We start from the raw sequence: 144,179 nt of genomic DNA, 5'->3' as shown, positions 1-144,179 counted from the left end.
CTCGTAATCCTTTTAGCGGTAAAGGGACACGAGCTAGTGAGCTATTGGGACTCATACACACCGATGTATGTGGACCAATGACTATCACCGCTCGTGGTAATTATGACTACTTCATAACCTTCACCGATGATTTAAGTAGATATGGGTATATCTATTTGATGAAACATAAGAGTGAAGCGTTTGAGAAATTCAAGGAATTTCAAAACGAAGTAGAGAACCAATTGAACAAAAGGATTAAGGCACTACGATCCGATCGTGGTGGAGAATACCTTAGCCTTGAATTTGATTCACACTTGAAAGGTTGTGGTATTATATCACAACTTACTCTACCTGGAACACCACAACTCAATGGTGTTGCCGAAAGGAGGAATCGAACCCTACTAGATATGGTTCGATCCATGATGAGTCAAACCGAGTTACCGAACTCGTTTTGGGGATTTGCGATACAAACCGCAATTTGATCTTTGAACAATAGTCCCACAAAGTCCACTGAAAAGACTCCATGTGAGATGTGGACGGGTAAGATCCCAAATATATCCTATATGAAGATTTGGGGATGTGATGCTTACGTCAAGACTAAACCCGACAATAAGCTTGCCCCAAGATCCGAAAAATGCATCTTTGTAGGTTATCCTTTGACCTCTCGAGGTTACTACTTCTACAAACCTCAAGAAAACAAGGTGTTTGTGTCATGTGAGGCTGTCTTCTTAGAAAGTCAATTTATTTCTAAGAGACAGAGTGGGAGAAATTTTGAACTTGACGAAGTTCAAGAACCACAAACCGAGGTAGAGACGCAAGAAGATGTTCCTTCGTCGTCTAACGCGGTTGTACCTCCTCCACTAAGAAGGACGGGCCGAGTTATTCGCCATCCCGATCGATATGTGGGACTTATCGAAGAAGATGGAACGCTCGATGTGTTGCTTATGGAAAGTGACGAGCCCGCCACCTACAAGGCCGCAATCTCTAGTCCTAATTCCACCTTATGGCTTGAAGCCATGAAGTCCGAAATGGATTCTATGCTTGAAAACCAAGTTTGGGACTTGGTAGATTTGCCTAAAGGGGCAAGACCCCTCCAATTCAAATGGATATTCAAGGTCAAAAATGGCATAGAAGGACATGACGATGTCTACAAAGCTAGGCTAGTGGCAAAAGGATTTACCCAAGTCCAAGGTCTCCATTATGATGAGACCTTCGCCCCCGTAGCCATGCTAAGATCCATACGGATTTTGTTAGCGATTGCCGCATTTCATGATTATGAAATTTGGCAAATGGATGTCAAAACCGCTTTTCTAAATGGGCATTTAGAAGAGGAGGTGTACATGATACAACCCGAAGGTTTTGTTGATTCTAAAAATCCTAACAAAGTGTGCAAGCTTAAGAGATCCATTTATGGTCTTAAGCAAGCATCTAGAAGTTGGAATCATCGATTCAATCATGTTATAAAAGAAAATGGTTTCACTCGAAATGTTGAGGAACCATGTTTATACATGAAATTCAGTGGGAGCAATGTTGTGTTCCTAATCTTGTATGTCGATGACATACTACTCATTGGAAATGATATTCCAATGTTGTCTTCTGTTAAGAAGTGGTTAGGTAATCACTTCCAAATGAAGGATTTAGGAGAGGCACAACGCATATTAGGTATCCGGATCTATAGAGATAGACCCAAGAGGATATTGGCATTAAGTCAAGAGTCTTATGTTGATAAGATTCTTCGACGATTCAGCATGGACAAATCCAAAAGGGGTTTGGTACCTATGGTAACCGGAACGATATTGAGCAGGACTCAATGTCCCTCCGAACCCCATGATGTTGAACGCATGAAGTTGATCCCTTACGCTTCCGCTGTTGGATCAATCATGTATGCCATGATATGCACACGTCTCGATGTCTCGTATGCCTTGAGCATGACGAGTAGATATCAAGGAAATCCAGGTGAGAGTCACTGGATTGCTGTCAAGAACATCCTTAAGTACTTGAGAAGAACTAAGGACTCTATCCTTGTGTTTGGAGGAGACACTGAGTTGCGTGTTACAGGATACACGGACTCAAGTTTTCAAACAGATAGAGATGACATGAAATCACAAGTCGGTTTTGTTTTCATGCTCAATGGTGGTGCCGTAAGTGGAGAAGCTTCAAGGAAGTCAGAATCACCGCGGATTCAACAACGGAGGTCGAGTACATAGCGAAGATCGGAGGCTGCCAAGGAAGCTATGTGGATCAAGCAATTCACGGAAGGTCTAAAAGTAGTACCTACCGCCGATGATCCCATCACTCTCTATTGTGATAATAGTGGGACGATCTTCCAAGCTAAGGAGCCGAAGTCTAGTAATAGATCTAGACATGTACTTAGAAAATATCATGTAATAAGAGATTTCATTGAAAGAAAGGAAATTGCGATTTGTAAGGTTGGGACGGATGACAACATAGCCGATCCGCTCACCAAGCCTTTATCGCAGGCTAAGCATGATGGGCATGTTACGTCCATGGGACTTAAACGTGTACCAAATTTCTGTTAGATTTTGAAATGAAATAAAAGTGTTGTTTTTGTTCATGTTCATAATCACATTTGACTTTTATCTTTAATTTATACTTTGTTACATCCATACGGGTTGTAGAGACAATTGAACCCCGTTAAAGTGAACACGGATTAACATAGTATTTGCCCATAGTCACTTGTATGGGGTGACGTCTCGAAGTGACTAGAGTGTGAGGCGATTGATGGCAAGTTCAAGTGCCATAGAGTCATGTGAGATGACTAGTCGATCACATAGGCGATCATTAAGAACATTTTGTCGGGCCTAATGACCGCTTATAGAGTTCTGGCAAATTTTTATAGCCTGGTCGTGGCGAGAGCTACTATAGTATTCAAATGAGTCGATTCTTTTGACTAAAGACTATTCACCTAAGATGGCACGATTTCAGATTAACTTTGATTTGTGTTACTACGACCTTCGTAAATGGGGTCAAATGGGCATATTTTGGGTCATGATGGCTGTGGCTAGTCGAAGGGAATGAGTGCGATAGGAATTGTCCACCCCTAGTCAGGGTTATAACAATATCTCAGGGCCACTCGAGGAGTAATGAACTGGAAATGCGTGGCCACGCTCGGAAGGTATCCAGGGTGGATAAATCCGGTCAATCAGTTATTCTCCAGATCGAGGAAACCACTCTCGATATGATCACTTGCAAGTACGACCTGAAAGACACCTTGCATTGAGTGGGAGATAGTAATAGGACAAGAGAATTGGTGACGCACACTTGTCGAGGACAAGTGGGAGATTGTTGGGAAATGTGTCCTCAACAATAGTGCGATCACATGATTTAAATATCATTATTAAATCTCATTTTGAAGAATACAATTGGGAAGTAATTGTGTTACTGTCAACTGGTCAACATATATCGGTAATGATTGGTGACTAGAGTTTGACATTACTTGTCGTGTGACGGTGGTGATCGATTGACCCCTAGGTCATACCTATAGGGCGATACTCTTAATTGATCATTTAATTAATCGTATAATGTTACGAGTTAATTAAATTACTTGAAAAAAATTGACGGACGATTTTGGAAGTAAAATTTACGTATCAAATTGAAATATGATTAAATGAGATACGGTCTGAGTAATCGAATTGTATCATTACTCGGATGAAATTATTGTTTAAAGAAACGATTGGATTTGAATGAATCATTATAAATGCGATTTATAAGTTGGTAAAATTTTGGTACTAGTAATTATGATAATACTAAGTCGATTTTTGTATGTGACGTATTTTGACAATACGTTGATTTTTAATATGTTAAAAAAATACATAACAAATTTATGTGACATGTAACATGTGACATATTGACAATTGACAAAATAATATGGAATCCATATTATACAAATGTGCCGAAAATTTGGAGGAGGATTAGGATTAATATTGTGTTTACAATTAGTGGTAAACATAATGATTATATTAGGAGAGTAGGCATGCAACCCTATTTACCTTGTGAAGGCAAACTAATGCATGCATTGGGTCTTTCTCTTCCCCTCTCCTCTCCTCTTACACGGTTGAAAAAAGAAAAAGGGAAAAGTGTTTTTGTCTTTTATTTTTTAACATACACTACATGCAAGAGTGCATTATTCATTCATGATATTACACTTCTAAAAGTATTAAGTTTTAGAAAGATAAAATCCTCTAAAATCTCTCTCTCTCAACCGGTTTTTGAGAACCCAAAACAAGCATTTTGGTTCAATTTTTCTATAAGATTAATATTATACTAGATCAAATAATATTAATTAGATTAAGAGAAAGCCTTGGGTATAAAGCTTAGGGAGAGATCTTATACTTAGATCTTGTTCATCCATAAGGAAAGCTCAAGAACAAAAGAAAAGGAGATTTCTTTTGTGCCCTATTAAACCGAAATACCCATTGTAAGAACATGATTTCTTCTCTTTGTTATTTTGTTTGCATGCATAAAATCCGTAATTAATTTTATGACAAATTATTTAGACATATAAGAGTATGTTAACATGTATATGAATCTACATTTCCTTCAGATATATGTTGACCAGTTGACAGTAACAATATTACTTCCCAATTGTATTCTTTAAAATGAGATTTAATAATGATATTTAAATCATGTAATCGCACTATTGTTGAGGACACATTTCCCAACAATCTCCCACTTGTCCTCGAGAAGTGTGCGTCTACAATTCTCTTGTCCTATTACTATCTCCCACTCAATGCAAGGTGTCTTTCAGGTCGTACTTGCAAGTGATCATATCAAGAGTGGTTTCCTCGATCCGAGAATAACGATTGACCGGATTTATCCACTCTGGATACCTTCCGAGCGTGGCCACGCATTTCCAGTTCATTACTCCTCGAGTGGCCCTGAGATATTATTTTAACCCTGACAAGGGGATGGACAATTCCTATCGCACTCATTCCCTTCGACTAGCCACAGCCATCATAACCTAAAATATGCCCATTTGACCCCATTTACGAAGGTCGTAGTAACACAAATCAAAGTTAATCTGAACCGAGCCATCTTAGGTGAATAGTCTTTAGTCAAAAGAATCGACTCATTTGAATACTATAGCACCTCTCGCCACGACCAGGCTATATAAATTGCCCGAACTCTATAAGCGGTCATAAGGCCCGACAAAATGTTCCTAACAATCCGCCTATGTGATCGACTAGTCATCTCACATGACTCTATGGCACTTGAACTTGCCATCAATCGCATCACACTCTAGTTACTTCGAGACGTCACCTCATACAAGTAACTATGGGCAAATACAATGTTAATCCGTGTTCACTTTAACGGGGTTCAATTGTCTCCACAACCCGTTTGGATGTAACAAAGTATAATAAAAGAGTTTTAAAATAAAACTCGAACGACAAATGTGATTATCACATATGAACAGTCAATGCTTGATTACTATTTCATATTCTATAATCTAATTTGATCTTGTACGTAGTTGTTCATTTCAATTCAATTGAAATGACATGACTCATCATGTTTAGCCTTTGAGAAGGCTTTGGTTAGTAGGTTTTATCAACTTCTTGTACCTTAGTCAACCTTACTACATACTCGTTTTCCTTTGTAATGTATACATTTGCATTACAAAACTTTCTGAGTACGTGTCGAGATCCAATCAAGACATAGGCCCTCTAGCCTAAGAATAGCTCCCACTGTCTTCACAAAGGTGCGGACTCATCCCTCTTGCACATCTCATGATCGCAAGTGTACTCAATTTCCGTTATAAATATCTGTCATTGTTCTTTATTGCCTAGAACGATTCTAGAAAATCTACTTCTTAATTATCATAGCCACAATGGTATCTTAACCATCCTAATGTGTTTTGATTATGGTTTTGTCGGAAACCATGCGCAACCTCAATTGTCAATTGTCACTTGTGTAACACCCTTACACAAAATTGCATCATAAACACTCTGCTTTACTTTCTTAATGCTTCTGCAAGCACTTAAGGGTAATCTTTATATACTAGGTAAAGATTACTTAAATTCGATTTTGAAAACAGTTCATCATACTCAAAGCATATGAAGTGTTATACATCATTTTTTTAATTGATTCAAGGCGGAAGCAAATGAAATCAATCAAATATGTTCAATTTAATTGAACTAGTCATGAATCTTATCAACATAAGACTTCTTATTGACGCTAATATCACGTGGATTTATCTTCATAAATCTGGATATTAAAGATGTATTGTAATACTCCAAAAGACTTAAATCATTCCTAATGATCAATATGTCATCCACATATCGGACTAATTAAAATTTCCGTAACTCCCACTAAACTCCATGTATAAACACAACTTCTCGACTTATCGAGAAATGTTTTATCACATGATCAAAATGTTGATTCTAACTCATTGATGTCCTACTTAAGACCCTCTCTTAAGTTTCACATTATCTTAGGATTGCAAGAATCTACTAAACTCAAGACATGTATTGAATACATTCCTTCTATCGAAGAAGTGGGTTTTAGATTCACTTGCTATGTATTTCATAACCTCATAATGAAACACAATCCCTAAGAAGATCCAAATAGACTTAAGCATTTCAATTAGTGCAAAACCCTTTGCAACCAATCTTGCTTTGAAATATCTCTTTATTAGTGCAAAACTCTTTGTCACTAATCAAGCCTTTTGTTTCGGATTTTCATGGCTCTAAGCCTTGTATTGAGTTGTGACTTTAAACACTCTTATGTAAGTCATATGTTCATTACTTTCTAGAAGTAATCAACTTGAATCAAACAATTTCTTTTGTAAGTTATAAGCTCTTTACTTTCTTAAAAGTAGCATGAATTCATCATTTTTAACAAGTGACGAATTTAACCTCCTAGGTTTTAAAGAAACAATGTCTTACACAAAACGTCTCATGTAGCCAAGAAAGACCAGTTTCTTGCGACATAACATTCTCTGTGGCATTCTTTGGCTCTTGAATAATTTCTCCCACTCTGTCTTCTAAAAATAAACTTGTATTTTAGAAAGACAAAACTTCCTTCACGAGCCGCAAACCCGTCGTACTCGTGATAATTTAAGAGGGAAAAATGAGCATTTGTTTCTTGTGAAAACTTACAAACATGGTACCCTTACCATTTCATATCACATATGATTCGATTTAGTGGAAAAATAATCTAGACAAAATGATAAAATCCCAAAAGGATCAAGTAACTCAAAGTAACTTGATCGAAGTCCAAACCTTATCAAATAGCGTTTGAATTCTTATCCAATCATACATTATCCCATAATGCGTGTTAAGAGAGATTAATTTGTGATACTATATCACAATTCATTTGGCTTATATCAAAGTCTTCACTTTGATAATCCCATCACGACTAAATCGTGATTACTTGAACTCTTTGAAATTCTTCACAGATTTCTCTATTTACCTTATTAAGTGAACATATTAGTGTCAACTTAAATCGTTGGTAAAAGATAATGATCAACCTATTTTGGATCGTTGATTTACAACCTCGATCTCCTTTTCAACCAAAAGGCACGAGACATCTTGCTTTGAATACAAGATACGCATAAACCATTAACAATCTAATGGCTTCAAGAGTACTCGATAACTCTTTGCGTTCATCATTCCAGAATTTAAGGTTTAATCTTGGGTTACCAATTTGAGTCTTACATCATCTACATGATATATCATTCTAGTTTGGTTTAGAATATATTCACCTTGATAATGGGCCAGCCATACATCAAATCGTGGTGTATAGGGTCACAAAAGTGAAACCTCTTTTGTATCTTAACAAGTTTATATTCTTATTTAGAGTTAATGCACTTAATAGTCATAATTAAGTACAACTTTAAATCCAAAAATTAGATTGAGTACACAATTACTCTATCTCTCGACTTCATTGTTGCTAGTCGTCATATTCTAATCATCCTATGTATCAAACATAATGATGAAAACCACCACCGGTTTCTAATATTGACGAAGTAATACTAGCAAAACTTATGTTTAACCAAATAAACACTTAACGAAGAAGGTCCCATTAGATGTCACACAATTAACTTGTTGATTCTTTAATAATTTGGGGTAGTTTCCTTTCTCGTGTCTAACATTTAAGACAATGGAAACTTTATCGGTCGGGATTGATAGGTTTAGTATCGTCATTCTCAACAACTTTACCTTTAACATTACCTTGTATCAATTCCATTATAATCTTTACTTCTTGAACCTCGTCCTTATCTTAACGGTTTAAGAGAATGCTCCCACTTAATTCAATGAGTCTTTGCTTTGAGAAGCAAAGTTGAATTCATGAAGATCACTCTTCATTTGTTCGTTTTAGTCTTAAAACTTTCATTGAAGTGGTTGCGTTATTTTGGTCAATTACGAATTCTGACAAAACTAATTACCAAAACAATTTATCGCTTTAATGTACTTAATTCATTTAAGTACATGAAACATAGTCCATTGTAAGTAGAAGTGTTAGTCAAGAATCAAAAACCTGTTTGATAATGAATAACTTTAATCTATACTCTTTACAAGAGATCCTTAGCAATGGTTAATACGAGGTCTTTAGAAGAAAATTCAAATTTTGTCTTTAGTTACGATGTTTTAATGGAGTTTTGAATCAAAAACGAAATGATATCGTATATGAATAGTGGTAAAGAAATAGAACAATATAAAAACGGAATAGTGGAAAACTTAACATTTATCGTTTTATTAATACTTGAAAAACAAGTATAGCATTTACATAGTGACCTCTACCCAACTATGATAAATGATTCCAAGACCCAAATTCATATCGACTTAGGCACGGTATGGCCGATGAAACCCTTATCAATATAACTCGGTGGATTAACGCTTTAATCAATTCTACTTTTAGAACTCTTGGTCGATAAAATTACTCTAATATTTATCTATAGCCCGGAACACATGCAACTACGGTCGCGAATACTTCCGTTGAGCTCAATCCAAATTTCGAATAAATGTGTCCATGATCCAAATCCACATCAACTTGGGCACGGTATGGCCGATGAAACCCTCATCAACATGAATTCGGTGGATTGACATTTATCACCCACTTCCCCTACGTAACAAGGTTTGTACCCCGGTAAGGCCGAGTGCACTCCCTCACGAAATAGGTTTTCATGGTTTCTACTATTTGGTAAGGCTATGTCTCAATTAATTGTTTTAGCGAGAGGTCATGTCAATTTATTATCTATCACGTTTTAAGTGAACTAAAGCGGTGAACTCGATAATTCTAATTGACACGGTCGATAAACTCGATGAAATGACAATGCATGTTTAGTTATGGCGATTTAGCGATGCATGTGACATAAAATAAAATGCAAGCATAAAATAAATAAATCCTAGTATGGCCTTTCCTAAAATAGAAAAACTCTTTAACTATTACAAATTCGGAAACCAACTCCATTGGTCCCTTGAACTTCGGTTGTGGCACGCATCTCGAGGTAACACCGTCTTTATGTATCGCCATTCTTGAAGAAATCCGTCTTTGGGAACTCCAATGAATAAAATTACATAATAAATTACATAATTTCCTATTATACATTTGTAACTAAATAAAATAAATCTATTAAATTACAAAACGGTGATACGAGATCACAATAAAAATTACAACCGAATCGATATTCCCATACATTTCGGAAATACCAATTAAAATCTAAGGCCATACTAAGTAAAATTACATAATTCAAAATTACATAAATTAAAATTATGACAATCATAAAGAAAATGCAGCATTATAATATGTATGAACATGCTCAATTTTATGCTAAATCGCCTTTAAATAGCCAATATCGTATATTACTCGGTTTTTACGGTTTGCGTGATTTCAACATTTTATAATCACAAAAATACATAAACTCATATTTATGCATAAGTTAATTACCCTAACCTCTTAGGACTCAAAATATAGTCTTCACTAATAATTTGACCATAATTAACTTTTATATACAAAATTGTTCATAAATGGACCAAAATTACAAAAATAAGCTATTAAACTTCAAATAAATCACAAAATTTCAAATAAATTCAAAATTTGAAATTTAAATTCATGAACATTCTGGAAAAATTCCATGACACTCATAATGTTCAAAATCTTAGGTTAAAAATTTCGAAAATTTACCGGAAAAACAATGTTGCGGTTTATCGATTTTTAATAAAATAATCATAAAAACATGGAAAAATTATTTTCACTAACTTTTCAATTTTAGATCTGAAAAAGATAATAAAATGCAACATTAGACGTTTTTCCTAAGTCATAGATTATGTTTTATTAATTTTCACTAATAATGTCACTATTTATGCTATTTTTCTTGAAAAACTCATAAATCATGCTAAAAGACTTCTTTATAGCCAATTATTTTACACACATCTTGTAAAATTGCATGTGACAACATATTAATTTTCTATGACCAGATTCAAAATTTAACTCATATTAACCTATTTTTCTCTTAAATCCGTATTTAATAATGAAAAATTCATTTTTCGAGCATAACAAGTCCAAAAATTATGAAAATTTACAGGTTATCTCAAAATAATATATGTAACAACATATCCAAAAACCAACTTAAAATTCGAAGTATAGCTAATTTTCGACCAAAAATGACATTTTTACTCATAAAATCATATTTAAATGCCATTATTGTAAAATATGAACAATAAAAATCCGTAAAATTAACCAAAATATCCTAAAACATTTTAGGACCAGAAATATTAACATGCATGGATTAATTTCGTGATATATCATAATAACACAAAATTTACAAGTTTTATATGTTACTCTTTATAACTCGGAAAAACTTTTAACCGATTTGCATGCAAACAACCGTGGCTCTTGATACCGATTGAAGGAAATGTAGATTCATATACATATTAACATACTCATATATGTCTAATTAATTTGTCATAAAATTAAAACGGATTTTATGCATGCAAACAAAATATAAATAGAAGAGAAATCACATCCTTACATTGATGTTTCGGTTTTATTGGGCACAAAAGAAATCTCCTTTTCTTTTGTTCTTGAGCTTTCCTTTATGGATGAACAAGATCTAAGTATAAGATCTCTCCCTAAGCTTTATACCCAAGGCTTAACTCTTAATCTAATTAATATTATTTGAGCTAGTATAATATTAATCTAGTGAAAAATTGAACCAAAAATTGTTTGGTTTATGCTCCTAAAACCGGGTAGGAGAAGGTATTTTTGGAGTATATTATCTCTCTAATTTATCATTAAAATGTAGAGAGGAAATTATCTTTCTAACACTAGAAATTTTTAATGTGAATGAATGAATAATCTTAGAGAGGAAAAACTCTCTAAAAGCCTCTAGGAAAACCGGTTGGGAGGAGCCTTTTTGGGGAGCCAATGCATGCCCATATTTGTCTTCACAAGGTGAGTAGGGTTGCATGGCTACTTTAGCTTTTTAATCATTATGTTTTCTATTTAAAATATAAACACAATTTTACCCTAATACTCCTCTAATATTTCGGCACTTTTGATAATATGAGATCCATATTATTTTTGTCAAATGTCAATATGTCACATGTCATGTGTGACATAAATTTGTCATGTATTTTTAACATATTAAAAATCAACGTATTAATAAAAATACGTCACATACAAAAATCGACTTAGTAATGTCATAATTACTTGTGCCAAAATATTTTACCAATTTATAAATCACAACAGATTGTATTTATAATAAATCATTCAATTCCGATTGTTTCTTTAAACAATAATTTCATCCGAGTAATGATACAATTCAATTACTCAGACCGTATCTCATTTAATCACATTTCAATTTGATACGTAAATTTTACTTCCAAAATCGTCCGTCAATTTTTCAAATAATTTAATTAACTCGCAACATTATACGATTAATTAAATAGTCAATTAAGAGTATTGCCCTTTAGGTATGACCTAGGGGGTCAACTGATCACCACCGTCACACGACAGTAATGTCAAACTCTAGTCACCAATCATTACCGATATATGTTGACCATTGATGAAGAACAATATTACTTCCCAATTGTATTCTTTAAAATGAGATTTAATAATGATATTTAAATCATGTAATCGCACTATTGTTGAGGACACATTTCCCAACAGCTTGACCACATAAGAAGCATTCAATTGGGACATCCATACCCCACTTCCTTAATCTATCCAGAGTAAGTAAACGTTTCTGCTGCACCAGCCACATAGTGAAATTCCACTTTGGGACATTATATCGATTCCAAACAATTTTAAACCAGGGGACCTTGGATCCAGTATTCTGAAAAAGTCAGTTGTATCCCGAAGAGATTGTATACTCCTTGATATCCCCATTCCATAATCCATTAGTATAACCATTCTGGAACATAGTCTTAATTTGACAGACCTTCCTCCAAGCCCAAGAGCTGTAAGTAGTAGGTTCATATTGAAACAAAGGAGTACCTTTGAGATATATATTGATACCGGTCGTCGCAGTATCAAAAATAAACCTAAATACAACTAACAGAAGTCAGCGGCAAGTAGGGTCGATCTCCACAGGGAGGCAAAATTGAGATTTATCTGTCTAATTTTAGTCTATGAGTAACGGGTCACAATGTGGGGGTTTGAAATGATTTACTAAAACTATTAAGAGACTAAGGAAAGAGAGATAAAAATAGAAGAAATTAACAAAGAGAAGGAAACTAGGATTTCGGTCATCAATAAACGCGTTAATTGCGTGTAAGGTCACGATCGATCGATGTGTCGGTCTAAGGGGCAATGAATATCTCCTTTCGGTCTCAATTCGCCCTAAAATGCTATTAGCTTAACTTTCGCCCTCACTAAAGCATCCTATTGTTCACTGCAGGTCTCACCTATTCCAACCTTTCGTTCCAGGTCAAGGTTTACCAATATTAAAAGGCTAATTGTGTCGACTCAACTAGCAGGATACAGTTAAAGCAGCGATTAACAACATAGACTACAACTACAACGACAGATCTATAAACCTAATTAGCAATTAACATTAGTCTAATGAATCACCTAATCCTAACAAGAGTATTTAGCTAGACATGGGTAAAGGGAGAACGAGAATAAAGGAATTAAGAACAATAAACATTAACATAAAATAAAGAGGGAAAAGAAGGGAAAAAAGTTACAGTAGAAATAGATCCGGAATTAATAGAAATGAAGAGCAAGGTAGTCGTCCGTCCCTCTCCCGACTCCGTGGAATGAATCATAGCTTATTAGGTTTAAACTACTCTTATTTATACTAAGTAGTATTATTATTAACTAAAAATAAGATAAGCATAAGATAAAACCTAATTATACTCGACACTATCCTCTCTCGCTGTAGCTAGTACTCGATCGAGCATAAATCTACTCGATCGAGTAGATTCCAGCGCACATTTCCTGCTTTGCGCACTGAACTTCAAACGGCTGCCATTTCTTCGTTACTTGGGCAAACAGGGCGATTCCGGTGGTGTTGGAAAGCTAAGAGGACAAGCTTTCATCTCCAATTGGAATCACCTGAATATCTGTTGCATAACTCGAGATATGACTCTTTAAAGTAGGCACTAGCAATTTGAAGTTCTTCCTTTATTCGCCTAACTATCTTTCTTCTTTGCGCATCTCAAAATAGCTACATTCCCGCTCCAAATTCACTCTTCCTCCAAATGCATGCTAAACGGACGGTAAAAGGCTTGTTTTCACTACTTTTGGATTCATTCCTGCAAATAAGACAAAGTAACCCAAAGTAGCATATTCGGGGCATTTCGTAGCATAAAACCACGATAAAAGCATAGAAATACGTGCATAAAAAGGCCTAAAAGGACTATATAAAATGCACGTATCAAATCTCCCCAAACCAAACCTTTACTCGTCCTCGAGGAAACTAAAATGCAACTAATGGAATGGAAATGATAACTCAGAGCTAGCTTAACTTGCCTACTTGAACCAGTTTAATGCAAGCTAAAATCAACAGTTACAACTACAATGGTCAATACGCAAACGAATTATAAGATGTCCATAAATAAAGCTGACCTATCGACCTTGCAAGACAAACAAAATCGGACTCTCACGTGGTCACTCTTCTCTCATGAAGCAAAGGGTGAAAGTATATGTATAATAGAGAAAGAGAAAACAAGTCACTCACCTAGATCTGACCTACATAACATGCATGCAACAAAGATGATAGACGATTCAAGTACTAATGCACACACTCCAACCAATAATGTCCGTCACAGCTGAGGGCTTACAAATGATATGGGAAAGTGAGGTTCAGGTGAGAAAAGGCAAAACAAGTTATGGAAATGTGGAGGTAAAAGCGTCAAGCTAGTTCCTAAACAGAACCATATAAGACCGTCCGAATCTCAACTGACTAAAAAATAAACACAAGTGCCCTTCATTGGCAAAAAACTCACTACCCAATACACAATCTCCTCAAAAAGATATGAATAAAACGGAGGAGTGAGACCGTCACAAGATAAAAATGAATACGTACGGTCTCAAAATACAACCAGACAACAAATTTTTGATTTTTTCATTCTTTCCTGGTTTCCTGCATACGTGATTTTGATTTTGTTTCAATTTTTTTTTTTTTTTTTTTTTTTTCTTCACGTAAATCTCTCTTTTTTTTTTTTCTCTTTTCCAGTTCTTTTTTTTTCTTTTTTCTTTTCTCCCTCCTTATATACACCAACTCCAATCAAAATACACACTACAATCTGGACGGAAAAATATACCACAAAAGACAAACTAAACTAGCTTAACTAGGCAGCAAAAATGAGTTTTGGATGTAGCTAATGGGTCAAAAAGGCAAGATTTGGCTTAAGTGGAGCTATATGGGTGAAAAATATAAGAAAAGGGGAAAATTTATAAGCACCTCCCTGCATGTGACACCGACCACAAACCCGAATGTATGCATTTGACAAGAAATCGAATGTCATAAAAGTGCAAAAATAATAAACATGCTATGCAAGGAGTACTACTCTCAATTCCTACATGAACCGGTCATGAATGTCACCATTATAAGGCTCTAAAACTCGAAATTGTAGAGTAGGTTGCCAATTTATCAGTCAAGTCTAAACAATCACTAAATTTGAACAAAAACTCGTAGATATGCGAAAGACTCACTAATAACCGTCAATAAAGTGCAAGGCTCAAGTAAAAAGACAAGTTAAAGTGCAATTTCATCACGGAAATTTACCGTTCCGACTCAACCTATATGCAAAAATAAACGTGAATATTTTTTGAATTTTTGAAATTTTTCAATTTTTAGGGAATTTTTGAATTTTTATGGAAATAAACAACAATGCGGACATAAATTAAATGTGATAATGTAAATGCAATAAAAACAAGATGCGGACACAGATATGGATGCATAACCTCCCCAAACCAAACCGTACAATGCCCTCATTGTACCAAAACATGGAAAGGAAATGCAAACTAAAAGAGAAAGAGAGTAAATACGGAAAGCTCACAAGATTGCGCGAATAAGGGACCTCCCCAAACCAGCCAAAGAACATGGGAGGTCACTAATAGCTCCGAAACATCGTCACAAGAAGCTAATCCAAGCAATGGGCGTCCAAAACAAAATTTCGATCGAGAGGAATAGTGGTCGATCGAGTAAAAAAAAAAAAAATTTTTTTTTTTTTTTTTTTTTTTTTTTTTTTCGCGTACTCGATCGAGTAAAATCAGCAGAAAAAGCTCTCGATCGAGTACAAAAAGTACTCGATCGAGTAATCTCCAAAGTGTATTCCCGCAAAACGCAGTAAAATTGCCCGCAAAACTAACAAAGCAAGCATACTGATATAGTCTATGGTACGAAGACCAATTATTACACACAACTGAAATAAAATGCAATGTTTGAAAAACAACTAAAAATAAATCTCGGGGTTGCCTCCCGGGTAGCGCTAGTTTCAGATGTGTCTCACTGACCTTCTTTTTCAGCCAACTACTCTAATTGAACCCAATCAAAGCAACTCAAAGCTCGCACCAACTCTCAAAATAGCTAGCATGTGCTACACAAAACTGTAAGTAGCACCATAATATAGTAATAGCATAGGAAATTGAAATGCAAGATCGTTTAAGCCTAACGAATTTCCTATGACAAAGACCCAAAATCATTCACAAGATAATTCGCCCTCCCACTAAGGGCGGAATATAAACTCAAAATAACCGCAGGTGGAAAATAAAGCAACTCAGGAGCATTGGACTCAAAAACAACGCGAATAGAATTTGGATGCTCAGACGGGTGAAAACTATGAGGTGGAGGAATCTGGACTGCTAAAGGAGAAGGTGGGTATTCATCCCAAATGCAAGGGACGGTAAAGTCAATTGGGTCAATTGGGTCCTCTATAATAGGTTCATCTACTATATCATGGTAAGTATCCCATTTGACCTCAAGACTGTTTAAATCTACCTCCTCGCTCTCCTTATCGCTAGACTCGTCAAGATGGAGATTCTCAAAGAGAGCCTTCAAATCACCCTCACTATCAGTGCAGGAATCATAAAGGGGTTCTAAACTATCCTCATAAAAAGGATTGTCAACCACGCTAGTGGTCTCCTCCATGTCTCCGTCAACATTTCCTAGATTGGTTTCTAAGGTCTCACCCACCCCTCATTTGAGTCAACATGAAGAGAAAAGTTGGGTTTAAGAGATTCAAAGAAGAAACCAATCAAAGAATTATAATACCTCATTTACGGGGATTCCTTCCAAATCCCACTTACCAATAGATTCTAGGTATGCTCGCGTAGGGTCATTCATACCCCGGAAGATAGTCCAAGACAATTGAGTTCGAAAAATGCATCTCGTCTGGGCTCGAGCCACTCCAAAAACCTGGCGAAATAAGTACCAAAAATTTCGTTCTCTTCCTGCGGAAAGAGAAGAACAAAAGACATAATAACGGTCTCAAGGAACCGAAGCTCCTTGAGACAAGAAATAAACTAAATAAAAACAAATAAAACTACGCTTGCCTCCCCTAGAATTCGGCGCCAAAATTTGATACCGGTCGTCGCAAAGATCAAAAATAAACCTAAATACAACTAACAGAAGTCAGCGGCAAGTAGGGTCGATCTCCACAGGGAGGCAAAATTGAGATTTATCTGTCTAATTTTAGTCTATGAGTAACGGGTCACAATGTGGGGGTTTGAAATGATTTACTAAAACTATTAAGAGACTAAGGAAAGAGAGATAAAAATAGAAGAAATTAACAGAAAGAGAAGGGAAACTAGGATTTGGTCATCAATAAACGCGCTTAATTGCGAGTAAGGTCACGAGATCGATCGATGTGTCGGTCTAAGGGGCAATGAATATCTCCTTTCGGTCTCAATTCGCCCTAAAATGCTATTAGCTTAACTTTCGCCCTCACTAAAGCATCCTATTGTTCACTGCAGGTCTCACCTATTCCAACCTTTCTGTGGACAAGGCCCTCGGGAACTGCGTCCGCGGGATCCACACTAGGCATAATCGACTCGAGGTTCTTTCGAATCGAATTAAGACATATTAGAGTCGCCACCAAGTTTTTTGGGAACTTGGAACCGTTCAAGTCAACTTTACACCTTTCATCGAAAAGCATAAAGCCAATCGACTACGAGTGATTAAAGATAAAGACTTGTACCCTATATCACTCCATTAGAATGACTCTCGTAATCCAATGGTATTTAGACGGATCCACAAACCATAGATCTTGAGTAAGGGGTGAGGGTACGTGTTAGGAAGCTCATAAGGACACCTAACCCCGCCCGTCGATAACGGCCTCTACTAAGTCAAGTGTCGGATTTCAAACAAGGTCATAGCTACTACGATATATGATATGAAAACATCGTTTTCAAAACCCTAACATGTGAAGTTTCTATGTCGATTTAGATGCAACTAAACTAACTTTGTCAAAGTTGTAATTTAGCATGTGGGTTGATTGATCTAAGCAACATACAAACGAAAGCAAACAAGGCTTAGGGGGAATGGGGAGCCGTGGGATCTACCGACACAAACCAGGCATTTCATGCCGACACAACGATAAATTAAAGATACAACTCGATCTAAATACAATTGCTACATACGATACCATACACGACGCATGGCCAATTCGGCCTAGGAAAACGTGCACAAAGGGGTGGCCCATGGCTCACATGACTCACGGCCTTGGGTCACTCCTCGTAATGTGTGCTTTCACTTAATCTTATCGAATTAGACATTGGGCCGCACACCAAAGCATGCGTTAGCATAAATCGGGCCATGTTGCTTTAAACAACATGCGATTTACTACGCTCTCACTTGCATTGGGGCACAACCGTCTAACTAAACAAGACTAAGGTTTTTAGAAATCGTTTGACTCGATAAAGGAGAACTAATTACAAAAAAGTTACAAAACGCGACTCGATAAACACAAATCGATTACAAGATACAAACAATGAGACTAAGATAAAAAAACGAGAAAAGGGGTACAAAAGACACGGCCAAACACGACCTCATACACGGCTATCCTAGTTCCTAGGTTAGATTCATTAGGTTAGATGGATTTGCAAAGCGATGCGGAAAATACATTAGAAATCGATGACAAAAGAGGTCAGAAGGCTTCGCCTAAAACCGGGTGTTCTACACGGCCTAAGGGGTCAAATTAGGTCAAGTTCGCTAATTAAATTAACTCGTCGAGTGTTAATAAGAAGGTGCTAGTCACGCACTCTTATACTAGCGAGAAATTAGGTGAAAGAGAGAGATGCGTTCATTAAGTTACAGAATTGTCGATTGATTTTAAAAGCTATGTCGAAGCACCCTAACATGTCTAATTAGGTTATTTAAATGATCGAATGTCGTCTAAATAAGTCTTATGTTAACAATCAGAGGTCAAACTAACATGTGAATGGTCCTAGGGTGTGTCGAATTGGCCGAAACAAACAAAGGGTCAAAAACGAGGAGCGAAGTTAGAAGTTCGTTTTATTTATGTCCTACCTTGAACACGAGGATATGTAAATGAGACGGGGGTGTACGACCGACTGATGTAGCGGTTTCTTTTCCCATCTCAAGTCAACGCGGGTGTTCATGGTGGTACTTTAACTCATACTCGGACTAAACTAGTTTCATAGTTAATTTAAACGATAAATAAAAAACGATAAACAACAAAAACAAACTATAAGAAAAACAAACATAAAAAAACGAAATAAAAGGGAGAAAGAAGAGGATTTGATGCACCCTCAACCTACATGTATCGTTGACACCGTCTTGGGTCATAATCGATGGTAGATTTTATCTCGAGGGGCCGTCGTCGACGAAGAAACAAAGCAAACACGCGTTTTTATCGAATCTGGACAGCAACTTTCAAACAGCGATTTCTCTCTCGTTTCACGATGAAAATTCGATTTAAAAGATGTTTTGAAAACTAGAAAGAGAGGAGAACAGAGATCTTAAAACAATCCCTGCTCGTTTTGAGTTATTGGGCACGAAAAACGAGCACAAACAGAACTGGACAGACAGAAAAGTCACAAAAAGAGTGTATAACACTGCTTTTTTTTGGGAATTCGTGTACTCTCAAGGGCAATTTGGCTCGTAAATCTTTGTCTAATGTGTAGATGGATGTTGTATGGTTAATTAGGAACAAGAAACTCGAGTTTTGATGGAGGTTTGATGGAGGAACGAATTGTATTTCGAAGAGGACACACAAACAGTTTCAGTTTGGATGTCGGTTTTGTGGAGGGTTTTTGAGAGGCAATTAGGGTTTGTTTCTGAGGTTTAAAGCTTGTGAGTGAAGGTTGGATGTATGGAGAACTTAGAGGAATGAATGTATGGTGAAGGGTGGGTATTTATAAGGAGTTAAAGTAGGGTAAAAGGGAGGAGAGGCAGACGGGCTCGGCTGAGCATAGCTGCTGTCCAGCAGCTTTTGGCGGGATTTCTAGGGTTCGTTTGGGGGTTTTTCTTGGTGATTAAGGTAAGGTAATATGGGTAGGATATCAGGGTATGGGTTAGGGTTAATGGGCACGGGTTTTGGTGGTATTTGGAGCGGGTTTTGGGCTCGGGATTGAGCTGCAAAACAGGGGGGCTGCTCGTGTATATGCGGGCTGTTTGGGGGGTGTTTGGGGTGGAATTTGGGCCGTGGTTATGGGGGTTCGAACTGGGTTGGATGGGTAGAGGCTTAGTTTGGTTAGTGTACTCGATATTCGTGCCAACTCGTAAAGAAAACGGGCCCAAAAACCGAGCTAAAATCGAGCTCAAAAACATGCTTTTAAAACGAGTTTTCTTCGCTTTTAAAATCGATTTTTCAAATCAATTAATAAATGATTTTTCAAATCAAATATACTCATAAAATGATTTTTCAAATCAATTATTTATTTTATTTTCAATAAAATAAACTTGGGAAAATAAATTCAAAATAAAATAAAATAAATTGAATTCACCTCAAAAAAAACCATAATTTAAATATCATTTTAAAATAACAAAATGAACTCACTAAAAAAACATTAATTTAAATATCATTTAAAATAATAAAATGAATTCACTTAAAAAAAAAATATTAATTTAAATATCATTTAAATTAATAAAATACTTCATCGACGACGCCCATTCTACATCGTAAAACGAGCTCCAAATAATGACAATGACAACTAAAGAATACATGTGTCCTATCATCATCGAGTGTTTGTCGGGTTCTCTATAAATTCCAATATCGACGGATACGGGTATCTACAGAGCCCCCACTTTGACTGAGGCTTGGACAAGGCGAAAGTCAAAGTATACCCCAGTCCCTTTCGACCCGAGGATTCTTCGGTCGTTTATTGTCCATTAGACTTGCGTATATAAGCTCTTGACCCATAAGAAGAGATCATACCTGAAACTTCGTTGGGGATTGACTCTTGCTTCTGTTGTGTCAAATTATCGTCATTGGTCGTCGACCCATAAATTGCATATATGGTGGATTGAGCCTTATCCTTAGGCGCCTACGTATCCGTTTCTGACGGAATCAAACCCGCGTTAAAGTTCGGAATCGCGACACATGCCCAAAGTTTATCATCTGCTGGCATTTGTCCGAAATTCATCATCTGCTGACACTTGCCCAAAATTTATCATCTGCTGGCACTTGTCCGAATGGGACGGGACTTTCCAAGGAGGTTGCCGCCGCTTTCATCATTTGCTTTCAGCTACGGAATTCTTCCATTTCGTACTCTTGTATTGAATTGAATTCTTGGTGGATGTCATCCTTTACATATTGATAATGGTCTCTCGAAGCCAACCGCTCGAGTTCTGCTTGATGGCTCTAAAGTCGAAGACTTTAGAGCCCCCAGTTGAAGCATATCCTGCTATATTTGAAACACAAAAACGTACTAGCAATAATCATCACATAAGCACATTTGGATCATCGATCTTGAAATTGGATCATTTGAAAGATTGGGTCATCGACCCGAAAATTGAATTTGAAAATTTTGAATAATTGGGTCATCGACCCGAATTTTGAATTTTGACATCATTTAGTATGTTGGGCCATCGACCCGAGGTTTGAAGCTGAAGTATTGGAATGTTGGGTCGTCGACCTAAAACTAAATTTGAATGACTGGGTCGTCGACCCAAAATTTGAATAAGTTGAAAATTTTGAATAATTGGGCCATCGCCCCAAATTTTGAATTTGACATCACTTATGATGTTGGGCCATCGACCCGAAATTTGAATTGGAAACGAATCATTTGGGTGTTGGGTCGTCGACCCAAAATTTGATTTTGAACTCTGAGGTTTGAACCTGACTTGGATCATCTATCCATAATGCGCAAAAAGTTTTTGAAATTTTGAAATTTTGAAATATTTGGCATTTTGAAATCGAACCTTGATGGGTGACCATGAAATACGACTCAGACACTCTGTATGACTCGTAAACCACGTGGGCGTAGCCCGCTACCGTAAAACAAAAAGGAAAATAAAACCGTAAGTGTGCACGAGTTTAAATTCAATTATTGACTTGTTGGGGGTAGAAATGTAAATTGGCCATTCTGGTGCCAAAAGATGGCAAATGGGAATCACAAGGTCGTCGAACTTGGGACAGAGATATCGTATGGCATGGGCGTGCTCCCGAGGGCACATGGGAATCAAGATCACTTGGCATTGACAAGGAGGATTAAACTCACAGAACAACAACGTTGGCTTCGCCCAGACACTAAACACAGACTGACTTTATGAGAACACTTAGACATCACACATCACTCTTGTTGGGAACATTCTGTCACTCTTCTCCTCGCCTCCTTTCTTTTCAGCGAGTTTCATCATTTCTTGCCACCGCCTTCTTTCTTTTCAGCGGGCCTTTACTATTTTTCTTCCACGCCTTCTTTCTTTTCAGCGGGTTTTTCATATTTTCTGTTCCCAACAAAAACCCACATCTATCTGACTGAGCATCTTTGCCTACACCGTTAGATAAAGCTCATTCCGAGACTTGACACTACTCATCTGAACCTATATCCTTATCCTAGCCTACATCGAGTGCTAAGACCGACTCAAACAAAGGTGGCTTCATTTGGACTTGGTTAAGACCCGTAAGAAACCGACAAGATGACAACTTGGTTGATGAGTGGATTGAATCCCTTATTCTGAAGGACTGCCTACGTATTCGCGTGGAGCGAAATCAAATCCGACGTAGTTCGATCATGGTGCATAAACATGGCATTTTGAATGTGTGTACACACTCGAAGGTTTCACCTAAGGTATCATGTCGTATCCCATTCTAGCCTGTAAGGTACCGTTAAATCCCGTGTCTGGGGTTAGGTGTAAAAGGCTTGGATCTTTTTGGATGTGGAGCTTGGTAAAAATATGTTCGCAAGGTAAACTATCATTCTGAAGGTTCGTTTTGTGGTGCTAAGGCCAAGGGCTATGGCTTATAACGTGGTTGGAAATGGTGTCTCAGGTTTGATGAACCTGAGTGCAAATGGGTCGGGAATCGATGTGGGTTCAAACATCCATGTCTGGATCCTGAAGGCTTGGGTGTACTAACACAAACTGATTGATTCTCAGAATCTCTAACTATTCCCTCGTAAATGCCTCGGGACGGACTTAGGAGTATGGATAACTGCTGATGGTACTACCTGACCATTTTGGCTTCGCCTTTGAACATCGATCAACATTTTGACATTTCTTTTTCTTTTTTCTTTTCTTTTCTTCTTCTTTTCTTTTTTTCTTTCCCTTTTTCTTCTTCTTTTTCATCTCATCTCTTTTTCATTTTTCATTTTTTTCCTTTTGCCTTTTTTTTTTGTCCTTTTTCCCCTCATCTTTTCATTCTTTTTCATTTTTTTTCTTCTCTTCTTGAAAATGGTGTTCTATTCATTCCCTTAGTCACAAATGGATACACCTTAAAAACTGGGCTTCGCCAACTAATCTGGGTTAGAACTAAGAATTCCTTCTTAGAACGGGTTGATATCTTCTCTCTTCGAGAGGGGATGATTCTGTGGGAAAAAGGCTTGCCTTCCGTCATCGATATGGAAAACAAGGAGCTAGTCCGGGTTCGTCCTAGAATCATCTAAAGGCTTGTGTTAAGCATTGGTTTTGATGAAGGTTTTCTACCGCCAGACATGGAATAGGTAAAAGGAATCAAACACAGGATCCTAGTGTACCTTACATTTTGAAACGAGACATATTCCCACCCCAGGGATTCCTTTGAGTGTGTTGTGCGTTTTATCATGTTTCGGAATGATTGAGGATTGGAAACAAGACATTTTTGGAAACGAAACTGCAACTTTTATTGGAATGACAAATGCTTAACAGACTCGAAGAAACGACTCCTAGGACACACCCTAGGTCATCGCGGAACAAACGACTCAACTTCAGGAAAAGAAAGTTCTAGACTCGACTTGACTAAAATAAGAAAACAGATCCCGACTCATAATTTTTCAAATCTGGTCTTGAGCTTTCCCTTGTTCAGCTGTCAGCTTAGATGCTCGGCTCTAGTCCTTGATCCCTTTGATGGTCTGCCTTCATCCTGAGGTAGTCCTCTGAGGATCTATGCCAGTGATGAAGGTTGGTGAATCAAATTGTCTTTTATTAACTTCGTTAATGAGAGGAGTACATTCTAGAGCGAGACTCCCGATTTGAATTTCATTCTTCGGGTTTGGCAAGAATTCACAGCAATCCACAAATATTTTCCCGATAAACACCCCTTTCAAGTGACATGGGCGGATAAGATGGGAATAATCGACGTTGTCTTCGACAGAAACAAAGTTAGTGTGATCGCCAAATGGATTGGTGATGTTGTTGGGCTTTATGGCCGGGATTGGGAGCGTTCCGTTCTCAATCATATCTTGAATTTCGTGCTTTAGTCTAAAGCACCTTTCAGTATCGTGTCCCTTCCCTTGATGAAAGGCACAGTAGGCATTTGGTTTATACCATTTACCTTGTTGATCAGCGGGAGGGTCCGGAGTTGGACCAATAGGCTTCAGCTTTCCTTGGGCTATGAGCCTTTGGAGAGCGTATGTATAAGTGCATCCGATATCGGTGAATGCCCTAGGTGTTTGGCGCTGCGACTTCTTCGATTGCCCTTCTAAGAGATTGATGGCTTCATCAATATGGGTCGTTGCTGGGGCCTTGCCCTTAGACGATGAGGCCCCTTGGTACCCTTTCGGCTTTTCAGCCTCTGCCCTTATGACATCATCTTCTACCTTTATCCCGATTCTTATCAATTCATTGAAAGAGCCAAAATTCTGGTATTTCGAGCATTGCGGTAAATAGGTCGTAGATTCTTTACGAACTTATCTACCATTTCAACTTCATCAAGCTTCTTGGCTAATTTCACGCTTTCAGCGCGCCATCTTGCAAGGAATTCAAGAAAAGCCTTCTTTGTCTTTCTGTGTCATCACTTCCAATGTTCTTATGTTGGTTTGAATCTCGACATTGTCAAGATAGTGCTTACGAACTCCACCGTAATATCTTCGAAAGTGGGGAAGTTCTTAAGGTCAAGATTATAGAACCACGCCTTCGGTGTTCATCCGAGATTGGGCAAAAATTTCGAGAGAGCATGTCAAGGGTACTCCCTTCAGAGCTAAGTACCCTTTATAGGCCTTAACATGGTGGACTGGATCTTCGGTGCCCTTGAACTTTGGGATGTCGGTGAGTACCATGTTCGTGGGCAACTTATCCCGAATCGGGGCATAGGCCCTAGCATTCTCATAGTGAATGTTCTTCCCCTTGGAGAGTTTCAAACGGTCTTCGATGAACTTGAACCGTTTCTCCGTCGATCGGGCCGAGATGGGGTAAATGGAGGGGAATCTTCACCCAGCTTAGATTCAATTGCATCCATGCGGGTCATCATGAGGTTCACGGCCTCAGTAAGCTTGTTAACAGCATCTTCCATTGCTTGACGTCGGGTTTTTGGCGGCCTTTCTACAAGAAAACCCCGTACTGAGTCAATATTTAAAGCAAGAGCCCCTGCACACTTAAGGACACGACCCCTACTTGACTCAAACAAAGACTCGACTTGAGACTGACTAACCAAAGGTTCGACTCACGGTTGGATTTAGACCTTTGTTCATTTTAGACTCGACAAAACGACATGACTCAAGCTGTCATAGCTCGATTCTAAACTGGACTCGGTGTGACTAAACCCGTGATTGGACCAACATAGTCCTTAGGTTCGAGTGAAACGTCCTAAAGGGCCTAGCTTGGACGTTTCTATGGACTATCCTAGACCAAATGGTCGACCAACATGACTCAAAGCCCAAGAGGTGAGCTTGGGTGACCCAACAGGGTCGTGTTCTAGACTCTTGGAACGAAAAAACGCCTGGCCTAACACGGCCATGACCCGGACACGACTCGACGCATTTCATGCTTGGTTAAGGTTCGAGAAATATTTTGGATTGAATTTGAAAAAAACGAAGGATCGATTTGAAAAATGAGATTTGAAATGGGCAGCATGCCGGCTATAAAAGCTTGTTTTGGCCGAAATTTCTAGTCCTATTTGGGCAGCATTCCGCGTTTTTAAAACCATGCTAATTTTGAAAGTAAGTTGTTCAAAAGTTCGGTTTCGAAAAGGACATGGAAAATTTCGAAAAGACTCGGGAAAACAATTTGCACATTGTCATTCTCATGTTATAAGGATGTATGCTCCTAGACATCTCTAAGTCTCGGCAAGTCTTCTACAAGAAGGTCTATGCCCTCCATCCTTTTGCGGTCTTATAGAGCAAGGTGTCTTAAGGTAGAGTACCTAGAAGATCGTCCCCACCATCAAGAACCACGCGAGGTGAAGTGGAAGCGAGCAATGTGCAACTTCCTAGCATAGTGGGACGTCGCCCCCCACGCATCACGAAGAAACGCTGGGACGGCCCGGGCAAGTCCTTAAGGGTTTATGCATAAATCGTAGCACTATGAGTAATGTTTTACTTTCCAACACTTTCTTTTCAAGTTTCACCTCGGAGGAAAAGACCCTAGAAACAAAGTGTAACTAGTCCTCTTTTCCCAAAGAGTCGCCAAATGTGGACAAGGCCCTCGGGAACTGCGTCCGCGGGATCCACACTAGGCATAATCGACTCGAGGTTCTTTCGAATCGAATTAAGACATATTAGAGTCGCCACCAAGTTTTTTGGGAACTTGGAACCGTTCAAGTCAACTTTACACCTTTCATCGAAAAGCATAAAGCCAATCGACTACGAGTGATTAAAGATAAAGACTTGTACCCTATATCACTCGATTAGAATGACTCTCGTAATCCAATGGTATTTAGACGGATCCACAAACCATAGATCTTGAGTAAGGGGTGAGGGTACGTGTTAGGAAGCCCATAAGGACACCTAACCCCGCCCGTCGATAACGGCCTCTACTAAGTCAAGTGTCGGATTTCAAACAAGGTTATAGCTACTACGATATATGATATGCAAACATCGTTTTCAAAACCCTAACATGTGAAGTTTCTATGTCGATTTAGATGCAACTAAACTAACTTTGTCAAAGTTGTAATTTAGCATGTGGGTTGATTGATCTAAGCAACATACAAACGAAAGCAAACAAGGCTTAGGGGGGAATGGGGGAGCCGTGGGATCTACCTATTACAAACCAGGCATTTCATGCCGACACAACGATAAATTAAAGATACAACTCGATCTAAATACAATTGCTACATACGATACCATACACGACGCATGGCCAATTCGGCCTAGGAAAACGTGCACAAAGGGGTGGCCCACGGCTCACATGACTCACGGCCTTGGGTCACTCCTCGTAATGTGTGCTTTCACTTAATCTTATCGAATTAGACATTGGGCCGCACACCAAAGCATGCATTAGCATAAATCGGGCCATGTTGCTTTAAACAACATGCGATTTACTACGCTCTCACTTGCATTGGGGCACAACCGTCTAACTAAACAAGACTAAGGTTTTTAGAAATCGTTTGACTCGATAAAGGAGAACTAATTACAAACAAGTTACAAAACGCGACTCGATAAACACAAATCGATTACAAGATACAAACAATGAGACTAAGATAAAAAAACGAGAAAAGGGGTACAAAAGACACGGCCAAACACGACCTCATACACGGCTATCCTAGTTCCTAGGTTAGATTCATTAGGTTAGATGGATTTGCAAAGCGATGCGGAAAATACATTAGAAATCGATGACAAAAGAGGTCGAAGGCGCGCCTAAAACCGGGTGTTCTACACGGCCTAAGGGGTCAAATTAGGTCAAGTTCGCTAATTAAATTAACTCATCGAGTGTTAATAAGAAGGTGCTAGTCACGCACTCTTATACTAGCGAGAAATTAGGTGAAAGAGAGAGATGCGTTCATTAAGTTACAGAATTGTCGATTGATTTTAAAAGCTATGTCGAAGCACCCTAACATGTCTAATTAGGTTATTTAAATGATCGAATGTCGTCTAAATAAGTCGTATGTTAACAATCAGTTGTCAAACTAACATGTGAATGGTCCTAGGGTGTGTTGAATTGGCCGAAACAAACAAAGGGTCAAAAACGAGGAGCGAAGTTAGAAGTTCGTTTTATTTATGTCCTACCTTGAACACGAGGATATGTAAATGAGACGGGGGTGTACGACCGACTGATGTAGCGGTTTCTTTTCCCATCTCAAGTCAACGCGGGTGTTCATGGTGGTACTTTAACTCATACTCGGACTAAACTAGTTTCATAGTTAATTTAAACGATAAATAAAAAATGATAAACAACAAAAACAAACTATAAGAAAAACAAACTATAAGAAAAACAAACATAAAAAAACGAAATAAAAGGGAGAAAGAAGAGGATTTGATGCACCCTCAACCTACATGTATCGTTGACACCGTCTTGGGTCGTAATCGATGGTAGATTTTATCTCGAGGGGCCGTCGTCGACGAAGAAACAAAGCAAACACGCGTTTTTATCGAATCTGGACAGCAACTTTCAAACAGCGATTTCTCTCTCGTTTCACGATGAAAATTCGATTTAAAAGATGTTTTGAAAACTAGAAAGAGAGGAGAACAGAGATCTTAAAACAATCCCTGCTCGTTTTGAGTTATTGGGCACGAAAAACGAGCACAAACAGAACTGGACAGACAGGAAAAGCCGCGAAAACAGAGTGTATAACACTCTGTTTTTCGAGGGAATTCGTGTACTCTCAAGGACAATTTGGCTCGTAAATCTTTGTCTAATGTGTAGATGGATGTTGTATGGTTAATTAGGAACAAGAAACTCGAGTTTTGATGGAGGTTTGATGGAGGAACGAATTGTATTTCGAAGAGGACACACAAACAGTTTCAGTTTGGATGTCGGTTTTGTGGAGGGTTTTTGAGAGGCAATTAGGGTTTGTTTCTGAGGTTTAAAGCTTGTGAGTGAAGGTTGGATGTATGGAGAACTTAGAGGAATGAATGTATGGTGAAGGGTGGGTATTTATAAGGAGTTAAAGTAGGGTAAAAGGGAGGAGAGGCAGACGGGCTCGGCTGAGCATAGCTGCTGTCCAGCAGCTTTTGGGGGGTTTTCTAGGGTTCGTTTGGGGGTTTTTCTTGGTGATTAAGGTAAGGTAATATGGGTAGGATATCAGGGTATGGGTTAGGGTTAATGGGCACGGGTTTTGGTGGTATTTGGAGCGGGTTTTGGGCTCGGGATTGAGCTGCAAAACAGCGGGGCTGCTCGTGTATATACGGGCTGTTTGGGGGGTGTTTGGGGTGGAATTTGGGCCGTGGTTATGGGGGTTCGAACTGGGTTGGATGGGTAGAGGCTTAGGTTGGTTAGTGTACTCGATATTCGTGCCATCTCGTAAAGAAAACGGGCCCAAAAACCGAGCTAAAATCGAGCTCAAAAACATGCTTTTAAAACGAGTTTTCTTCGCTTTTAAAATCGATTTTTCAAATCAATTAATAAATGATTTTTCAAATCAAATATACTCATAAAATGATTTTTCAAATCAATTATTTATTTTATTTTCAATAAAATAAACTTGGGAAAATAAATTCAAAATAAAATAAAATAAATTGAATTCACCTCAAAAAAAACCATAATTTAAATATCATTTTAAAATAACAAAATGAACTCACTAAAAAAACATTAATTTAAATATCATTTAAAATAATAAAATGAATTCACTTAAAAAAAACATTAATTTAAATATCATTTAAATTAATAAAATACTTCATCGACGACGCCCATTCTACATCGTAAAACGAGCTCCAAATAATGACAATGACAACTAAAGAATACATGTGTCCTATCATCATCGGGTGTTTGTCGGGTTCTCTATAAATTCCAATATCGACGGATACGGGTATCTACACTTTCGGTCCAGGTCAAGGTTTACCAATATTAAAAGGCTAATTGTGTCGACTCAACTAGCAGGATACAGTTAAAGCAGCGATTAACAACATAGACTACAACTACAACGACAGATCTATAAACCTAATTAGCAATTAACATTAGTCTAATGAATCACCTAATCCTAACAAGAGTATTTAGCTAGACATGGGTAAAGGGAGAACGAGAATAAAGGAATTAAGAACAATAAACATTAACATAAAATAAAGAGGGAAAAGAAGGGAAAAAAGTTACAGTAGAAATAGATCCGGAATTAATAGAAATGAAGAGCAAGGTAGTCGTCCGTCCCCTCTCCTGACTCCAGGGAATGAATCATAGCTTATTAGGTTTAAACTACTCTTATTTATACTAAGTAGTATTATTATTAACTAAAAATAAGATAAGCAGAACATAAAACCTAATTATACTCGACACTATCCTCTCTCGCTGTAGCTAGTACTCGATCGAGCATAAATCTACTCGATCGAGTAGATTCCAGCGCACATTTCCTGCTTTGCGCACTGAACTTCAAACGGCTGCCATTTCTTCGTTACTTGGGCAAACAGGGCGATTCCGGTGGTGTTGGAAAGCTAAGAGGACAAGATTTCATCTCCAATTGGAATCACCTGAATATCTGTTGCAGAACTCGAGATATGACTCTTTAAAGTAGGCACTAGCAATTTGAAGTTCTTCCTTTATTCGCCTAGCTATCTTTCTTCTTTGCGCATCTCAAAATAGCTACATTCCCGCTCCAAATTCACTCTTCCTCCAAATGCATGCTAAACGGACGGTAAAAGGCTTGTTTTCACTACTTTTGGATTCATTCCTGCAAATAAGACAAAGTAACCCAAAGTAGCATATTCGGGGCATTTCGTAGCATAAAACCACGATAAAAGCATAGAAATACGTGCATAAAAAGGCCTAAAAGGACTATATAAAATGCACGTATCATATATGATCCACCCATTTGATCCAAAGGTGATCTTGCTTGCTGGTAACCCACCAGACCAGTTTGCCTATTGTTGCGTAGTTCCATATTTTGCTATCAGTGAGCCCCAACCCACCATGTTCATTTTCCATATATAAAACATTCCAGGCCACCAAAGGAGACCGGGAATAATTGTCTGAGCCTTCCCACAGAAAGGTCATGCAGAGAGCTTGAATTCTATCCATAATGCTAACTGGTAACACAAAGATCTGAGACCAATGATTATGTATAGTAGACAGCACAGACTTCACTAATATCAGTCTGCCAGAATAGGAAATCTTCCTGCTATTCCACCCTCTGATTCTAGCAATCATCCTGTTAACTAAAACATTACAGTTTATTTTAGTAAACCTCTTATGAGAGATCTTAACCCTAAGGTATTTAAATGGGAGCTGCCCTTTCTTGAAACCAATGCCCTGGAGCACTCTCTGGACCCATGCTGACTCATGCCATTACAATAGAAATCTGACTTGTCAGAGTTAATGGTTAGTCCAGATGTAGAGGAGAATCTCTTAAAAGTTTCCATGATAATTAATATTGATTTAACATCCCCCTTGCAGAACAAGAGTAATTCATCAGCAAACATTAACTGAAAGAGTTTAAGTTGCTTACAAAGAGGGTAAAATTGGACCCAGGCAGATCAGTGTAATACTATGGTTTTCTATGTCTTTCGGTACTCTATCGAGTGAGGATTACTCTGTCGAGTAAGTATGTTTTTATACGAAACAGTAGTCTGTCTGATGGGTATTCGATCGAGTATGTGTGGCACTCGATCGAGTAAGGGGCACTCGATCGAGTAAGTTACTTACTCGATCGAGTAAGTTGGTCTTACGGGTTATTTTAGCCGGGTTTTGTTAATAACGCGTGATTAGTATTTAAGGGTTCCGTCACCCTTATTAATCAGTTTTAAGTTTTCTAAAAACCTTTTAAAGAGAAGAAGAAGTTATGTAGCTTTCATTCATCGCGTTATTAACAAATTCCAAGGGCTAGGATCGTCGGTTTGTCTTGTTCTTTACACCGTTGAGTTCGTCGCGTTAAGGGTAAGATTCTTGTATAATTTATGTTGTGTTTCGTTGCGTTTCTTTAAAACCCTAATTGGGTATTGTTGGGGGGTTTTGGGTGATTTGTATGGTTGTGGTGGTAATTGTATATTTATATGTATACATGTTATAGGAGGAGGATTCGTAGAGGAGACTTTATGATTAGCTGCTAGATCGTCTGTGGTGATTTCTATCTCAGGTAGGTTCGCCTACTCAGTACTGTTGGTCGTCTAGAGTGTCTTTTGATGTGGTTTGGTTATTGTAGTGTCGGTGTGGTTGATCGATTGTGATAACTGGTTTATGTTGCGTTGTTTCATTTATCGTTGTTGTGGTGCAGCTGATTGTGATTGTTTTTCTATGGTTCTCGAGGTGCGTCCTCGGCTGAGTGGAGTCACTTGCGGGAGTGGCTTCATGCCCGTTGTTCGCCCTCCGTAGAACCCGCCACGGGAGGGGATGTGCACATTAATAGAAATGAGTTTATCGCTCGGTATGATGAGCGGGGATTTGGTGGGTACGGCTGCGATCCCCCACTGGCAGGGCTGGTCCAGTGGACAGTCGGTGACGGTGATTGGTTTGAGGAGATGTGATGTGTGTATGTTCTGTTGTGCCTGTGTTGTGTCTGTGGTTATTGGTGTGTTTCTTCAGTTACTGACCTTGTGTGGTTATGTCTTGTTGTTTGTTTCTGTTGTGTTTGCCATGATCCCTTATGGTGAGCAGTCAGTATTAGCAGGTTGTGATCTTGATGTTAGCTGGGTGCTTGGCGGGATGAGTCTTTCACAACAGAAGTAGTCCACATAGATGACAGTAGTTTGAGTTGTACCTTTATATACATGTACCTTTAGTTTTGTTAATCACTATAATGTAACTTACTTGTTCTTTTATCGACATTTGATTATTACTGTCCTCGGGCAACCGGGATGGTGACGCCCTTATATGCTAGGGAAGGTCTTGTTAAGGCTCCTGAGTATATGGGGGGTGTCACAATCAGTAACAGCATTCAACAATCTGCTCAGGTACTCCATACAAAGGGTAAAAAGTAAAGGGGGGATAGGATCCCCTTGCCTCAACCCCCGTTTACCAAGAAAGAAGCCATGCAAGTAACCATTAATAGCAATAGAAAAAGAAGTAGTGCTGACATAGGCCATGACCAATCTAATAAAGTGAGGTGGAAAGTTTAGGAACTTTAGCAGCTGCTCAATGAATACCCATTCAATGGAATCATATGCTTTTATGAGATCTACTTTCATAAGACACCTTGGGGAGACACTCTTCCTTGTGTATAATCTCACAAGGTCCTGGCTAATCAGAATATTACCAAGGATACTCCCGCCTTTGATGAAAGCACACTGAGCAGGATTAATAAGGCTAGGAAGGAGGCCACTCAGTTTGGCACAAAGCAACTTTAAGATCAATTTGTACAATGTATTACAACAAGCTATAGGTCTAAATTCTCTTACACTCATAGGGTTATCCACCTTAGGTTTCAAAACCAAGGTAGTATAGTTAATTTGTTTGAGTAGTGCTATATTCTTAAATAAAGTCTGAATTGCTTCACATACGTCCCCCTTGATGATATCCCAACTAGCCTTGAAGAAGCCACTAGTGTACCCATCAGGACCTGGGCTTTTGTCCTCAGGAATAGAAAATAAGATACCTCTAATCTCCTCTTCACTAGGTATCCTACATAGAGCATCCCAATCATTATCATGCACAAGTGGCCCTTTTCTAATGATATGCTCAAGAACTGAAGTGGTGTTGCCATTGGTTCCCAAGAGATCCTCATAGTAATCAACAAAGGCTCCTTGGTTAATGTAACATAATGCAACATCATTAGGGACTAAGTACCGAGAAACAAGTAGATCATGTTTTGAGTGCCAAAAATCAAAAATCATTCATATGTACTATGTGTTTTTGCAGGAATTCTCACGGAGATAACGTCCTGCCAGGGAAGAATTTGCAAGGTAATCTAACTCAAAACAAATAGCCTGACTAGTATGACAGAAAGAATAAAGGAATAAATGCAAAAGTAATAAGACACATAGATTTATACGTGGAACAACTCTGGGAATAAGGGAAAAAACCACGGGCACCAAGCCAGGAGGGATTATTATTATGTTTTTAGATACCCTGACAGGGAATATGTATGTCAGGCGAAAGATAAAGTACGGCTGCTTAACCACAATGCTAAATATTGTCTTGAATACAAGTGTGAGAGTAAAGTATGAGTGGGTAAGTAAGTAACAAGTGATCCTCTTCTCTTCTTCTTCTTTTTCTATTTATAGTAGCCTTGCCACGGTTCCTTTAGGGTTTCCTGATTAATAGGACTCGTGCCCTATTTACCCGGGGATGGTTGGTTGACTATAATCTTCCAGTCGTTATTCTTGCTTAGTCAAATGTTCCATGCTCTTTGTGTGGAATGTTGAATAGGTCTTCCTTGAATGTAGGAACTGTTTTCCTAAGTCCTAGTTGTGCTTTAATTGTTGTCTGCCTTGTCCTGATAATGCTGACTTTGTGGCTGATGAGATATCCCTTCAGGCTAGGCCTAGTAGATGCCTGTCCTTTCTTTCCCTCCTGGTTAGTGCCTGCTCAGGCGTTCTAATGCTTTGTGTGGGATGAATTTCATTCAGGCTTGGCTTTGGGTATTGCCTGACTCATATCTGATGAAGCAGGGTAATTCTGGGCCCAACAATTGCCCCTTATCTTATTATTCCCAATGGATCTGGCCAGGGATAAGGAGATCAAAATTCGGGCCAGGCAAAAAAATGTATAAGATTATTTTACCGGAAAGAGTTTGAGTTCTTTTCAACTTCTATAACGGCAAGTCTTCATAAATGAGGTAGGTTCATCAAACCCTAGGAGAGTCATGATTAGGTTTGTCCACTTGTGCTATCCGTTGTGTTTTTGCGGCTATAAATACCTTTGCACCGTTTGTTTTGCTTCCATATTTCCATTCTCTAAAAAGAAAACTTCCTTCTCTACTATAATTCCTTTGGTGAAATTACCTTTCTGAAAAAATCAATCTTAAATTCCAATCATAAAAGAAATGGCTGGAGGAAGAAGAAAGACAGCTGCGTCCAAGGCTGCTGCTGAGGTTGAAGAGGCTCTTGTGGTTATTGACATTCCTGAAATCATTCCCGAAGATGAAGTTGTGGAGGTTCTTGCTCCTCCGGAAATTCTGTCCATGACGCACAGGGGAGTCACTTTTGGCTATGTGAAATCTTTGTCTGCTTCCTTTCCCGAGGCTAATCAATTGAAGCCTTCGTTTTAGCACTATTTGAAAGGTAGGGGTCTTCTCCCTACTGAGGCTGAAGTTTGGATTCCTAAAAGCGGTCCAGTCAGGGCTAATTGGTGTAGTCCTGGCTGGTTTTGTATTTTTGAGTGAGCGTTCAAAGGAGGTTGTCAGCTTCCACTTTCTCCGTTCATGACTGAAGTTCTCAGGGCCGTCAGGGTTCCCCCTTTCCGGCTCAAGCAAATGGTTTGGAAAATTGTTCATTCTGTTGAACATCTATGTGCCAAGCATAACTAGGTGATTACTTTTGAAGATTTTAAGAACGTTTACCATTTGAAGAGCAATTCTACTGGGCGTTTCAATCTTCGAGTCAGGTCAAAGATGGCTCATCTGATCACCAATTTTGATTCAGGTGATGACAAAGGTTGGGCACAGACCTATATCTTTATCAGGGCATATTCCATTGCCCTGACTTGGATTATCTCAGCTATCCTGCCATTGAGGGAGGTAATTTATTTTCCCTGCATTCAATTTTGGTTAAAAATAGCTTATACATTAATTTTTGAAAATATGATTACTTGAATCGTCTTTATAGTGGCTGATTGGGCTAATAATCCTGATGCTGAGGGATCGGCTGACCGGATTGATGCTTTCATGGCCCTGCCTGATGAGGAGAGGGCGTGGCCTGCCTGTCTTGGGCAAGCACCTATGCCTCGTTTTAAGAAGGCTAAGTTGAGCACCTATAAAGCCGTTAAGGGTGCCAAAGCTTCAGGGGCTTCTTCGTCACGTAGTAAGTTTGTTGCCTTTTCTTTGTGAATTGTTTTGTCTGAACACACGTTAGTATTACTGATATAGGGTCTCGTCGTGTAGCTACCAGTGCTTATACCAGGATTTCTAGCTTTGGGTTATCTTTGGTGAAGGTAGGCATTCCCCAGATCACAAGGGAAAAATCACGAAGTAGTGAGGCTATAGGGAGTGATAGCACATTGCAGGTTTGGGCACCTACCCAACAAACTCAATTGGTGTCTCCCCTAAAGGTTGTGGTTGATGAGCCTAGTCATGCTGATAAGAGGAAGAGGCCGGATGAGACTTCAAAGGGGTTTTATGAGGTTAGGGGGGTTAGGGCTAGGCTTGACGAGGGTCAATTTGCCAAGGAACAGATCCAGGCTCATTCTTTCTTGGTTGATGATCCCTTCAATAAATACCAGGCTGAGGAGTCGTCTGCTCGGGCATTGGCTGCTATGTATCGTTCCAAGGATTATGATGCTAACCTGGTTACTATGCTGTAGGAGGTAATGATTCTTTTCTGCTTAGTTTTGTTTTGGTTGTGTGTTTTTTGTTTTGTTTTGCCTGATTGGTGGTCTTTTTATAGAATGTGAGTCATATGTTAAGGGGTGCCTGTCAGCTGGAATCTTCAAATGGTGTCAAGGATACTTTGGACTGGGAGGTGCAATGCCTGAAGAAGGATGCTGCGTCCCTGAAAACAGGTTTGGAGGTGCTCAAAGTGGAGAATAAATCCTTGAAGAAGGATAATGAGGCAGGGAAAACGCGGTTGGTTGTGGAGACCTCAAAGCTGGGTTCTGCTCAGAATGCTGTGAAGTCTATCCATGCCAAGCTCGACACCGTTCAGGAAGAGTTGAAGGCTGAAAAGCAGACTATGTAAGATCAGCTGAAGGTGAATGAGGAGATAGCTGCTGAGAGGGACTTGGTGCAAGGTAGATATAAGGATGCTGCCATGTATTTATTTGGCAAGGGTCGTGTAGATGCCATGAAGGAGCCCGTTGAAGTTAGGCCATATTGGAACCCTGATAAGGAGATGGCTGACCTTAATGCCACTTGTCCTGACCTCTGCAAGTTGCATGCTGATGATGAGGTTGACTCTCCCCCATCCAAGGAAAAAAGTGGTGAGCCTGATGATGAAGAGGACGATGAAGAGGAGGAGGAGGAGCCAACTGATCAGGGTATTAGTTCTTCTACTGCTTCCAAGGCAGGCTAATAGCTTAGTTTTTCAATTTAAGTGTTTTTTTGGCCCATTCAGAGGGGGGATGTCCCCTGAACAAACAATTTTTAGATAATGTTGGTATTTTTGTCCTACCCAGGAGGGATGTTCCCTGGGCAACTTTGGATCTGTTTGATGCAATTTGAAGCCGTTTTTCTTGTTCCTTTGAATGTCCTGGTTTGACTAATTGGTACATGTGATAATGTAGTTCAAAGTATTTTGTTAGAAAAATGCCTGTCAAGAGGGCTATGGCCCTCAATTCTTTTTAGGATATTGTGGCTTTTTGCCTGTCAGGAGGGCTTTTATGGGTGAGAGGGGTGGTTGCCAGTCAGGAGGGCTTATGTCCCTCGGCCTGTCACGAGGGATTTAAAGACAAGTGGTCTGGTCTTTTTCACCATCATACTTGTCTTTTTATTTTTTGTACTGAGCTCAGTTTTTTGTATGTGTTTTTTGGGTGAGGCAGGCAAGTGCAAGTTTTGTGAAGCATATCTGGGATGCTGTTCAGGTTGGGTGGAGTGGCCCTTAATCTTGAATATTTGTTTAAGCCTGTGTGTAATGGTTCATATAAATTATGGAAAAAAGGCGTAAAACAAGTTTCAGGATTCAACATATTAAGGATATAAAAGGCAGACATGGTTGAATATGTACTTAAATAAGAAAATAACAGGCAGATATTCAAGCAAGATGGCAGTTAGCAGAAAGACATAGCATAGCAAGGTCGTATGATTTTGATCAGGGGTTTTTCATATAAGACTTTTAGTCAGGTAAAAGACGAAGTTAATGGTCTTACCTGATCAATAGGTTTATACATGGAATAGTTTTAGGTGGGAAATGTTCCAAGATATGGGGATCATTTCTCCGTCCAGGGTTTGTAAGCTGTAGGCTCCCTGTCCTACTATTGAATCAATCAGGTAAGGTCCTTCCCATGCAGGAGCTAGTTTGCCAGCATTTTTGTCCTTGGTATTAGGGAAGACTTTTCGCAGGACTAGGTCTCCTTCCTTAAATACCCTGATGTTTACATTTTTGTTGTAGCTTCTGGCTACTGTTTGCTGGTAGGAAGCTATCCTGATCTTGGCTGCGTCTCTCAATTCTTCAGCCAGGGTCAGGCTATCTTGCAGTAGTGGCCTGTTTTCTTCTATAGTGTTTAGGCTACTTCTGGTGGTTCGTACATGGATTTCTGCTGGGATCACTGCTTCACATCCATAGACCAGGGAGTAGGGGGTCTGGCCTGTGGATGTCTTGGGTGTGGTCCTGTCAGCCCAGAGGACTAAAGGAAGTTCTGCGTTTTTTTCTCTTTAGTTTTTTCTTCAGGCAGCTAATCACTACTTTGTTGTTGAACTCTGCCTGGCCATTGGCTTTTGGATAGCCTGGTGTAGAGGTTACCAGACTGATATTCCATTCTGCACAGAAGGCCTTTGTCCTTTTTCCCACGAACTGAGTTCCATTGTCACAGATTATTTTTGAAGGGATTCCATATCTGCATATGATTTTTCGTTTGATGAATGAGATGAGATCCTTGTTGGAGTATGTGTCCTCAATAATAGTGCGATCACATGATTTAAAATCATAATTAAATCTCATAATAAGAATACGTAAGGGATGATTCATTTATATAGTCAACTGGTCAACATTAATCAGTAATGATTGGCTAACTAGAGTTTAACATTACTATCGTTTGACGGTGGTGATCAGTTGATCCCTTAAGATCACACCTATAGAATAATTCCCTTAATAGATTAATTAATTAATTGTATAATGATACAAGTTAATTAATTCCTTAAAATTGAACAATTTACATTTATGAGTGAGAATAAGTATCTTATTGTAATTTGATTAAATAAGATTCATTTTAGTAATTAAAAGATTTCATTACTAAAATTGATTATTGTTTATGAAACAAATAAGATATGAATGAATGGTTAAATATAATTACAAAATATTGTGAATTATATTAACATGTCCCATTTTATACCATGTAATTGTGAATTACTAGACAATTTGTTATATGTAATTTAATTAATGTATATAATGATATTTATTTGATAAATATGCATTAAATTAATTAATAACATGTTCCATGCTACATGTGACATATTGTGTTACAAATGACAAATTCAAAAAATAAAATGGAAGTCCATTTTATATGAGGACCGAAATATAGAGGGTTTTATATAGGATAGTGGATGTTTTATTTAATTGATAAATAAAACATCATAATAACCTATGTAATAGCTGATACCGTCGTTTTCTATCAAAATTAAATTTATAATTCCAAACTAAAACTATAGCTAGTGATAGTAAGGGTCGAACCACAGAGAGACAAGGTTGATTTTGTTTGCTATTTTTCAGTCTAAAAAAAAAGTAACAATTAATTGGGGGGTTTTGAGATTGGTTGACTAAATTGACTAAATGCTAAAATGAAATTTCTCAACAAGATAAAAAAGGGATCGGGAAATTCGGTTCTCCATGGCAATGGTCAGGACAATAAGGTAACAGAAATCCTATAATACGGTCTCAGGGGGTAAAAGCAAGCCTTTCGATCTATGCTCAAATTAACCTTGCGGTCTTCTAATTCCCCGAAATTTCTCAAAGCTTTCACTCAAGAGAAATTCCAATCTAATGATAGTTCTAATTACTAATCTTTCAATCTAGCAAAAAGACATATCAACAGATGACAAAACCGAAACGGAAGAATTCATGCTAACAAACAATCCTAATTTTATGCCATGGTTCACCTCATTCCCAATCGAAACAATTAGCTACGCATGACTAAAACTAAAACAATTGCTAAATTGATAACAAAGAACAAGATTGACATGATTGAATTTAAATAAAAGACAAAGGACAAGAGATGAATTTCTGGAATTAAATTGATAAAACAAGAATTGAAATAAGAAGAATTAAAAGAAGAAAGGAATTTCATAAAAACTTACTAATTGAATTCAAGAACAAAGTATCGAAATCGAGGTTTTCCGTCAGCAAAGCTAGATCTAAGAACTGAGTTCTTCAATAATGAAAAGCATAACCTAAAAGTTGCTGCGTTCTACTGATAAAAAGATGCCAAAAGTTAATTACAAGTTGGGCTTTTAAAAGTCTAACACGAAGAAATAACTCTCAGCTCGATGACTGGTCGATCGACTCGATCAAAGATGGTCGATCGATCGTAAATGCGAATAATGACTTACGCTTGATTTCAACGGTCGATCGACTGGTGGGAGAGGTCGATCGACTGGTAATGCTGTGCAGTGGCTCTTTTGTTCCTTCAAATCAGCTCTTCACTCCTTTGCACGCATCCCAAGGTGGGTGAATCTGAATCTCCTTCTTATGGGCTTCCTTGAAGTTGCCTCCGGAGGACGAATTAGGCTTGATTTAGCTTACTTCCACTCATTCCTACAATAAATCATAGAAAATGCAAAGTAAACCGTTTCGGGAGAAATAGTAGCCTTAAGCTAACAATTATGCATGGAAATACGTGCCAAAACCGCAGATAAAGTGTATAGAATATGCACGTATCAAATCTCCCCAAACCAAACCTTGCTTGTCCCCAATCAAGCACTATGACCCGTATAAAAACTAAATGGAAAGGAGTATATCTCAGAGCTAACTACAAGTCAATGCCAAACCGTTTAATGCACATAGTCAACTACTGCAAAGCTTAAATCAAGTGAACAAATTTATGCATATCATGGAATTAAATCGGGCGTTCGACCTTGCAAGACTCATACATTCGGACTCTCCCGGGTCACTCTTCCCTCAGCAAAGCAAATGGTAAGATTATATGTAAAAGAGAGGAAAGAAGATACAGTCTCTCACCTAAACTGCGACCGACAAAACATGTATGCTTGACGAGCATGAATAATGATTCTAGCTACCGTACATACGCATAACCACCGTCAAAGACTATTACATGCCGAACTATTGCAAGATTTGGATATGTGAGGTTAAGTGGAAAAAGAAGGGCAAAACAATTATGGAAAAAGTGAAGGTAAGAGCCAAGCTAGTACCTATACAACCATCAAAAACCGTATCCCTTCCTCCAACTCAAGATATAAACCATGCCTTTAAAAGACTAGGCATCACAAAATCCCAAAACAAACGCCTCCAATTCATGAAATAAGCATATGAGGCGCGTTCTTATTTAACCAAAACCTTATTATTTTCAAAACTCCTCTTTTTTTTTCTTTCTGTCTGCTTCTTTTTCTTTTCTTCCATTTTCATTTTTTTTCATCTTCTGAACTGGTGGTCGATCGACCAGTGATGGCAGTCGATCGACCACCCTTACACAACCAGAGCTCTCTACCCAGGCAAGTCCTTTTTTTTTCCAATTTTTCTGAATTTTTTTTCTTTGTTTCCAGCTGAAACATTAACATCCCCTTCACTTCTCATCAATACTCACTCCATCAGTGCAAAACGAACCAAAACCGCTTCTAATCCGACAAAAATTCCTCTACTACTTTCTAGCTTGGCACAATGGTAGGCTAAGTATGGGATGTAGTTGAGGGCAACTGGCAGTTATAGCTTATAGTGGAGTTAATGGGGTAAAACGAGAAAGGGGGAGGATGCAATAGTTCTCAAAACATGCAATACCGACCACAAACCAATGCGTATAGGCAATAAGCAATCAAAACTCATACACGTGCAAAACATGAAATGAAGGGAGTACTACTCTCAATCCTAAATTAACCTAGTCATGAATGTCACCAATTATAGGCTCTATGTCTCGTAAAGTATAAGTAGTTTGCCAAAAGTAATGAGTCAAGTCTAATTACCCGAAATGAATTCCATAACAAAATTTGAGAAATCTCTTATAATTCTCACTAAGCAGCTGTGAAAAGGGTATGGAATGGCATATTTGACTAATAGTGCAAAATCATCATTAATAACTCCAATCCGACTCAACTATATGCAAAAGTAAACGTGATATTTTTGGTTTTTTTTTTGAATGAATGAAAAAAACAAATGCAAACAGAAATGCACTAAACATGTGACTGAAATGCAATAAAAAACAAATGCAGATGCAAAACAAAAGGCATATGCAAATACCCTCCCCAAACTAAAATGCACAATGCTCTCATTGTGCTCAGCAGCAAATCACCAGCAGAAAAATGGGAGAATAAAAGCATAATAAAAGAAAAGGAAGCTAATAAAGAGGGGAAGGAACTCACAAAATACGACCTCCCCAAACCAGCCAAAAACGGGGAGGTCACCAGCATCTAATTTCCACCATCGTACTCCTCTCCACTAGACTCTCCGGACCCCGAGTCGCTCTCCTCCTCCTCCGCCTCAGCAGCAGCGGCAGTGGCTCTCCTGGAAGTGGAGGCACCAGCAGTAGTAGTGGGAGGGGGTCTCCTGGAAGGCTGAGGGTAGCCGCCCACAGGGGGAACAAAGTAGGAAGGGTGAGTCCAAGCACCCTGTGGGAGCATCCCTCCCGGGGCTAACTCCTCGTAAACTGGGTAGAGGGCTAGAGCCGTGTCTAGCCTGTGCTGGTCAAAGCTCCTGCACAAGTCACCCAACACACGTGACATTGCCCTCTGGTCCATGACCGGAGGGACAACCAAAGGAGTAGGTGGTCGAAAAGTGTCCGGGTAGCCAGTGGGAGCAGGAGTGGAGGAAGAGGGTGCCTGTGAAGAGGAGGCACGAGCTCTCCTTGAAGTGCTAGCAGTAGTAGTGGCCGCCACCAGAGGAAGCCTGTAACTAGGCAAGGGCGGCCGAGCTACCCTCTGAACAGTGGTAAGGGGCAGGACAGGAGGGTAGCCAGTGACAAGGATGCGGTCACAGATGAAAGAATCTATCTTCCACCGCATCTGTCTATCGACCCAATAAACAGCCCTCGCGTAAGGAAGGTCCATGAAACGTAGGTCAGGGTCGATGGGGTCCTCCTGTCGAGGGAAAAGTAAAACAAGACGGTTGGCGAGACGCGTCACCAACCCACCACAAGCAATGGTGGTCAAAGTGCCCTCACTTACAGTCTGAAAGTGAGCGGCAGTCAAGTAGGCAATGTTATAAATACGGGCTATCCGACTTTCAACGTTCAGATAGCCCGCCAAGATAGAAAGCTCAATATTATTCACATTATTAGACTCTTTACGGCCAAAAATGGTATTACCCATTAGCCGTAGAAAATAACGAAGAGGGGGCAAATGGACGGAAGTGCCCGTCCTTTTAGGCCCGTGAAAGTCACTGATGCAAGACCACATGACTCGATGAACATCAGAGGTATCCGAGGTTCTGCCCTCGAAATAAAGACCCAGAAAACCGGCAAAATCAGCTAATGTTAGAGAGTAGTTGACATTGAAAAGCCGAAAGGAAATGCAAGGGTTAGTCTTATTTTCCTTAAAAGCAGCGGAATTAAAAGCATAAGACGAAAAGAATTCAAGGGTCAGAACATAGTATGTGAACTCAGCCATGTCCACAAGACCCATCATACCCGTCCCATTTAGCAGGGACACAACCGACTTATAACAGCCTAATTTCTCCAAAGTATCTTTATGGAGAAACCGGGTAGCTGTGACTTTCATTCTCGTAACAAAAAAGGAAAACTTAGCACGTTGAGTAGAATTAGCAAAGATAACCTGCGGATAGTCAGGTAGACTATCCGTGGTAGCCTCTATCATCAGTGGCGGTCCTCGTGGCCGCTTGGTAGGGCCTTGGCTCGACTGTCCCTCGTGCATGGGCTCCTTCCCTTTTGTCATTTTTATTACCTGCAAACAACTCATTAGAACAAAGAATCCCCTAACAATGTTAATTTACGGAAACCCGAATCAAAATCAGATGTGAATCGCAAATTAGGGTTTCGAGATTTTGGGGAAAACTGTTTTAATCGCCTCCTCGCTGCTAGCTAGTGTCGAAAATCAAGGGGGAAAGGGTAGAATAAGCGATTAAAGCATAGAAAAGACAAGAAATCAATCTCAAAAATCAATTTCCCCAAATCGATTTTTCCATCTCAAACGCACATTACTCGAAAATCTCGCATAAAACCGCAGTAAAATCAAAAATAAAGCATGGAAATGGGATTAGAAACAAACCTTGAAGAAACTTGAAGATTAAAGCACGAAAAATCAAGTGTAGGACGAGACTCAGGTGAAAATCGCGAATAAAGGGGGTAAAATTAGGGTTTGCTTATGGTTTCTGAGTTTGTGAAATTGAATGAGTGAATGAGTGAATACTTCCCTTTTTAGTTGTATTCTGATCCCGCGGAGTGGTCGATCGACCACTTTGCTCGGTCGATCGACCGATCTTTCATTTAACAGCTTCTGGAGTCTCGTGTATTGGTCGATTGTCTTATTGACCCAGTCGATCGACTAATATCCCTGCACAATAGCTTCTGCTTTCTCCGCTTCAGTCGATCGACTGAACCACTTAGTCGATCGACTGCCAGAGCTGGCAGTTGAACCTTAATTCGTCAAAATTCATTTTGCCATCATAACTTCCTGTCTTCCTCCCACAAAAATCCAGCATTCCACCTACGCACTTTGCATAAAATAAATTCCTGCAAAATTTGTCAAAGGCGCGCATATTCCCAAACCAAGAAATTGCAAATTAAAAGAAATTAAAGAATACAAAAAAACTCAAAAAAACAAATTAAATGAAATAACAAAATAAAATTCCTAAATTACAAATAATTACAACCTGGGTTGCCTCCCAGTTAGCGCTGGTTTAAGAGGTCCCACACGACCTTTTTACCTCACTTTGCATCATCCGATAACGGGTCGAAGTATAATACCTCGACTTTCCCAACATATGCATCTGATCCGTGATAATGCTTCACATATTGGCCATTAACCTTGAACCTTTCTCCAGCTGAGGTCTCCAATTCCACTGATCCGAATTTTGTAACTGCTGTGACCGTATAGGGGCCGGTCCACCTGGATTTCAGCTTACCAGGAAATAAACGGATACGAGCGTTAAAAAGAAGTACCTTATCGCCAATATGGAACTCGCGCTTGATGATTCTCTTGTCGTGCCAGCGCTTTGTTTTCTCCTTGTAGATCCTTGCATTGTCATAGGCCAAGCCCTAAATTCCTCCAAACTCATTCAAATTTGTGTCATGCGTTTCTCACGAGAGAGGTTAGGATCCAAATTCAAATCACATATAGCCCACCAAGACTTATGCTCTAACTCAACAGGTAGATGACATGTCTTACCATAAATCAATCGGTATGGTGACATCCCGATTGGCGTCTTAAACGCAGTTCTATAAGCCCATAAGACATCATCTAACTTAAGACTCCAATCTTTCCGCGATTTAGAAACAACTTTAGCTAAGACTTCTTTCAATTCTCTGTTAGAAACCTCAACCTGACCACTAGTTTGGGGATGATACCCCAAACCTCTACGATGTTGGACACCGAATTTAGTCAATAAAGCACTAAGTTGTTTCTCTTTAAAATGCATTCCCCCATCGCTAATGACAACCCGAGGGATACCAAAACGAGGGAAAATAATCTTTTTAAACAGTTTAATCACGGCCTTTGCATCGCAATGGGGAGTAGTAATAGCCTCCACCCATTTGGATATATAATCTACAGCTACGAGGATATATTTATTACCTTGACTGCTCGGGAAAGGTCCTTGATAATCAATACCCCAGACATCGAAAATCTCAACCTCAAGAATGCCTACCTGTGGCATCTCATGTCTCTTGGAAATATTCCCCGAACTTTGACAAGCATCGCACTCAGCAACAAAATTGCGACAATCTGCATGCAAAGTTGGCCAATAAAAACCAGATTGGAGTACCTTAGCTACAGTCCTGGACGGACCATGATGACCACCATAAGCAGAAGAGTGGCAAGCCTCTAGGATATCCTTCACCTCCCATTGAGGTACGCATCTCCGGATGAGACCGTCTGCACATTCCTTGAAAACATAAGGATCATCCCAAAAATATTGTCTAGCATCATAAGCAATCCGCTTCTTCTACTGCCATGAAAGCTCGGGTGGTATCCTACCTGTCACAGCAAAGTTAGCAAAATCAGCAAACCACGGAGGTGGATAAGACCCTGAAGTAGTAATAGCTAACAGACTCTCATCAGGGAAAGAATCATTAATAGGTAACGAATCCCCCCTTTCTGTTAGCTGCAGACGAGATAGGTGGTCAGCCACCACATTCTCAACTCCTTTCTTATCTTTGATCTCCAAATCAAACTCCTGCAAAAGGAGTATCCACCTCAAAAGACTCGGCTTCGCATCTTTCTTAATAAAGAGAGTCTTCAACGCTGCATGGTCAGTATAAACAATAACCTTAAAACATAACAAATAAGACCGAAATTTGTCTAAGGCAAAAACTACAGCTAGAAACTCCTTCTCAGTGGTAAAATAATTAATTTGAGCCTCATCCAGAGTTCGGCTCGCATAATATATGACATTCAAAGCTTTATTCTTCCGTTACCCAAAACTGCACCGACCGCATAATCGCTGGCATCACACATGATCTCAAATGGGAGGTCCCAATCAGGCGGCTGAATGATTGGCACAGAAACTAGGGCCTCCTTTAACCTGTTAAAAGCGGCAAGGCACTCATCAAGAAATTCAAAGACAAAGATCCTTAAGGAGCAAATGTGTAAGTGGTTTAGCAATTTTTGAAAAATCCTTAATGAAACGCCGGTAAAATCCAGCGTGACCAAGGAAACTCCTCACTCCTTTAACATTCACGGGAGGAGGTAATTGCTCAATCACCTGCACCTTTGCCTTATCAACATGTATACCTTTATCGAAATCGATGCCCTAACACAACTCCCTCATTGACCATAAACCGACACTTTTCCCGCTTTTAAACAAGATTAACATCTATACAACGCTGCATGACTTTATCAAGGTTAGCTAAACAACGATCAAAGTCACTACCATAAACTGAGAAATCATCCATGAATACTTCCATAATATTCTCTATATAATCAGAAAAAATCCCCATCATGCACCTCTGAAAGGTAGCAGGGGCGTTACACAATCCGAAAGGCATTCTACGATATGCAAAAACACCCTGTGGACAGGTAAAAGTGGTCTTACTCTGATCATCCGGATGAATAGGGATCTGAAAGAACCCTGAATATCCGTCTAGAAAACAGAAAAATTTGTTAGAAGCAAGTCTTTCAGTCATTTGGTCAACAAAAGGGAGGGGGAAGTGGTCTTTCTTGGTGGCGGCATTCAACTGTCTATAATCAATGCACATCCGCCACCCTGTCACTACTCGAGTTGGTATTAATTCATTTTTATCATTTTTAACCACGGTAGTCCCTCCTTTCTTCTAGGGACTACCTGAATCGGGCTAACCCACTTGGAGTTGCCAATCGTATAAATAATACCCGCATCGAGTAGTTTTATCACCTCACCCATAACTACTTCCTCGCATCTTCGGGTTCAACTTGCGTTGACCCCGTGCCTCGTAAGGCTTGTGGCCTTCTTCCAACTCTATCCTGTGCATACAAACATCGGGGTTGATGCCCTTAATGTCATCCAAAGAGTAACCCAAAGCCTTCCCTGTTTTTCTTAAGCACACACATCAAAGCAGCATACCGGTCATCATTAAGCTTAGAGCTAACAATAGTGGGTACCGCTCCGTATCATCTAGAAAAACATACTTAAGATTAGGAGGAAGTGGCTTACGCTCCGGCACCTTTACCTCTACAAAGATAGACAGAATCGCTTCAATGGTGTAGCAAGTGTTGACCAAGTTCTCGTTGGCTAGGCTCAAGAGCATCTCATCTTCTTCCTCATTGAGCTCGTAGCTCTCCATTGAGGCTACCAAAGCATCTGGCTCCTCAAAGATTCTCCACTCAGATTACCCGCACACTCATCTAAATTGGTTAGATCGGCTAAGGGATCCTTGGCTAAGGATTCCCTCCAATTACAAGTAATGTACCACAATCAACAATATTAATGGAATAACACGTATCCTCATCGCAGTTCGATCGCCTTGTGAGCAAGATTGAACTCAATGGTGTCATCCCCTACCTCTAAGGTGATGGTTCCGCGTTTGACATCTATTACGTACCCCAAATTGTATGTAAAAACGGTCTGCCTAAAATAATAGGTATCTGACTGTCCTCTTTAATGTCCAAAACAACGAAATCGACAGGAATAAAAAACTTACCCACTCGAACGGGTACATCCTCTAGAACCCCTATAGGTCTCTGAGTCGATCTATTTGCCATTTGAACGGTAATATCGGTCACCTTAAGTCTACCAATGTTTAACCTTTCGCAAACAGAATAGGGCATGACACTGACACTGGCCCCTAAGTCACAAAGGGCCTTTCCAATTACGTGGTTACCTATAGTGCAAGGAATTGAAAAACTACCCGAGTCTTTTAATTTAGGTGGCACATTAATTTGTGAAAGAGCATTACATTCCTCCACAAAAGCAACATTACCATCATCACGAAAATTTCTCTTACGGTTTAAAATATCTTTCATAAATTTAGCGTAAGAGGGTACCTGGGTAATTAAATCAGTGAAAGGAACCGTTACCTCGAGATTCTGGACCATCTCCAGAAACTTACCAAACTTACGTTCCAGCTTAGTAGCCTTCAAACGCTCCGGATACGGGACTGCGACACTGGCCGTAGGATCAGTAACCTGTTGGGGCTGGTGTCCTCCACAGTTAGTGCAATGACATATAAATCTCTAAAAGGATCAAAGGGTATACTTTTGAATTATTATCAGTTGGTCCACGTTTATCAATAACGGTTGGCTTGCTAGATAAGTTTGACGTTATTGTCATACAAATGGCGGTGATCAACTGGTCCCTAAAAGTCACACCTATAGGATACGTTTGAGAGATGTGACGGTATGAAAATACAGTCATATTGATGCCTAATATGACTAAGCGGTTAGTCGGAGTTATTGACTAATAATTAGTCAAACGCGATGTTGAGATATTTATTTAATACGGATTAAATAATACTGACTAAGGTGAATTAAGCGGTTAATTCGTAAATTGAATATAAACGGTTATATTTAATTAATGTATATTGAATTAATTAATTATACAATATTGTCATTGTCGGACAAGTATTAATATGTCGACTGATTCATGTTACTAGTCGATATTTTAATATCCGATATAGGATGACGATTTATAATTAAAACCCGTCATATACATTTAGCAAAACGAGTCGGACGACGAGTTAAATAAGGAGAAAGTGGAAAGCCCACTCCCTCCCTTAGCACACGGTTGGCCGAGTGAAACAAAAGGAGAGTCCTTCTCTCCTTTTGACCTAATCATTCTCATTTGAAGAAAAATTAGGGTTTTGGAGCATTTTTTTCTGAAATTCTAGATCTCACATCAGAAAACTCACAAAATCTCTCTCAATATTGCAAGGCAATCAGAGAGCAATTTCTAGCACAAGGGGCATAGTCTCAGACGATCTTGGGTGCAACGATTAGGAGGAAATCTACGTTGATTTCTTTTCTTAGGCTGTTTAGCACAGGACCCGAGGTTGATTCTTATTCTTTTATCGTTTCTCTTGTTTTTCGTTTATGACCATTAATCACATGATAAATTACGTTATAGTCCTTAATTTTAAGGGGTTTTATACGGATATTACCCTACAAGTGGTATCAGAGCGAGGCCACGTAAATTTTTCATCGTGATTTTCATAAAACGATTTGAATCGATTTTTCTGCCTTGAAAACCGTGACATGTTGTACACGGCTGATCAGTCGATCGAGGACTTTAGTGTCTCGATCGATTGGTTTTGTTTTTCGATTTGTTTTTGCATATTGTTGTTATATACGATTATTATAGCAATATGTTTAAGGTTTTGTCAATTGAAGTTTTAATTTAATACGGATTAAGGCAAAATTACAATTGGTTTTGTTTTGTCAAATCGATTTCAACGAGGGTTTTAATGTTTCGTTTTTTTTAAAACCCTAACTGTTCGATCTAGAAGTCCTCGTACTCGATCGAACAGCGTTGCTAATAAAAGTCCTCGATCGACCACGAGATCAGTCGATCGAGCACTTTCTGTTTGGCAAACCACTCGATCGACTGGCAGTATCAGTCGATCGAGCATTTTTGTTCTTCGATCGAGCATTTTTGTTCTTCGATCGAGCCTTTTTTTTCGGGCAGCGCTGAAAAGAAAAAAAAAATTTGTTTTATTTTTCCTTTTGGCCATAAAATGTACATTATACGGATTTTGTACACTCGCTTGATTGTGAAACGGTTCACACACGTACCATTTAGTTATTTTAAAGCGGTTTAAAGTAACGGATTGTAATGAATTAAAATTAAGTTGATAAATGCGGTTTTGTCACATAATTTTTAATCGTTAAAAGGTGGTTTGGATAAATTTAACATAATTACGGAATTATGTCACGAATAAATTTTGTTTTAGTTGATGCAATTTTTATTTATCGTTACTTTTGAATGCCATGAATGTTTTTATTACGTATTTAATTTTACAAACGGTTGTAACTTAGTGTGGCCTTAGTAGAACGTGTTACCGTAATGATGGAACACGGTCTTGGTTGTATTTTGAGATCTCGCATCTCCGTTTTGGATTTTTCCTTGTAATTACAGTTTTAATTTAGAATGTAAATAGGTTTATGTTTTGTAAATTTTAAATTGTAATTTTGAGAAGACCAAAGATGGAGATCGGATGCTCACTCCCGCTGCATGGATCAAGATGGAACATCAAGACAAGCTTCTCGGGTCCAACGGTGGATTCCAAAGTTGTATTATGTTTATCTTGCTAGGATAGGCCACACTAGGACTTTTATTTACGTTTTGCATTTTTTTATGTTTTCATCGTAACGATAGTTTGCATCATATTCCGCCTAAAACCAAACCACCTAATATTTGCATGAAAACTGACTCATATAGAGGTCGCGCGTTAGTTTTCTATGACATACAGATGTCACACGGACTTAATAAGCCATCACCTAAGTTAATTCATTCACGTAATGCTAGATTTTCGTTCACTTTAAATGAATTAAAACTAAGTTGATGGGATCTTCCTCGTATAACCAAAATTGAGAATAGTCTTTATAGGTCAAACTCTAATGAATCCCTTCTTCGTCGGTAAGCATAATATGACCCCTTCTACGTCGGGTAAGTTGGAACTGATTGACCTATTTTATCTCAACACTATGGTCACTCGTACGATCCTGTGATTATGGTGGACTAAAGATAGGATTTACGGAAATCTATCGACCAAGAGTTCTAACGGTAGAACTAGCCAAACAGTTGGCTTATCAATTTACGGAAATTGAGTCTTGGGATCATTTGTATAATTCTTGAGGTAGATCGATTATACAAGTGCAATGAGTCTACACGTTAAAATGAATTTTAAATAGACTTATATCACCTCGATGAGTTGCTTATTTCGTTTTGTTTTTCTTTCTTTTTCAGTGTAGAACACAATCATTTAAACTGCTAATAACATAATGGTCTGGCGTACGGACGACCCAATGCCAAGTGCCACATTGGACCGTGAGTCCCGGCTTCGATCTTCATGAATCGATGAATCGCCTACTCGATCAAGAATGATGGATCAAACTTCGCGGACGGGAGGCGGCATTACGGAATGCCGCCATTGCCGACGGAAGCTCAAATATCGATAGAGCCCATCCCGCCAAACCCAGGCCCCACGGCTGGAGCTAACGAGATCGCCACGTATAGCGATTTCGTCATGGAAGCGGGTGCGATAAAGAACGTACTCATTTTTGCAATGGAATCCAATTTGCAGAAACGCTTCATAGCCCAAGGTGCAAACAAGATTTTCACCACGCTCACTAAGGAATTCTCGAAAGCACCGAGAATCGTGACCTATGAGCATACCCGTCGCTTCTTTGAGGCGAAACTCCAGAAGGGCCAACCGGTTAGCCCACACATTCTCAGCATGATTGAGAATGTCGAGAAACTGGAGGCACTTGATTGTAAGATCAGCGAGAACATCGTGATTGACCGCATGCTTCATTCACTCCACGATGGTTTTGCGCTCTTTAGAGCCAATTACTATATGAATGATTTGAAGAAAAGTCCTCATGCACTACACTCCCTTCTCGTACAGACCGAGAAGGACATGAAGTTTAGTGGGAGCCTGAAACAGGATGTTCTCGTTGTGTCAAACAAGGGCAAGGGTAAGGGCAAAGCTCAGCACCTAGCGAGGGTGTCGAAGTTTAAGAAGTCGGGATCAGGTAAGAATGGGCCTAGTGAGTCGAGCACCTCACTAGGCGCGACAAAGAGCAAGGACGGTAACATGGAATGCCATCACTGCCACAAGACTGGGCATTGGAGGCGTACATGTCCTGTATACCGTGAGGACATAAAAGCAGGTCGCGTTACTCCTGTTGGTATGTCTACTTATTCTTCTTTTATTCATATGATTGAGATTAACCATGCAAGTTACGGAACTTGGGTACTAGATACTGGTTGTGGTTCTCATCTATGCAATCATGTGCAGGGGCTCCGAAACATCGAACCCCTCGTAAAGGGTGAGGTGGTCCTGCATGTCGGGAATGGAGCACGAGTGGCTGCCGTCTCGAGGGGAACATATGTGATCCAGCTTCCTAGCGGATTTGAGTTATTTTTATATAACTGCTATTATGTACCCAGCTTATCTAAAAACATTATTTCAGTTTCTGCACTTGACAAACTTGGTTTTTCATTTGTAATAGTGAATAATAGCTGTATTTTCTCGTTACACAATATGATTCATGGCAAGGCAGTCTCCATGAATGGAATTTATGTTTTAGATCAGACAACCGAAATATTGCACGTAATGAATAAGAAGTTAAAGGTTGGTGATAAAGATCAAACTTATCTATGGCACTGCCGTATGGGACACATTAATGAGAATCGCGTTAAACAGCTCATACAGAATGGAGCTATCTCGGCCTTTGATTTTGAATCATTTGGCACGTGTGAATCATGTCTCATAGGTAAGATGACTCGAATTTCCTTCAAAGGTGTTGGAATGCGCGCTGCTGACCTATTAGGACTCATACATACGGATGTGTGTGGACCTATGTCAATCACCGCACGAGAAGGCTATAGGTATTTCATCACTTTCACGGACGATTTAAGTAGATATGGCTATGTCTACTTGATGAAGCATAAAAGTGAGTCCTTTGAGAAATTCAAAGAATACCAGAATCGGGTACATAACCAACTGGGTAGAAAGATTAAAACACTACGATCAGACCGTGGTGGCGAGTATCTTTCACACGAGTTTGATCAACACCTTAAGGACTGTGGGATTGTCTTACGCTTAACTCCACCGGAACACCTCTTGAATGGTGTGTCCAAACGGAGAAATCGAACACTACTTGATATGGTTCGATCCATGATGAGTCACACCGTATTGCCTGATTCATTGTGGGGGTTATGCTCTTCTGTCACCGCTCTAATACTTAACCGAAGTTCGTCTAAAGCTGTTGACAAGACTCCATATGAACTATGGAAGGGAACGGTCCCTAACTTGTCCTTTATACGGGTTTGGGGCTGCGAGGCTTATGTCAAGTGGAGACACGAGGATAAGCTCGGCCCACGATCGGTTAAGACGTACTTTATAGGTTATCCTAAAGGAACATTTGGTCATTACTTCTATTCGCCAACCGATCAACGTGTATTTGTTGCGGCTAGTGCGACATTCTTAGAGAAGGAGTTTCTCGAGAACGCGAGGAGTAATAGAACCTTCGAACTGTCGGAGATTCCAGAACCAAATGCTGAGCAACCATTGGAGGAACCAGTTCCTTCAATCCCGGCTGCGGTTAGTATTCCTGAGGAACCTAGGAGGTCGGGAAGAGTCTCTATTCCTCCGGACAGATACATTGGTATGGTCGAGGAACATGACATAGATGACATTCTGCTCTTAACGAATAGTGAACCCGCAACCTATAAAGGTGCCATGGCTAGTTCCGACTCAAAGCTATGGCTTGAGGCCATGCAATCCGAGATGGACTCCATGTATGAGAACAACGTATGGGATCTTGTTGACTTGCCTGCTAAGGTTCGTCCCCTTCAATGCAAATGGCTTTACAAGATAAAGCATTCTGTGGAAGGTCAACAAGATATCTATAAAGCACGATTAGTTGCTAAAGGTTTCACCCAAGTGCCAGGTTCGCACTACGACGAAATTTTTGCACCCGTAGTCATGTTGCATTCCATTCGGATTATCTTAGCGATTGCTGCTTTTCATGACTATGAAATTTGGCAGATGGATGTGAAAACCGCCTTCTTAAACGGTTATTTGGAGGAAGAGTTGTACATGGTACAACCCGAAGGTTTCATCGATCCTGAACATCCTAAGAAAGTGTGCAAGCTTAAGCGTTCCATTCATGGAGTTAAACAAGCTTCTCGGAGTTGGAATCATCGTTTCGACCAAGTGATAAAAAAAAATGGATTTACTCGATCGGTCGAGGAACCATGTCTATATATCAAGTCGAGTGGGAGCAAGATTGTCTTCCTAATATTGTATGTTGATGACATACTCCTGATTGGGAAAGACATACCTCTCTTAACTTCGGTAAAAGTATGGTTGAAGAACCATTTCCAGATGAAAGATCTGGGTGAGGCACAAAGAATTTTGGGCATCCGTATCTATCGAGATAGATCACGTCGGATGTTATCTCTCAGTCAAGAGTCTTATATAGACAAGATTCTAGAGAGATTCAGCATGACTAACTCCAAAAAGGGGTTTCTTCTTATGGCTCCAGGGGTGCATTTGAGCAAGTCTCAGGCACCAAAGACACCGGAAGAGATAGAGCGCATGACCCGGATTCCTTATGCTTCGGCAATAGGATCAATCATGTATGCCATGATATGCACACGTCCGGACGTGGCATATGCATTGAGTATGACAAGTCGATTCCAACAAAGATCCAGGTGAATCACATTGATGGTCACAAGAACATTCTTAAGTACCTACGGAGGACTAAAGATTGGGCATTGACTTATGGAGGCGATCAAAAGCTATGCGCAACCGGTTACGCAGATGCTAGCTTCCAAACGGATCGAGATGACTCGAAATCTCAGTCTGGATTCGTTTTTACTCTTAATGGCACTGCAGCAAATCACCGGAAGAGTTCCAAACAAAGTGTTACAAAGAGATTCTACGACCGAGTCCGAGTACTATGCCGCGTCTGAAGCTGCAAAGGAAGCGATATGGATGCGTCAATTCTTACAAGGACTATTTGTAGTGCCTAGTTCGAATGACCCGATCACCATCTATTGCGACAATAGAGGTGCCATCTTCCAGGCTAAGGAGCCTAAGTCTAGCAACAAGTCTAGACATGTACAACGGAAAGCTCATCTAATCCGAGATTACGTGGAGCAAAAGGAGGTAGTGATAGAAAAGATTGCTACAGATGATAATATAGCAGATCCTCTCACTAAACCATTACGACAAGATAAGCATGAAGGGCATGTTATTTCCATGGGAATTAAACGTGTTCCTGAGTTGTAGTACTCTTTTATGGATTAGATTCATTTTCTCGTGTACTCTATACGACATCATCGTTTTGATATTTATATATTTTGTTTCTCATGTGGAGTTGTACGACTATCTTGAACACCACAAAGTGAACTGAACAAACATTATATTTTTGGTCCTTAATTGCCCAAGTGAGCTGATAACTCTGGCAATTATTTTGTGACGCTGGTTGATGGTGGGTTCAACGAGCCATAAGTCAAACGGTTGACTGACCAATCACAGAGGCGAGTTATACGGATATCTCGTAGGACACAATTGTGACAACGACGTGGAGTCCTAAATGTTTTATAACATTCGGTGCCAGGTCGTGGATAGGACCTCCATGGTGATCCTAAGAGTCGATTCTTTTGACTATCGACTGTCTCTTGAGATTAAGGCAGATTTTGGGTGACTTTGGTTTCTTTCTCACGGTCATCCGTAATAGGGGGCCAAGTAGATTTTTTCTGGGTCATTTCATGTTGTGCTTAGATCGGCAGGAGTCGAGTTGAAGGAAATATTCAGCCTTTATCGTACTCGATATTTCTCGGGGCCACTCGAGGAGTCAGAATCGAAATGCATGGCCATGCTCGAATACGGATTCGTTTTATCAATTAAGTTACTCTCTAGTCGAGGAAACCACTCTTGATATAGATCGATTGTAAAATACGACCTTTGTGGATACAGATCTACAAATTGTTTTACATTGAGTGGGAGAAATTTTAAATGGATATGAGAATCGGTTATCGCACATACACTTGTACGGACAAGTGGGAGTTTGTTGGAGCCGGTGTCCTCCAGTTAGTGCGGATAACGTTATTGCACGTACACTTGTACGGACAAGTGGGAGCTTGTTGGGGCTGGTGTCCTCCACAGTTAGTGCAATGACATATAAATCTCTAAAAGGATCAAAGGGTATACTTTTGTATTATTATCAGTTGGTCCACCTTTATCAATAACGGTTGGCTTGCTAGATAAGTTTGACGTTATTGTCATACAGATGGCGGTGATCAACTGGTCCCTAAAAGTCACACCTATAGGATACGTTTGTGAGATGTGACGGTATGAAAATACAGTCATATTAATGCCTAATATGACTAAGCGGTTAGTCGGAGTTATTGACTAATAATTAGTTAAACGCGATGTTGAGATATTTATTTAATACGGATTAAATAATACTGACTAAGGTGAATTAAGCGGTTAATTCGTAAATTGAATATAAACGGTTATATTTAATTAATGTATATTGAATTAATTAATTATACAATATTGTCATTGTCGGACAAGTATTAATATGTCGACTGATTCATGTTACTAGTCGATATTTTAATATCCGATATTGGATGACGATTTATAATTAAAACCCGTCATATACATTTAGCAAAACGAGTTGGACCACGAGTTAAATAAGGAGAAAGTGGAAAGCCCACTCCCTCCCTTAGCACACGGTTGGCTGAGTGAAACAAAAGGAGAGTCCTTCTCTCCTTTTGACCTAATCATTCTCATTTGAAGAAAAATTAGGGTTTTGGAGCATTTTTCTCTAAAATTCTAGATCTCACATCAGAAAACTCACAAAAGCTCTCTCAATATTGCAAGGCAATCAGAGAGCAATTTCTAGAACAAGGGGCATAGTCTCAGACGATCTTGGGTGCAACGATTAGGAGGAAATCTACGTTGATTTCTGTTCTTAGGCTGTTTAGCACAGGACCCGAGGTTGATTCTTATTCTTTTATCGTTTCTCTTGTTTTTCGTTTATGACCATTAATCACATGATAAATTACGTTATAGTCCTTAATTTTAAGGGGTTTTATACGGATATTACCCTACATAACCTTCGGCTTCCGTAGGTTTAAAACCCCCGTCAAATCATCAATGAGTGAAGAATTATGCGAACTAGTTGACGGATTTGCATCCTGCTCTGGGATTCCAGTCGATCGACTGATATGAGTGGTCGATCGACCAACTTGGCTGGGCGTGAACAGTTCCTGTTTAGAATTGATTTCGTCAGGTGATCCAGTCGATCGACTAACAATGTTGGTCGATCGACTGACTGTGCTGGGTGTGAATAGTTTCTGATCAGAAACTATTTTATCTGACGCTTCAGTCGATCGACTGACAATGTTGGTCGATCGACCAGAAGTACTGGCAATTGAGCTCGTTTTTGCACCAGAATTTAAACGAGCTTTTTCATCATTTCCCGAGTCTTCCGTTGGCTTGTCGGGACTTTCATAAGAGAGGCCACTCCTGAGATTAATGGCATTAATCGTTTCAATTGGCCCTTCACATTTGCTTGAAGAATTAGCAACTTGCTTAGCCTCTATATTCTCCAATTGCTTCACAAAATTCCTTGAGGACTCAATCCCGGCTGCTTCCATATTCGCCACTTGAACCAAAAGGAGTTGGACCATTTCTCTCAACTTCTCGATCTCATCCGAGTTTTGAACATGTATCTCAACTTTCTCCTTGGAAGCTTCAGAAATCTCGAGCTTCTCGAGATGGGCAGAAATAGAAGTTATAAGTGTCACAACGGCACTCATTTCATCACTTTGCTTTCGTGACTTTCCACGTGAACTTCCAAACTCAAATCTATGGACTCGCTATCTCCTCAATAGTGTTCCAACCTTTACTTTGACCGGTATTGTTTTGGAACCTACCATTAGCAAAATGATCCGGATGACCTTGTAATCATCATATAGAGCATTATAAAATAGGTTGCTAAGATACCATTGCTGGAAACCATGGTGAGGGACAGCTCAGACCAAACTTTTGAAACGTCCCCATGCTTCGCAAAAACCTTCATCAGCTCCTTTCTGGAAACTTGTGATTTTACTTCTCAAGGCGTCAGTCTTTGAAAGTGGGAAGTACTTCTTGTAGAAGGCTAATGCTAGAGATGTCCAGTCCGTGACTCCAGTTGCTACCCTATCAAGGTAGCGGTACCAATCTCGCGCTGAATCCTTCAAGGAGTATAAGAACACCAACCCCTTTACTTCATCCTGAGTCACCCCAACTGGTATAGGTATGGAACAACAGTAGTCTGTGAAAATTTCCATATGCTTCAAGGGGTCCTCATCTGGTAGACCAGCAAACTGATTTCGCTCCACTAAATCGATATAAGAGGAACGATATTCGAAGTTACCCGTAGTAAGGGTAGGTAACTGATGCCCCTTTGGAAGATGGTGTTCCTTTGGCTGTAGATTATCATATATTGTAGCCATAATTGCCAAAATGAGAGTACTCAAGTCTTCCTCTAAAAAACCTGTCTTCTAATTGTGCAAAAGCAAAACTAGAAGCAAAGGTAAGCAACGGTCTCAAGGAACAAAAGTTCCTTGAGACAAGAAAAATAAACTAAAATAAAGCAAACAGAATTACACCGTCTCCCCGGCAACGGCGCCAAAATTTGATACCGTCGTTTTGTATCAAAATTAAATTTATAATTCCAAACTAAAACTATAGCTAGTGATAATAAGGGTCGAACCACAGAGAGACAAGGTTGATTTTGTTTGCTATTTTTCAGTCTAAAAAAAAAGTAACAATTAATTGGGGGGTTTTGAGATTGTTTGACTAAATTGACTAAATGCTAAAATGAAATTTCTCAACAAGATAAAAAAGGGATCGGGAAATTCGGTTTACCATGGCAATGGTCAGGACAATAAGGTAACAGAAATCCTATAATACGGTCTCAGGGGGTAAAAGCAAGCCTTTCGATCTATGCTCAAATTAACCTTGCGGTCTTCTAATTCCCCAAAATTTCTCAAAGCTTTCACTTAAGAGAAATTCCAATCTAATGATAGTTCTAATTACTAATCTTTCAATATAGCAAAAAGACATATCAACAGACGACAAAACCGAAACGGAAGAATTCATGCTAACAAACAATCCTAATTTTATGCCATGGTTCACCTCATTTCCAATCGAAACAATTAGCTACGCATGACTAAAACTAAAACAATTGCTAAATTGATAACAAAGAACAAGATTGACATGATTGAATTTAAATAAAAGACAAAGGACAAGAGATGAATTTCTGGAATTAAATTGATAAAACAAGAATTGAAATAAGAAGAATTAAAAGAAGAAAGGAATTGCATAAAAACTTACTAATTGAATTCAAGAACAAAGTATCGAAATCGAGGTTTTCCGTCAGCAAAGCTAGATCTAAGAACTGAGTTCTTCAATAATGAAAAGCATAACCTAAAAGTTGCTGCGTTCTACTGATAAAAAGATGCCAAAAGTTAATTACAAGTTGGGCTTTTAAAAGTCTAACACGAAGAAATAACTCTCAGCTCGAAGACTGGTCGATCGACTGATCAGCATGGTCGATCGACTGGTAAATGCAGAACAGCAGCTTCTGCTTGATTTCAACGGTCGATCGACTGGTGGGAGAGGTCGATCGAATGGTAATGCTGTGCAGTGGCTCTTTTGTCCCTTCAAATCAGCTCTTCACTCCTTTGCACGCATCCCAAGGTGGGTGAATCTGAATCTCCTTCTTATGGGCTTCCTTGAAGTTGCCTCCGGAGGACGAATTAGGCTTGATTTAGCTTACTTCCACTCATTCCTACAATAAATCATAGAAAATGCAAAGTAAACCGTTTCGGGAGAAATAGTAGCCTTAAGCTAACAATTATGCATGGAAATACGTGCCAAAACCGCAGATAAAGTGTATAGAATATGCACGTATCAATAGCCTTGCATACCTATGCATTTAGAAAAGGGAAAAAGGAAAAGGGTGAAGGCCATGCATAGGCCTTCCACAACCCCCCCTCCCCCCCCCCCCCCCAAACCGGCTCCCCGTCTTTAACATAGAGAATGGTTCTCTATTATTTTCATTCATGCATTTTTGCCTCTTATTCTCTCTAAAATGCTTCTCTTTATTTCTATAAAATAGTTTTAGATTTCACATAAGTTATTCATCTAAATTCTAATATAACATTACAAGATTACTAGAGTAGTAATATATATTAATATTAGAATACATTTAAGGGATACTAATATATTATACTAGTTAATTAATATATTAGTTTAAGGAAAAGTCTTGGGTGCAACAAGAGGAGGACCTCAATACTTGGGATTTTGGAGGATCATCCATTACATTTAAGCTCAAGAACAAGTGAAGGTAGGAGAGTTTACTTGTGCCCATTTCGTGCCTTTCTCAATGTAAGGAAACCGTTTTTCTTATTCTTTTGTTATGCATGCAACTAGATCCAACAGATAAATTAATGAGTAATTTATAAAATGAATTAGATGAGTCTAATAATGGGTATATGAACCTAACAATTGGCATCAAGAGCTTTGGTGTTGCATACATAATCGGTTTGATTTTTCCGAGTTATAAGTAACTTAATTAAAACTAATAATTTGTGATTTATTAGATAAAGTCACGAAATTTTTTTTTCATGTAATATATTCTGGTTTTAAAATATTTTTAGGTCATATTGATGATTTATGGATGATTATTGCTTATTTTAATGATTTTTAGTGAAATAATTACATTTTTATGAGTAAAATGAACTTTTATTTACTAAAAATAGTTAAACTTCACTACTAGCCATGATTTTTTAGTATGACCTCACATGAATATTTTATGTATTGTATGTAAAATTTTGTATTAATGTGATTAATATTTCATGATTTATGATTTTTATGTGATAAAAATAGTATAAATGGAGGTTAAATGACTAAAAATAGTTAAACTTTGAAACATGCCATAAAATTTTAATATAAAGTCACATTCATATTTTACAGATTTTATATAAAATTTTAGATAAATTTGATTTATTATGTGATTTATAATTTTAATGGTTAAAATGATATAAATAGTGACTATTTTTAGCAAAAATAGCTAAAATGAATTTTATGGCATGAAATTTTTCCCTAATATTTCATATATGATATGAACATCAGATCTAAAGTTGAATGATTAATTTTGATTGATTTGGTATGATTATAGATTTTTATGTGATAAAATCGATAAAAGGACAACTTTATTAGTCATAAAAATTAATTCGAAATTTTGGTTGAAATTTTGCCATTTCCAGGTTCTTGAAATTATTTAAGAATGTTCAAAATTTTGATTTTGATTTTTCCATAAATTTTTATGTTTAATTTGTAATTAAATGGTAAAAGTTATGATTTACACGATTTATTAATGAAATAAATTATAAATATTTTGTGGGCAAATTTATTGAGTTTTTGGAATCTTGATAATATTCCAGTATTTAAAAAAAATGTGATTTCAAATTTTTATGATTTGTTGGGAATTATTTCATAATTTTTATGATTATAAGAAGTTTAATAAGCAATAATTGAAAAACCAAGTTGAATTATAGTCAAAAATTGAGTGAAGACTAATTTTTGAGTCCTAAGAAGATTAGGATAATTAAATTGGGCTTAAATTTGATTTAAATATTGATTTGTGATTTTAATAAGTTATTATCACGCATTTTCATAAAACCGGATTATATACGATATAAGGTTTAAATAGGGCGATTTGGCAAATTAATTTGGCATGTTAGATCATATAATAATGCTGCATTTTTCATTGATGAATGTCATATTTTATTTATATAATTTTGAATTATGTAATTTTTATCTTAGTATGGCCTTAGTTTTTAATCAATATTACCCGTAATGTAAGGGGATATTGATTCAGTTGTAATTTAATGTGATCTCGTATCACTTTTATTTTTACTAGTTTTTCATATTAAAAATGTATAATAGGAATATCTATGTATTTTATTATTATTTGTAATCCCGGAGTCCTTCAAGACAGTGCCATTCGGAAAGACGTTCTGACAAAGACGGTGTTCTTGGGAAGCATGCCACTTGAAGTTCAAGGGACCAAAGGAGTTGGTTTCCGAATTTGTAAATAGAATATTAGATTTCTATTTTAGGAAGGCCATACTAGAAAGTTTATTTATTTTTTATGCATTTTTCATTATATGTTGCATGCATTGCCAAATCGCCATAAACAACGCATGCATATCATATCGAGTAATCGACCGTGTCAATTATAATTATCGTTAGTTCGAAAATTTAGTTCACTTAAATTTGATAGGTAATAAATTGACTCGACCTCACATATTTTAAAGATTGAGATATAGCCTTACTAAATAGTAGGAACTCATGAATCCCAATTTCATATAGGTACAATACGGTATTGAAATATTATACCGGGGTGCTTTCTTTGACGTTGGTTAAGTGGGGTGATAAATAGTTATTACACTTCGAAAATTTGGTTGATCTCAACGAAAGTATTTGCGACCGTAGCCGAAATAGGTTCGAGCTAAAGATGAACTTAACGTAAATTCATCGACCGAGTGTTCTAATTGTAGAATCGGTTAAGACTTAAGAGGGCTAAACCCACCAAGTTGTGTTAGTAAAGGTTGTAGAGGGACCGTTGTCCCACAATCGAGCTAGTATGGATTTGGATCTCGGAATCATTTATATAATTGGGTGGAGGTCATTATATAAATGCTAGAACATGCTAAAATGTTTTAGATATAACGATGAATGTTTAATTTTCCCACTATTTCGTTGTTTTTTAATGTTGTTCAATTTCATTACTCCTACTCATATGCGATATCATTCGATTGTAACACGAGTCTCCGCTAAACCACTATTGCTAACAACAAAGAATCTCTTTCTAAAAATGAACCGTATCATAGATTGTGGTCTAATTCCATAGGAATAGTTCTACTCCATAGAACTCCATAAGAGTTGTCCTATGTCCTATAAGATTAGCATCTTAAAATTCCTAACATACCTATGTATGATTTCTTGCGAAGAAATATGACTAGGGGTAATGATTAGTCAAAATATGTTTTGATTATATCTTCTATGCATCCATGGTTCAAAAGTCTTATTGCTAAACCTAAACACTTGTCATCAATCACTTAAGTTGTTAAGAATATGACAATGTTAAATTGGTAAATTGATTTGTTAGAAATTTCGATTGACCTAATACCACAATAGAGTTCATCCTTATGAAGGATTAACTAGGAATTTATATGAAGACAAGTCTTCATCAAGTACAAATTCTTGAAGTGAGTGGGAGCAATAAGAAGTAAGTACCTATCTTAATTGTTAAGGATAGAACTAGGCTCGAAAGAGAAGGTGTTAGACACTAAAATAGATACAAACCCCAATAGGTAAAGATCAAGGAAGTTGGTTGTGTGACTCCAACATATTCCTTCTTGAATATTTATGACATTGACATTGCATTATTACCAATCACCACGTCATGAGTATTTGATACAAATTTGTGGTTTTTGGCATTATCGTGTGACGACTAACAAAAATAAGTTCAGAAATTTGCATGAATGGAACTAGGGTAGTTGCCATTTCATCCATGAACATATGAATGTTGCAGTGTACTCATTTTAGTTTTGTATTTAGAAATGTACGTCAATAATTGTTATGATGTACACTAACTCAAAAAAAGAATATAATTCAAGTTTTTGTATAAAACGCAAAGGGTTTCTCTATTATGCAATTAAAACAACCGTTGTGCCCTTACATACCACGATTAAGTTTATGGTGAGACCATACAAATCAAGGTAATTATATTCAAAATAGGAATAAAATGTCATATATACATGACTCAAGTTGGTGACCCCAATCATTTCTCAATTCTCGATTGAAAATCACATTTAGAAACTAGTTTTGACTAGTCTCCTAAACCATTTGATTGGGAATCTTGTATTCAAAGCAAGTTAATTCATGGCTTTTCTGGAAAAAGGATTATAAATAGAGCAAAATATTCGCCCTATTTACACTTTGAAGTGTATGGTCGAATATAATTTCAATCAGAAAAGGTTATTACTTCTTCATCTCTTTTACCAACGGATTAGGTAGATACTTGATATCCACTTAATAAGGTAAGAAGAGAAATTCTTTGAATAAGTTCAATGAATGTTGAAAAAGTATCGAAACCTACAGATTATAAAACCAAAGTATTAGTACTTTGTTAAAATGGGGATTGGAACAATAAAGTAAAGACTTTTATTTGCACCAAAAAGAGTGTGATATCGTATCGCAAGTTCACTTTCATTATGATATGATTGCATCTTTACTTACAGTTGGAGGTAGTTTCTGTTATAAAATTTGTCTGGCATTTAAATTTTGCACTAAAATAAAACATGATTAAAGCAATAATCCACCTTTCATAGGAGATATGGTTAGGCATGGTATCTAAATTGTAACTTGTTTCGATAATAAACATGTGCTCTCTCTTCCTAAATGATCACGAGAACAAAGGGTTTGTGGCTCGTGATGCTGTCTGTTAAAGAAATGAGGAGTATTTCTTAAAGACAGAGTGTGAGAAATATTCAAGAGCCACAAACTGAGAATAAGACGTAGGAAGATGTTCCTTCTTGGTCAAAATCAGTAATTATTTCATCGAAATCTAAAGTGGATAGGAATCATGTTATTTCTGAAAGTAACAAACCTATAACTTATTAAGATGCTTTATCTAGTTTCAACTCCGCAAAAGTCCGAAATGAGCATAAACATCAAAATGTTTATTTAGCTTGGTTGGTTGGTGGCAAAGGGTTTTGCACACAACAGCAACGCTTCATTAAAATTCGAATTTTATAGTTGGATTTAAAAATCATCTTGTATGAGCTTTTTAAAATCGCAATTATCCTAAGGTAGGATGAAGTCTTAAGTAGAAGTAATGGAGTTGAATCGTAAGTTTTGATCATATGATAAACTTTTCTCGAATTGTCGAGTAGTTCTGTTTATACATGGAGTTTAGTGGGAGTTATATGGTGTTACTAGTCTTATATGTAAGGGACATATTGATCATTGTGAATGATGGAAGACTTAGGAGAAGATAAATACATCTCTAAGGTATCCAGACCTATAAAGATAGTTCTAAGAGGATATTAGCGCAAATGAATATTCTTATATTGATAAGAGTCTAAACATGTTCAAAAGTATTGAACATGTAGAAATTGAATCCACATGCTTCTGCTGCGGGATTAATTCATTACGCTAAGATGTATCACCATTCTTAAACTTCGTATACTTGGAGTATGACGAGAAGTTATAAATCGAATCTTTGAGAGAAGTCTCTATATAGCCACATAGTTCATTAGCTAGTACTCATGAAGCACTAAGGAGATGAAGCTAAAGTGATTAGAAATGATATGGATTTATGTGCAAGGTGTTACACGATAACCATATTCTAATCACACAAAGATGGTTAGAGAACCATCTTGACTTTATTATTTAAGGAGGATATCTGCTAGAAACATCCTAGGCAGTTGAACAATGAGATATACACAACGAAAATTGAGTACACTTGCAATAATGACATATGCAAGAAGGAAGGGATGATATTTGGATTCAGTTTTATGAATTGGAAGAACTATGGTAGTTCGTTCTAATAACGGAAGTTCCTATCCCTACCCACTGTGAGGACAGTGAGAGTTATTCAAAGGAAAGAGAGCCTATATCTAGATTGGATCTAGACATGTACTCAAAAGGTTTTTATAATAAAGATTATATATAGCAATGGGAAATAGTATATAGTAAGGTTCGGGAAAGTGCAATGTATTGCTAAAACTTGCTAACCAATGCCTTTTCATAGACTAAGCATGATAAGTCATGCCATTTCAATTGAGTTGAGATGTATAGTTATATACAATATTCAGTATGGATTATAGATTATGTAGTAATTGATATGGTATCAATTTTACATATGTGATATGAATTCATCGTTTGAGTTTTATTAAAAACTCTTTTATTACTTTGTTATATCCAAATAGGTTGTAAGGACAACGTTGAACCCTATTAAAGTGAACTGGATTAACATAGTATTGGCCCCTAGTTGCTTATATGAGGTGACGTCTCGAAGGTGTTGGAAATCTATATCTCATTATTTAACATATTCATATATGTTACATTTAATTTAGTCATAAAATTAAATACAAATCTTATGCATGTAAACATAAGTAAATATAGAGAAGAAAACGTTTTCTCACCATATGAATTTCGGATTAAAAGGGCACAAATGAGTTCTCCTACTCACTTGTTCTTGAGCTCTCCTAATATGGATGAACAAAGGACTCAAGTATAGAATCCCTCCCAAGGAATAATACCCAACATAACCTCTTAATAAAATTAATATTATTAATACTAGAACAATATTAATTTGAATAAAATTGACCCAAAATATTAATTTTGGTCTCTTAATTTCGGTTAAGAGAAGATGAATTTTGGAGTGTTTATGTCTCTATTTTTTCTAGAGAGTTTTGTATTTCTTACACTAGAAATAATATGTAATAGAATGAATGAATAATAATGGAAAAAAAAAATCTCCATAAGGCTCTTGGAAAACCGGTGGGGAGAGAGGGAGAGGAGAGGAGGAGTGTGCCAATGCATGGGCAAGTCTTCTTCTCAAGAAAAACTAGGCTTGCATGGCTATAAGCTAGTTATAATCATTATGCTCTGCACTTAATAATTTAATACAAATTAAAGATAATACTCCCTCCCATATTTCGGTGTACATTAGATAAAATGGGTTCCATTTTATCTTTGTCAATTTGTCAATTTGTCACATGTCACAAGTCATGTAAAATTGTCATGTATTTTTAACGTATTAAAAATCAACGTATTAATAAAATACGTCATGTACAAAATCGACTTAGTAATTCACAATTACTTGTACCAAAACACTTTACCAATTATAAATTACATCTTGTATTTATAATAAATTATTCATTCAGTTCAATTGTTTCCGTAAACAATAATTTCATCTAAGCAATAAAACAATTCGATTACTTAGACCGTATCTTATTTTAATCAAATTACAATGAGACACGTAAATATTATTTCCAAAATCGTCCGTCAATTTTAAGTAATTTAATTAACTCGTATCGTCATACGATCAATTAAACATTCAATTAAGAGTGTTACCCTTTAGGTATGACCTAAGGGGATCAACTGATCACCACCGTCGCACGACAGTAATGTCAAACTCTAGTCAGCCAATCATTACCGATAAATGTTGATCAGTTGACTATAAAATGAATCATCCCTTACGTATTCTTAAAAATGAGATTTAAACATGTGATCATCATGATCGACAATTGTGATCGCATTATTGTCGGAGGACACATATTCCAACAATCTCCCACTTGTCCTCGACAAGTGTGCGTCACCAATTCTCTTGTCCTATTATTATCTCCCACTCAATGCAAGGTGTCTTTCGGGTCGTACTTGCAAGTGATCATATCGAGAGTGGTTTCCTCGATCTGGAGAATAACTGATTGACCGGAATTTATCTACCATAGATACCTTCCGTGCGTGGCCACGCATTTCCAGTTCATTACTCCTCGAGTGGCCCTGAGATATTGTTATAACCCTGACTAGGGGTGGACAATTCCCATCGCACTCATTCCCTTCGACTAGCCACAACCATCATAACCCAAAATATGCCCATTTGACCCCATTTACGAAGGTCGTAGTAACACAAATCAAAGTTAATCTGAAACTGTGCCACCTTAGGTGAACAGTCTTTAGTAAAAAGAATCGACTCATTAGAATACTATAGTAGCTCTCGCCACGACCAGGCTATATAAATTTGCCAGAACTCTATAAGCGGTCACTGCCCGACAAAGTGTTCCCAACAGTCTGCCTATGTGATCGACTAGTCATTCTCATATGACTCTATGGCACTTGAACTTGCCATCAATCGCATCACACTCTAGTCACTTCGAGACGTCACCTCATACAAGCGACTATGGGCAAATACCATGTTAATCCGAGTTCACTTTAACGGGGTTCAATAATGTCTCTACAACCCGTTTGGATGTAACAAGGTATATAAAAGGAGTTTTCAGATTTTAAAAACTCGAACGACAAATGTGATTATCACATATGATTAGGTAATACCTGATTACTACTTCATATTTTTATAATCCATTTTCATCTTATATGTAGTTGTTCATCTTAATGCAATTGAAACGACATATGACATGACTCATCATGTTTAGCCCATGAGAAGGCTTTGGTTAGTAGGTTTTATCAACTTCTTGTACCTTACTCAACCATACTACATACTCGTTTTCCTTTGTAATGTATACATTTGCATTACAAAACTTTCTGAGTACGTGTCGAGATCCAATCAAGACATAGGCCCTCTAGCCTTACAATAGCTCCCACTGTTTTCACAGTGTGCGGGACTCATCCTTCTTGCACATCCCATGATAGCAAGTGTACTCAATTTCTGTTGTAAATATCTCTCATTGTTCTTTATTGCCTAGAACGATTCTAGAAGTTCTATTTCTTAAAAACATAGCCACAATGGTATCTTAACCATCCTAATGTGTTTTGATTATGGTTTTGTCGGAAACCATGCGCAATCTCAATTGTCAATTATCATTTGTGTAACACCCTTACACAAAATTGCATCAAAAATACTTTGCATTATATCCTTAATGCTTCTGAAAGCACTTAAGGGTAATCTTTATGGCTTACTTGGTAACTATTACTTAAATTCGATTTGAAACAATTCATCATACTCAAAGTATATGAAGTGTTATACATCATTTCCTATTTAATTGATTCGGCAGCGGAAGCAAATGGAATCAATCAAATGTGTTCAACTTGATTGAACTAGTCATGAATCTTATCAACATAAGACTTCTTATTTGACGCTAATATTATGTGGATTTATCTCCATAAATCGGATATTCAAGATGTATTATTATACTCCAAAAGTCTTAAATCATTCCCAATGATCAATGTGTCATCCACATATAAGACTAATTAAAATTTTCGTAACTCCCACTAAACTTCATGTATAAACATAACTTCTCAACCTATTGAGAAAAGTTTTATCACATGATCAAAAATGTTGATTCCAACTCATTGATGTCCTACTTAAGACCCTCTCTTAAGTTTCACATTATCTTAGGATTGCAAGAATCTACAAAACTCAAGGCATGTATTGAATACATTCCTTCTAATTGAAGAAGTGGGTTTTAGATTCACTTGCTATATGTATATCATCATAATGAAACACAATCCCTAAGAAGATCCAAATAGATTTAAGCATTTCAACTAGTGCAAAACCCTTTGCTACCAATCAATTCAAGCTTTGAAATCTCTCTTTATTAGTGCAAAACCCTTTGTCACTAATCATGCCTTTTATTTCGGATTTTCATGGCTCTAAGCCTTGTATTGAGTTGTGACTTAAACATTCTCATGTAAGTCATATGTTCATTACTTTCTAGAAGTAATCAACTTAAATCAAACAATTTCTTTGTAATTTGCAAGCTCTTTACTTTCTAAAAGTAACACTAATTCATCATTTTCAACAAGTGATGACTTTAACCTCCTAGGTTTTGAAGAAACAACGTCTTACACAAAACGTCTCATGTAGCCAAGAAAGACCTGTTTCTTGCGACATAACATTCTTTGTGGTTCTTGAATAATTTCTCCCACTCTGTCTTCTAGAAATAAACTTGTATTTTAGAATGACAGCTTCACGAGCCACAAACCCGTTGTACTCGTGGTTATAATAAGGAAAAAAAATGAGCATTTGTTTCTTTTGAAAACTTACAAACATGGTACTCTACCATTTCATATCTCATATGAATCATTTCGATTTAGTGGAAAAATAATTTAGACAAAATGATAAAATCCCCAAAAGTATCAAGTAACTCAAAGTAACTTGATTAAAGTCCAAACCATATCGAATAGTGTTTGAATTCTTATCCAATCACACATTATCCCATAATGTGTGTTAAAAGAGATTAACTTGTGATACTATATCACATTTCATTTGGCTTATATCAAAGTCTTCACTTTGATAATCCCATCCCGACTAAATCGTGATTCCTCGAACTCTTTGAACTTCTTCAAAGATTTCTCTATTTACCTTATTAAGTGAACACATTAGCGTCAACTTAAATCGTTGGTAAAAGAAAATGATCAACCTATTTTGGATCAATGATTTACAACCCCGATCTCATTTTCAACCAAAAAGCACGAGACATCTTGCTTTGAATACAAGATACGCATATACCATAAGATCTAATGGTTTCAAGAGTACTCGATAACTCTTTGCGTTCATCATTCCAGAATTTAAGGTTTAATCTTGGGATACCAATTTGAGTCTTGCATCAACTACATGATGTATCATCCTAGTTTGGTTTAGAATATATTCACCTTGATAATGGGCTAGCCATACATCAAATCGTGGTGTATAGGGTCACAAAAGTGAAACCTCTTTTGTATCTTAACAAGTTTATATACTTATTTAGAGTTTATGTACTTAATAATCACAATTAAGTACAACTCCAAACCCAAAAACTAGATTTAGTACACAATGACTCTATCTCTCGACTTTATGGTTGCTAGTCGTCATATTCTAATCATCCCATGTATCAAACATAATGATGAAAACCACCACCGGTTTCTAATATTGACGAAGTAGTACTAGCAAAATTTATGTCAATCAAATAAACATTTAAAGAAGAAGGTCCCATTAGATGTCCCACAACTAACTTGTTGATTCTTCAATAATTTGGGGTAGTTTCCTTTCTAGTGTCCAACATTTAAGACAATGGAAACTATATCGGTCGGGATTGATAGGTTTAGTATCGTTATTCTCAATAACTTTACTTTTAACATTACCTTGTATCAATTCCATTCTAATTTTACTTCTTTAAAACCTTATCCTTAACGGTTTAAGAGAATGCTCCCACTCATTTCAATGAGTCTTTACTTAGAGAAGCAAAGTTGAATCTTATGAAGACTACTCTTTAATTCAATCGTTTAGTCTTTAAAACTTTTATTGAAGTGGTTACGGTATTTTGGTCAATTTTAATTTCAAACAAATCTAGTTACCAAAATGATGTAACGTTTCAAAGTACTTAACTCAATTAAGCATATGAGAAACAATTCATTGTAAGTAGATATGTTAGTCAAGAATCAAAAACCCTGTTGATCACGAATAACTTTTATCTATACTCTTCGCAAGAGATCCTTAGCAATGGTTTATATGAGGTTTTAGAAGCAAATTCATATTTGTCTTTAGTTACGATGTTTTAATGGAGATTTGAATCAAAAATCGAAATGATATCGTATATGAATTGTGGTAAAGAAATAGAACAATATGATAACGGAATGGTGGAAAAAACTTAACATTTATCGTTATAATAATACTTGTAAATATAATAACAAGTAAAGCATTTACATAGTGACCTCTACCCAACTATGATAAATGATTCTAAGATCCAAATTCATATTAACTTGGGCACGGTAGGGCCGATTCATCCCTTATCAATATAACTCGGTGGATTAACGCTTTAATCGATTCTACTTTTAGAACTCTTGGTCGATAAAATTACATTAATATTTATCTTTAGCCCGGAACACATGCGACTACGGTCACGAATACTTCCGTTGAGCTCAATCCAAATTTCGAATAAATGTGTCCATGATCCAAATCCACATCAACTTGGGCACGGTAGGGCCGATTCATCCCTTATCAACATGAATTCGGTGGATAGACATTTATCACCCACTTCCCCTACGTAAAAAGGTTTGTACCCCGGTAGGGCCGAGTGCACTCCCTCATGAAATAGGTTTTCATGGTTTCTACTTTTTGGTAAGGCTAAGTCTCAATTGTTTATTTTAGCGAGAGGTCATGTCAATTTATTATCTATCACGTTTTAAGTGAACTAAAGCGGTGAACTACGATAATTGTAATTGACACGGTCGAATAACTTGATTAAATGATAATGCATGTTTTAGTTATGGCGATTTAGCGATGCATGCAACATATAAATAAAATGCAAAGCATAAATTAAATCCTAGTATGGCCTTCCTAAAATATAAAATCTAATTAACTATTACATATTCGGAAACCAACTCCAATGGTCCCTTGAACTTCGGTTTTGGCACGCATCTCGAGGTAACACCGTCTTTATGTATCGCCTTCTTGAGTGACACCGTCTTCAAGGAACTCCGAAATAAATAAATTACATAACAAATTACATAATTTCCTATTATACATTTGTAATTAAAATAATCATAAAAACAAATCTATTAAATTACAAAACGGTGATACGATATCACAATAAATTACAACCGAATCGATATTCCCATACATTTCGGGTAATACCAATTAAAAACTAAGGCCATACTAAGTAAAAATTACATAAAATAAATTTACATAAAATAAAATTATGACAATCATAAATAAAATGCATCATTATAATATGTATGAACATGCCCAATTTTATGCTAAATCGCCTTTAAGGAGCCAATATCGTATATTAAATGGTTTTTACGGATTTACGTGATTCAACCTTTTTAAATCACAATAAATTACATAAAATCATATTTATGCACAAGTTAATTACCCTAACCAACATAGGACTCAAAATTAGTCTCCACTAACTTATGACAATAATTAACTTATATTTCTTAAAATTGTTCATTAATGGACTCAAAATTACAATAAAATGCTATAAACTTCAAATACATCACAAAAATTTCAAATAAATTTGAAATTTGAAATTTAAACTCATGAATATTCTGTAAAAATACCATGACACTCATAATGTCCGAAAACTTAGGTTAAAAATTTCGAAATTTGTCGGGAAAAACAATGTTGCGGTTTATCGGATTTATCAATTATAATCATAAAAACATGAGAAAAATTATATTTATCAACTTTTCAATTTTATATCTGAAAAAAGTAGTAAAATGAAACATGTGACGTTTTTTCTTAGTCATGAAGTATGTTTTAGCAATTATTCACTAATTAAAGTCACTATTTATGCTATTTTTCATAAAAAATTCATAAATCATGCATAAAGACTTCATTATTGCCTATTATTTTACACACATCTTGTAAAATTACATGTGACAACATAATAAATTTCAATGACCAGATTCGAAATATTTCTCATATTAACCTATTTTTTTATTTAAATTCGATTTTTATCATGAAAAATCCATATTTCGAGCATAAGAACTCCAAAATTTATGAAAATTTACAGGTCATCTAAAAATAATATATGTGAAAACATATCCAAAAACCACTAGAAACATCAAAGTTTAGCTATTTTTCGTCCAAAAATGACATTTTTATCATAAAAATCACATTTTAATGCCGTTATTATATAAAATGAACAATAAAAATCCATAAATTAACCAAAAAATCCTAAATACATTTTAGGATCAGAAACTTTAACATGCATAATAAATTTCGTGATATATCATAATAAACCAAATTTATAAGTTTTATATGTTAATCGTATAACTCGGAAAAACTATAACCGATTTGTATGCAAACAACCTAAGGCGCTCTGATACCGCTTGTTGGAAATCTATCTCTCATTATTGAACATATTCATATATGTTTCATTTAATTTAGTCATAAAATTAAATACAAATCTTATGCATGCAAACATAAGTAAATATAGAGAAAAAAACGTTTTCTCACCATATAGTTTTCGGATTAAAAGGGCACAAATGAGTTCTCCTACTCACTTGTTCTTGAGCTCTCCTAATATGGATGAACAAAGGATTCAAGTATAGAATCCCTCCCAAGGAATAATACCCAAGATGACCTCTTAATAAAATTAATATTATTAATACTAGAACAATATTAATTTGAATAAAATTGACCCAAACTATTAATTTTGGTCTCTTAATTTCGGGTAAGAGAAGATGAATTTTGGAGTGTTTATGTCTCTAGTGTTTCTAGAGAGTTTTGTATTTCTTACACTAGAAATAATATGTAAAAGAATGAATGAATAATAATGGAAAAAAAACTCTCTATAAGGCTCTTGGAAAACCGATGGGGAGAGAGGAAGAGGAGAGGAGGAGTGTGCCAATGCATGGGAGAGTCTTCTTCTCAAGAAAAACTAGGCTTGCATGGCTATAAGCTAGTTATAATCATTATGCTCTGCACTTAATAATTTAACACAAATTAAACATAATACTCCCTCCCATATTTCGGTGTACATTAGATAAAATGGGTTCCATTTTATCTTTGTCAATTTGTCAATTTGTCACATGTCACAAGTCATGTAAAATTGTCATGTATTTTTAACGTATTAAAAATCAACGTATTAATAAAATACGTCATGTACAAAATCGACTTAGTAATTCACAATTACTTGTACCAAAACACTTTACCAATTATAAATTACAACATCTTGTATTTATAATAAATTATTCATTCAGTTCAATTGTTTCCGTAAACAATAATTTCATCTAAGCAATAAAACAATTCGATTACTTAGATCGTATCTTATTTTAATCAAATTACAATGAGACACGTAAATATTACTTCCAAAATCGTCCATCAATTTTAAGTAATTTAATTAACTCGTATCGTCATACGATCAATTAAACATTCAATTAAGAGTGTTACCCTTTAGGTATGACCTAAGGGGATCAACTGATCACCACCGTCGCACGACAGTAATGTCAAACTCTAGCCAGCCAATCATTACCGATAAATGTTGATCAGTTGACTATAAAATGAATCATCCCTTACGTATTCTTAAAAATGAGATTTAAACATGTGATCATCATGATCGACAATTGTGATCGCATTATTGTCGGAGGACACATATTCCAACAGAAGGGACTAGAGTGTGATGCGATTGATGGCAAGTTCAAGTGCCATAGAGTCATAAGAGATGACTAGTCGATCACATAGGCAGACTGTATTGGACACTCTATTGGGCATTGACCGCTTATAGAGTTCTGGTAATTTTTATAAAGCTTGGTCATGGCGAGAGCTACTATAGTATTCTTTTGAGTCGATTCTTTGACTAAAGACTGTTCACCCAAGTTGGCACAGTTTTTGATTGCCTTTGATTTATGCTCTACGACTGTTGTAACTGAATTCAAATGGGTATCTTTTAGGTCATAATGAACTGTGGCTATACGAAGGGAATAATGCGATAAGAATTGTCCACCCCCTTGTCAGGGTTATCTAAAATCTCATGGCCACTCGAGGTGTAGTGAACTAAAAATGCGTGGCCACGCTCAGAAGGTATCTACGGTAGATAATTCCGGTCAGACAGTTACTCTCCAGATCGAGGAAACCACTCAAGATATGATCAAATGCAGGTCCGACCTGCAAGACACCTTGCATTGAGTGGGAAATTGTAATAGGACAAGAGAATTAGTGACGCACACTTGTCTCGGACAAGTGGGAGATTATTGGAGTATGTGTCCTTAACAATAGTGCGATCACATGATTTAAAATCATAATTAAATCTCATAATAAGAATACGTAAGGGATGATTCATTTATATAGTCAACTAGTCAACATTAATCAGGAATGATTGGCTAACTAGAGTTTAACATTACTATCGTTTGACGGTGGTGATCAGTTGATCCCTTAAGGTCACACCTATATGACAATTCCCTTAATAAATTAATTAATTAATTGTATAATGATACAAGTTAATTAATTCCTTAAAATTGAACAATTTACATTTATGAGTGAGAATAAGTATCTTATTGTAATTTGATTAAATAAGATTCATTTTAGTAATTAAAAGATTTCATTACTAAAATTGATTATTGTTTATGAAACAATTAAGGTATGAATGAATGGTTAAATATAATTACAAAATGTTGTGAATTATATTAACATGTCCCATTTTATACCATGTAATTGTGAATTACTAGACAATTTGTTATATGTAATTTAATTAATGTATATAATGATATTTGTTTGATAAATATGCATTAAATTAATTAATAACATGTTCCATGCTACATGTGATATATTGTGTGACAAATGATAAATTCAAAAAATAAAATGGAAGTCCATTTTATATGAGGACCGAAATATAGAGGGGTTTATAGGATATTGGATGTTTTATTAAATTGATAAATATAACATCATAATAACCTATGTAATAGCCTTGCATACCTATGCATTTAGAAAAGAGAAAAAGGAAAAGGGTGAAGGCCATGCATTGGCCTTCCACAACCCCCCAAACCGGCTCCCCCTCTTTAACATACAGAACGGTTCTCTATTATTTTCATTCATGCATTTTTGCCTCTTATTCTCTCTAAAATGCTTCTCTTTATTTCTCTAAAATAGTATTAGATCTCACATAAGTTGTTCATCTAAATTCTAATATAACATTACAAGATTACTAGAGTAGTAATATATATTAATATTAGAATACATTTAGGGGATACTAATATATTATACTAGTTAATTAATTTATTACTTTAAGGAAAAGTCTTGGGTGCAACAAGAGGAGGATCTCAATACTTGGGATTTTGGAGGATCATCCATTACATTTAAGCTCAAGAACAAGTGAAGGTAGGAGACCTTACTTGTGCCCATTTCGTGCCTTTCTCAATGTAAGGAAACCATTTTTCTTATTCTTTTGTTATGCATGCAACTAGATCCAAGAGATAAATTAATGAGTAATTTATAAAATGAATTATATGAGTCTAATAATGAGTATATGAACCTAACAATCATTTTCTTTAATTTGCCTGTATGAGTCAACCTCTATCCATTTTGAGAAGTAATCAGTCATGGATAACATGAAGACTTTTTCTCCTGGAGCTTGTGGTAGCTTGCCTACAATATCCATTCCCCATTTCATGAATGCCCAATGAGTTGAGATGGAATTTAGTAGCTCTGATAGTTGATGAATGAATGGAGAATGGAGTTGGCAGGCTTCACACTTGGAACTGTAAGCTATGCAATCAGCTATAAGGGTTGGCCAGAAGTAGCATGTCCTTAAAACCTTGCTTGCCAGGCTCCTGCCACCTTTATGATTTCCACAATATCCATCATGTATATCCTCAATAACCTGTTTAGCTTCATGAGGTTCCAGGCATCTCAAATAAGGTCCAGCCTGAGACTTTTTGAATAACATGTTATTTAAAATAGTATAGGTGGAAGCTCTAATTCTAAGGGCCCTCGCTTCATGTCTGTCTTTAGGTAGTATCCCCTGTAAGAACCAATCATAGTATGGTTTGGTCCAAGAGTTTGTGTCCCCATTAATGGGACAAGTTTGGTCAGGCTTTTCAATGGTTAGTTCTAGCAGATGAACAAGGTATTTTATCAAATACAGCAGGGCTGAAATTTGATCCCAGGCTGGCTAAGGGATCAGCCTGAGTGTTTAAGTCTCTTGGTATTTGATCAATGTCAAATGAACTAAACTTTTTGCAAAGGTTTTTGACGTAGTCTAAATAAAGAATCATTTTGGAATCCTTTGCAGCATATGTTCCTTTGACTTGATTGGAAATTAAGAGGGAGTCAGTTTTTACCTTGAGATTTTTCACACCAAGATCTATACATACCTTGAATCCAGCTATCAAGGCTTCATATTCAGCTTCATTGTTTGTTGCTTTGAACTCACAACTAATAGCTTGAGCAATTAGATCTCCCTATGGTGATATTAGAACTAGTCCTAGACCAGTTTTTGGGTGTCTAAATGGTTGACCTCTTTTATAAGGTCTGGTTATAGGGTGGGAATAAATTTAGCCACGAAGTCTGCTAAGGCCTGAGATTTAATGGTTGTCCTAGGTTCAAAGGTAATGTCATAAGTACTTAGTTGTACTGACCACTATGGGATTTAAAAAAATTTGGATAGCGTTCTAAGATGAAAGTTTGATTCAAAGCAATACATGCCATTACTAGAAAATGAAACAGAAAATCTATTTTTAAGTATGAACATCAAAGCTTTAAAATTTCGTAGTCAAGTTTTAAAGACAAACTTTCAAATGTGCGATAAAATTAGCAATAACAACTAAACCTTGGTCCTTGTTAGACAATTAACCAAGCATCAAAATACAAAATCAAATCATTGACTCCGAAACATATATTTTCGAGATCATAAAAAAACATTTGGGTAAAATTCAACATGAAATTTCATACTTAACATCATAATTGACGAAAAAGGTGATTAATATCATTAATCAAACAAAACATGTCATTAATTGGCAAAATTTGAAGGGATTAGCACAGGTTTAAACAAAATAAAGTTGTGAAAATAAGAGGAAAGAAAACATCGCATACATGTTGAAATCATTCAATTTAAGGGACTAAAATAGGGTAAAAACTTGAATTCGAGCAACAAACAATCAACAATGAAGTTTGCAAGCAATATGGTCTTAAATGAATGAATAAAGAGATAAAATAAGGCAATAATGCAATTTTTTTGTGAAATTCATAACCTAGACAGTGGCACTCGGTCGAGTGCTGAGTCCACTCGGTCGAGTGACAGTCCACTCGGTCGAGTGCCTTCTCCACTCGGTCGAGTGACTCACTTCCAGAAATTTTTAAGTTTCTGGAAATTGGTCCACTCGGTCGAGTAGTAGGGTTCACTCGGTCGAGTGACTCGTACTCGGTCGAGTACTAGCTCGTACTCGGCTGGGTGCCTCTCTTATGGTTTGCAATTCCCGACTAACGAATACCATTTTATACTAATGACTAATCCACGAACAAACATTACTAATCACACTTTAACCATATTATTAGTGAAATTCAAACATATACGGTATTAAAATGCTTAAAGATGGGCACATTCTCACATGATAAGACACACCATATCATAAATAACGACATAATGCAATAAACCGATCAATTAGTTATAGCACACACGGAATCACGACACATTTTACATATTATCATACATTAAATGGACCAAAATATGATGTAAGATACTTAATTATAATCAAAACTACAGGTAATCACGCAACATTTCAATTGAGTAAGTAAATCATGCAAGATGCTAAACAAAATTCACATCACGCATATAATCATGCAACATTTCACTTCAAGTTTCCCGACTCATAACTACCACGTAGTGACCAACCGAAACAATAGGATCTTGTTTTTAAATGAGGGATCCTTCTCACCCAAAACTGACCTCGTATTGTAATCATGTCGGGTTCATTTTATTAGACACTCCTAAATTCATTTTGGTTCATTGGTTTAGGTTCCAAAATCGTCGCTCTGTTACCACTTTGTAACACCCCAACGATCCGGCAAAGATAATTGGAGCGTTACCATCTCGGTTTCCCGAGGTAGTGAGATCGGCATTACAATTAAAGAACATTTATTATGAATATAATGGTTAATGAATTACATGAATGTAAACAAATGAATAAAAGTACAACTCATGACACTATACTTTGCTGGTCAACTATACTCGTCTCGTGACTCATCAAGCTCGTTCTGTCTCCCGCGTACTATCCAAACAAACTTAACATAATCTGCTCCCCATATGACCAAAGGATATCATATGGATCGACACAGGCCACCCCAAAAGAGATAGGTGACAAACATAGACACACAAACGTCAGTAACGATAAAAGAAAGTATGACACGACTCAAGTGCGTGAGTCAACAATATGACCATGATATGAATGACACACAAATATCCAACCGTCACGCCGGTACCGGGACACGCCAAGACGTACCGACAACTACTGGTGCCAGGAACACGTCCACGACACCATACTCACACAAGGTACTCCGAATACGTCGGTGGTACCGGGCACAAGAGCGACTCAGGTCCCCTGCCAGATGTCGTGCCTCACCACACGCGTACCTCCAAGCTCAAGTCATTAATGTGCACATTCCCATTGTGGTGGGAAACCCCAATCGGCGACTCAAGCGGAAGACGGTCTCCTAACCGCCTTCCGTCTCCATAGAACAAGTAACCAACCAACACCGCAATATCCTCCAATATACATGACAAACACAATGAATGCAAGATACCGTATAACATGCCAATTGCCGACTCATTAAATGCAATTAATGACAAACAACTCATTTAACAAATAGACACATTATCGAAACTGAGTAGGATAAACCTACCTTTTCGAAAGCTCCATAAACAAACCCGGTCCAATAATAACTTCACTTCATAAAACCGTCACCTAATTAAAGTAATCAAATATATAAAATCCCGACTTATAACCCATTATTTAACTATTAAATCCCGTCTTAACTCTAATTAAATTAAGTATATAATTAATTAAACAAAACATCATCTTAAAGCTTATACAAAAACCCGTCTTAACACCCAACCACCCCCAAAACAGCCACAACTGGCCGCCGCCTCCGTGGGCCACCACCACAAGACATGATGGTCTACGACCAGCACCCAAAACCGCAGCAACAGCCTGTAATACTATGGTTTTATGGGTCTTAAGATACACTATCGAGTGGGGCTTACTCTGTCGAGTAAGTATGGTTTTACGCAAAACAGTAGTCTGTCTGATGGGTACTCGATCGAGTAAGCTTGGCACTCGATCGAGTACGGGTCACTCGATCGAGTAAGTGACTTACTTGATCGAGTAAGTCGGTTGATGGGTGATTTTCGACGGGTTTGTTAATAATGCGGATTGATATATAAGACTTCCGTCACTTTTTCTTAAAACACGTTTTGCAACCTAAAACACACAAGAGAAGATTAAGAGTTACGTTCTTTCATCCTCGCCGTATTATTAGAAAATCCCGGAGCTAGGAGTGTCGGATTTCGTCGTTCTTTACATCTTTGTGATCCTTGAGTCGAGGGTAAGTGTTACCTATAATTTTTATGCTGTTTTGTTAAAGTTGGTTAAACCCTAATTGGGTGAATTAGGGGTTTTGGTGGTTTATGTGAATATGGTTGTGATTTTATGTATGTATGTATGTATGTATGTATAGGAGGAGGATTCCTTGAGGAGAGATTCTGAGTTAGCTGCTTGATCGTCTATTATCGGTGTTTGCATTCTAGGTAGGGTTTCCCTACTCAGTATTAGTTACATCATTGTGTGGTGATTGTTGTTGTGACTATTGGTTACGTATAATGTCGGTTGATCTAGTTGGTTGTGGATTTTCAATTGTTGATTGGTTTGTATCGGTCTGTGATCTTCGGGGTGCATCCCTGGTTGAGTGGAGTCACTTGCAGGAGTGGCTTCACGCCCTTAATTCGTCTTCTGTGGAACCCACCAGAGGAGGGATATGCACATTAATGAATATGGGTTTATCGCTCGATGGAGGTGAGCGGGGCTTAGGTGGGAGTGGCTGCGGCCCCCCACTGGCGGCGAGGAGTACCTGTTGCGATGGGTACATTGGCAGGACTACACAGTTTAGTGTGTAGTCAGTTGTGTGGAGATTGGAGATGGAGACTGGGGTTGTGTTGAGCTGTTTGAACTGTTTGTGTACTTGTTTCATTGTGGCATTGTTTTTGTGTAATTAGTACTGACCCCGTTAATTGTTTTAAAAACTATGGTGATCCATTCGGGGATGGTGAGTAGTTGTTGAGCAGGTATGAGAAGATACGCTTGGGTTAGCTGGGATGAGTCACCACGATGCAGTCTTAGAGTCTTCCGCTATTTTGGACTAGTTGTTTAGCACTATTGGATTTGAGAACATTGTATTTTACTTTTATCAGTTTTGGCTTTTGGACATGTAATCACTTTAAACTATTTTTCTATTTAAATATGTTTCTTCATTGTCATTTGATTATCATTACCTCGGGTAACCGAGACGGTGACGTTCTCATACCTTAAGTGGCCCTGGCAAGGCACTTGTAGAGTGGTATCAGAGCAACGATCCTGAAACCTGTAACCTATGAACCTAATGAATGTAGGGAGTCAAACTAAAATGAACCCGGGGTAGAAGTTGTAGGAGCTAATGCAAAGGCTTGGGAGACGTCCTAAAGTCGCGAACTCGCCGTACAATTTTGAACCGGTCACATGGGGTATGTGTCGGGATCGTTATGTGTTATTCTTGTGCTTTGCATATCTATTTAGTAGTATGTGGTATGAATCGGTGGATGTATGCATGTGGAGGATGGGAGATATGAATTGAAGGATGATAATGACATGAATCGTATGTGGATTGATTGAAAGTATGATGTTTGATTTATGATGTGGCATTTTAGATTTATGAAAAGTGTTTTGTTGATATATATAAATTGATGCGTAAGTACATATGTTGTTGTTGTCGTTTTGCTAAGAGTATAGAATGTTAGGAGTGTGAGTTGAACATGCGGGTAGTGTATGCGAGTCAGCATGACTCGATCGAGTAGGTGGTGGCATTCGATCGAGTGGGGTCGGCTCGATCGAATGGTTAGTCAGCTCGATCGAGTATGTTTTTGGGAGCTTTTTGGTGAGGTTCTAGAGTCGAGGCACTCGATCGAGTAGAGGGGGCAACTCGATCGAGTGACCTCAACTCGATCGAGTGGGTTAAGGGACACGATCGAGTAGGTTCTGTACAGGTTATGTCCGTGTTTGAGATGTGAGACGTGTGTGTTTATGTTTACCTTTCTCTTATATATTTATAAGATGCCGCTAAAGAGAACCGCGTTATATGCTAGAGCTGAGAGTATGACCGTTGATGACATAGTGAAGATGTTGGAGAACCAGGATGCTCTCACAGAGATTTTGAAAAGGGTGGGAAAGGATAAAGATGTTGATCCTTCCAAGATCAGCATTCACATAGCGAGGTTTAACCCTAAGGAGTATACGGGGACATGGGCGCCAATATTACTGGATAATTGGCACATAGAGATGGAAAAAATACTCAATCTGGTTCATTGCCCAGATGAGCTTCGAGTGGAACAGGTGTAATACCCCGTATTGTATATAATCAATTAAATGGATATTATTATATATTAATTATTATACATTTTATATTACTAATTATATCGGGTTAATTGTTATTGAGACGGGTTTATAAGAATTCGAAATGTGAGCTAACCCATTTGCCCTCGACCCATTTAAGTTGGCCCAATAACATGTTCAGCCATTTAACCCTTAACCCTAAACCCTAACCCTAATAGTACCCTCAACCCGCCTCCCTCCTCTCTTACTCCCTCAACCCGCCTCCCTCCTTTATTCAACACCAATCTCAGCCTTTCACGCAATTCGAGAGAGAGAGAGAGTGTGTGGCTGTTGACTACGCAGCAGGGATGAGCTAGGGACCTTTGTCGACAACCATGGGTGGCCCTGGTGGCGATAGTGGCGGCAGGAAAAGGTAAGAGCAACCCCCCTTTCCTCTGTTTTTGTATTTCTGTCGTGGGTTGATTGTTGTTTCGTGTCTAAGGGAGGCGTTCCTGGTGGTTGTTGATGGGGTATAGGAGTAGTGGGGTATGTGACGAGTGTAGTGGTGGTGGTTAGGGCGGTTGTTGGTGGTGATAGTGACAGTAAAAGGCGGCAGCGCCAGGGGGTGGCAAACGGGTTATTATGCGGGTTTTCAGACGGGTTTAGACGGGTAGGTTTGGGGTGACGCCACCGTAGACTCGGGGGAGGTCGAAACGGCGGTGCTATGGTGGCTGTGTGCGTGGTTTGACGGTGAGCAGGTCGGTGGTGGTTTGGCAGGGAATATGTAATTGCTGCGGTGGTGGTAAGGAGAGAACATGGGGTGTTTGGTGAGGCACGACGTTGAACCAGGCCAAAAGACGGCCATGGTTTGACTCGCCGGCAAGAGTCGACCCTAGTGGGGGTGGTCGTTGGTGGCTGGGTCAGTGTGGGGGATTGGGCTGGTGGCTGACACGGCCTAGTGGTGGCGCGTGGGAGCGTGGGAGCGAGTGTGAGGGACGGTGGTTGATGAGGGGTTATTCGAATTGTTTTGAAACGGGTTTTTCATAGTTAATCGTTATAATTCGTTAATTGGTCGTATTCTTAATTAATTAATTTAATTCCCGAGTTATTTAAATAATTAAAGACGGGTTTTTGAGTCGGGTTGTTGAGTTGTTCAATGTTTGATTCGGGTTTTTCTTAATCGCATAATCCGTTTAATCCTTTAATTATCGTGTTGGTTTTAGTTCCGAGCTATTTAAAATAAAATAATAATTAATGATAATTAATTAATTAGAGATGGGTTTAATAGAAAAGTTACTATATCGGGAAAGTTTCCATTTTTAGGAAGTTCTATCTTTAATAACTCTCTATTTTGGGAACGGGAATAGTTAAGTAATTGTTATCATTTAATCATCTTTCAGAGGGCGCATTGTTGTGGAATATTACTGGACACCCGACCATTTGACTACAGTACTGAGGTAGGGAAATACACTTGACTTATTATCGTTGTTGAATTGTGTTGACTTGATTCATGGTTGTTGATTTACGTTATGATTCATATACTGGAAGGTGATTGACTGAATTGATCGTATTGAATATATTATCATAACATCGGGTAACCGGCATGATTTTATGATTTATCAGTTCAGTGATTTATATATATATTGTGTTGCATTAATTTCTTTTGAGCATTCATATGCATTGGAGATGGAGGATGTTGTGGTGATGACGATGTTGTGATAAGGCCCAGGCGGGTTCTGCAGGACTTGCCCTGGTGTCCTCAACAAGGAGCCGGCGATCGGCTACGGTCGATATATATAGTCTACCGGGATCGGTATGGTCAAGGCGTTCCGGGTTATGAGTTATGAGAAATGAGATATGGGATATGAGTTGAGATGGAGATGGAGGTGACGGAGGATCATGCATATCATATTTTGTTGTTTAATTGTTTTCCCTACTCAACCTCGTGGTTGACCCTGTGTATTCGTGAACACCTGTGATGACCCAAATATTGGCGAGCAGACTTGACAGGTTTAAGAGATAGAACGGGAGCTTGGTGGGCGTGAGACATTGGATCAGAAGACTTAGTAGCTAGATCATCATCTAGAAGACTTTCACTTTTGTTTTTGTTAGTTCTTTGTAATTTAACGTAAAAGAGGTTTTGTAATAGTTAAGTTAAAGTAATTATATAATTTTGCCTTGGAGTTTAATTTGTTATTCACTACCTCGGGAAACCGAGATGGTAACAGTCCGGTTTATTAGGGAATGTCTTGCTAAAGGCTCCTTCATAAACCGGGGTGTTACAAAGTGGTATCAGAGAGAACGATCCTCAGGCCTAAACCAATGAACCCAATGAACGTAGGATGTGTCTAAATGAAATGAACCCCTGGGAATAAACTGTTAGGAGCTCATAGTGCGGTTAAGAAGGCGCCCTTAATGCGTGCTCTTTTGCCCTCTTAGTTTTGAACCAGGTAACCCGAGAGAAATTGAGTGAATGGGGTAGTTAGAAGGAAAATCTTGGATATAATCGAGTGGATGTACACCTTGAGACCCATATATTCTAACCATGCTGCAGGATAACGTTGCGGTAAGTATTTTGTATGAATGATGACGTGATCATATGATGTTGTGGAGATGAGAAATAAATTGTTCGTGTTCAGGTTGATAATCAATGAAGTGTTGGATTGTGGTAGTCGTGAGCGTGAAAATAATTGCGAGTCGATGATATTTACCTAGGTGGATGTTGAATGATGTGCTGATAGTACTATTATGTCTAGTGATATGCGGTTATGTGATCCCAAAGCCATGCTAGTATAGTATTGTGATAGTAATCAGAAACACTATTGAATTGCATGTTTCTAGTCATAGCAATCGTGATTTAGATGTAAGGAGTAGATCGAGATGCGAAGGGATTCTATGGGATAGATGTTTACGTAAGTACAAAGTGTGAGATTTAAGTTGGGATGGGTTAGTATACATAGTATGTTCATAAGAGCTTGTAACATAGTAAAGAATGACCTAGTGCTGAAACTCGTTTTGTTTGATTTTACTCTTTAATTGACCTTACTGCCATTTCTTTTATGTTTATTGCCTATGGGTGAAAATTTTATGGGAGATAGCCTCGGGAGTTAGTGTTCATTTGGAGTTGGTTTCATGCTTATAGGATATACGGATTAGGAATAATAAATGTTTTAGTGGGCTGTGGTCAGGAAGTTCCTGTGCAGTGATGTTTTGACCAACGATTTTGTAAAAATCCTCATTTAAATTGTATTAATAATTTTTGCATAATTCTAACTCCATCGATCACAAGATTCGCATATGTTTCCAAATTTATAAGCCACGAAAATTCTTGATGTCTCTATATTAAATGGTAAGTTTTGCAAACTGACCCAAGTTTCGGACCAATTGCTGTCACATACTTGTTTGGACCACTGAGTTGTAAAATTCTTTAAAAATGGAATTTTTGTGCTTTAGACCTAATTCTTTTTCCCCTGTGTATTTAACTCTCCGTATTTTATAAAAGTAATATGAATCAAGTTTTAATCGAGCGGTTAATTGTTCGTGGTCTTTGGAAGTTACAACGTGAATCATGACTTTTAAAATGTGAATTCTATGTTGAGTTTTCATACAGTTGTTCGATTATTTCATGAGCCTTATTAATGTAAAATTATAGTGTCCTTATATGATGATAGTAGCACGCATGTTCAGTGGTTATGTATCTTAACAAGTGATAAAAAAAAATTAAAGTTTAGTTGATAACATTGTTGGCATGATAGTATGAGTGAAATTGAATAACTTAATTTGATTCTTAATCGAGGGTGAAATATTTTATACGAGTCCAGTTGTTTGCATATTTTATATACATTTGGCATGTTGTAATATCTCTGGGGTGTTCATCATATTTGCATAGTGGTCGGATATATATAAATGCAAAACTATACTGTCCTATCTTGGTAAAGTTGATGGCGTTAAATGTTAATTTGATTGTTCTAAATTACTCGCATGAATATTTACAATAATTATGTTTAAATGTTTACACATGGATGGTAGTAAGGATTATGTCTAAATGTTCCCACATGTAGGATGTCATCTGAGTTCTAAGGTCCTTTATGTGAGTCTGTGTGCCTATAGTCATACTTATTGCTTTCATTGCATTAAATTATTTCAGTTGAACCTAAAACCTATAACATGATAATAAACAGTGTCGTTATTCCTTATTGAATATGTTCGTATTATATTGTCATAAAATGCTAAAGTGATTCTTGCAATTGTAGCACGACATTTGACATATCTATATTCTCGAGTCGTTACTATCAATTATATTATAATAAAGATTGTTCATGATAACTACGTTGACAATTATAATGGGATAACCCTTTGATGATTCACATGATATGCATTGGTTTAAATGATAGTCTTTATAGTTACGTTTAGTTGAGCCTACGAGTTGCCTAATTATTCAAATCGTGCAAATCAGAGAAGTTGTTCAAGTTGCTAATCTTTTATCGTAGCTAGTGTTTTACAAAGTATATGATGGCAAATGTATATGTTTAAGCTATTTATACAATATCTTTTGTTTTGCTGAAAATGAGTATACTAGGTTGCTAGACACAATTGAATGATATGGTTGCTAAAATGTGAAACATATGTGTGATATGGAAGTAATGTTGTCGCTGTCATAGATCATATGTAGTTACTTTTATGGGGAAACATGTTTTCAGAATTGATATTGTGCAAACAATTTTTATAATTTAAAATATGAATTATGATTATGTTGTTGATTGCTTAAATTCATCGGCCTAATTCGTGACCTAAACCAGTGAGTGAGTAAATGGTGGTACGGACATGTCAATAAGATCCTGTAATTGTGATGGATAGTAGTGGTAGATCTATTTTCTGTGATATGTTTACAAATGTGAGAAGTCTCTTAAATTGTTTTGTTGATTTTACTCTCGCTCGTTCATGGTCTATAATTGATCATCAAATTTGTTTAGTTGTGAACCGTGTAAACCTTGGTCCCTTTCTTGTTGTTCTTTTAGTTTGATGCTGTGTTTTTAAGTTAAGCATGAGCTAAGTAATAAATGTTACTTGTTTACAATCAGTTAAGTAATCAGTTATTTCCATAATAAAATCTTGTTTCGACTTTAATGATTAATGCGCAATCTCTTATCATGTGTTCTTTCCTGTTACATGTGGTTGATAGTGATTTTGTTGCATAGGTATATGAAAGTTGAAAAGAGGTTACGAGGACGTAACCATGTTTCTAGTCGGGTAGGATTGTAAAATCTTAAGGTTTATGTTGCACTGGTTTGTAGATCGTAGTTTTGATCAAGTTGATATTTCGTTGTGGGGTACCTATGCAAATGAGTTATATATGTTTTGTTCCTACTTCTGTTAGTTGGTTGATGTGTAAAACGAGAGTGTAGTTAAACTATGGGTATTGAGTTATGAGTCAGCCTATGAGCCGAGTTATGTTTACGGTCCAGTGTGACCATGGTGATTGAGTTAATTGAGTTTGAGATCGGAATTTAGATGGAAGATGACGGTGTTCTCAGGTGATTATTTAGTGGTTATACATTTGGGTTCTCAGGTAGTTATTAGTTATAGTTAGTTGGGTTAAGTGAAGATGAGTTAAACTTCGGGACGAAGTTTATTTTTAGGAGGGCAGAATGTAACATTTCGTGTCTGTTATGTTTAATTGATGTGTCAAAAGTGTGTGTTAACTGTGTTAGAAATGTGTGACGTCCGTATGTACGATATACAATACCCTTCTGAGGTTTGAGTAGGGGAGCGAACTTCGGGACGAAGTTCATTTTAAGGGGGGAAGACTGTAATACCCCGTATTGTATATAATCAATTAAACGGATATTATTATATATTAATTATTATACATTTTATATTACTAATTATATCGGGTTAATTGTTGAGTCGATAATTACGTTAAGCTATCGCAAGTTAATTGAGACGGGTTTATAAGAATTCGAAATGTGAGCTAACCCATTTGCCCTCGACCCATTTAAGTTGGCCCAATAACATGTTCAGCCCATTTAACCCTTAACCCTAAACCCTAACCCTAATAGTACCCTCAACCCGCCTCCCTCCTCTCTTACTCCCTCAACCCGCCTCCCTCCTTTCTTCAACACCAATCTCAGCCTTTCACGCAATTCGAGAGAGAGAGAGAGAGAGAGAGTGTGTGGCTGTTGACTACGCAGCAGGGATGAGCTAGGGACCTTTGTCGACAACCGTGGGTGGCCCTGGTGGCGGTAGTGGCGGCAGGAAAAGGTAAGAGCAACCCCCCTTTCCTCTGTTTTTGTATTTCTGTCGTGGGTTGATTGTTGTTTCGTGTCTAAGGGAGGCGTTCCTGGTGGTTGTTGATGGGTTATAGGAGTAGTGGGGTATGTGACGAGTGTAGTGGTGGTGGTTAGGGCGGTTGTTGGTGGTGATAGTGATAGTAAAAGGCGGCAGCGACATGGGGTGGCAAACGGGTTATTATGCGGGTTTTCAGACGGGTTTAGACGGGTAGGTTTGAGGTGGCGCCACCGTGGACTCGGGGGAGGTCGAAACGGCGGTGCTATGGTGGCTGTGTGCGTGGTTTGACGGTGAGCAGGTCGGTGGTGGTTTGGCAGGGAATATGTAATTGCTGCCGTGGTGGTAAGGAGAGAACATGGGGTGTTTGGTGAGGCACGGCGTTGAACCAGGCCAAAAGACGGCCATGGTTTGACTCGCCGGCGAGAGTCGACCCTAGTGGGGGTGGTCGTTGGTGGCTGGGTCAGTGTGGGGGATTGGGCTGGTGGCTGACACGGCCTAGTGATGGCGCGTGGGAGCGTGGGAGCGAGTGTGAAAGGACGGTGGTTGATGAGGGGTTATTCGAATTGTTTTGAAACGGGTTTTTCATAGTTAATCGTTATAATTCGTTAATTGGTCGTATTCTTAATTAATTAATTTAATTCCCGAGTTATTTAAATAATTAAAGACGGGTTTTTGAGTCGGGTTGTTGAGTTGTTCAATGTTTGATTCGGGTTTTTCTTAATCGCATAATCCGTTTAATCCTTTAATTATCGTGTTGGTTTTAGTTTCGAGCTATTTAAAATAAAATAATAATTAATGATAATTAATTAATTAGAGATGGGTTTAATAGAAAAGTTACTATATCGGGAAAGTTTCCATTTTTAGGAAGTTCTATCTTTAATAACTCTCTATTTTGGGAACGGGAATAGTTAAGTAATTGTTATCATTTAATCATCTTTCGTAGGGCGAATTGTTGTGGAATATTACTTGGACACCCGACCATTTGACTAAAGATCGAGGTAGAGAAATACACTTGACTTATTATCGTTGTTGAATTGTGTTAACTTGATTCATGGTTGTTGATTTACGTTATGATTCATATACTGGAAGGTGATTGACTGAATTGATCGTATTGAATATATTATCATAACATCGGGTAACCGGCATGATTTTATGATTTATCAGTTCAGTGATTTATATATATATTGTGTTGCATTAATTTCTTTTGAGCATTCATATGCATTGAAGATGGAGGATGTTGTGGTGATGTAGTGTGGTGATGACGATGTTGTGATAAGGCCCAGGCGGGTTCTCAGACTTGCCCTCAAGCGTCCTCAAATGCGAGTGCGATCGGCTACGGTCGATATATATAGTCTACCGGGGATCGGTATGGTCAAGGCGTTCCGGGTTATGAGTTATGAGAAATGAGATATGGGATATGAGTTGAGATGGAGATGGAGGTGACGGAGGATCATGCATATCATATTTTGTTGTTTAATTATTTTCCCTACTCAACCTCATGGTTGACCCTGTGTATTCGTGAACACCTGTGATGACCCAAATATTGGCGAGCAGACTTGACAGGTTTAAGAGATAGAACAGGAGCTTGGTGGGCGTGAGACATTGGATCAGAAGACTTAGTAGCTAGATCATCATCTAGAAGACTTTCACTTTTGTTTTTGTTAGTTCTTTGTAATTTGACGTAAAAGAGGTTTTGTAATAGTTAAGTTAAAGTAATTATATAATTTTGCCTTGGAGTTTAATTTATTATTCACTACCTCGGGAAACCGAGATGGTAACAGTCCGGTTTATTAGGGAATGTCTTGCTAAAGGCTCCTTCATAAACCGGGGTGTTACAACAGGCTTCGTTCTACTTGAGGGAGGCAGCTGGTGAGTGGTGGGACAAAATAATGGTGAGTGCTTTGGATATATATCTGAAACAGGGCTTACTTGCGATACCTTGGGATGAGTTCAAGAAAGCGATGAGGCGTGAGTTTGTGCCTGAACATGTGCGTAATAAGCTGAGGGAAGAGTTTGATGATTTTAAGATGACCTCTGAGATGACCGTTGCTGAGTTCTACCATAAGTTTAATGAGAAGTCTAGGTATGATGAGGACATGGGGCTGAGCCAAGAGAACTTGGCACTGAGGTTTGAGAAGGGGTTAACCCCCACGATTATGGAGAAGTTACCGATGGGAGCTCTTACTGATGTGAAGGAGGTCTATGAGCATGCTGGGAGGGCTGAGAGGTTAGTTGAGATGACCAAGGAAAGAGGCTCCGAGAAGAGAAAAGCTGAGAGTGAGGGAGGTGGTTAATCCAGTTACAAGAAGGGTGGCCATAACCAAGCAAGGGCATATTCATCGGGTTCGCGGTTTAGTGCTGGGGCTTCCTTTGGGCGTGGTCGTGGGAGTGGTAGTAGTAGTTGGGGTACGACTTATTTTAACTGTGGTGTTATGGGCCACAAGAGGCATGAGTGCACCAGTGCTATGAGCGGGGGTTTCCAGAGACTGTTACAGGGGAGTTTCTCTCAGGTTCCTTCGCAGAGCTATGCTAGTAACAGGCTGGCTGGGTCGTGGAACAACAGGGGAGGTCAGAGTAACAACAACCAGAGACCGGCGACGAACAACAACAACAACAACAACCAGGGGTCGGCTGCTAAGTCGTCTACCTCAGCTAGTACTCTCCAGGGAGGTGGGAAGAAGACCAGTGGCAAGCTGTTTATGATGGAGAAGAAAGCAGCTGAGGATGATGCTCATTTTATCACCGGTACATTTCTTGTTAATGGAGTTTTTACCTTCGGTTTGTTTGATTTGGGAGCGTCACAGTCGTTTGTATCATCGAGTCATGCTAAACGGTTGGGTTTGAGTGAGTATGAGTCTGTAAGAAAGGAAGTTTTTATACCTTTGGGTGAGTCTGTGTCTTGTGGGAGGTTGTATAGAGGTGTGTCTATTATAGTTGGGCAGGTTGCCCCACCAGTGGACTTGTTAGAGTTTCCTTTGGAGGGTTTTGAGATGATAATTGTTATGGACTGGTTGGGTAAGTATAAGGCTAAGATAGATTGTCATCAAAAGAGGGATTCAATGAGAGGTCCTAAGGGGATTAGTGTGTCTTATCGGGGGTTTGTTGTCAAACCCAAAGTCAAGTTGATTGCAGCAGTGACCTTGAAGTCCTATCTGAGGAAGGGATGCCCGTTGATCTTATGCCATGTGAGAGATCATAGAGTGGAGAGTCCGTCAGTTGAGCAGATACCAGTGGTGGGAGAGTTTCCGAATGTCTTTCCAGAGGAGATTCCAGGGTTGCCACCTAAGAGGGAGATAGATTTCAATGTTGAGCTGAAACCGGGAATGTGGCCAATCTCTAAGGCACCGTACCGTATGGGTCCTAAGGAGTTGGAGGAGTTAAGGAAGTAGCTGGATGATCTGATTGAGAAGGGATACATTAGACCTAGTGTATCACCGTGGGGAGCACCATTTTTGTTTGTGAAGAAGAAAGATGGGAGCTTGAGGTTGTGCATCGATTATAGGAAGCTGAACAGAGTGACGGTAAAGAACAAGTATCCTTTGCCAAGGATAAATGATTTGTTTAATTAGTTGAGCGGTGCAGCAGTCTTTTCCAAGTTTGATTTGAGGTCGGGTTACCATCAGGTGAAGATGAGAGAGAGGGACATACCAAAGACAGCTTTTACATCGAGGTATGGTCATTATGAGTATGTTGTGATGCTGTTTGGGTTATCTAATGCACCTGCCGTGTTTATGGATTTGATGAACCGGGTCTTCAGCCAGTTCTTGGATCGGTTTGTGGTGGTCTTTATAAATGATATCTTAGTCTTTTTTAAGACTAAAGAGGAGCATGAGAAGCATTTGAGGATAGTGTTACGGACTTTGCGAGAACATCAAATGTATGCAAAGTTGTCTAAGTGTGAGTTCTGGTTAGAGGAGGTTGCCTTTCTGGGGTATGTGATTTCAAAGAAAGGGGTAGCTGTGGATCCTCAAAGATTGAGGCAGTTACCAAGTGGGAAGCACTAAAGAATGTGGCAGAGATCAGAAGTTTCTTGGGTTTAGCAGGGTACTATCGGCGGTTCGTGAAGGATTTCTCCAGGATAGCTAGACCTATGACAGCCTTGATGAGGGAAGAGAACAGGTTTCGTTGGGATGAAAGTTGGAGACGGCGTTCCAGACCTTAAAGGAGCGTTTTACCACATCTCCAATCTTAGCATTACCTGAAGGGAGTGAGAACTTTGAGGTGTATACAGATGCTTCAAAGAATGGGTTGGGTTGTGTGTTGATGCAGAATGGGAAAGTGATTACCTATGCTTCTAGGCAATTGAAGCCTTATGAGGAGAACTACCCTACACATGATCTGGAGTTGGGTGCAGTTGTGTTTTCTCTCAAGATTTGGAGGCACTATCTTTATGGGGCGACCTTTAAGGTGTTTTCAGATCACAAGAGTCTCAAGTACATCTTCACTCAAAAGGAGTTAAACATGAGACAGAGGAGGTGGATGGAGCTGATTGGTGATTATGACATGGATATCATTTACCATGAAAGGAAAGCTAATGTGGTTGCAGATGCCCTGAGCAGGAAGAGTGTGCATTCCCTATGCACAACTATGTCTTTGATGAGGCTGAGAGATGGGGTGGGGAAGATGGGGATACATATGATCCAAAGAGGGGATGCTAGGAGGATTTGACAATGGAGCCGGGCCTTTATGATGATATTCGCAGGAAACAGGCTTTGGATGACAAGATTGAGGAGTGGAGAGCTGGGGTAGAGAAAGGGACAGTGTCTAGATTCTCTATTCATATAGATGGTAGTGTGAGATTTGATGGGAGATGGTGTGTTCCTAGTGATGAGGAGTTGAAAAATATAATAATGACAGAGGCTCATTGCTCACCATACTCAGTACATCCAGGCGGTGACAAGCTATACAAAGATTTGAAGAAGACTTTTTGGTGGCCGGGGATGAAGAAAGAAACAGCTGAGTTCGTGGCTCGTTGTTTGACTTGTCAAAGAGTGAAAGGGGAGCATCGATGACCACAAGGTAAGATTCAGTCTCTTGAGGTACCTGAGTGGAAGTGGGAGTCCATTTATATGGATTTTATAGTTGGTTTGCCGAAAAGTCAGTAGGGTAATAACATGATATGGGTTATAGTAGACCGACTGACGAAATCAGCTCACTTTGTGCCGATGAAAGATAATTTGACCAAGATGCAAGTGGCTTTGGCTTATAGGAAGCATGTGGTTCGTTTGCATGGGGTACCTAAGGATATAGTGTCCGATAGAGATGCGAGGTTCATATCACGGTTTTGGAAAGAGTTGCAGGAGATGATGAGGACTACCATAAAGATGAGTACTGCATTTCATCCTGCGACAGATGGCCAGACGGAGAGGACCATCAAGACTTTAGAGGACATGTTGCGAGCTTGTGTTATGGATTTTGGTGGTAGCTGGGAGCAGAGGTTGGATTTGATTGAGTTTTCTTACAACAACAGCTATCACACTAGTATAGGCATGGAACCATTTGAGACTTTATATGGGAGGAGATGTAGGAGTCCGATCTGTTGGGATGATAGTGCTGAGGCAGTTGTTTTGGGACCACAGATGGTACAGAAGATGGTTGAACGGGTTAAGCTGATTAGGCAAAGGATGAAAGCGGCCCACGATCGACAAAAGAGTTATGCAGATCTACATCGCCGGGACATAGAGTTTTAGGTTGGGGACAAGGTTCTTTTGAAAGTGTCTCCTATGCGTGGGGTCATGAGATTTGGTAAGAAAGATATGCTGAGCCAGAAGTTTATAGGACCATATGAGATCTTGGATCGTGTGGGTGAGGTTGCTTATTGGTTAGTCTTACCAGCTACTTTGGATAGAGTGCATAATGTGTTTAATGTATCTCAGCTGCGGAAGTATGTTAGTGATCCATCACATGTGTTAGAGGTAGAGAACATCGAGCTTAATGAGTCTTTGTCTTATCTTGAGGTGCCTAAACAGATTCTTGATCGAAAGGTTAGGAAAACTAGACATGGTGAGACAGTGTTGCTTAAGGTTCTTTGGTCAAACCATGAGGTTGAGGAGGCTACATGGGAGGCGGAAGAGGCTATGAGAGAGCGGTACTCGTCTCTTTTTGATCAGGTATGTGTGGTTACGGGGACGTAACCTTGTTTCTCTTAGAGGGGTAGGAGATGGTCCCATAGAGTTTTGCATGCTTTATGTGGGTTTTGGTGTAGTTAGTAGTTATTTTGAGTTGGGTTGAGTTTTGTTTTGGGAGGTGTGTTTTGGAGTTTTGTGTCGAGTTTTGTTTATGTTGTTGTGTCGGGTTGGTGTTAGTGTGTTTTTGTTTTGTTGTGGTTTGAACTTCGGGGACGAAGTTCTTTTTAAGGAAGGAAGACTGTAATACTACGGTTTTATGGGTCTTAGGGTACTCTATCGAGTGGGGCTTACTCTGTCGAGTAAGTATGGTTTTACGCAAAACAGTAGTCTGTCTGATGGGTACTCGATCGAGTAAGCTTGGCACTCGATCGAGTACGGGTCACTCGATCGAGTAAGTGACGTACTCGATCGAGTAAGTCAGTTGACGGGTGATTTTCGACGGGTTTGTTAATAATGCGAATTGATATATAAGACTTCCGTCACTTTTTCTTAAAACACGTTTTGCAACCTAAAACACACAAGAGAAGATTAAGAGTTACGTTCTTTCATCCTCGCCGTATTATTAGCAAATCCCGGAGCTAGGAGTGTCGGATTTTGTCGTTCTTTACATCTTTGTGATCCTTGAGTCGAGGGTAAGCATTACATATAATTTTTATGCTGTTTTGTTAAAGTTGGTTAAACCCTAATTGGGTGATTTAGGGGTTTTGGTGGTTTATGTGAATATGGTTGTGATTGTATGTATGTATGTATGTATAGGAGGAGGATTCGTTGAGGAGAGATTCTGAGTTAGCTGCTTGATCGTCTATTATCGGTGTTTGCATTCCAGGTAGGGTCTCCTTACTCAATATTAGTTACATGATTGTGTGGTGATTGTTGTTGTGACTGTTGGTTATGTATAATGTCGGTTTATCTGGTTGGTTGTGGTATTTCTACTGTTGATTGGTTTGTATCTGTCTGTGATCTTCGGGGTGCATCCCTGGCTGAGTGGAGTTACTTGTGGGAGTGGCTTCACGCCCTTGATTCGCCTTCTGTGGAACCCGCCATAGGAGGGATGTGCATATTAATGAACATGGGTTTTTCGCTCGATGGAGATAAGCGGGGCTTAGGTGAGAATGGCTGCGGTCCCCCACTGGCGGCGAGGAGTACCTGTTGCGATGGGTACTCTGGCAGGACTACACACTTTAGTGTGTAGTCAGTTGTGTGGAGATTGGAGATGGAGTCTGGGGTTGTGTTGAGCTGTTTGAACTGTTTGTGTACTTGTTTCATTGTGGCATTGTTTTTGTGTAATTAGTACTGACCCCGTTAATTGTTTTAAAAACTGTGGTGATCCATTCGGGGATGGTGAGCAGTTGTTGAGCAGGAATAAGAAGATAGCTTGGGTTAGCTGGGATGAGTCACCACGATGCAGTCTTAGAGTCTTCCGCTGTTTTGCACTAGTTGTTTAGCAATTTTGGATTTGAGAACATTGTATTTCACTTTTATCAGTTTTGGCTTTTGGACATGTAATCACTTTAAACTATTTTGCTATTTAAATATGTTTCTTCATTGTCATTTGATTATCATTGCCTCGGGTAACTGAGACGGTGACGTTCTCATACCTTAAGTGGTCCTGGTAAGGCACTTGGAGTATGGGGGTGTCATACAGCCGCCACAACCGCCACAACACAAACACATTCACACAACCAACAACCTCACCAAACACAACCATAATCGCCACTGGTCACCACCATTGTCGTCACCGGCCAACATCATGGCCTCTCATGACTACGGTGGACCCAGCCACCACCCTTAGCTCCCCCACGGCCACCACAACTCCAAATGCAACAACAACAACAACAACAACAAAGACAACAACCACAAAACAGTCCGTACAACCCTCCTTTACCACCCTTTTCCGAAACCTACAACCACCCAAGACCACCACTAGATTCTCCTCACTACCCTTGACAAAACCCACCTAATACCACCCCAAGTCAGTCATGGTTTATGGGTCAAAAATCCGTCTTAAGATCGTCGCACAAAACAGCTATAAACATATATATATACTCGGTCAAACCCCTAATTGGGTGGTCAACGGGGTCCGTGGGTGGTCAACGGTGGTCTGTGGCGGGTCAAGGTCGAGTCGGATTAAATAAAATAATATAAAAAAACTAGTGTGAGACGGTTTACCTTACGATCTCGAGGCGGAGGGCAAAATCTTCACTTTCTCTTCTCATCTCTCTTTTCTCTCTAAAATGAATGGTGGTTGGTGGATTTTGTAGGATTACAATAGGATAAGTGTAGAATGGATAGGATAGGGTGGAGTATATATGGATGAGTGCGGTATACGTATACATGTATTGTATATCGTATTATTATTATTATTACAACTTATTATAATACCATTATCATTACCATCATATAATAATAATTATTATTATTTTATTAATCCGTCTCAAACATAACTCGTATAAATACAATAAAATATTCTTTATATAATTATAAAATAAGGAGTATTACCGGGTTACCCGTTGGGATGGGAACCTGGCTACTCGTTACGATGCGAGCCATTGGTTACTATGGAGGTTGGAGTTCTGTTACTGACCATGTGTGGTGTTGTGTGTCCTCTGTTTTCTCTTGTGTGTTGATGTGTCTAATTTATATACGATTTTACCCCCTATTTTAGCTCGATTTTATTTGAATATTACACTTTGATTAGTGTATTTGGGAGCTAATTCCGTGTAACGCCTCCACATACCAAGGTGCCTTACCAAGTACCACCCTAGCATGTGAAGCTGCTACCATCTCGGTTGCCCGAGGTTAGTATATCAAAAGTAACCACTCAGAAACATTTATCAAAGTATAACGTTTAGCAATTACAACGTCTCAAAGATTACCAAAACTAAAGTGTATAATCTCAATACATTAAAATCCAAAACATCTAAACTTGTAACAGCGAAAGCTAGACTCAAAGTGAAGACATCCCATCCTAGTTCCTGCAGCAAAAGATAACCATCATTTGTCACAATCTGCTCACCATCCCCGAATGGATCACCACAGTTTTACAAAACAACAGTGGGGTCAGTTCACTGAATAATCAAGATAAGAAATACACAAGAAACAACCACGACAAAAACTATACTACCATCCTTCAATTCCAATCATGCCTCATATCCGACTACACACTCAAGTGTGTAGTCCAGCTAGATTACCTGCCGTAACAGATATTCCACATCACCAGTGGGGGACCGGATCCTTGCCCACCTAAGACCCGCTCATCGCAACGAGCAACAACCCATGTCCATTAATGTGCACACCCCCCTTTGTTACGGGAACCACAAGGGGCGAATCAAGGGCGTGAAGCCATTCCCGAAAATGACTCCACTCAGCCGAGGACGCACCTCACCAATATAGTCAATCCACCACAACTTCAACAATCAAGAAAGGCAAGCCAACAACGATACTAATCATGCCAACACAATCATAATCATCATAAATCAATTAAACAGACAAGTGAGTAGGGAAACTCTACCTTATCACTGATCTGAATCACGATTATACAACGGAGGCTAGAAACGTTCAGCTATGAATCCTTCACCTGACAATAATCTAATCATAAACATGCCTAACAACTCTTTTAACCAAATCCAACATTAGGGTCAAACCGTAAAGAAAAACTTTAACAAAAGATGTGAAACAAGTAACTTACCGACGAACTGACGCGAAAGAGATGAACTAAAAACTCACAAACGATTAATTGCCTTGACAGTGATTAAGGATGATTAGAGGAGTGTGAAACATAATTAGGTTTTGGTTAAAATGAAAGTAAACTATAAAAAACTATATAGATAACTTTTAATCATCCTTAATCAAACCACGGAAATAAATCTCGCAGACCGGTTACTCGGTCGAATACTGAGAGTACTCGGCCGAGTACCCCTTACTCGGCCGAGTACCCCTTACTCGACCGAGTATTACACTACTCGTCCGAGTGTTCCTGGACAGTAGCCTAACCAGAAAACACAAGATACTCTACTCGGCCGAGTAAGCCCTCTTTTGTCGAGTAACAAGACCCAGAAAACCGTGGTATTACATTCCGTGTTCTAGGTGTCTTTGCTTGTTTTCATTGTATTTTGTAGGAAATGAAGCTTTTGTAGCTTTTTTCCGTCAAATGTGCGAGCACTAAAGTTCACGAGGCGGTATTTATAAATTTTTTACTTTTTTAGTGTGTACTCCCTCCTATTCACAATAAACCTCCCATTTCATTTTGGCACAAATATTAAGGAAACACACTACCCCACCATATAATTAAATTTGGACCACACAAATACACTACCCCACCATACAATTAAATTTGGACCACACAAACACTTACCAAAAAAGGAAATAGGGAAGTTATTGTGAATAGACGGAAAATGAAATAGGGAAGTTTATTTTGAATAGGAGGGAGCATTACTTAATTCTTTTCCAAATTTATACCTTGATATTTTCATATTTCACCGATTGTATTTTGATATGAGAAAATACTTTAACTACAAAACTAATAAATAATTGAGTATGTCATGAAATTTGTATTTTAAAGAATACTTTTATTACAACGTTAATGATTTAATTTTATAATTTTTCTTAAATATCATAATGAATTTTTTTTCACAAAGATAATAATATTAGTTTATCATAATTTTGTTATATACAGTGTAAATATGTATCAAGTCACTCTCTAAGAAAGATTAGCAATTTGTATTTTGTAATTTTTTACCACTTTTATTTTATTTGATTAAAACACTTGTAATCATACAGTGTAAATAATGGATGAGTCGGGATTGGATGTTGGGCTATTTCATTGGGCCGCGTGCATAGTATACTAGTGTGATTTTAATAAATAGTAATAATAGTAATAACATTAAAAATATTAATCATGCTAATATTATTAATAATAATAATAGTGATTGTATTTAATAATATTATTTCCTAGTCTAACTCGAACTCGACCTAGCCTATCTAGTATAAATAGAGAAAATAGGATCCTACCCTAGTCTAATTGCCTCATAAACACAAATTATTCATAAAAGAGGTGAAGGAGGGATCGACAAATGGAATTTACATTGCTAATTAACTCGAGGTAAGACCGTCTCATGTATACTCTTTGCAATGCTATTACTCGTAAACTAGACCACCGTAGGATAAGTCGTGACCATCGTTGTGATCGTGGCCCACCAGAGACCTTATTTGACCCCCGTGGCCCACCTTAGACCGGCGGGCAAGGGGGTGTTCGGAGGGGTTTTAGTGGGTGGTTATATGGTTGTTGCATACGTTGAACACGGGTTTACCCCTTGTTCGTGACTTGACCGGACTCAAACCTAGGCAGGTGGACCGGGGGTGGTTGGTCGGCTATCAGGGATGCGGTAGGGTTGTTAAAGGTTGTGGCTTGTGAGGTGGTTGCCGGAGTTGGCGGGTTGGATTAAACCGTGTATTGCTGGGATTTTAGATTCCCACTGTGACTCGACTAGACCACGACTTAGGATGGTTGGGTTGCTGGTGGTGTGTCGTCGGTGTTGGGTGGTTTTGGGTGGTTGTTGGCGGTGGTTCGTTCGGTGTTTGGTCAGAGAGCACGGAAACATGGGTTTGTTTGAGTTGTGTTGTGACCATTTTAAGACCGTTACTGTGATCGCTATGTTACATCGATGAGGTTTTGGAAATCACAACTGGAACCACCGCGGGTCATAGATGACTGGGGCTGTGGTCAGTGGTGGTGTGGGGCTTCATGGTGGCCGTGGATAAGTGTTGTACACGGGTGGTGTTTGGTTGTTGTTGTTGTTTGGGCAGCCGTGTATGTGGTGTTGCTGTGAGTGGTTGGGGGTGATGACTACGGTGGAGTCTTGGCTGTCGGTGGTGTTGGTGGCAGGTTAAGGTGGTGTCGGGTGTGGGCACAATACGCGGGTTTTTGTGGGTGTATGTCACGGGTGGTTTACATGGGTATTTTTGGGGTTGGTTTATTTGAGTCGGCTTTTTAAGACGGGTTTTAATTAATAATTCAAGTGGTAAATGCAATCGTGATAATTTATGAATAATTAGTTGGGTTGTTTTTAAGACGGGTTTTAATTACTAAGTTACGTAATAATTAATATAATTATTTAGTTCAATTGTTTTATAATTTATTAAATTAGAATAATTAGTAATTGTAATTCTTATTATTATTATTTATTTAGGTGACGGAATTGTTGAGAAGCATTATTAATTGGGATTGCTATTTATTTGGATTGCTATAATTGGAATATTGCTAGTCGGGTAGCAAACTACTCAATTGATTATGGTTCTTATTGAATATAACATGCTGGAGTTATTATTGTGAAATTGTTATTCTCATGTATATTGTGGAATTAATATTGTCTGTTGTGGAGTTTAAGGCGGGACTGTGTGTCCAATGGACTGTGTGTCTGGAAGTATGACTGTGTGTCTAGAAGAGGAGTATGACTGTGTGTCTAGAAGAGAAGTATGACTGTGTGGCTAGAAGAGAAGTATGGTTGTGTGTCTAAAAGTGGTTGTGTGACTGGAGTTATGTAACGTGGTATGGGTGGACAGACTGATGATTATGGAGTTTGTTTATGTAAAATTGTTAATCCAAGTAGCTTTATATTATTCATTGTTTAGTTTTCTACTCAACCGCGAGGTTGACAGTGTATTCATGAACACCTGTGATGAACCATAAATGGGGAGCAGACTTGGAGGTGCTTGAGTTAGCTTACTTAGGAGAATGGGATTGCGTGAGGACTTGACCGTGGCCTAGGCGTCTAGCTGACTTAATTAGTTCATCACAATTTAATTAATAGTCGATTCATTTTATTTCCGCTGCGAGTTTGTATTGATTTTTATTTCAGTTGGGTTTAATCATGTTGTAATAAAACCATTATTTCAGTTGAAGTTATTAAAGTACTTTGGTTTGTTTTAATTTGTATCATTTACCTCGGGCCACCGAGATGGTAACAACCCTATTTATTGGGAATGTCTTGCTAAAGGTTTCTAAATAAATGGGGGTGTTACAAAGTGGTATCAGAGCAAAACGATCCTCCGGCCTAACTAATGAATAAATAATAATGAACTTAGAATGTGTCTAATAAAATGAACCCGGGTAAAAAAACTGTTAGGAGCCATTTTGGCTTAGGATGAGAAGGTACCCTCACTCCGAACCCCGGCCCTTCCAGTTTTGAACCGGTTACCTTGAGATATATGGAAGAGTGGGGCAATTTAAAATGAATGTTGTTTATTTTCTTAGGAGTCATTGTTTGCTAAGATGAATTTTGTCTTCGTTGATGACCGAGGTTACGGGACGTAACCTTAATTTTAAGGAGAGTGGAATGGATGAAATGAGGATTTGATGTTGAATTGTTTTGCTCATGAGCATGAAAGTAATTGGAAATTGATATTGATTATTTGATTGGATGATTATAGTAGTATCATTTCTAGCGATATGCGGTTATGTGAATCTCAAAACCATGCTAATTACAATATATTATGAAATAAATAAACTTGTGATATGAATGCTTTAGAGTAGATACTAGTCGTGTGTGAAAGTTTGATGACCAAGTTGTGTTGATACAAGAATAGGAGGGTGTTAATAAGGGCTTGTGACCTAGTAAAAGGAACCTAAGGCTGAACTTTATTCCGTTAGATTTTACTCCTATTTGATTTAGTTGCCCTTTGACCTCTGTTTATCGTCTAAGGTTGAATTTTTTAGGAGTGATAACCCAGTGAGTTAGCTTTCCAATGTCGTTGGTCGCATATTTAAAACTCTTCTGATTTGGGAGAAATAAATATTTTAGTGGACAGTGGTCAGAATGTTCCTGTATAGTTAAGTTTTCGACAAACGATTTTGTAAAATTTCTCATTTAATTTGTACTTAATATTTTTGCTTAATTAAAACCCCACTATTTAAAAGATTCAAATGTGTTTTTAAATTTGTAAGCCACGTTGCAAGATAAAATTTTGACAATTAATAGTGATTTTTACAAGTTGACCCATGTTTTTGACAAATTGCTGATCAGTTTTTGTTTCGACCCACTGAATTGTAAAAATATTTATAAAATGATTATTCGAGATTTGGGCTTAATCCTTTTTCTCATATTTTGAAAATTCTTTATATTTTATGGAAAGTATAAAAACTCAGCGTTATGGAAAGTATAAAAACTCAGCGTAGAATGTAATGGTTATTTAATGGTGATTTTTGAAATTTTCAGCTTGACTTTGATTTCCGAAAACGCGAGTTTACAAAAGTTAAATATAAATGCTTTATCAATTCTTAACCTATGATAGTTGAGAGGTAGGAGTGATGATAGGAGGACATAAGGAGGGGTAAGAAATGATACAGTTGACCACACCTTGTATTTGTAGGTATAGAATGTTAAAACAATGTTAAGCCATATTTACTCGGGTAGAAGCTTATGATGCCTTGTTTTTACTTTTATAGAACCATGCCTCCAAAGAGATCTACACCTACACCTTCTACCATGTCCCAAGAGGATATTGACCGTTTGATATCTATGAATGAGGCTTTAACTGCAGCATTGAAGGCTAAGGGGTCAGTTCAGGATCCAACAAAGATGAGTTCTAATATTGCAAGGCATAACCCGACAAAGTATGACTATGTGTATTTAGACTATGTGTGTTTAATTGCGATACATTAGATTTATCTTGAGTAATAATAATGGCAAATTTATTGAAATTTATAGTGTCCTTTTGAGTAGTGTGGGGTGAACTTCGGGACGAAGTTCATTTTAAGGGGAGGAGACTGTAATACCCCGTATTTTTGATGGTATTTATAATTACGAGTTGGGAATTTTAATGATTAGTTATAACATTTATAATTGATAAATCGAAATAAGACGAGGAATATAATAAATTAATAGTGGATGAGTCGGGATTGGATGTTGGGCCATTGCATTGGGCCGCATGCGTAGTATACTCGTGTGATTTTAATAAGTAGTAATAATAGTAATAACACTAATAATACTAATCATACTAATAATATTAATAATAATAATAGTTACTGTATTTAATAATATTATTTCCTAGTATAAATAGAGAAAATAGGATCCTACCTTAGTCTAATTGCCTCATAAACACAAATTTTTCATAAAAGAGGTGAAGGAGGGATCGACGAAGGGAATTTACATCGCTAATTAACTCGAGGTAAGACCGTCTCATGTATACTCTTTGCTATGCTATTAGTCGTAAACTAGATCACCGTAGGACAAGCCGTGACCATTGTTGTGATCGTGGACAACCAGAGACCTTATTTGACCCCCATGGACCACCTTAGACCGGCGGGGAGAGAGGTGTTCGAAGGGTTTTAGTGTGTGGTTATATGGTTGTTGCATACGTTGAACACAGGTTTTACTCCTTGTTCGAGACTTGACCGGACTCAGACCTCGGCAGGTGGACCCAGGGTGGTTGGTCGGCCGTCAGGGATGCAGTAGGTTTGTTAAAGGTGGTGGCTTGTGGGGTGGTTGATGGAGTTATCGGGTTGGATTAAACCGTGTATTGCTGGGATTTTAGAATCCCACCGTGACTCGACTAGACCACGACTTAGGTTGGCTGGGTTACTGGTGGTGTGTCGTCGGTGTTGGGTGGTTTTGGGTGGTTGTAGGCGGTTGTTCGTGCGGTGGTTAGTGCGGTGTTTGGTCAGAGAGCACGAAAATAGGGAAAAAACAGAGGTTTGTTGGAGTTGTGTTGTGACCATTTTAAGACCGTTACTGTGATCGCAATGTTACATCGATTATTTCGTAAAAATAGCTTTAAAAGGTGGATTTTAAATCGATTTTCGAACGTGCTGTTGATATAGATTTACATTAATTAATAGAAAATAAAAGTACAGTAATAAAATGGGATTTACACCCTCAGACTTTCATGTTTGACGAAACTAGATTGACTAAAGTTATCATTTTGTGATTGCTCGACTCGAATATGCGTGGAAAGTGCCCTCGTTAGAGGATTTAGTAGATTGATTAGGGGTATTAAAGGTGGAGTTGGTCAAGGTGGTCGGTCTATGCAACGTGACTGGGACTCAGAATGATTTGAGCTTACGTGGTCGATTGATCAAGCACGTAAGCATCGAAAGGCAATAGCGTTGTCTAGAATGCAAAGAGAGAGAGAGAGAGAAAGGGAAGAACACTCGCGTGCCAAATATGGAGGCCGAAGGCCTCTATTTATATTAAACATATGGAAGAGTTTTGGAATGACACGGATTTAGAAACAAATCTCAAAAATATTTTGGAAAACGGGAAAAGAGGACTGGAGAAGAGGCACATCAACTACTGCGTTTCTTCGAAGAGGCGCAACATTTGCTGCAACTTTTCTCCAGCGGTTTCCTCCTCGGCAAGAAAGATTTCCGCGTTTTATTATTGAATTTCGGTAGATTTACACTTCCTTATTCCATGAAACACAATATTACGGTAGATATTTACTTCAAATATTAATTTTAATTAGGAATAAATATCTAGAGAATTCTAGAACATTCTGGAATATTCCGACTCGGCATTTAAACGGTTTTTAGAAAATGAAGCGGTTTTTTACCCGGACTCCAAATGAACTCTAATTACTCTCAAAATGACTGTATCGGTGCGTATATGATGACCCAGGGGTTGACTCGAGTGTTTGAGCTATCACTTATCGATGAACTTTCGGACTGTCATAAATCGTTCCGCGTTTCAAACATGCGGCCCAATCATCACTGGGTGGTTGGCGGGAGGTGTAGAAATTAGGTATCTATAGAGCCCTCACTTCGACTATGGCGACGCGAGGCGACTCAAGGGGTCTGAACCAAGGACTTGTCGTCGGGAACATTTTAGAGCATGTCGACTATCGGGGAGGATCATTTAAACTCTATTAGACTACGTAAAGAAGCTCGCCAACCATAAGAAGAAACCATACCTGAGACACCCCTAGGTGAAGGATTCGAATGTACAAATACGCTTCGGAGAATTTTATCTTAAACTGTGTGGGGAAGAATCATATGTTGAGTCGAAAACAGCGCATCCTTGGCACCGCTGAGCAGAAATTAATATATCGACAACGACGCGTCCTTGGCATCGCTGTGGAAAATAAAGGTGTTTGATCGACAACGACGCGTCCTTGGCACCGCTGAGGAGAAAATCCGCTCGGGTCGTCGCATGCGAAATTCCGATAAAGAGGAGAATCCCATGAACTATATTTAGTGATCATGAATTCTCGCTGGGGAACAAAATGTCGTGGTTGTTTGTAGTCTGTTGAAGAGAAAATACCGATCCGGACGAAGAGAACGCCAAAAAAGGAGCCATATGTTGAAGATAAGATGTTGGGGAAGAGGCGCATGAAGCCCGAGCCCAAAATAATGAACTTATAACGAATTTTAACGAATCTCGGCTTGAAACTCGATGAGGAAGAGGTGCAATAAAAATTGCGACCCTTGGAAGAGGCGCAGCAAGTGCTTTGTCTTCTCCCGAGCTCACCCCTGTCTGGGTAAAACTTGACTTATGCTGTGTTTGTTTTTATTTCAAAAACACAAACCTATTTTGTTTTCTTTACAAAACGCAACCAAATTCCAACCAAATTCCGTCAAAAATTGATTAAAACTTGCCATAAATCATGACTAATTGAGGTATGTGTCTTGTACTTGCTTTATTTTGCATTTGGGCTTTGATTTGGGTCGAAAAATTAGGGTTTATATACCCATTTTCCTTCGAAATTTTGGGGCTTTCGTCCCAAATGAATTTGTCTCATGAAATTGATATTAGAAATGAGTAATTGATCACGTTAGGAACATAACCATGTATCTCTTTCGAATTTTCGTCAAGTATTAAGGATTTGAGCGCGAAATGTGACGGTTTCTTGCTAAACCGCAAAACCCTTCGAAAATAGCCTTATGCTAGTCCATTTTTGATGAAGCGTCACGTTTTGGAACCCTTGAGTAATGGGTAAACTTGCTGTTATGCCGGATTTTCAATTTGTGACAGCTTCTCTGGGACACTTTTGTATGGCAAAATTGCTATTGTAGCGAAATGCTGCCGAATTTTCGACTCAAACCCACAACTAGGCTTGAATTTAGACTCATCTTGACTTAACCTACCACATGTGTGGTCGGGCTTGGAAAATCTGGCCGAAGATGGCTAGAAAGGCCGTTTTTAAATAATTGAAACACTTGAAAATGCTAGAAAATGTGTTTAACGCCGCTTTGTTTACTTCGATTTTGTAGAGGATATTCCTTCTACATCGGGGAGAGGCCCCATGGTCCCGCGAGGGGCCAATGTATGACGAGGCAGTTGTGAGCTCGCAGGAGCGCTTGAGTGGGCCGAGAAATAGGATGGTAGACATCTCATTTGGGCGGCGGAGAGCCACTTGTCGTATAAGACGGCGAGGAGCACGGTAAGCCTTCAGCTTGTCATTCCCTTATTTATTTATTTCTTACACATTTATGCTAAAGATAGCTTAGTTTTGAGTTGATGCAGGAGGCTGGAAATATGAGATCCTTCTCTGGTTATACGACAATGATAGTTGCCTTCGGGAAGCTATCGGAGGAGGATAAGGCTATCATCGAGCTGGGAGCCTTTGGTGCCTTGGTAAAAGGCTGGTCGGAGATCAAGGAGAAGAAGATTTGGGCTAGCGTCAGCCTGATTCGAGCCTTTTTTGATCGGTTCTAGGACACGACCTCCACTTTTCATATGCCTTTTATAGAGATCGGGGTCACATTAGAGGACTGCGGTATGATCTCAGGTCTGTCGTGTGGAGAGGAGCCATTGGTGTGGCCGTCGACGGCCATGAGAGTAGACTCGGCCGAGTCAAGGAGTCTGGTTGGCTGGAACCTGGCTGCGGGTACGACCAATTTTCCTGGTTTGGTGCCGATTACCTACGTTAGAGACTATTTTGGTGGTAGGGTTCCGACGAGAGTGAAGATGGATGGACGCATGGTGCCTCCAACATCTTGTACTGCTGAGCAGCGGGCCCGTTTGTGGTTATGGTAGTTCGTGTCTTCGATTTACTTCGGAGACAAGGGGGAGAGGCTATCGACGAAGCTTCTTCCGTTTCTTTCTAACTTGAGTAGCCTAGGTCGCTGGGACTGGGTTACTCCTACTTTTTGCGGTCCTCACGCGCTATATAAGGGCCATGGTCCATCCGGAGCTGATGGAGAAAGGGACTTCTCTTGCCATTGTCGGTCCTGGACTCCACTTGGAGGTATAAACCTTTCTTGAAAATATGAAAGATCATTTTTGTAGAAAACGATTTGTAATCATTATTATTTTGCCTGCAGGCATGAGTGTACTCTTACTTCCCTGGCTTTGCTTCCACGAGGGCGGAGAACGTACCGAGAGCGTACCCCGTCGTGAGGGACTGGGTAGTGTGTCGTCAGAAGAGCCAGCAGTCTTCTTATGTTGTTTGTCGGAGGGACGTGAATGCCCTGAAGTTAGACAGCGTAAGTGTCTTTGATCTTCATTTTATTTTTCCTTTATTTAGAGATGATCATAGGAATGACATCTCGTTTTCTTTCTTTAGTAGGTGTCCAGGCCCTGGGAGAGCTACACTGGGGCTCCAGCCTTTGTGGCTGAGGTTCTTTGTCCCAGGAGTTCAAGTAGGTTGCTGTTGAGGATAGCCATGGGGCCTATGTGGTACTTGGGTGAGCGTTTGACTCGGCAGTGCTCTCATGACACTTTTACGGTTACCATCAACCCTCCACAGATGATGTTTAGGGGGCCTTCAGAGGCTGAGAGCGCAGCTGACCTGGCTGACGCGAGTGGTGACGCCCTCCTTCTCCCTGGTGAGGAGTACGCTGAGTTTGTTCACCGGAGGCTAGCGTACTAGCCGATCGTGGTATGCATATTTACCGTTTACTTGTCGTTGATAAATCTGATAAATGATGAATGATTAGCGAATAATAAACCACTTGTGTTTTGTAGGAGATCGAGATGGCGGGAGTCGAGCCCACAACTTTTCCATAGACGTTGGAGTATATTGACTCGGCGGGCATAACGGTGATCTCGGAGATCCAGTCTTTCAGCGAGATGGTGACTGACGCTAGTTTGGATGAGTGGCAGCACGTTGTGAGGAGGGTAAGCCCCCAGCTTTGGCTGCCTTTTGTATTTTATGCTTTATTACATAGGAATGCATTTGCTTGAATCTTCTCCGTATTTGAATGAAGGTGGCACCGTCCAGGCATGTGGTGCTCTGGAGGATGGCCAACCGGCTGCGAGCTACAGCCATTGAGGCCCTTACAAATGGCTTGGGGCGGCAGGTATGAAACTTTTATATCCGTCTTTATTTTTATTACCTCCAATTTTCTGAAGTGAAGTATCACTCCATTTTTCTGTGTAGAGGGAGCATGAGCTAGCGCAGTCCCAGGAGGAGAAGACCCATTTGCTGAGAGAGCTCGAGGCCAGAGATGCTGAGATCGCTGCCCTTGAGGCGACAGTGGCTGAGCTGAGGGGTCGTCAGGACTAGTTTGTGCTGACTTATGTTTGTAAATTTGTACATTTTGGATGTCATTTTGGGCAAGACCCGTATTTTGATGTATATTTTTGCATTTTGGTTGTATATATGACGGCATGCGTGCCTTTGCCACTGGGTATTTGTTGTATCTGCAGGTTAGCTTTGAAAAAAGGTTTGGCATGTGACGGTTTACGCCGTCATGCTGCCGAAATTCACATAGGAAGTCACAAGCAAAACATATAGCAAAAAGAATTAAGATGGCCTAAATTAGCGTGAAAAAAAGAAAATGAAAAAAGTGCCCGAAAGTGGACAAAATGACGCGACCGGACGGTAGGGAGGGCTGCCCCCTAAAAAAATAATTTAAAAGAAACGTCTAAGTGTGTCATCAACATTTTTGAAAAGAGGGAGTAAAATGATTCCCCGAAAAAAGAAAGAAAAAGAAAATAAGAACTAGTAAGTGTGCGTATTTGGCGAAAATGTCGATTTTGCCTCGAAAAGTGAACCCGTAAAAGATTAGGAAACATAAATTTGGTAATTAATCGAAATTACCGAATTAAGTCCCTATAGGAATAGGAAACTTTAACTAAAACAGATTAGGAAAGATCCCACGGCTGTCAAACAAGGAAAAGAGCCTGGAGAAGAGGCACAACTTTTTGCTGCGTCTTTTCTCCAGCTTGTCGGTTCTCGGCAGAATTTAGAAAACGTCGAATAGTATAAATAGAGGCTTCGGTTGAGCTTCTATTCTCACAATTCTCCCTTCCTTGACTTCGTCTATTACATAAAACCTCATATATCTTCTCAAATTTTACCTAACAAATATGGATGTCTTTGAAAATTGAATTAGGAGTGGACAAATGAATTTACGAATGTGGAGAAACACGACATGGGTCCTTTTACCTTAGGGTCAATCATAAGTTTTAAGCTAGTGAAGGTAATTAGGCCCTTTTTGGAGGCTTGTCTTAAATATTGGAACCCGAATTTTCATGTATTTGCCTTTCCGGGAGGCGAAATTTGTCCCTTTCCTGAAGAAATTGCTGCGGTTGGAGGATGAGACGCAGAAAGTATTCCGGCTATATCCCCTAGCTCTCAAGATTATAAAAATAAATTTAGGAATTTGCTTGGATTGACCAAGGATGAGGTAGACCATCTTGTGACCTCAAAATGTGTCCGTATGTTTGAATTTGTCGATTGATATATAAATAGGGAGGATCCTACTATCTCTTATGCGGCGAGGCGAAGAGCTTATGGATTTTGCCTTCTTCATTGCTATGTCCTGTGAGGGTATGTGGACAAAGAGATGAGGGGTGACCCTCGATTTTTAGGCATAGTGGAGCAAGTAGAACTGCGCAGGAGCCCGACATACTTAGTTCTAGGGGATACCATTCTAGGATTGGACAATAGGAAGGCAAACCGCGAGTATCCTTATCTTGGGAGTCCTACTATTTTAAGGTAAGAACCCGTTTTCTGTCCTATTCGGCCGTTTTCTTTCTTTTTTCTCTTCTTTTCATTCGTTTCTTTTTCTCGGCCGGTTTTGGATACTAACTCCCGTCCCCTTTTTTGCAGATCTGGCTAATAGAAAGGCTGCGGTTGATCGAGCCCCTAGTTGACGTGACAGGTTATCGCTCCCGATCAATTGTGATGAGAACGAGGCTATACATGGTGGACTTCACTCGACCATGCAATTATTGGGAAAATAAATTGAAGAGTCAAGGTGGGCCCTTGATTAGGTGGATCGTGCCATGGTGGCATCTTAGATCGGTGACTGGAGTATCGTCTTTGGATCCGACACGGTCAATTCGCGTTCTCGGCTTGGAATTCATGGTCTATACTTTTCCGTAGAGATTGATGAGGCACGTGGGCCTAAGATAGAAAATCCCGAAGCTAGACACCGTCCCTCAAACTGCCTTGGCGCATACTTCGGAGTCTTGTCGAGAGTGGGCAATTCCCTGGGCCCAAAGAAATATATGGTCAATACCAATTCCGGTTAGCTCTTTATGGGTATCTGACTCATATTTACAGTGGAGGAAAGCTAGCACTCCTGAGGAGCGTGAAAAGCTAAGGAAGCACGAGCCTGTAGACTATAAGATCCGCAAAGTGGCGAAGGAGAACCAAAAGTACATAACTGAGGAGGAAGAAGAGGCCAGATATCGGGTCGTCCGTCCGTCGAAGAAACCAAGGAATGCTCCTGCCGAGAAGATGGTGGTGAATCGAAATAAGAAAGCTAGACCGCGAGAACGACCATTAGTGATTAGGTCGGAAATAACGCAAGAGCGTCCCGCTCGTGGTCGAGACAAGAAATGTGACAAAGGCGACAAAGGCAAGGGGAAAATGGAAGAGTAGCCTTAGTCATTTTTAATTGTATTCTTTATAATTGGAGTTGTAATAAATGGCGGGGTTTTTAGAATCCTAGCCTAGCAATTTAATTTTCAGCATTTTTAATTTATATGTATTTGACGTATTGCTATTAGTTAAGGGGTAATGAATAAATATTTTATTAGTTAAGAAACTTTTATAAATTTTCTTTATTTTTTCTTATCAAATTTCAAATGCAACATACAAATGTCCTTCTATTTACATCTTGAAATGACGGGTTGGATCCTGTAAAGGATTGCCTACGTATTCATTAGAAAAAATGAAATCAAACCCTATACGTAGTTCAAAAAATGTAAAAGAATAAATGTTCGAAGCAAGAGCTTGTAATGAACTTAGAAAAAAAATAAGCGTGTGCTTTACGTACTTCTAAGGAAATGTAATTCAATTTATTTGATGATATGAGGATATCAAAATGTCAAAACGCAAGAGCGAAATGTCATAAGCTTTTTAGCGGGCCAGGGGCCGTTTTTATTTCGTGTCGCAAGAGCGGCACGTGTGTCATGCGAGGCGCGTTTTATCCTATTCTAAGGGTAGTACCGTTTCAATTGGTCTAGGTTAGTTAGATTAAAATACTCATTCCTATCTAGGTCTGTGATCTTAACCGCACCCCCGTGGATCGACAGGTAAGAGAGCTCTGACTGACTTGAGCACTAAATCCCCTTCCTTGATATTTCTAGGTTTGAACCGTTTATTAAAGGCTCGTTTTATACGTGCCTGATATGTCTGCACATTATGTAATGCGAGTAGCCTTCGTTCATCCAAGAGGACGAGTTCATCATACCTATCCCTATTCCATTCATCTTCTGGAATTTGACTTTTGAGTAAAATGCGCAGGGATGGGATCTCTAGCTCTACTGGTTATACAACTTTCATGTCGTAAGTCAAATAGAAAGGAGTAGCCCCAGTGGGCATCCTAACTGGCGTGCAATATCCCCATAACGCAAAGGGTATTTTGCTACGCCAATCGCGATAATTGTCGATCATTTTCTTGAGGATCGTGACGACATTTTTTTTAGCTCCCTCTACCGTGCCATTAGTTAGAGGTCTATATGGCGAGTAATGGTGATGCTTGATCTTATATTTGGCTTGCAACTGTTCAGCTTCAACCTAAAAATGTGACCTGTTGTCACTGATGATTTCATGTGGGCAACCATATTGACAAATGATATTAGTTTGTATGAACTTTGCCACATGTTTGGCTGTAAGGATAATATAAGATGCTGCCTCGACCCATTTAGTAAAATAGTCGATAACTACTAGAAGGTAACAATGACCTCTTGTCCCAGCTGGAGTTATTTTCCCGATGATGTCGATTCCCCAAGCAGAAAATAGCCAAGGAGATGTCATGGTATATAACATTGAGGGAGGAACATGTTGCACGTTCCCGAAGATCTGGCAATTATGATAATGCTTGACGTATTTGATGCAATCTGACTCCATTGTCGTCAAATAACACTCTAGACGCCTAATTTTCTTTTCCATCATAGGTCCACTCACGTGAGGACCGTATTCTCCATCGTGAACTTCTTTCATTCCTTTCTGTGCCTATGAATGATCCAGGCATCGCAAGATGACACGAAGTGGTGTTCTTTTGTATAACTCTCCCTGCATGAGGAGGTATTGAGAGGCAAGTAGGCGTATGGCGCGTTGTCTCCTCTTATCCATATCTGGTGGATATGTACCATTAAGCTTGAAATTTAGAATGGCCTGGAACCAAGGTTCCCCTGGGTTTTCCACTTCATCTGTAAGGAAGTGTACATGGGCTGGCTCTGACCGCCGTTCGATGCACAAAGGCATTTCATCCATGTTGTCTGGCATTATAATAAAGGATGCGAGTTTTGCAAGAGCGTCCGCAAACTGATTTTCTTCGCGGGGCAGGTGTAAATAAGTAACCTGATCGAAAAATTGAGCAATCTGATCTATCCTAGCCTGATAGGGTGCTAGATTTTCACTTCGGATTTTCCAGGATTCAGTGATTTGGTTAATAATTAAAGATGAGTCCCCGTGAACTCAAAGGTTCTTGATGCCTAAACTCACTAATGCTTGTAGACCAATAAGGCAAGCTTCATACTCTGCTGCATTGTTTCTCACCTCGAAGTCGAGTTTTACAGAAAGTGGTGTATGCTCGCCTTCAAGAGAAATAAGCAACACTCCTATTCCAAATCCTCTCAAATTGGATGGCCCATCAATGTAAAGATCCCAAAATCCGTACTGGTTTTTAAAATATCCTCATCTGGAAACGACCACATGTCTATTGCTTGCGTATCGTTTATAGGATTATCTGCGAAGAATTCAGCCACGACGCATCCCTTTATGACTTTCAAAGGTACGTATTTGAGATCGAACTCTGAGTGCATTAAGGTCCATCTTGCCAAGCATCCATTGATGACGGGTTTCTCGAAGAGGTATTTGACGGAATCCATTTTAGAATACACTTTGACCGAGTAGCTAAGCATGTAATGGCGTAGCTTCTTTGTTGCCCACACAAGACCGAGACATGTCTTCTCGAGAGGTGTATACTTACTTTCGTACTCCAAGAACTTCTTACTAAGGTAGTAGATAACTCTTTCTTCTTTTCCAACAGTCTGTGCAAGCATAACCCTCATGGCTGTTTCGGTAACTGTGAGATATAAACCAAGAGGTTGATCTTGTTGGGGAGGCATTAGCACTGGTGGCTTGGCCAATATCTCCTTTATCCTGTCAAATGTCTTTTTTCAGTCATCATCCCACACGGTATGGTCCGTTTTCTTGAGCTTTTTGAAGATAGGTTCGCAGATCATAGTGAGTTTCGATATGAATCGACTTATGTACTACATTTTGCCAAGGAATCCTCTAACCTCTTTTTCTATCCCCCTCTGGCTGACAACGTATCCCAGAATCTTGTCTGACGTTACTTCGAATGCACATTTCTGAGGATTGAGCCTCAAGTTGTATTTGCACAGTCTGAGGAATAATTTGCGAAGGTTCGCGATGTGTCCTTTTCTATCCATAGATTTGATGATCATATCGTCCAAGTACACCTCCACCTCTTTACGCATCATGTCATGTAGCAAAGTAGTCACAGCGTGTTGGTACGTAGCCCTAGCATTGATTAGCCCGAATGGCATACAAGTATAGGAGTATGTGCCCCACTGAGTGACGAAGGCTGTCTTGTGCATATATTCTTCGGTCATTTTAATTTGGTTATACCCTTCATACCCGTCCATGAAGGATAACAACGTGTGATCTGCTGTATAATCTACCAATATATTGATGTGTGGTAGAGGGAAGTTGTCTTTTGGACTCGCTTTGTTCAAGTCTCTAAAATCAACACAAACCCGGATTCGCACATCCTTTTTGGGTACAGGGACTATATTACCCACCCAGTCTGAATACTCGGAAACTTTGATGAATCAGGCTTTGATTAGCTTATCCACTTCTTCTTTAATATTAAGAGCCCACTCTGTCCTCATCCGACGAAGCTTCTGTTTTACAGGTTTGAAACCTGGCTTAATTGGAATGCGATGTTCTGCAATATCCCTGTCGATCCCTGCCATGTCCTTGTAAGACCAAGCGAAGACGTCTTTGAACTCGTGTAGGATGTCGATGAATCTGGCCCTTTCAGTTGGGTCTAAGGTCGTCCATATCCTAAGTTCTTGGGGTTCTAATTCCGTTCCTACGTTGATAGGTTTGGTGTTTTCTATAAATAGTACCCCTTCCCCCTCTTCTAGTATTTCTTTAATTATATAGGGAGGTAATTCGATTGAGTCTGGGTCAGGATCATCCTCATTATCATCGTAAACAGAATTGCATTCAGAATAACACAAGGAGTAAGCAGAATCTGATTTATTAATATTAATGTTTGAAAATAGCTGAAACAAAGAAGCCATCTACGCAGTAGTCAGTGGCGGTAAAGGCACAGTTGCTGGGACATTCCCCAAGCTACTGTTACTAGGCGATACTATGCTAGGAGAAAAAAAAGGTTGGGAGTGACGATAGGAGGAGACTCTCTAGCGACTTCTCTAGACTTAGATTCCTACTCTAACTCTGATTCCGACTCTAACTTGAATTCATAATCTTCGAGTTCTCCTTTGAACATCTTTCCTTCTCCAGTAGTCACCTTGAAGAGTTTTCCTTGATTGTTGGTCCACTTGATCGACTTTATCCATCCTTTCTGCTGATTTGAGCCGGTGTCAGTGATCAATGCTGTAGGGTTGAAATGGTCGTCTTGAAGTATCATGGTAATGATCTCATCCTGCGCTACCTTGACGAATAGATCCTCTCCAAATAGAAGGCTAACAGCCTGTTCGTTGAGACAAGGTGTCAAACGAGTTTTGACGGTAGGAACCGTTTCTGGAGGAATGAAGTAGCAATCGTGGAAGACCTCGACTCCAGCTAGTTTATTGCCTCTGTACCACCAAGGTTCGGTAAATCCATGAAAATATTCACAATCCCCTTCCCTAACGAAGTACCCATTTAGTGTAGGGAGATAGGGTTGAATTTAGACTCCCTTACGTTTGCGATTCGGAACTTGAGTAAGCATTTCGAAGGTTTCGACCTTCGTGGGATTGTACCCCAAGCCTAGTGGTGTCTTTTGGGAGTTACCTTCCTTAAAAGGTGTAAAGGTACTCTCTCTGATAGGGTTTAGTGGTATTCCTGGGAAGTATCCCTGGGATTTGAGTATATGGTTAACCACTAAGTTGGAGTATGGATTAAATTACAAGGGAGCCAGCTCGCTCTCTATAAGGTTTATAATTTGAAATTCTCTAAGCTCGTGTACTGGATCTGTAACTACTTGGTTGCTTGACATTTTCTCTATTACGGACTTGATAGGTGACGAAGTGATCATCGCTACCTTGCCATCTAGAGGGATGTTGATCTTTTGGTGTAAGGTTAATGTCAATGCTTTGGAAGCGTGAATCCAGGGCCTACCTAGAAGTATATTGAAAGATGCCTCGATGTCCACTATCTTAAAATTAACCTTTCGCTCGATTGGCCCAGTAGCCACAATAAGGTTAATTAGCCCCGCTACTTTACGTCGCGTTCCATCGTATGCCCGGACGCCTTGGTTAGTAGGAGTCCAGTCTGATCCTTTCATGCCTAACTTGTATGCTGTCTTTAGTGGTATGATATTGACTGCGGAGCCATCATCCACCAAAGTCATTGGTACGTTTTTCTTCAAGCATGTGACTGTGATGTATAGAGCGAGGTTATGAGTGACTCCAAAGGGAGGCAAGTCCTCATCTAAGAAAGTAACCGGATTACTTAGCTTGACTGAGTCTAGGAAGACTAGGTTGACGACGTCATTGGGTGTAGAGTCGTGTACTACGTTCAATTTAGCCAATGCTACTAGTTGCCAGACTGAAAGATCAGCCTTTGTCTTTTGATGTTGCTTCAATAAATGGTCAGCACATGTATCTTCGCCATCATTTGGTGTGATGACATTAGTGTCAGTAGTTTGACCATTAGCAACTGGACCACTCGTTTGTCCTTGACTTACATTTTGATATGGACGTCCCAAGCGAGTAAGGTGGTCTACATCCTGATCTTCACTAGCCTTGACTAGAGGATTTTCTTTGAGGTAAACATATTCATCGTCATCCTCCCATATTCCATTGACGATACTGAGCTCTCTCAAGCGTATGATTTCAGCCTCTAGTCTGATTATTTGCTCGACTAGATTATCGGTCACTGCGATCACTTCTTGTATTGTGGATCCTTGAGATAAGATTGGAACCACTGGCATGTCTCCCCTAGGTAAAGTGCTTGGATTCCGTAGGGATGCCACTGTAGCTTCTAGCTCTGAAACTTGTCTACTTACACCCTTTGCCCATGCGACAAAATCAGTGATAGTAGGGGAGATGGTGGAATAACTCTCCTCATTTTCTAGCGCATTGACCTCATCTTCAGTTGGAGAAATGAGGTGTGAACAATCCAATGTGGATTCCTTATCTGTGATCATCAAAATTCTAAGAGGATTCTGAGTATTGCTAGGCTTGCTTGCAGGAGGTATAGGCAAGCGCCCATCTTCAATCATATCCTGAATGGCATGCTTCAATTTGAAGCAATTCTCTATATCATGCCCTTTGCCTCTATGGTACTCGCAATAGGCATTCTAATCCCAGAACATAGACTTCTTCTCTGGGTCAAGTGTAGGTCCTATGGGTTGGAGTTTGCCTTGTTTCATCAATCTTTTTAGAGCATTGGAGTACGAGTCACCAACGTTGGTGACCTTCCTTAACGGTTTATTCTTCTTAGTAGATGATTCGACAAGGTTGACCTCATCGGTCTTGCTAGTGGAGCCATAAGAACGACTCGTTATGCCTTGATATCCGGGACCTACCATTTTGGACAAGAGTCCTTTACGGATATCGTCTTCAATTCTTATTCCTAGCACAGTTAAGTCTTTGAAAGACTTTATGTTTTGGTACCTTAGATGGTTCGCATAGATTGGCCTTAAATTGTCCACGAACTTTTCAACAATAGTAGCTTCGTCTAGGCGTTCAACGAGTTGCGTGCTAGTCTTTATCCACCTACTAGGAAGTCGGTGAAACCTTCTTTATCATTTTGGGTAAGAAACTCTAGAGTGCGCATATTGACTTGAATTTCAGAATTATCTGCATACTGTTTGGTGAAATCAATTGCAGCATCGTCCCAAGTAGCAATTTTCTTGTGATCCAAGGAGTAGAACCATTGCTTAGGAATAGTATTCAGAGATGAAGGAAAGATCCTAAACAACATCTCTGGCTTAATACCTTTGATAGACATGAATGGCCATGTCTTCAATAAGATGTCATCCCTTATTGTCTTCAATATTTTTCTGGAATCTCCCATTAGCGGCAACATCCAATATGGCTCTTTGATCGGCATACAATCCATTGTAAAATTGGGTGCATTAGAACCATCGTTGGAAACCATGATGAGGTACAGAGCGAACTAGCTCCTTGAACCTAGTCCAAGCTTCATTCATATCTTCAGTAGCCAATTGTGTAAAAGTAGTGATTTGGCCTCTTAATGCATTAGTGCGATGTGGTGGGAAGTACCTTATGTAAAAGGCTGAAGCTAGGGAATTTCAATCAGTAACACTAGCAGCTTCCCTATCCAAATATCTCAACCAATCCCGGGCGTCATCAGTCAAGGAAAAAGGAAAAAGAACTCCCTTGACCCTATCTTGTGTTACCCAGCAACTAACGGAATGGTGGAGCAATAATCAGTAAACAACTCCATATGCTTGCACGGATCCTCTCCAGCTACTCCCTTGAAAAGATTCCTCTCCACCAACCTAATGTAAGATGGATGTATTCCAAAGGTACCAGCATCTATAGTAGGAAACAAGAAACTTTTGGGTAGGGAATCTATAGTAGGTTCCGAGTGACTGGCGATGTTAGGCATTTTAGCAAATGAAGTTGTAAGAAACAGCAGGTATTTCAGTGCCATCTTCAAGGACGGATCGCCTGCAAAACAACTATAGCACTAGAGAAAAACAGAGAACAGACTCAAGGAATAATTCCTTGAGACTAGAGACAAACTTAATATAAAGCAAATAGAATAACACCGTCTCCCCGGCAATAGGGCTAAAATGTGACACGGCTGTCGCAACCCTATCAAAAATAAAACCAACCGGTCTCTATAAAATGTAACAGAGGCAGTCGGGTATCGAATCCACAGGGAGATGGGAATGATGTATGCTAGACTAAGTCTGTCGGAGTAACCGTTTCTTGGGGGGTTGTTTGTTTGATTCTAAACTACGGAGATGAAGAGAAAGAGAACAGTGATGAAACAAGAAATAAGCTTTAAAGAAATAAGCAGATAGAGAGAAAAAACTAGAAGAGTCAGTTCACCATAGTCGTCTAAGGATCTAACCTAGGGTCAAAGTTAGCATAAACTCGGTCTGCAGGGTATTGAAAAGGTCCTTCCGGTCCGCTATTCACCCTAAAACATTACTAACTTAGCTTTCGCCCCTATTAGAATGCCCTATTGTTCACTGTAGATCTTACCTATTCCAATCTTCTGATCTAGGTCAAGGTGTATCAATTCAGATAGCTAAATGCGTCGACTCAAGCAACTAATCGCTATTAAATGCAGTGACAAACAACACAAACCTAATTCTAGCTGAACCTTCATCACCTAATATTAATCTCCTTAATTACCATGGCTCCCCTATGTCCAAGCATAGGAGGATTAGCTATGCATAATAGACATTGAGGAAAAAGTAACAAGCAAAACAAGTAAATTAAACATGGTGATTAATTACTAAAGAGACAAGAGAAAGAGCAATCAAGGAAATAGATGAAAATAAGACTAAAATTGCAGTAATAATTGATCAACAAATTCAATATCTAAAGTACCGAATACAAGCAGTTTCAAGCAATGTAGTTTTTTTAGTTATAAAGAACAAAGTGCCAAAGAGAGAAGAGATCCATGACCGTCCTCTCTTCCTCCTTATTTACTCTAGGATACCAAATAAAATATCTGAAAGATAAATTAAAAGATTGTGTAATAGTCAAAACCTCTCGATCGAGTAGAATGAAACCACTCGATCGAGGACAATAAGAGACAAACATCTCGATCGAGTAACACAAGTACTCGATCCAGGAACTCAATAAACGCCCATCTCGATCGAGCTAAGTAAAGTACTCGATCGAAGGTCTTTAGCATCGAAGTTTCTCGATCGACCAGTTTAGGCTACCAATTCTAGTCGATCGAGCATAATAGCACTGTATCAGCGTGGGTGAACTCAAAACATCTTCCGAAGCCACTTAACGCATCCCTAGGTGACAATTTCCGGGTTCCGATTCTTCCATATTCAAAATGCATGCAGACGGGACAAGTTTAGGCTCGATTATGCTCCTCTCCGGCCCATTCCTACAATTAATACAAGACAAAGCAAAGTAGACTATTCCGGGGCGTTTATAACTAGTCGCCACCTAAATAACACAGAAATGCGTGTAAATATAGGGTAAAAACCATATATAAAATGTACACATTAAATTTCCCCAAACTAGACCTTTGCTTGTCCCCAAGCAAACTATAAATGCAACTAAAGACAGCTAGTGGAACGGGACCAACTTACTAGTCACAAATTGTCCACCCAAGCCAATTTAATTCAACAAGTTAACAAAGCAGCAATGGGTCAAATGCAAACGAGTTAAATCAATGTTTTAAGCTACTGAACCGTCGACTATGCAAGACTCATATATATCGGACTCTCTCGGGTCGCTCATCACACAAATTAAGCAAAAGGTGAGTATAATTTTGTGAGATAGAAAGAAATAAAGACGCTCACCTAAATCGACCTAAGAACATGCATGCAACTAACATGAAACCAATTTCTACCGACCGTACATATGCAGTCCAACCAATCGGGACGAAGACACATGCCGAGGACTTACATATAGTGTGAGGTGAGGTAATTGGGTAAGAAGGGGCAAAATAAATTTGGGTAAGTGGAGATAAAGCGAAGCTAGTACAACCATAACCAAATAATCAACTCGTTCCGCTTCACTACTCAATACAAAACGTAAAACCGTGCCATTGTGGCGAAACATCACTCACACCATCAAAAGACTCCCCATGAAAACTAATGATGATAAGCATGGGGGTCATAATCTGTAACTTTTTCATGTGATTCTTTTTTTCTTTTTGCCTTCTTTCACTTCCTTCATCATTTTTTCATATATTTTTTCGAACTTTTCCATTTCATTTTTTTCTTTTTCTCATGCTCCTCATCTTCTTAATTCAAGACGGAATACCAAATTGATAGTCACAACATACCCAAAATAACTGCTAAACTAGCTTGACTAGGGTAGACCATATTTAGGATCGTAGTTAAATAATGGGTCAAAACAAGTCAATTTGGCTATGTAAGGCTCATTGGTATAAATGAAAGAAGCGATCGTAAGTTACCTCTACAAATGTGTCGCCGCCACAAACCCGAATGCATACGGGTACTAAGAAAAGAATGTCATGCTCGTGCAAATTGATGTCACATGTCCTATAAAGGGAACTACTCACATCCTAAAGGAAACCGGTCATGAACGTCAACAGTTTATCAAGCTCTAACTCTTAGAATGTATATATAGTTTGCCAATATTAGAGTCAAGTCTATTCGTTCAGCTGAGTATAAACAAAAACTCGTAGATTAGGCAAATTGCTATGCTAACAGAATGTTAAAAATGTGCAAGGCAAAGGTAAAAGGACTCAATGTAGCATAAAAGTCATAACGTTCCGACTCAACCTATATGCAAAAATGAACGTGGATTGTTTTTTATATTTTCAAAAAAAATTAAATTTTTATGAGATTTTTAATTTATTTATTTGAAATTGCAATAAACAATGCATGCAAAAATAAATGTGCAAACTGAAATGCAATAAAACAGTATGCAGACACAGATATGGATGCATATCACCTCCCCAAACCAAATCGTACAATTCCCTCATTGTACTCAAAAATAGGGAAATGAAATACAAACTAAACAGAAGATCGTAGCCTTAGAAAACTTATAAGATTGCATGAAATAGGGACCTCCCAAAACCAGCCAGCAACATGGGAGGTCGTAAATAGCCCCATAACATCACAACACGCAAGTCAAGGTAAAAGGACTCGATCGAAGGAGTAAGGTACTCGATCAAGTGAAACGGGGCGTCGGAAGTGCTCGATCGAGGAACCAGAGTACTCGATCGAGAGGTCAAATATGCAGGGTGCTCGATCGAGAACAACAGTGCTCGATCGAGTAGGGAAAGTACTCTATCGAGAAGAATAAGTGCTCGATCGAGCTCTTTAAGCCTGATCTCCTAGGCGTCATTTAAAGCTCCTGCGAAAACGCAACAAACGACGCATAGAAACAACAAAACCAGTCCAAACGTTTTTATTTATTGCCTGTAAAACTACCAACTAAAGTACGCGAAACTAACTGAAAGTTTTAAGAAAAGTACAATAAATTACAGGCCGGGTTGCCTCCCGGATAGCGCAGGTTTAAGAGGTCACGCACGACCTTTTGGCTTCAGTTTTCTAGCTCATCAAGATGGTCGCAGTAGAACACTTCGACGTTGCCAACATAGTCATCTGCTCCATAGTAATGCTTCACATGATGGCCATTCACTTTAAATCTCCTGCCCTCGGGATGCTCTAACTCAACGGAGCCAAACTTGGTGACTGCAGTCACTCTATAGGGGCCACTCCATCTGGACTTTAGCTTACCAGGAAACAAGCGCAGTCGGGCATTAAACAGCAGCACCTTCTGCCCGACTTTGAATTCTTGCAGTATGATTCTTTTGTCGTGCCACCTCATTGTTTTCTCCTTCTAGATGCGCGCACTGTCATAAGCATTTAGCCTAAACTCTTCTAGTTCATCTAGCTGCAACAAACGGTTCTCACCCAATATTTTAGAATCATAATTCAATTCGCGAATAGCCCACCAAGACTTACACTCTAGTTCAACAGGTAAATGACAAGACTTCCCATAAACCAACCGATATGGTGATGCACCAATCGGTGTTTTAAAGGCAGCTCGATATGCCCATAATGTGTCATCTAATTTAAGACTCCAATCCTTCTATGATTTAGAAACAACATTAGCTAAAATCTCCTTTAGTTCCCTATTAGAGACCTCAACCTGCCCACTAGTTTTGGAGATGGTACCCCAAACCTCTACGATGTTGGACAACGACTTTAGACAGTATAGCTGTAAGTTTCTTTTCCTTAAAATGCATTCCCCCATCACTAATGACGACCCTGGAGACACCAAATCGGGGGAAAATAATCTTTTTAAACATTTTAATCACGGTCTTGGCATCACAGTTAGGTGAAGCAATAGCTTCTACCCATTTAGACACATAGTTTACAACTACCAAAATATACCTGTTACCTTTACTGTACGGAAAGGGTCCTTGGAAATCAATGCCCCAGACATCAAAAACCTCGACCTCTAGAATGCCGTTTTGAGGCATCTCATGTCTATTAGAGATATTTCCCGAGCACTGGCAAGCATCACAAGCTGAAATAAACACTTTAGCATCTGCAAATAAAGTAGACCAGAAGAAACCAGATTGAAGTACCTTAGTCACAGTTCGCGACGGACCGTGGTGACCGCCATATGAGAAAGAATGACATCCCTCTAGGATTTCTTTAGTCTGCCACTGCGGAATATACCGTCTGTAAAGACTGTCAGCACACTCCTTAAATAAATAAGGATCATCCCAGAAATAGTGATTCACATCATGAAAGAATCGCTTCTTCTGCTGATAAGACAGATCAGGTGGAAGCGTACCACCTACAATGTAGTTAGCATAATCTGCATACCACAGATCAACACCTGTGTTAGTAGCAACTGAAAATAAAGAATCATCAGGAAAAGAATCGTCAATAGGTAAAGGATCATCTCCCTCCTGCTGCGGTAACCGTGACAGGTGATCAGCTACTACATTCTCTGCGCCCGTCTTATCATTGATTTGTAGATCAAATTCCTGGAGGAGGAGTATCCACCTCAACAATCGTGGCTTAGCTTCCTTCTTAGCAAGAAGGTGTCTCAGCGCTGCATGGTCCGTAAAAACAGTAACTTCCGAACCTATCAAATAAGAGCGAAATTTCTCAAACGCATAAACAACAGCTAATAACTCCTTCTCAGTAGTAGTATACTTCACTTGAGCCTTATCCAGAGTTCGGCTCGCATAGTAAATCGCGCTCAAAGCTTTGTCTTTCCGTTGGCCTAACACCGCTCCTAGTGCATAATCACTAGCATCACACATGATCTCAAATGGCAGCTCCTAGTCGGGAGGCTGGATAATCGGTGCTGAAATAAAGGCCTGTTTTAACCTGTTAAAAGCAGAAAGACACTCATCAGTAAAAACAAAGTGGGCATCCTTAAGTAACAACTGTGTAAGTGGTTTAGCAATTTTAGAAAAGCCCTTGATGAACCGGCGATAGAAGCCAGCATGTCCAAGAAAACTCCTCACTCCTTTAACATTGACACGAGGAGGTAATTGCTTAATTACTTGCACTTTTCCTTTGTCCACCTTGAAGCCTCTATTAGAAACTAAGTGCCCTAAGACAACTCTCACGTTGACCATAAAGTGGCACTTCTCCCAGTTAAGGACAAGATTAACCTTAATGCAACGCTGCAACACTTTATCAAGGTTAGACAAACAGTTATCAATATCACTCCCACAGACGCTGAAATCGTCCATAAAGACCTCCATAATAGACTCTATATACTATGAAAATATCCCTATCATGCACCTTTCAAAGGTGGCTAGGGCATTACACAAACCAAAAGGCATTCTACGATAAGCAAAAACACCTTGAGGACAAGTAAAAATAGTCTTTTCCTAATCATCCGGATGAATAGGGATCTGAAAGAACCCTGAGTATCCGTCTAGATAACAGAAAAACTTATAAGAGGCTAAAATTTCCACCATCTGATCAATAAAAGGAAGGGGGAAGTGATCCTTCTTTTTGGCGGCATTCAGCTGTCTATAATCTATGCACATCCACCAACCAGTCACAACTCTAGTAGGTATCAACTCGTTTTTGTCATTCTTAACCACAGTAGTCCCTCCTTTCTTAGAAACCACCTGAACTGGACTCACCCATTTAGAATGACCAACAGAATAGATAATACTTGCATCAAGTAGCTTCATTACCTCAGCCATCACAACATCCTGCATTTTCTGATTTAGCCTGCGCTGACCTTGTCAGCAAGGCTTGTGATCTTCCTCTGGCTCAATTCTGTGCATACAGATATCAAGACTGATGCCCTGAATATCATCCAATGAAAAACCCATTACTTTCCTGTTTTTCTTAAGAACAGCTAACAAAGCGGTCAACTGCTTATCATCAAGCTTAGCAATAACAATGACTGGATACTGCTCAATATCATCTAAAATTGCATATTTAAGTTGAGAAGGAAGAGGCTTACACTCGGGTACCTTTACCTCAATTGTGCAAAAAGTGTTTACCAATTGTTCTACCCTCTCTCCTTCGGCATCAGTGAGTTCACGCTCATCTATCGCAGCTTGAAGTAGATCCAACACTGCGTCATTGTTCTTCGTGTTATCTGCACACTCATCTAGGAACATCAAAGCTCCCAGCGGATCCTTTATCAAGGAATCCGACCAGAATTCATAAGTAGACTCATCAAGGATATCAACTGAATAGCAAGTATCCTCTATCCTTGGTCTAGCAAGTGTACCAGGCAAACTGAAAGTGATAACGACATCCCCCACCACAAGAGTCAAACGCCCTTGTTTGACATCAATAATAGCCCCAGCTGTACACAAGAATGGTCTTCCCAATATAATCGGGGTCCGGGTATCCTCAGATATGTCTAAGACAATAAAATCCACTAGAATAAATAAATTGCCTACTTTGACAGGCACGTCTTCTAGGATACCTAACGGTCGTCGGATCGATCTATCAGCCATATGGAGAGTGATATTGGTCATTTTAAGGTGACCCATATTAAGTTTCTGGCAGACAGAATAAGGCATGACACTAACACTAGCTCCCAGATCACAAAGAGCCTTTTCTATCACTTCATTTCCTATTATGCAGGTAATAGAGAAACTACATGGGTCTTTCATTTTGGGTGGAGCTTTATTAAGAATTAAATTACTAGACTCTTCCATAAAGGTAACAGTCTCAAACTCACTAAGCTCTCTCTTACACATCAAAATATATTTCATAAATTTTGCATAAGAAGTTACCTGGGTAATTAGCTCGGTAAAAGGAATGGTCACCTGAAGATTCTTGACCACATCCACGAACTTACCGAACTGTCGCTCAATCTTAGCATCTTTCAGACGTCCTGGATAAGGAATTCTGGTAACAGTAAGCTGGTCTGCGACTTTCTCTTCACCTTTGTCTAAACTTGGCATCTCCGCAGCAAGGGAAGATGATCCATCAGCGTGTTTAGACTTCAATATAGTGTCCTCGGTATTGCATTTACTCGATCGCGTAACATTACTACTCGATCGAGCAGTTTTCTCTTGAGATTCAGTCGATCAAGGGACACCAACCACTCGATCGAGGTCACCAATTTCAGGGGTGCTCGATCGAGCACTTTCAGGGGGGAAATCACTCGATCGATCATCCAGGGCTCTCGATCGAGCATCCAATTCACTCGATCGAGCATTTTGACTATGTCATAGGTAAGACCGCTACGAAGATTAATTGCATTAATCGGGTCACAAGGAGGTAATTGACTTGCTTGGTTAATTTGCTCAGATCCAAATTGTGTGAATTGATCCTGCAATTTCTTCATAGAATCCTCATTTTCTTCTACATTTTTTTGGACTTGTAGTGCCAAATATAGCACCAAGGATTTCAGCTCCGCTATCTCTATATTTGTAGAAGAATTTTCATCTTGTTGCGGCATTCAATCAATAGGGCTAGAGATACTTGGCATGGCTAAATCTTCATGAAGTTACAGAACAGAACTCCTTGCTTATATTAGAGGTAAGCCTGGACTCGCTCTACTTCCGCCATACAAGTAATAGGATCATGTCCTTCCGTACCACATCTACCACAAAACACCTCTTGCTCAAGTATGGCATAGACCTCTCATGACCACCCGAAATTTGTAAAATCTCTGAATTGTCCGTCATTAGGAATTTCCACCTCAGCTACAAGGGTTTCATCATCTCTTTCGTTCACTCGCCTACCTCCTCTGGGATTTCCATACTCAGCTACATGAATGGCCATGTCTTCAATAAGATGCCATCCCTTATTGTCTTCAATATTTTTATGGAATCTTCCTTTAGCTACAACATCCAATATGGATCTTTGATCGGCATACAACCCATTGTAAAATTGGGAGCATAAGAACCATCGTTGGAAACCATGATGAGGTACATAGAGAACTAGCTTCTTGAACGTAGTCAAGGCTCCATTCAGATCTTCAGTAGCCATTTGTGTAAAAGTAGTGATTTGGCCTCTTAATGCGTTAGTGCACTGTGGTGGGAAGTACCTTATGTAAAAAACTAAAGCTAGGGAATTCCAATCAGTAACACTGGAAGCTTACCTATCCAAATCTCTCAACCAATCCCGGGCGTCATCAGTCAAGGAAAAAAGAAAAAGAACTCCCTTGAACCTATCTTGTGTTACCCCAGCAACTAACGGAATGGTGGAGCAATAATCAGTAAACAACTCCATATGCTTGCACGGATCCTCTCCAGCTACTCCCTTGAAAATATTCCTCTCCACCAACTGAATGTAAGATGGATGTATTCCAAAGGTACCAGCATCTGTAGAAGGAAACAGGAAACCTTTGGGTAGGGAATCTCTAGTAGGTTCCGAGTGACTGGCGATGTTAGGCATTTTAGCAAATGAAGTTGTAAGAAATAGCAGGTATTTCAGTGCCCTCTTCTAGGACGGATCGCCTGCAAAACAACTATAGCACTAGAGAAAAATATGAGAACAGTCTCAAGGAATAAATTCTTTGAGACTAGAGACAAACTTAAAATAAAGCAAACAGAATAACACCGTCTCCCCGGCAACGGGGCCAAAATTTGACACGGCTGTCGCAGCCCTATCAAAAATAAAACCAACCGGTCACTATAAAATGTAGTAGAGGCAGTCGGGTATCGAATCCAGAAGGAGATGGGAATGATGTATGCTAGACAAAGTCTGTCGGAGTAACCGTTTCTTGGGGAGTTGTTTGTTTGATTCTAAACTACGGAGATGAAGAGAAACAGAACAGTGAAGAAACAAGAAATAAGGTTTAAAGAAATAAGCAGATAGAGAGAAACAACTAGGACAATCGGTTCACCATGGTCTTCTAAGGATCTAACCTAGGGTCAAAGGTCATCATAAGCTCGGTGTGCAGGGTATTGAAAAGGTCCTTCTGGTCCGCTATTCGCCCTAAAACATTACTAACTTAGCTTCCGCCCCTATTAGAATGCCCTATTCCTCACTGCAGATCTTACCTCTTCCAATCTTCTGATCTAGGTCAAGGTTTATCAATTCAGATAGCTAAATACGTCGACTCAAGCAACTAATCGCTATTAAATGCAGTGATAAACAACACAAACCTAATTCTAGCCGAACTTTCGTCACCTAATATTAATCTCCCTAATTATCCTGGCTCCCCTATGTCCTAGCATAAGAGGATTAGCTATCCATAATAGACATTGAGGAAATAGTAACAAGCAAAACAAGTAAATTAAACATGGTGATTAATTACTGAAGAGACAAGAGAAATTGCAATCAAGGAAAGAGATGAAAACAAGAATAAAATTGCAGTAATAATTGATTAACAAATTCAAGATCGAAAGTACCGAACACAAGCAATTTCAAGCAATGTAGTTTTTTTAGGTCTAAAGAACAAAGTGCCAAAGAAAGAAGAGATCCACTGCCGTCCTCTCTTCCTCCTTATTTATTCTAGGATACCAAATAAAATATCTGAAAGTTAAATAAAAGATTGTGTAATAGTGAAAACCTCTCGATCGAGTAGAACCAAACCACTCGATCGAGGACAATAAGAGACAAACATCTCGATCGAGTAACACAAGTACTCGATTGAGGAACTCAATAAACTCCCATCTCGATCGAGCTAAGTAAATTACTCGATCGAAGGTCTTTAGGATCGAAGTTTCTCGATCGACCAGTTTAAGCTACCAATTCTAGTCGATCGAGCATAATAGCACTGTATTAGCGTGGGTGAACTCAAAACACCTTCCGAAGCAACTTCACGCATCCCTAGGTGAAAATTTCTGGGCTCCAATTCTTCTATCTTCAAAATGCATGCAGACGGTGTAATACTACGGTTTTCATAGGCTTGTACTCGACCGAGTATGGCCTACTGATGCGATCCCGCTAAGTGTTCACAAATTAAGATGTGGTCGTTGGGTCACGGTCGAATCAAAACACAATTTATAGCTCCACAAACAACTCTACAATTAGTAAAGAGGCAAGTAAAGGTCGGATCCCAAGGGACGGGTATTGAAATGAGAATTCTATTGCAACTAGTGGTGTCTAAGGGGTGTCACAAATTGGGTTGATGTAGAAGGTCACTAAACTAAAATAGCAATGAAAATAAACAAACAAGATGAATTAAAGGGGTGTAAACAATTGATTAAAGGCACTTGGGTGTCATGGGATCATAGGGGAATCATGGGATATGATCATACAAACATGTTCTCAAATTATAAGCAAGCAATTATTGTTGTGATGGATTGCGTTGGGTTATATCTTACAATCCTAGGAAAGTTTGGGTCCCGGAGCCGAATCGATTAGATTGTACAACACCTACAAGTCGACTTAATCTTCCCTACTCAACAACATGCATGGTCTAATGAGACTCGAGTTGGGTTATGTCTTACAAGTCTCATTGAAAAGATAGAAGATGATAGTAAATGCAAGGATTCATAGGCTTAGCATTTCATCAAATATAACATGTGCATGAGTTGAGATCAAAACAAGCAAGCAAATAAAACATGGAAGCATATTAATTTAAGCATGAATCACTCCCCATGTTGGTTTCCCCTAATCACCCATTAACCCTAGCTAAGAGACTACTCACTCATTATTATGTTGATCATGCTAGCAAGGTTGTCACTCATACCAACAATATGAAACATGATGAATAAATGAAAGTAATTAACAATAATTAAAAGGGATTAAGAGATTATACCTACTAATGATTCCAATAATAAAGCAAAGATAAAAGAAGTACTTGAATGCTTGATTGAGAGGTTGTCAATCTCCCAACAATAACCCAAATAATCTTCAATTACCCAAAATAAAGGATGAACAAAAGAGAGATTAAAGAACTAAAACTTGGATTAAAACTTGATTAATACTTGATTACAATATTAAAGAGAGATTTGATTGATATTAACTACACTAATTATTGATAAGAAGAACATGCTCCTCTAATTAGACTAATGGGGTATTTATAGTGGAAATTAGGGAGGATGCATTAGGGTTAACTAAGGGCTAAACTAGTAACTACACTTTTTAGATTGAGCAAGGAGGAGCCGGTATTTTTTGAGAGAAGGGCTTCTTTCTTCGTAGCTTGGAGAAGACAATCCGTGCTGTGCTGGAATCCGGGCGGAATAAGGTCGGGACGGGCGGATTCTGGCGTTGGAATCCGAGCGGATTCAGGGGAATCCGGACGGATTGTGGAGGGGGAATCCGAGCGGATTAAGGCAAAGCCGCTCGGATTGTGCTGCTGCGGGACGGACGTATTGGTGACAATCCACTCGGATTGTCAGTCAGCAACAAATCTTCTTCTTTTCTTCCCTTTTCTTCACAAATTCCTTGAGGATTTCCTTGGGGACTCAAGGATCCTTTCTCAACTTTGCTCTTCTACTATAATATGTACAAAGGCCTTCTAATCTTGTCTCTCCTTGATGCTTGGTCATTGAATTCGATCAATTTAGTCTCGTTTTGCCATGAAAATGCAAGATTCTTACTCCTTTCCTACCAAGGGATCAAAATCTCAAAGAATATGCAAAACAAAGAACAAAAGATAAGAAATGACCCAAATAGGCACTAAAAAGCATGGGAACAAGGCTAATTCGGGGGCTAAATATGCGCCAATTATGGTCACATCAAATATCCCCAAACCGAACCTTTGCTCGTCTCGAGTAAAGAGGTGACAAAGACTAGGACCAATACTAACCTATCCTAATAATATAGCCGATATGAGACAATTAGCGGGTCTCACTCCGCCCCTTCAACTCACAACAAGACAACCATGAGGTAGGATGCCTTCTTGCAAGGCAAGGTGGGTCTTGCCAAAATGGCGACACATCCAAACATTTAGCACATAAAATCACATAAAGGATGCATCTACAAAAAGAATAGCCACTCCCTCATCAAGTGGCGGAGGCACTAAAGAGGAACAAATTTAAGAGCATGTAATCCTTCACAAATACTAGTTCAACAAATTACTAAGTCTAAGAGGATGGCACTAAATCACCTCCAAATGGTGTTAAACTAGACTACTTTCGTCCTCAATTTCCAAATGCTTTCGTCAAGAGCGATCGGATGGTGGTGGAATGATGATCCCTATGATGCTAGTAGCATATGACATGACAAGTCTCGAATTCTCTACAAAAGTAAAGGTCATGGATCGTCCCAAACTCGACCAAGTGGCATATGACATGACAAGTCTCTGGGCGGCCGAATTCACAACCGTATGGGGGCCCAATTCAATGGATCCCGCACCAAAGCACATCGAAGTGGTACGCCTCCATCAAAACAACTTAAATTTCTCAACTTTCAACAGTTCACAACATTTGAGGTTTCCTTGGCATTACATTACTTCCACATGACAAAATTTCTTTGAAATGAGCAGTTCAAGCTTATTGATAGAAAATATTTTTGGGTTGCCTTACCACAAGGTCAAACAAGGTCACCTAGACAAGTTAACCAAGTCCACATCGCATCACGGGGTTGGATAGGTGACTCACATGCAAACCCTTGACTAGGCCTTGGGTCATGGGTCAAAAGACACTAGTATGACACTATCTAGGGTGTTTTACAACCATTCTAGTAGGCAAAGTCTTAAGTTGAACAAGTATTTGTAATGTCTTAGTTGCTCTTATCAAAGTTCCTAAATAGGCATTTTTCAAAACATTTCTAACATGCAACTACATGCCATGATGCAACTAATATAAACATCCTAATGCAAGTGATTCTATCAACTAATATGACATATAAACTAAATGCAAGTCCTAAGTTCACATTGTTATACCGCATTAATCAAAATAAAGCCACATAGTCATTAACATAAAGAGGAAAAAGGAGATTGGAAAGATCATACCATGCGGTCTTCAATATCCTCATGTCTCGGATGTGGCGTAGTCAATCAATGTGAACAAGGATAGAACAAATACAATATATACAAGACAATATATACAAGACTTCAAAAGGAAATAAACATGTTTTTGGGTTTTCAATTTTCAAATTTTTATGATTTTTGAAATTTTTCAATTTTTTTTATTTTTGAATAAGAGTTAAATGTTAGAATTCCCATCCCCACACTAATATGGGCATTGTCCTCAATGGCCAAAATGATGGAAATTATGCAAAGATGATGCATGATTTCTATACTAAATGCAATCTACACTAAGCTATGCTACATGATGCATGGTTTTTGTTATGACGGAGAGGATAATTTAGTCTACCTCCCGTTGTGTATGCATTAACTTCCCCAAACCGAGTGAGACACTATTGCTAATGTCCAAGGATGGGTGTAGTTCATGCACACACTATGCTATGCATGAAACTAATTTGTCATTTTGGATTTTGAAAATGGGAACAATAAAATGAGAACACCTCAATGGTACCGAGGTGTGAGTCCTCTAATGGGGCTAGGACTACTCCAACAATGATCAAAATTAAATACAATACAAGGTGACAAGACACAAACTTCTTTTCATGAAATATTGAAAGATAAAGATAAGAGATGAGAAAACTTCACTTGAACTTAGGTGGGTGCCTCTTGCCCGCTCCACCTAGTGATGAAGTAGTCTTCTAGACATCGGCATCATCTCCCTCTATATCGCTATCCCAAATATCTCTTGAAGCATCACTCAAACTTGGATCCATGAATTCGTCTTCCTCACTCTCAAGCTTCACCGTGTCACCACCACAAGAATTGCCACTCTCCTCCTCTTGGCGACCGTTCGCCCCTTCATTAGCCTTCTCCGAGTTGGGGAAGAGCAATTCCATTTGAGCCCATGAGGGGAAAGCTCATTCCTCACTAATCCGTCCTTTTTGAGCCATCTCATGGTATTGGGGGTAAAGAGCATAGTAAGTGTCCACGGAGGTCTCATATTGACGGTAGTGTAGATCTTGCAAAATTCCCGTGACAAAGTCGTCACGGGGGAGGATGAAGGGATTTGGATGGTTATATGGTTGGTAGGGAAAGGGGTAGGGAGGCACTTTTATCTTCTCATTTTGGGTTTGTTGCTCTTGTTGTTGTGGTGGTGGATTTCGGGGTGGTGGAGCTCGCCTTGTTTGACTTGGGATGAGGTAGGAGGGCATTGGGGACAAGTTTCCTCTTCTTGGGGAGATCCGTGGTAGATCGGTCATCGGGAGATAGATCGGATCGCTCCCTTTTGTCAACCACTTTATCCGCTTATCGACCCCCTCAAGGGTTATCCAATGGTGTTGGACGACAAGGAGATCTTCATTAATTCTCGTGCTCCCCGTAAGTGGAGTGTACTCATTGTTCTCATTGAACCTTGGGTTGAAGTGCTTTGCAAGTCTAGTTATAAGTCCTCCGTTCACTATGTGCTTCATTCCATCATCATCCCCATTTCTAAACTTTGCCCATTTCTCTAGCAAAACTAGAGGTGCATTGAAGTGATACCCATCTCTCCCTTGAATGTTGAGGTATGATTCCATAAACACAAGGTCTAATTGGTTCACGATGGCCGGATCTCGGCGGGCGAAGAGAGTACCCGAAAGAAATCGATATGTAAGCCTCAAGATCGGGTTTTGGATATGAAAAGCAAGACATTCCTTGGTAAGAATGAAATCCCGGCCCGTCATGGCCCTCCACAAAGGTGCAACACTATACTTTTTGGGCTTTGATGTTCGGGTAGGAGAAACATCAAGTCCTAACACATTTGCGAACTCTACAAGGGTCATCATCCTAGAAACATTCTCCAACCTAAACTCTATGCATATCACTTTGTTCAAGGTTGTAATCTTCAAACAGCTCAAGAATTCAAGCACAAGGGACCGATAGGTTGGTTCATACATGCGAAAAAGGGTTGAAAGACCAAAAACCTCAAAGAGAGCTTCCACTTGGTGAAAAATCCCAAGCTTTCTCAAGGTAGCATGACATAGAAATTTAGTGGGAAGAATATTCTTACTTAGAAGCCGGTGGAAGACTAATCTCTGTGCATCATTGAGGAATTCCACATTTGAGAAATCATCAAGCCTTGTGAGATCTACAATCTCTACATGTTCCCTTCTAATGGTGTTGAGATGGGAGGTAGAAGAACTTCCCATCATCCTTGGTCTTCTTGCACTCCTAAAAGAGGACCTCCTTGGTGCCATTCTTGATTCTTTTGTTGGGTTCTTTTGATTTGAGAATTGCTAAGGATGTTCCTTGTTGATTGAGTGTTGGAAACCATAGAAAATTGGGGATTTTTGATTTTGTGGGTGAAGAGAGTGATTTGGATATGTATGGGAGTCATAAGTAGGTGGGTTTTATAGTGCAATTGGAAGGAGTAGTGATGTGTTACTGTATGTGTGGTGGGGTGTATTTTAATTAAGGAAAATCGGGTCAAAACACCGTGAGAAGACGAGCAGATTCGAGCTGAAGACGCTCGGATTCGTGCTCTACGGGACGGGCGGATTCTTGACAATCCGCTCGGATTCTGTCACAGCGAGAAATTCCAAGTTTTGACGCTTCAGAGACGGGCGTCCCGTGCATAAGACGCTCGGATTCTTTTAAGGCAGGATGGGCGCCTTCTTGAGAAGACAGGCGGATTCTGCTACAGAGATTTTCTTTGAAATGCACAGGTAGAAAGACGGCCGTCTTTCTTCAAATCCGGCCGGATTCTATGAGACGGGCGTTTTTCCTCGCTGGACGCTCGGATTCAACCTCAGTCCAAAAATCTTCAAATTTTCAGCCCAACTGGACGGACGGTTTTTCCTCTAGACGCCCGGATACCAGCAAGACGGCCGGATTCCAGGGAATCCGCACGGATTCGGGCTGCGAGTTTTTACTTCTTCTCCTTTCTTAGATGCTTCCCCACACTTGAGCATTTGTTCCTTCCTTCATTCAAAAATCATTAGTAACCCTCCCTTACTTACGCTCATGAAAAGAGTTCATGCTATTTATTAAAACAAATGCAATAAATAAATACAAGTTAGAGGGTTAGTATATTTACAAGTGGTGGTTTAGGGAGGACTTCACCAAACTCTCCCTTAGATGGTCCTTTCAAGGGGGAGGAGGCCCGAGGTAGGTAGCCTCGACCTCTCCAACAAACGCTCCTTCATAGTAGAGCTTCAACCTTTGACCATTTACCTTGAACTTGCTTCCATCTTCCGCCTTGCGTTCGAAATCTCCATATTTTCCAACTTCGGTTATCACATAGGGACCCATCCATCTAGAGTTCAATTTTCCCGGAAAGAGTCGGTAGCGGGAATTGAATAGAAGGACTTTGTCTCCCTTGTGCAAGGCTTTTTGTCTAATTCTTTTATCATGAAGCAATTTTGTTCTTTCTTTGTAAATCTTTGCATTCTCATAGGATTGTAGTCGGAATTCCTCCAACTCTTGGATTTGAATCATCCTCCTTTGACCGCTCAATTTGAGATCAAGATTAAGTGCTCGGATTGCCCAATAAGCTTTGTACTCCAATTCGATTGGCAAATGACATGTTTTTCCATAGACAAGCTTGTAGGGGGAGGCTCCTATGGGAGTCTTATAGGCCGTCCTATAAGCCCAAAGAGCATCATCAAGCTTTGTGCTCCAATCTTTCCGAGTCTTGTTCACAACTTTTTCAAGGATTTGCTTGATCTCTCTATTTGAAATTTCCACTTGACCGCTTGTTTGAGGATGATATCCCAAGCCGGTTCGATGTTGAACACCATATTTAGTCAAAAGGGATGCAAGCTTCTTCTCATGGAAATGTGTTCCTCCATCACTAATGATCGCTCTAGTAACTCCAAATCTTGGGAAAATTATCTTCTTGAAAAGCTTGGTGACCGTTTTTGCATCATCATTTGGGGTGGCAATTGCCTCCACCCACTTTGAAACATAATCGACGGCCACAAGGATGTACTTATTCCCATTGGATGTCACAAAGGGCCCTTGGTAGTCGATTCCCCAAACATCGAAGATCTCTACCTCTAGAATGCCCCTTTGTGGAATTTCATTCCTCCAAGATATATTCCCCGTTCTTTGACAAGCATCGCAATGAATGATAAATTCTCTTGTATCTTGGAACATTGTAGGCCAATAGAAGCCCGATTGGAGAATATTTGCAACGGTTCTCCTTGCTTCATGGTGCCCACCATAGGGTGATGAATGACATCCTTCAAAGATTCCTTGGATTTCCCATTGAGGGATGCATCTCCGGTAGAGCCCATCACTACACTCCTTGTAGAGGTTTGGGTCATCCCAAAAGTACCTCTTCACTTCGAATAGGAATCTCTTCCTTTGGTTGTGGTTCAAATTTGGAGGGAGCACTTTTCCAACAATATAATTGGCGTAATCGGCAAACCATGAGGTGATGTGCCTCTCAAGTTGTGTTTGAATAGCCATCAAAATATCGTCGGGAAATGAGTCATTGATCGGGGTTTCTCCATTATCATCATGAAACCGGATCCTTGACAAGTGATCCGCCACTACATTCTCGGCTCCTTTCTTGTCTCTTATTTCCAAGTCAAATTCTTGAAGAAGCAAAATCCATCTCAACAATCTTGGTTTTGCCACCTTCTTTATCAAGAGATGTCGGAGAGCACGGTGATCCGAAAATACAATCACCTTGGATCCAAGCAAGTAGGAACGGAATTTATCCAAAGCATAAACAATGGCAAGAAGCTCCTTTTCGGTTGTATCATAATTCACTTGGGAGGGGTCGAGGGTCTTGCTTATGTAATAGATGGCATGAAGAGCTCTCCCTACCCGTTGGCCAAGAACCGCTCCAACGGCGTAGTTGCTAGCGTCACACATAATCTCGAAAGGTAACTCCCAATTCGGAGGTTGAATGATTGGTGCCGAGATTAATGCTTCTTTGACTCTATTAAAAGCTTCAACACACTCGTCAGTAAATTGGAATTGGGCATCTTTAAGCAAAAGTTGAGTGAGGGGTTTTGCTATTTTCGAAAAATCTTTTATGAAACGACGATAAAAACCCGCGTGACCGAGAAAACTTCTCACCCCTCTAACATTCACGGGAGGTGGGAGTTTCTCTATCACCTCAACTTTAGCTTTATCGACCTCGATGCCCTTTTCCGAAATCAAATGACCTAAGACAATTCCTTCATTGACCATGAAGTGACACTTTTCCCAATTTAAAACAAGGCTAACATCTTCACACTTTTGCAACACAAGAGAAAGATTATGCAAACATGAGTCAAAGTCCTTTCCATAAACACTAAAATCATCCATAAAAACTTCCATTATGGTCTCTAAGTAATCGGAGAAGACACTCATCATGCATCTTTGGAATGTGGCGGGGGCATTACATAATCCAAAAGGCATCCTCCTATATGCAAAAGTGCCATAAGGGCATGTGAAGGTGGTCTTATGTTGGTCATCCGGGTGTATAGGGATTTGGAAGAATCCCGAATACCCGTCAAGGTAACAAAAGAATTTGTTGGAGGCTAACCTCTCAAGCATTTGGTCAATGAATGGTAAGGGGAAATGATCTTTTCTTGTTGCGGAGTTTAATTTCCGGTAGTCAATGCACATACGCCAACCGGTGATCATTCTTGTGGGTATTAATTCATTCTTTTCATTTGTCACTACCGTGGTACCTCCTTTCTTAGGTACCACTTGGACGGGGCTAACCCACAAAGAATCCGATATGGGATATATGATTCCCGCATCAAGTAATTTCATGACTTCTCCTTTGACAACTTCTTGCATGTGGGGGTTCAATCTTCTTTGGGGTTGAATGGTAGGCCTATGGTCTTCCTCTAGATGAATCTTATGCATGCAAAAGTCGGGACTTATCCCCTTAAGGTCATCTAGACTATAACCTATAGCCTTCTCATGTTGTTTCAACACATCAAGCAACTTTCCCAATTGGTCATCATCAAGTCTATCATTAACAATCACGGGTTTGGTCTTTGATTCATCAAGGTAAGCATATTTCAAATTTGGGGGAAGGGGTTTCAAAGTAGGAGTTTGTACCTTACTTTCTTCTTTTGGAGTTTCATTGAGAATTTGCTCCATCTCCATTAGACATTCCATTCTCATAGCATACTCAACTTCACTTTCATCAACCTCATCATATTCAAATCCCATGATGGGTTCCTCTTGCTCTTGAGCTAGTAAAATATCCTCTAGGATGGATTGTTCATCCTCTATGGGTTGACATGCTTCTACTAGAATATTATGCACCAACTCGGATTGTGCACGAGTTAGTTCCTTGTTAGCTAGAGCGGCCTCAAAGAGATCCACCTCCAACTGCCAATACATGCTCTTAGCCTCACTTGCTTCTAAGGCTTCTAATGCTTGCATGGGATCCTTGAAGTAAGGGATACTCAAGTGGTCCTCTACAAAACAGTCTATGAAATCCATCTCGCAAAATATCAAACAACTTGAAAACGATTAGAGCGAACCTTGAGGAGTTTTACTTCCCCATGGCGAAGAAAGACACAACTAATAACAATAAGAAGAAATCTAAATCAAACAAACACCGTCCCCAGCAACGGCGCCATTTTTGATGCGATCTCGCTATGTGTTCACAAATTAAGATGTGGTCGTTGGGTCACGGTCGAATCAAAACACAATTTATAGCTCCACAAACAACTCTACAATTAGTATAGAGGCAAGTAAAGGTCGGATCCCAAGGGACGGGTATTGAAATGAGAATTCTATTGCAACTAGTGTTGTCTAAGGGGTGTCACAAATTGGGTTGATGTAGAAGGTCACTAAACTAAAATAGCAATGAAAAAAAACAAACAAGATGAATTAAAGGGGTGTAAACAATTGATTAAAGGCACTAGGGTGTCATGGGATCATAGGGGAATCATGGGATATGATCATACAAACATGTTCTCAAATTATAAGCAAGCAATTATTGTTGTGATGGATTGAGTTGGGTTATATCTTACAATCCTAGGAAATTTTGGGTCCCGAAGCCGAATCGATTAGATTGTACAACACCTACAAGTCGACTTAATCTTCCCTACTCAACAACATGCATGGTCTAATGAGACTCGAGTTGGGTTATGTCTTACAAGTCTCATTGAAAAGATAGAAGATGATAGTAAATGCAAGGATTCATAGGCTTAGCATTTCATCAAATATAACATGTGCATGAGTTGAGATCAAAACAAGCAAGCAAATAAAACATGAAAGCATATTAATTTAAGCATGAATCACTCCCCATGTTGGTTTCCCCTAATCACCCATTAACCCTAGCTAAGAGACTACTCACTCATTATCATGTTGATCATGCTAGCAAGGTTGTCAATCATACCAACAATATGAAACATGATTAATAAATGAAAGTAATTAACAATAATTAAAAGGGATTAAGAGATTATACCTACTAATGATTCCAATAATAAAGCAAAGATAAAAGAAGTACTTGAATGCTTGATTGAGAGGTTGTCAATCTCCCAACAATAACCCAAATAATCTTCAATTACCCAAAATAAAGGATGTACAAAAGAGAGATTAAAGAACTAAAACTTGGATTAAAACTTGATTAATACTTGATTACAATATTAAAGAGAGATTTGATTGATATTAACTACACTAATTATTGATAAGAAGAACATGCTCCTCTAATTAGACTAATGGGGTATTTATAGTGGAAATTAGGGAGGATGCATTAGGGTTAACTAAGGGCTAAACTAGTAATTACACTTTTTAGATTGAGCAAGGAGGAGCCGGTATTTTTCGAGAGAAGGGCTTCTTTCTTCGTAGCTTGGAGAAGACAATCCGTCTTTGTCTTTGGAATCCGGGCGGAATAAGGTCGGGACGGGCGGATTCTTGCGTTGGAATCCGAGCGGATTCAGGGGAATCCGGACGGATTGTGGAGGGGAATCCGAGCGGATTAAGGCAAAGCCGCTCGGATTGTCTTCTTTAACGGGGATCGACGGATTGGTGACAATCCGCTCGGATTGTCAGTCAGCAACAAATCTTCTTCTTTTCTTCCCTTTTCTTCACAAATTCCTTGAGGATTTCCTTGGGGACTCAAGGATCCTTTCTCAACTTTGCTCTTCTACTATAATATGTACAAAGGCCTTCTAATCTTGTCTCTCCTTGATGCTTGGTCATTGAATTCGATCAATTTAGTCTCGTTTTGCCATGAAAATGCAAGATTCTTACTCCTTTCCTACCAAGGGATCAAAATCTCAAAGAATATGCAAAACAAAGAACTAAAGATAAGAAATGACCCAAATAGGCACTAAAAAGCATGGGAACAAGGCTAATTCGGGGGCTAAATATGCGCCAATTATGGTCACATCACCTACTCGGTCGAGTAAAGTGTATCGTGTTCCCTGTTTGGCTACTTCTCAGGAACACTCGGCCGAGTATATTGAATACTCGACCGAGTAGAGGGTACTCGGCCGAGTATACTCTATACTCGCCCGAGTATCCGGTCCGTCGAGTGTTATTTCCGCGGTTTGATTTGGAGACGATTAGGGCGATATAAAATATGTTAAGCAGTTTATAATTATATTTTACAAAACCTAAACACTTCTACGATGCTCTAATCCTCTCTAAATCTCTCCCTGAAGTGTGTGATCTTTAGAAAGTACATTCATCCCTTCGTTTCCTCGTCGGTAAGTCCTTATCTTCATATTCTGTGGTTCATATTGCTAGGGTTGTTGGCTTTAACTATGGATTGGGGGAAATGGGGTTTTGCACATAGTAATTGTTGTTATGTGATTGTTGATTAGGCGGAGACTTCGTAGAGGAGCCGTTCTAGATCGCTTGCTTTTATTCCTTGCCGTTGTGCTAAGGTAGGGTTTCCCTACTCAATTACTCTTAATTGATTTAAGAATGTGATTATTTTGTGTTTTACTGTTCTCTACTGATCATCGAAGTGTTGGTGTGGTGGTGGTGGTTGTGACGATGTTGTGATGGTTGTGATGGAGTCACTTGCGAGAATGGCTTCACACCCTAGTTCGCCCTCCGTGGAACCTGCCACGGGAGGGGATGTGCACATTAAGGGGCAGGGTTATCGCTCGTTGATGAGCGGGATTTTGGTGGGGATTGGCTGCAGTCCACCACTGGCGGCGTGGGCTACCTATTGCGATGGGTAGTCTGGCAGGGCTACACACCTCGGTGTGTAGTCGGTTACTGTGTGTGATCGGGAGACCGGGGACGGAGGATGATCACCTGGTTACTTTATGCACTTGTCTTACATTAATTATTCAGTAACTGACCCCGTTGTTGTTTTATAAAATTTGTGGTGATCCATTCGGGGATGGTGAGCAGATTGTGACAGGTGATGCAGTCGTTTAGCGTTGGGGCAATCATGGGGAGTCACCACACAAACTTAGCTTCCGCTGTTAAGAGTTTTAGTTATCTTTTGTAGTTGTTGGCTTTATGACAGTACTTTGGTGTCGGCTTTGAGATTATGTATACTTTAAACCTTTTGTACTTTAATAAATGTGTTTTGAGTTGTTGCTTTTGATATACTAACCTCGGGCAGCCGAGATGGTAACAGCCTTTCATGCTAGGGTAGTCCTTGGTAAGGTACGTTGGTATAAGGGGGTGTTTCAAAGTGGTATAAGAGCCGACAATTCTGGCACCTAAAACTAATGAACTCAATGAACTTAGGGAGTCTAAATAAAATAAACCCGGGAAGAGTTGTTTGGAGCTACCGCAAAGACTTGGGTGACATCCCGAAGTCGCATTACGGCCCTTACGATCTCAAGCCGGTCACATGGGGGGAAACCGTTGTGTGTCGAGTCATGTGTGTGTAGTACTTGTGGCATGAGTCTCGTGCATGGTTGAATGAAATGACGAAGGAAGTGGAACGTGATAGTAGTTGAAAGATGTATCGAAAATTTGTTGATGTTAAACTTTGAGCATGGAATATGTTAGCATGTTAAGTGTTTATTATGTGGCTTTCAAAAGGGTAGTTGTACATGTGTGTATGATCATGATGATGCCTATGTTTGGTTTGTTGGTAGTAGCATGTGATTAAAGTCATGCGTTTATACTATGAATGTCGTGTCTAATTTTCATGTGGGTATGATAAAGGTTCATCTATTTACTGGCTTCTTGAAGTATTGGGTCGTTATTGTTTGTTTTATTCATATTTAAGTTGTTTTGTTAAGAAAATTGATTTGTATGAAAACCATATTTGGAAGAGTTGTCTTAAAACTGTCATAGGTCGAGTTCTAGAAACGATATTGCTGCGATTCTAATTGGAGGTGATAGCTTGTCTTCTTACGATTCTAACGATAGGTCACACGCCCAAATTGACCAAGTAACGAGTGAGATATGACTGTTTTATGAAAACTGGATGGTGCTGAGAACTGTGCCAATACTCGACCGAGTAGGCCCTACTCGGCCGAGTATCTTTCATACTCGACCGAGTATTCCATATTCGGCCGAGTAATCTGTCTGTGATAAGTCTGTTCAGCTTCTGGAGTCTTGAACTCGGCCGACTAGTCTCATTACTCGACCGAGTATCCTGTACTCGACCAAGTACGCCATGTACTCGACCGAGTACCTCTTTGGGCGGTCATTTTGAGTCGGTGGTTATGTTCTTACATTTGTTTTGAGTCGTAGGATATGTACACATGTATATTTTGGGTCTTAAAGCATTCTTTTATATATGTGACGGTCTTGATACGTAAGTTACCAAATGCTATGATATGGAGAATGCCGGCTTATGAGGGACATGTGTTGGATAAGGAAGACATGTGTTAATGTGGTTGTGAGGGATAGTGGAAAAAGAAAGGGAAGAATGATGAGCTAATCGAGGTAAAGAGCATGTTATGTGAGATATGATGAGCGATATATTCGTGTGTCGAGTAATATAAAAATAAGTGTTTATGGGCAAGAGTGATGTAAGTGTAACAAAACGCGAGAATGAAAGATTAAGATGAGGGATGCGAATAGTGAAAAATTGGAATGTGTAAGGATTAATGAAGGGAGACGGTTCGGATTGTGTTGTTTAAGGATATATGTAATGAGAGGTTGTTGTAGAGGGATGGAGAAGAGGGGTATATAGTGAACTTAGATGGAGTTATCTCGCGATGTGGAGTTCTGGATAGTGACTGGGTTTGGGAGTTTGGATTATCAAGAGGTGAGCCTAGTGTATAATTATTTGGGCAATTAATGGTATGCGGTGAATTTTTGATTTTCTAGGGATGCGAAAGGGAGATACAACTAATTAAAGGGTAACCATTAGTTGTGGGGACTTGACGGTGACAAGTGTGAGTGAAT

General features: G+C 39.1%; 1 non-coding gene across 1 annotated transcript; it reads left to right on the top strand.

Annotated features, from left to right (window-relative positions):
- The first annotated feature begins 58,093 nt into the window (after positions 1-58,093).
- LOC141635806 (small nucleolar RNA R71) lies at positions 58,094-58,200 on the top strand. Its single transcript, XR_012540465.1, has one exon. It is a non-coding gene; the product is annotated as a small nucleolar RNA R71 (small nucleolar RNA).
- The last annotated feature ends 85,979 nt before the right edge of the window (positions 58,201-144,179 follow it).

Source organism: Silene latifolia, chromosome Y (assembly GCF_048544455.1).
Source record: "Silene latifolia isolate original U9 population chromosome Y, ASM4854445v1, whole genome shotgun sequence".
Lineage (NCBI taxonomy): Eukaryota > Viridiplantae > Streptophyta > Magnoliopsida > Caryophyllales > Caryophyllaceae > Silene > Silene latifolia.
This window is presented reverse-complemented; position numbering and strand designations above follow the sequence as displayed.